The sequence below is a fragment of the Strigops habroptila genome, chromosome 1, assembly GCF_004027225.2.
Source record: "Strigops habroptila isolate Jane chromosome 1, bStrHab1.2.pri, whole genome shotgun sequence".
NCBI lineage: Eukaryota > Metazoa > Chordata > Aves > Psittaciformes > Psittacidae > Strigops > Strigops habroptila.
In genome coordinates, this window is record NC_044277.2 from 6,853,156 (window position 1) to 6,997,334 (window position 144,179).

Genomic DNA, 144,179 nt, shown 5'->3' on the forward strand with positions numbered 1-144,179 from the left:
CTGGTGGGATCTGAGCTGTGGTCAGATATGGCCATGTACCCCCATGGGCTCAGGACACAGCTTCCTGCCCCTGCACCCGCCAAACACCACCGTGTGTGGGACAAGAGCTGAGCACGCAGGAGCTCTTCTGGCATCTTGTCTATGGGGGGAAGCTGCTGCAGGCTTTAGTCAGGGCCTGTGGACCTGTCACAATGCCCTGCAGGACACGGCTTCTGCTCAGGTAGACCATCACAGTGGCACTACGATGTTCCAGAATCACAGAATGGATGAGGTTGGAAGGGACCTCTTGTGGTCATCTTATCCACCCCACCCTGCTCCAACAGGGCCACCCAAAGCAGGTTGCCCAGGACTATGTTAATATAGACAACTACAGTTTGAGAGTTCTGTGGTTGCGTCTTGTTCTTCTTGTTTCTACTTTTTGTCGTTGTCGTTTTCTCTCCCAATCGATTGTTTCGTGTCTTCTGAATGACCTGGCAACACGAGGCACGTCCTGAGAGAATGTCATGCTTGAAACATAGACATCTTAAAAAACAAAAGTTTTGGAAGGATTTATTTTAATATATTTGTTCCCAGTACATGTTTTCCTGCAAACCAGTTTTTCTGGGAAAATTTGAGTTTCTGAGGAATATTGCACCAATGATAACTTTCAGGTTTGATTTGCCTTTTCTCCTGTATAGCGCAAAATCATCTACCTGCATTACCTCTTCCATAACACAACAGCGTTTGGAAGTTAGAGAATTCCTTAAATGCTGAGAACCACAGAAGTATGAAGTTTTAGATTTCCATTAGCAGAAGCACTGTGTATTTTCTGATTCCTAGTTAAAACATTTCCTGCAGGTATTCCAAAGGAGACAGAATCTTATTTATACAGCTCCAGATAACTAGATAAGTACACTGGAGGTATTTATTTTCTATGTGGCATCTAATGGTTACTAGTGGGGGCTTGATACTGGTATTTTAGACACTAGACTTAAGCTTCTAATATATATTTTAGACACTAGACTTAAAACAGATCTTTTATTTCCTATTGTTCTAAGTGTTTATGCGTAGAAACTCAACTGCTTTTTCTAGTCTCTAGACTTTCCTTCAGCCAATCCCATTTAACTTTCCTTTAAGCAGCAACTAACATAACCATAAATTCCCTCTTGTACAAGTCCTCTCAGCCAATATTCTAGCTAATCCTTAGATTTAAGATGCTTACAGACAAACAAAATCATGTAGCCATGTTTAACAGAAGGCTGTGGAAACAAACACCAAGTATGAAAACGTCCTGATAAATACATATGCTAAGGTGGCCATGTCACAGAAACATATGTCTATGTCTAGAGCAGAAGTCATCAAAAGACCGTCTGCCTTTCGTTTCTGCTTACAACAAGCAGAACGTAAGACTTTTGCTGAAGGAATGAAGAACAGACAGACAGCAGGTAACAAATGTGGTTACATACACATCCTCTCACCTACTCTTACCTATTTGGAATAGTCCCCTCTTTACTGTGTAGCAAACCATACCTTGTACACACATTGCTATGAGAGCAGCAGTCAGTGTTTTTCTCCAAGTACCTATTTCTTTCCAGACCCATCAATTGCTGCTGTTTTCAAAGTACCAACAAAGCTGGATTTGGAACAGGAATGTGAGTGGGGTTCACCATGTTTCACTTCACGCATCTAAGGTTTGAACATCCAAGTACATTTAATCACCTGCATGAGTCAAGGGGGAAGAGCCAGGTCTTTCAGAGGGAGAGCCGCCTGATGTCAGTGTACTTCTGTCTCAGAAAGATGGGCTAACCTTTGAGCTTGTTTCTCAAAAACAGTGGGCAACCCAGTCAAGTTTGTCATCTGAGTTATAGATACATAAATCAGAACTGAAAAATTCAGCCTGTTTTTTTAACAAAATCTGGAGGCTTCTGTTAACTTAGTAAGCAGATGCTGTTTTTAAAAAGCACAATTTGAAAGTTAACCACAGCAGTATACAAGATTTCTAAATGCTGCTTGCGTGAGGAAGCCAACCATGTGTTGGTATGTCAGCGCCAGTAAACACTGAATTACCATCACTTCCATTGTAAAGGCAGAAAGATATGCATATGTATATTATATATATAATATACATAGAGAAATAGAGAATCCATCCTTGTTAAGAAAAGGTATTTTGGTCATCTCAACCCACACAGATTACTCTATTAGCCTGCAAATCAGGAAAAAAAAAGAGCTTTCTTGTGATGGTTACAATTATTATACAGTAGTCGCTGATCCACATCTCTCAGGTTCAGACACAGTTATTAGATCATTCAGTCTAGTCTGCTATGTAGGAAAACCAAGAGAAGCCCATTCTTCCGTATGTAGCTTGCTGCTGTGGTTAATCACTCTCATCTGGGCCTAATTTCTCATTTAAAACTGCAGGGCTTTTACACTCAGCACTAGTTCTTACTTTTTTTCCCTACTAGATTAGGGTCATTTAGTACTTGTTATTTCTCTCCCTGTGCAAGCAATTATAAATCATAATCAAGCTTTTCATGTCTCTCACAGTAAGATATCATCTTCTGTCCTTTGAATTATTTTTCTGAAGAGCCCTTACCAAATCCATCAAATTATGTACACATGCATGTAAATATTATCCAGGAGTACTCAAACTGACCTTTCAAAAGGGTATTGATTGTGGCATTTACAGAAGTTATCTGCTTATACCTTTGAAGGATATTACCAAAAATTAATGAAGTTATTTCTACTGTGTGAGGGATTCCAATGCCAGACTAGCTAGACACAGGTAAAAATGTTATCATAGACCATGCCTGTGACCTGTTTCTCTTACCCCTCTGAACTAAGATGCATCACTTCAACTTCCTAACATCAGATATACCTAATTCAAGAGTGAACTCCAGGGAATAATTGGAATAAGTCTATTCCGAAGTTGAAATACTAGGTGCCAAAAAAAGGAGGACATTTTAAAGATTAGCCGCTATTGCATGCCTTCCCAGTCTAGCTCAGGGAAGATATGCTCTGGAATATAGAGGCTTTCCTCTTCCATTCCAGAATTTTAAATCCAAACTGGCTTTTAGTATTTATGTTGCTTTTAACATAGAATCATAGAATGGTTGGAAAGGACCTTAAGATCGTCTAGTTCCAAACCCCCTCCCATGGGCAGGGACACCTCACCACATCTCAGCACCACACAGCCACTTGCTCAACCCCTGCTTCCCCCCCAGGCAGGATGGGGAGGAGATCAAAAGCATGTAAACTGCATGGGTTGAGATAAGAACAATTTAATAACTAAAATTAAGTAATATACTACTACTACTAATAATAGAGGGATAATGAAAAAAGAGATATAAAACTTAAAGGGGAAAGGGAAAAAAAACCAAACAGTAACCAGCAGTGATGCACGATACAGTTGGTCACCACCTGCCGACCAATACTCAGCCTGAGCAGCGATCAGTCCCTTCTGAGTGACTCCCCCCAGTTTATATACTGGGCATGACGTGCTGTGGTATGGAATACCTCTTTGACTAGTTTGGGTCAGGTGTCCTGGCTCTGCTTCCCCCAGCTTCCCGTGCCCCTATTCATGGCCTAAAACATCACTGTCTTATCAGCATTGTTCTCAGACTAAAGCCAATACACAGCACTGCACCAGCTACTAGGAAGAAAATTAACTCTACCCCATCTGAAACAAGGTCACTTTCCCATCACCCATCCAGTTTCCTGTTGTGTAATGTGCTTATATTATGTTTTTCAATGTTCATTCCTCAAATCTGTAATAAGTGTAATGATAAAGTAAATGCAACTCATGATCAGCACTGTAGAGCATAGCACAAAACTTTACCACAATCCCTTATGCATTTATCCCACAGTTCTTTCAAGAGGCGGAACTGCCTGAAGATCATCTCTGCTTTCTTGATTTATATTTCCTTAATTCTGTCAGTCTTAGAGGGGTCCTATTTCTGACATAACAGTAATGCAGTCTTCAAGTGAGTGATCAAAAAACCACACACACTTTTCTTATTAATATGCTGTATGAGCAAATAATCACTGGAATATTTTAAATATCTAAGGGAATTTTGTATTCAAACCATTTCAAGTTAGAGCCTCAAGTGCTCAAGTGAAACTTAACACTAAACAGAATAAGGTTAATTTTCACATGTGGATAATTGTGATTCATCAGATGATTTCCAATATGCATGTAGGCAGCATTCACCATAGCGTATACTTAAGCTTCTCATTTGCATTCAAGCCTGTAATTAACTATCCTGAAAGGTCTGCTGAATTTTTAAAACAGTATTTATGTTGTGATATGAACATTGCAAAATGATTTAGTAAAAGCCCAAAGTCAATGAATGTATGTTTAGCAGTGCAATTCTGTGGCAGACTTGCTATCATCTGAAGCATCTTCCATGGAGAAGCAAACTGGTAATTGCATTATCAGAAGAATGATCTTAGAGGCAAATGCATTTTTCTTCTTTTAAATATATCCTTAAGAGTAATGAATTCTGCGAGATGGAGTCCACGTATTTTTTCTCAGTAAGAAACACACAATAACCGGCTACCTTCACATTAATGAACCCAAGCTCTTAATAGAAGATTGAAGAAACAAGGCAATTTTATCAAATGAATAAAAGCGTTTCATTTTCATTAAATATTTAGGGCATCAGGATCTTTCATAAACAGCAGAAGTCATCACCACTTACTCTTTCGCCATAGACTACAATGAACTATTGAGCCCATAGGTTGCTGCTTGAGTGAGCATTTGGAGCAGTTCGCTGTGTTTTGCGTAAGAAAGAAGAAAAAACAACCCCAAACACAGTCTATGGAGGTCAGTAAAACACCAACAGCTTCCCGTTATCCTCACGAAAGATCATCATCTCACTTCAAGTGAAAACTTTAAGTTTCAGTAAGAACATAATTTCAGCTATTTTATACCAAATGGCTCCAGGCACAAGGAACTGGTGAAGTGTTTAGCTTTGCAAAAGCAGAAATTCCGCTCCAAGGACTAATTTACATTTGATTTCTCTCAGGGTAACAGGAGCAGAGCCTTGTTTAGTCAGGAGCTGTAGCTCAGTAGCTGTCTATCTTGAAAGAGCATGAGTTATTTTTGATTACTGGGTATAAAGATTCCTGTCAAATTTTGTCATAAACCTTTATTAAATCTAAATGATTTTAATTTCATAATTTTCAAGTACATCTTTGACTGAAAAGAGGAAGTTTCCATTAAGCCTGTTCCCTAATCTGCTATTTTCAGGAATGTCGACATTTCATACTTTAATACTTTCCCAGTGAGGAACCCAAAAAAGAACTACACAGCAAAGCAGCTTTATTTCTGCCCTCGGCTACAGTTTCTAAGCATTTTTAAAAGCCAAGTTTGCCAGAGATGTTCTCTTGACTTACACTGGTAGAGAAAGCCTGAAGACAAGGGTCAATGTACTGCAAAGTATCCGAGGCTGCACAAACGTTTATCATCTTAGCGATATGTGCTTTAACACTAAATACCTTCAGTGATTTCCATCACCAGAGGGGTTTTTCTCCCCATTAAACAAATGTAGTTATCTTGGGCAAAAATCGCTGAGCTTGTGAAAATAATTATCAGCCCCTTAAGCCAATTAGTCTTTATCATAAACTTAAAGTCAAAGATATTCTAATTCTTGGTGTGCATTTACACAACCACAACAATACTGAGGTTTCGGGCATTGGTAAACTGGGAATTCTACTACAAGTTGGGCCTTTTAGCACACAATTGGGAACCTGCTAGAAAAATCCATCTATAATACTAAGATAGTTTAAAAAGACTGCAAAGTCCTATGTGGAGAAGTCAAAGCAGAACCACTCAAGAGCAGATTTGATCCCATTACCAATCATATATATATATACACACACATATATATAGTTTAACTTTGTATTTTGATCTTTAGATTTTCAGTTCCTTTGCCCAGAAGTTCCAACCTGAAAAGTGTGCTCTGCAACATCATTTAGAAAGATGTATGACCAAGTTTTAATTCATACAGTCATAGAATATTACTTCATATATTTATTGTGTACCTAAATGTGGAGACATCCCCACAGCATGATAAACAGTATGGGAAAGACTGTGATATAGCCCAGAAAAGATCTTTTGAAGCAGCAGGCTCACGTCGTTGCTCAAAACCTGTAAGTAAGGCAATGTAATGTAGAACTGGTATCACACAACAGAGCATCAGCACTACACCCACAGTGTAGGTTGAAGTCATCAATGACAGCACAGGCAGGATGCGCGTATATACTTGGTCTCTTGAGCTGAATGACCAAGTTATTCCGAGACTCAGATTTCACTCAAAACAGTCACAAGAAATATAAAAATCTCTTATCTTATGACAATAAAACCCAGCAGAAATGAAATCCTGGCTTCAAAGCACAGGAACAGTCAATCCTTAAAAGCTTTTAGTGAAATAAACAAAGTACTTGACAGAGAAATATGTGGATAGTCTGCAGTCAACCCGCTTTGACTGGACCCTAACACTTCCTGTGTTAGGCCACTCAGTAACCAGACAAGATCCCAGAAGTACCAGATTTCCTAGATATTTCAATGTGACTATAAAATGTAAGTCATACTAGCAAAATACTTTAGTATTAAGAACCTCTGTTGTTCATTACTCCAGAGTGGAAGTCTTAATACTTCACTCCTTAAATAGTTCACAGCACTCCTCAAATGAGCTTGTGTTGGTAATCCTGGTATCCGGTCCAAATTACAGCAAATGAAATTGCATTCTGCTTACCTGAATTCCCCCCACAGTATCTATACACAATTTTATACTTGGCTAGCATTTAAAGTGTTAAGTGCTGTTCCACACCAGAGGTTCCTGCCTGTCAGTCTGATTATTATCCACGTCTTATGCTTATTCAAAGGTTTTTTGGATTTTGCTTTTACTTATTTAAATAATTACTAAGGAAAACATTGCAGAAATGCAGTGGTACAGAGAGAGATCATGGCAGGGAAAAATCTTTCCCAACATATCACCTTAAATATTTGAAGGTTAAAAATAGACTTTTTTTTTTTTTTTTTTTTTTTTTTTTACACATTTAAAAGTTGTTTCATCTGTTAAAAATGATACCTTACTCATGACACTTTGAGCAGCATCAGGGTTAATGGCAATCTTCAATAGTCAGTGTACGGTAGTAGTAGTTATAAATACGTGTTGAAGAGAAAGTGTAAAGCTATTCAGTGTGAAGCTATTCAGTGATATTGCTTATTTTCAGAACAAAATAAACAGGACTGAACCAAATGATACTTTTCTTGGGATGAATTTGAGATTTAGTGAATAAAAACCTCGTCTCATGAAAACCTAACTGAGGAATGGTTCACTCATACTTTGCAAGCAGTATTTAGGAAAAAGAACACAAGAAACTAAATTATTAGAATTTTATTTGTTACAAATTATCACAATCACAATATAAAACGCAGCACTGAGGGAACATGACTGTTAAGATACAAGATTGGTCAAGGTGTAAAAGCCTCATCCAAGACTCTACTACTAGAAAATCTGTGACTGTATATTAGAGAAAAAAAAAACATTTCTATGCATCAAACACCAAGTGAAAGAGAATAAGCAACAGAGTATAATTGACAGGGATTAAAACACCTTCATGTTATACAAGTTTCTGAAGGAAATGGAAGTTAGAGTATCATTTCTACCCATGAGTCTTGTTTTGAGTAGACCTGTTTACAGTTAGCTATTAAGAAAAGCTTCAGCATAAACCATCAATCCTCATTTTAGCTTATCCACGTTGTTCATACATTAGACAAGCTATTCCCCAAAGCATTTAGATTCTAGTCATGAGACTTCACACACTCTCTTACACTTGCTGCGTAAGGCTAAAGAAAAGTCACTGAAGGAACATGAGGTTGCATTATTGCTTTGTACCAGGAACTTGGATGAGAATTCTTTATTGAGCTCCAAATAATACACTGCTGCATCACTAAACAATTAGGAGTTTAAATATACAATTCTTTCACTAAACAATTAGGAGTTTAAATATACAATTCTTTTACAAAGTGTACACTGTTATACACTTTAAGGCTTTATACAAGAAATACAGGATTTTCATACTCCATAGCCCATCTCATCATTGTCTGGGCATATGGGTAGGTATAATGCTCTAAGCAGTCCGTAATTGTCATGGCAGAAGTTCCTGAAAAAGAACAAAACATCATTTATTTGTATACACATCCTGAGAATAGCAACTATGGATTCTCTGAAGACTGTCAGATTATAAGCAGTGGGATCAGGCAATTACGTGTATAATAAATGTATGTAGATTTATGGAAACCATTGCAGAAGCTACCATTGAAATTCAGTGCAAATGTGATAAAGCAGTTCAATAAAGGCAAGTTAATGATATGGTTAATTATAATCATTAACCAGTTACATACAGCAATTGACCAGTGTAAGAATACAAAACCCTACTAAAATGGTAAAACACTTCAAGGTTAATTTGTCACAAAGAAATCTGTCACCTTCTACATTGATATATTATAAAAATTTAGAGACTTTTTATTATTTTTCATTCTGTTCAACATCTGATGGATTTCATTTCAGAGAACTCCCCAAAAAACCCAGAAATGCAATAGCAGACACTATCTAGTGCATGTTATTATAGGCGCTGTCAAGAGAAGTTTTGTACTGCAAATGCATAGTTTCTAACAATACCTAACACTAGTAGTTTGAACTGATGTAGTTTATTGTACACACATGTATAGGACATGAGAACTGATACAACTTTTTATGGGTCATTAAAACACATTTTCTTAGGAGAAACAGAATATATGTGGAGCATTGGAAGAAGGAAGACTTATAGGATCATAGAATCATTTGGGTTGGAAGAGACCTTAAAGATCATCCAGTTCCAACCCCCTGCCATGGGCGGGGACACCTTCCACTAGACCAAGTTGCTCCAAGCCCCATCCAACCTGGCCTTGAACACTGCCAGGGATGGGGCACTTAATGGATTCAAAATTCATACCACTATTATGCTTGGTATAGAGAGACTTTTAGATGCATCATATTTGGATCTTGCAAGTAATTAAAAGAACAAAATTGGACTCAAGCTTTTCCATCAAGGTGGGCCACAGCTACTTAATGGAAGCACCACATGCACAATGGGATGCACACCTGGCACATGACCAAAACAATCACTTCAGCCATAGGATGAGTGTGCTCTTAGGAAGGGAATTTTCTTTCAATTTACTCTTGTGACCTGCAACATCCAGTCTGGTGCACCCTGTAACACAATGGTGCACTCAAACAGCCTCTGCATGACCTGACAGAGACACAGTTTTCCCCCCAGAAGGGAACCTGAAACAATTTAAGGATTTATAGGATTTCAGAGCAGAGTAGCAGAGAAATGCCACAAATGCATTCTGGTATATTCATCCTTTGCATAGTAGACACTAAGATGGCATATAAAACCCCTAGAGTAGGATAAATATTACAGAAGGTTGAATTCACACCCAATTCACTTGTCTACTAGTCATCCTTGCTACTAGATGTTTTAGTTTCAACCCATCAAGTTTCATTATATATGGTTAATATTAAACTTCATCTTTGTAAATGAAAACTTTTGTCTGAATGTAACAGATCATGTGTGATTTAAGACATGAGGTATTTATATACTCAGTTTTGCCACAGCAGTTCCAGCAGCTGGTATTGAATTTTTGCCATTTGAGTCCAAGAGGGCAGAAATCTTTTTCTGAGTTCTCCTAACCTCAAAAGGGTCCTATGCTAAAGCAAATTGTTACAAACCCATTGTGGATGGACAAAAAGCTCCTTTAGTCTGTAACAGTAGTCTCAAACTTACTGTGGTATTATACAGAGGCAGTGCAACGTATGCAGTATTTCAAAGTATAGAACTTTAAGTCATGTCAACTAAAGGCACTGAGATCATGAGTTTAGCAGGAAGAATGACCATTCCAAGTAGGAAATAAAGAAAAACTCTGCTCTATTTAAAACATATACAGTCTGAGCATAAATACAATTACAGCATTTCTTTATATATTGAATCCACTGGAAAATGTGGAGCTAGCTGTTCTTCAGCTAATGTTTCTCAATGGACTTGTTCTCCATCTGTGCCAAAAATCAGTCTGCTCCTTGTGCAGAAATGCTTAACTTAGAGAGTAATTCTACAAAATGCTTTCTTCAGCTTTGGAAAACCATATTAGAAGTATTTGCTGACCAGATTAGAGTTTTAAATTCCCATTTGAACACTACCAGCATAAAATCACATTCGTTTTCGTTTATCTTCCTCTGTCCAGTGAAATACTTATTTGGTTGACATGTTGTCAAAGCTACGCATACCTTTCAATAAACAGCCAGAGGACAGAATCCACACACCGGGACAGTTTCATGTCCTATTTAATGATAGTTTTTCACACCAGAATTGAACAGAGCTAATGATTTCTGCTGATCTCCAACTCAGTACCTGTAATGATTATGTAAATTAAAGCCTTGGGTATAAAGATTTAAGACCCTGATCAAATGCTCCATTATTCATGTGATAATTTCACAGATGAGTGAAAATACCTACCAAAGCATCCGAAGATTCAGGTTTTTGTTCTTTTGGCTGTCCAAGGAGGTGGGTTTCCTGACAAGAGAAGAAAGAGATATTGTTACTAAATTTCAAAGGCTTTCAAATAAAACTAAAGAAAACAATGTAAATCAAACTATAATTAATAGAAACTTAATAATAAACAAAAAGCTTTAGATAACATTTGTAATGTTTAAGTTACTCAAATTTATGGGAGAAGAATATATTACAAGCTATTGGTTATGAGGTTTTACAGTTATTTAATAGGGCATAGTTTGACCAAATTTAACTAGCTAAGCTAAGGCTTTTTAGATTACTGATACAAATTAAACGTTTTAAAAGGAGAATTTAGGGGTCCTCGAAGTCTTTCCTACATTCTAAAAGGAAACTCTCTAAGTTGTAGCCTCCCTGCTTTTATTGCTTATATTAAAGATAAATTAAGTGAGATTAAAATCTGATTTGATTTATTTACCTTTGCAAATGAAGACCGTTTTAAGGGTTACACATCCTCTGCCTCTGACGAAAGCGACCTCAATTAGTCAAGTCAGAAAGTCTTTAAAAGCTTTGTGTTTATTGCTTCCAGCACGGAACGAGGTGGTCATTAACGTACCAAAATGCTCTTAAAAATTCCAAAGTTGCACTAGTGAAAAAATGCTCAACAAGATGAAAAACTAATCACAGTTTTCAAGAAATTCAGCTATTTTAAACCATTTTTAACCAAAAAAAGATTTTGATTTAATGTGGCACTCAAGCAGATCCATACCATTTGGATACTTTAACCAGCATTTATATCTACTGTAAGTATATATAGATAACATTTAGTTTTATACCATTGTTTTAAAGAAGTGGTGCAATGTTTAATATGAGCCTTTTATGGTGATCGCTGTTAAACATTTCTCCCTGTTTACTACTATTTATGGAGTTTTATTATCAGATAAAGCATAAAATTAATCTCACACACACTGATTTTCTTTCAAAAGTTTATTTAGTATCAAGCAAGGGCAAAACTTTGCTTAACACTACAGAACATTTCAAGACTTGAGTTACAAAATACCACATTATTTGCATTTGTAATTGGCTTCCCTTTTTACGCATGTTTGCAAAGAGAGAATCTAGCAAATGGCTGAAAAGAAAAGCTAAAAACTAAACTGTTGAAAACCTTTAAAATAAAAGGTTACGCTTATGTTAAAAGAATGGACTAACAGATTTAGTAAACCTATTTTTCTGTTTAACACTAGTTAATAAAAGGTTATTTTTCTGATCACCTATTTTTTCTCAAATACAGTTTGGAAATAACAAAAAGTTCCTCGTTTTACATTTCTTTCTGTCCAGGTTGTTCTTTCAACAAAATATTTTAAGGTTCAGTCCATCCATTCAGGTTTTTTATGCGCTTTGATTTAATAAAAAGGGATTGTTCATAGAAAAAATTACTTTGAACAGTATACAGGACTGGTGGAGATTGGATATTTCACAACATCAGACAGTACAATCAGTATCTGGCATATGGCTGGTCTCTGTAGACTCCTTTTGTTGTCCTTGCAGGAGGTGCCTTGTGTCGTGAGTTGGTCCATTCTTCTTGCCCTACAAGAAGGGAAAATATAGTTAGGCCCTTTCCAGTGTTCTCAGATGATATACTTATTTTTTCTTTATTTGTGAATTTAATAGTGACATTTTATTACTGAAACAGAGGTGTACAAAGTCTAACACTTGGCCCAAAAAATCTGGGTACAACACATACATGAGTTATCCCACAATGCTTTTTCAGCACCAACAGCAGGGAGTGGGACAGGCCAATGGCAAACATATTTAGGGCTCTGGCCTTCAGCTGGACCTACTTGTTGCAGAAACACAGAAATATCAGCTACAATAGCAGATCTACAAATAATTATGCTAGGATTAAATGAATGGAGGATATAAACTATGTACAAGCAAATAAGCTACTCTAAGAACTAAGTTCCTTGGCATCAGTATCAATTTAGGCTTAATTCAGATAGCAGTCCAATAGCCTCCAGTATCACTTCAAACACCTGTAGCTTCCAATAATCTAGGGGCAATATCCAACCTCACTGTAAGCATACACTTCCTCTAAAATGCAAGAAATACAAAGGCAGATTACAAAAATATTGAGAGCAAAGGAAATTGCTTGTTTGAATTGACAATGAAAGAAGTTTTTTCACAAGCTTGAGCTGTATTTCCTGCTTCATAATCCTATCACATTTTAGTGGTAATAAGTATTAACAAAAAGTAGTAAAGTGTTGTCTTTGAGTCAGACATACTGTGCCAGGTATTTACAACAAGAGGGAAAACACAGGACCATAACAGGAGTATAATGAAACAGCACTTAGGTATACTTTAATCAAGTAAACACCAGGGTACTAAATCATCCCTGAAGAAAAAGGCACGCACACACACACACACACACACACACACACACACACACACACACACAAAACCCACCAAACCCACTAAAACAACAAAAACACTCCAACAAATACAAAAACAAACCACCTACAACCCCCTCAAACACACCCCAAAGAAACCCCAAACAAAAAAAATTAAAAAGCAAACACCTGAAAACAGTGTTACGTATTTCTGTATCTACTTTCGGAGAATTGCCCTGCCCTAAGCAGAGAGGTGTCCAGGTGAACCCAATGCAATCTAGAAACTAAGGGTGGAATCCAAATGTACTGTATTCTAACACATAAGCATCACTTTGTCTTTCTAGTCCATTAAAATAAATAAACCAAAGTCAGCATTCAAAGAACCCTGTACTTTGAACAGTAATGTAACTTGCTCGGATAGTTGATAGCTGAAATTAGGTGACAAGAATCCCGTAAGTCAAGGGTCCAATTTCACGATTTCTTCATAGAAGTCTCATCCTAACTACTTAGTTTTAAATCTGTAGGTGGTTGCCTGCAGAGCCTAGGTTATGTATCGTACCTTCGTGGTCAGAACATGTGCCTGGGAGGTAAAAGTAACAAGTTTAAACTTGGTGTAAGAATGGAAGAATTAAGCTTGTGCCTGAGACAAGTTTCACAGGAATCTCATAACAGCAACGTACATAAGAAGCAACCTCTTGTGCTACTTCATCACGCGGAAAGCAAAGCTTGTACTAAGCAAGGAAAAGAACCCTAGCCTAACAGTAAAGGCAGCTGGCTAAGAGGTAAGAATTAAAGATATGCTGGGTTTTAAGCACCACTGTAAGGAACTGTTTAAGTGTAAAGAGCAGTGTTGGTTACAGTTTAAGGGGAATACTCGCTCCTTTTCAAGCAATTGGTCCTACCTGTAGGACCTTTTTGTCAGCTTTCATTTTGGTGCCATTCAGGGATCCAAATCCTAAAAATATTGATATTCTTCTCTCTGAATTGGCACCTGAGCTTCTCAGAGAACAAAAAGTTTAGGTACTTCCTGGGAATCTGTGTTTCCTCCTGGCCAGCACTAGGCAACTATCTACTCACTATGCAGCCTTATGAATTTTTAGCTCAAGGCACCTAACGTTCTTTATATACTGTAAGCATGATTATTAGTATCTAACTCTGCATTTAAGGATGCACTTGAAGGTCAGCTAGTTAGATAAAGTATATAACACTTTGTATTTGCAACTTCCATGGCTGTAACCCATAATCATTCTTCAAGGTATTTATAGTCTTCCTCTCAACTTGAGTAAATACATCACTTAATATTCCAAGTGGCTGTGCTTTGATAAATAGAAAAACAATTTTAAACGCAAAAGCAATGAAAAAAAAAAAAATCCATATTTTCAACCTTAAATACTGCAGCCCACGTAGACTGATGGGGAACAATCTACATTAATCAATTTCATATATTTCCCCCCCATCAAATTTGCATTCACAAAATAGTCTTAGAAATATTAGGCTTATAATGGAAAAGAGGTTTTTTTAATGCTGAAATAAAGATTTAGGCTATATATATGTATATCTATCAACACCAATTGAAAGTGCTGGGGGATAGAGAAATTTCAAGTGACCTCTTTTGATGAGCTGACTTTCCCTTTAAGCAAAATAATTAGATTAAGCAGACAACATCAAGCAAACTTCTGTATTAGGTGCATTTATCACAGCTTAGTTGAGGTCATTTTAGTTTCCAGCAGGAAGCACTTCAAATGGAGGTCAAGAAATACACCATGGAAAACTAAGTAGAGCTCTAAAATCACTGAAGCATCCATTCCCCAAAATCACAACTCCTTCACACTAGTTACTAGCAATCCTCAAATGTTTGAGATTTGAGTGATCTAGATTATAATATTTCTCTGATCTCTAGCCAGAGATTTAACATTTATCCCTTAAGCAAAGGTGCCTTTCAACTTGCTTTATGCTTCTAATCCATAACAGATTTCTTTTAATTAAGCTGTCACTACCACACTTCTAGCTTAAAAAAATGTGATCTTTAGCACTGGCATATGTTTTTTGCTTCATTACACATTGTTTTGTCTCCATATGAATAACCCACTGCCCTCATGTCTATTAGCTACCTAAAGTACCTCCATAACCTTTACATAATGACTCCCTGCTCGATTTCCCAAGACTGATGAATGAAAGTTAACTAATACAAAAAGACCATACAAGTCTAAAATGCACTCAATTAGGCCCTGACTCAACTGAGAACTTCAGCGTTTCCTAACCTTGTACTAAGTTTCTTACCATTAGCAAGTGTGGCCAGTTGTGCCACACTAGAAGCATTTGTTTTCAGCTGCAAACAGCTCCTGAAAGAAGGTCCTACACCCCCATGGTTTTTTTCCCTTAAATCTCATTGAACATGACATGGAAAGGATTCTTGATTTAGATTTTGATTCTATGTCTTTGATTTTAGTTTCACACAACCATGTTCGTTTTAAGAGACCACAGACATCCCCTGCAGTATTTTTCTCAATAACCACACAAGGATCTCTGTGGCAATGCAGGGATCCCTGAACAGCTGTTATCCACTGCAGAGCTGAAGATTGCCTTACAGAAATACTTCTCTGATTGTATTTTTCCAGGAGTGTACTACTGTAGTCATTTAGCTTATAAAGCTACTCACCGTAAGAGTCATATGTTTCTTCACTCAGTCCATGGCCATAGTCATAGTAATCTGCTCCACTGTATGAGAGGAAGGAAACAGAACAAGAAATAAAGCAGTCACATTTTAAGAAGCAGTGCTTATCATTACACATTCTACCTTTGAAAAGAAGAAAACTTGAAGGATTATAGACATGTCCTAAGACAAAAGGGTAAGCACCCATGTGACAATGAGAATGTAGGTCCTGTTTGGTCATTAATTAGAAAAGAAACCATATTTACTTTCATTAGGATTTTTTTCCATTACTGAGCCCCCGATCCACAGTGTAAATGTGGATGTGGGAATTTTATATTTAAAATTATATAGTTGGGAAGGTTGAAGATCTTACAAGTTCCAATGAAGGAAGAGTAGGAGGTGTAGGTGCCGAACTAATTAATTTGTCAAATAAACTTCTTTTCATTATCTACTGTTGCCTAGTATTTTGCCTTTGCATCTTTGAATTCACTGACAGAAATGCAATAAAGGACATAGCAACTATATAAACCTCTGATCAGCAAGTTGCTTAAGTGTCTTCAAGACAAATGTACATATATGTAAATGCTATGACTTTAAAAGGCAGATAAGAAGTAACAATAGGAACTGAGTTAAAAGCAGGAATTAGGGGTTAGGATTCAGAAGTATGAATACCATTAACCATAGCCTAAAACAGTCTTTAGTTTCATAACAGGATTTATATTTGTATTAAGACCACTGAATGGAAACTGAAGAACAAGTCCTATTACATACTACTTTCCCATTATACTTTCATATTTCACATAGATATAGCTATGTATAGTCTTCTACATAGTTGACAGAACAAAAGCCTATTAGACATGTTTGTAGGACATCAAAAGCAAGTCTAATTGTTTCTTTCCTCTTCTTTCTAACCACAGCCAGACTCAGGGCAGACAATATTTGGAAAACACTCTAAATTGACACTACAAAGTCATTACCTTATGAGCAAGAAGGAAACAGCTAATATATGATCGCTTGCAAGTAATTACTAATATTGACAAAATGTTTCTAGCATTAGATTAATTGCTAACAAAATAAAATCCTGAGAGAAGCAGCAATTTATAGCCTTAACATGAATTAGCAAGAATTTGTTGCATTTGGGTTGTTGGTCTTTCAGTTTCTTTTATTTGAACTACAAGGTTTTAAATCCCACAAAATAATCAAGGCCAGAATCACAGAATGGTTTGGGTTGGGAAGGATCTTGAGATCATCCAGTTCCAATCCCCTGCCCATGGACAGGGACACCTCACCCTAGACCATGTCACCCAAGACTCTGTCCAACCTGGCCTTGAACACTGCCACAGATGGAGCATTTATCACATTTCTGGTGTATATCTAATGTGTGTGCAAATATATATCTAAGTGTGGATGAGTATTCATTATTGCTAATATAAGGCTTGCTAAACAAACTTAACCAGAATGCACTATGAAGTGCACATACAAAAAAGTATCTATATAAACCTAAATGTTATCCGTGGTTTGTCAGCCTATGTGCTGGGGACCCCAGAATAACAAGGTCAAAGTCTGAAGCATAAGAAATAACAATTTTGCCCTGCAGCAGCCAGTGATAAAAGTCTTTATTCTGACAACCAACTTAAAACTGACATTCACTATCCTTCCACACAGCACTTATTTAAGGCTGTCATCAAGTTTAGAAGCCTATAGCAGCTGAGCCCTATCCCTGTATCTGTCAAACCTGTCAGAATGACTTTTGTAGAGTTTCATTTCATAGAAAATAGCTACTGAACAACAACAAAGTCTTTTTACAACATACAAACTGCAAAACAAATAAGCATCAGAAAAGAAAAGCTCTTATACTGGAAGTCTATCATCTCATGGCCCATCTTTATTAACAAACCCTTCAGAACTAATAATCTGTCCAAAAATCCCACATTACAGTGGGAAGACAAGTTGCCTAGTGCAATTCAATACTTTAACTGCTTTCATTTGTGCTCTATGAACAATGTCAACACTCTCAGTTCAACTGTATGTTACACAAATGCAAGAGTTCAGATAAGACAACTTAAAAGACTATGACCCAAAGAAAAGGGTACATGCACATGGCTGTAAGGAGTTCTGGGTAAAAAAGAAAACATGAATATCATTTCACCTGTAAGAGTCTGAATAGCTCATGGCGTTCACAACCAAGACCAAAGATAATTGTGCTCTTAGAGGAACTACAGAAAGATCTAGTACCTTATATGAAGTTACAGCTCTCAAAACTTTTTCTCCAAAGCAATTACCTGCTAAAAGGAAACCCAGTCAAAGGAACCTGCAATGCCAAGCTTCTTTCCAGACTGTACATTTGAACTCATTAACTGAGATAGCCAAGGTCAATTCTGCCGTGAGGAATTAAGTAGCTATATTAAATAATTCTTCCTCTGGACAGAAGGCATGATGTCAATGTGTCAAAAGCATCCTTGACATTTATAGGGGTTTTAAAGAGGTTCTCTTGCAGCTTAGCATTTTGACTGACTATTCAAGCTATCTCCCTTTTATGGCTTTATTCAGCAAGGGAAGCCCTTTCCTTCCTATTCCTTTCATTTTGACTCATAGAAAGGTGAACAAAACATTAATTTTCTTCTTTACCTCATGTGCCTCCCTCCTTTCAGAACAAGGGAAAAAACATACCATGGATCCTATCCTTTTTAATTCAGCAAGACTAAACCTGGAGTCTCCTTTGAATTCCTATGTTTTCTTATGTGAAATGTCTTGAGGCCATTTGCTTCAATCATCTTAATTTTTACTTCTCTAGGTATTTACTTTGTAGATGGAAAACTGCATTACATGGTATAGTCAGCTGAGTTTTCAAGCATCTTCCTAACCATCAAGTAAAGAGTACAAGTGCAATCAACACTGGAGTATCAGCTGCAATTCACATCTTTTTTACACAGAGCTCTTGCTTATATCACCTCATATTTAACTTCTTTTGAATCCCCATTCCAGCACAATGTCTTTGGGCTGACAAAAGAGAAGACAGATGGAAAAGTAAAAGCTACTTGGATTTTTCACATCAATATAAAAACCTGGAACAACCTGATGATATAGAAGGATTAGCAAACAACAATAAACTTCCCTATGTCACTTCTAATTGCTGAGGGCTGGCCATTAATCCTACAATATTTAGAAGTGTGAAGTGAGGCTTCCATAGTTTAAGTAACACCAGGGGGAATCATCTCTTCTCTGTTCAAGAAACAGCCTAAGATAGAGAAGAGCAACCTCAGATTTTAGCACTGCATCACGGATAAAGTAAAGCCTTAGAGGAGCTTTTTTATCTAGTAACACAGAGGACTGTGCTGTGAGAAGTGTCTTAAAATACTTTTATTTAGAGGTATTCAACATAAGCCTTCAAGGGTCTTATGAAATATGACCTGAATTTCTCAGGCTTTCCTGCTAAGCTGATTGTTTCTGAAAATATCTTGATAAACCATAATAGAAAAAAAAACCCATATCTTTATTAAAAAAACCCAAACCAGTAGCAGTAACTGCTCTTGACATGATGGTTAAGTCTTAAGAACTCTCACCTTTTATACTATATTAACTATTAGCTTATTCTTTCTAGAGAAGTTAGAATATTCTCTTGGGACAGATAACAAGGGTAGAGTTTCAACCTAACACTCATGAAGATATCAGAATAGGTCACTAGGCTATTTTTGGGACAATCCTAGAACAAGCATTATCAAAAACACAGTGCAAGTGTTCAGTTGTATTTCCAAAAAAAGGAAGTAAAAATGTATGGTGCAATATATAAATGCAATTGCCACAGCTCTTTAGATTTGATACAGGCATCTTTTAGCATCAGTATTATGCCATTTCTGTGTTTGAAACAAAAGTAGTATGGCAGCGAGGCTGATTGCAAAGGGGAGAGTAAAAGGTCTCTGAAAGCTTAGACTTTACTGGAAAAGCCCAGACTGAAGCACTGACAAGCCTGATGACTGGGTTTAAGCACCAAGTGAACTGAAAGTTTCTTTGTCTTCAGTGATAAAAACCAGTCTTTGCAACCAGCTCAGCTTCTTGTAATAATTAGTAGGGAAAAAAAGAAAACAACATCTGCTTTCTTTTGCACATGGACATCACAAGTAACTTTGGGACTGACCTCGTTAGAGAGAAGCCAGGGCAGCTTCAGAAAGTGACAAAAACCCCCCTCCAAACACCAAGGTTTGAGCTCCACTGGCATCACCTTTGTCCTTCTACACACTGGTCACACAGAACAGCAAAGCAGGAAGTACAAATGAGAATCTCTAGCAAGAGGTAGACCCTGACTGATGTGATCGGTTCTGAAGAGAACTCTCCCACAAGGACAAGCCTCTTTCTATCAGATCTTCATGCTCAGCTGCTTCTGTTCTCAAAAAGCATCCATCAGCAGTGAAAAGGAAGAGTGTCCCAAATGTTATTGTCAAGGCAACAATCACTGTAGTGAAGCTTCTTATAACTCCATAGTTGTCTTGAACACCGAGTTAAGTATGTTCTTAATGCTTCTGTGGACCACTAGAACACTGTATTCTGTAAGCAAGCGGTCAGCAGGATAGCATAACAGCAGGTTATCAAGAGGAGATCCACATCTTTTCTTTCATCTTGCAGATAGATTCTTTAGTACACACTCACATCCTTAATCTGTAAAACAATGATGTCAGAAAGCAACTGACACCTGTATGTGAAAGCTTTTTAAAACAGAAAAATGATGCCATCTTCCTTAACTTACACCCCATTGTACTCATACAGACAATACTAACAGTAAATTTATTACCTATAATCCTAAAAGATGGCCAGAGTGCCCTCTCAAGGATTCCCTTAGCTATCACTATTTAGCTATTACTTTTTACGGCATAGATTGTAATAAAATTTACTTCTGAATAGTGAAATGCTCTCAGAGGCATCTGCATTCTGGTGCTACCTACCCAGCACAGAACTCTATCTACATATTTCTAGCAGAACTCTACACAGCTCTTTAGAGCTAAAAGTTTTACTATCTGAAATGTCATTACTGCTGTCTGAACTCATTCAATCTTTTTCCCCCAGTCCACTCATGTCCCATCACTCAAAACAGGAAAGGTAAATAGCAAGTAGCAGAGGTGGCTGAAGCACAAAGCACAAATAAAGCTTCTTAGGAACAGCAGCACCAGGGACATACAGATTTACCTTGAAACTATGAATAGAATCGTAAACATACAGCAACAATCCGTTCCTAAACATGAGAAGTACTAACTGTCAGCATTTTGCCACATAAACCAAGAAAGCACCAGCAGAAACCTAAAAATTTCAGGCTGCAGAAACATCAGCATTTTGGTGTGGTCTTTGAACTAAATCCCAGCCACGCTACATCACATTTGTCTAGTTTGCAAAGTGGTTTGGGGAAGTGAACTAGACTGCTATCAGGAAACTAAACTGGAAATGTTAAACTATCCAGGGGTGCACCAAATGTGTTCCAGCTGCTAAATTGAGAACAGAGATGTGAGGCAATGTTAACATCTGAAAAGGACATGTTTTCTCCTGTTTTTCTTCACACAGACAAGACTACTCAGGACAGAGGAAGCAGCAGAGAAGAGTGAAGGTTTGACAGGTATCAGATAAAGAAACTTTAGGCTATCCACTGCAATATTGGAAAGAGCTGTGGGTATTATTCCATTTAATTCTTTGTTATCCCTTGAGTCCTGCCTAAGATGCTGTTAGAGATCTGAGATGACGTTACTTGTCACAGATTGGAGTACAAAACAATACTGCCTCTAATACCTCATCATCCACAAAAATTGCACAGATGGTAAATCACCATTCTGTCATTAGAAGCACTATTAAGACATACATCAACCTTCTTGTCTTTCTAATTTATTGAAGGAACAGCACAGCTTTCACCAGTTTCCTATAAAGTTGATACCCTTACTCATCAGCTGAAATTGAGGAGCATTTAAGAGGAAAAATATTATTCCATCCCAGTTTTTTTGATCATAACTAAAAAAATAATAAGTGCACCATCCAAGAACGTATTTGGTTAAAGAAAGATTATATTTAATTGTTTTCAGGGCTGTATAATCAGAAAAATCTGTCAGATGTTAAAAGCAATGCACCACCACATTTGAGATCTTTCCTAAAGCCCCTTGCATCAGCATGGTCTGAGCTTTGCCTCTCCAAGTACAGCAAGGCAGATTTCTTTCTCTTGTGTTGAGGACAAATTCAATCCATTTAACTGCAAAGACTTGTCTCCTGGCATTATGTGGGCTCTACTACTTCTACCAATATGTTCCAAATGCATGACATACAGCTCTCAGAAAATTACAGCACGATAAACCTCAAATTCTGATTGTTACTAAACAGCTTCTCATATCACCTGAATGATACTAAAATTGTGCTTAAAGAAGTACAAATTTACAGCTCTTAGTATTTCAACTAAAAAAAACGAGGAGAAACAAGTAAAACAGCTTTAAGATTTTCCTGCAGCCATCTCCTCTTCCTAACATTGCCCAATTAAACAGATTATTTCCTTACCAATGGAAAGAAGCAAGACTTATACCCTTGAAAGCAAACCAAATACCACAGGATAGTTTTAGAGAGCAAACCACAAATTTCAATTACTGCTAGTAAGCTGACATAACATGTTGACTGTTTCCTAAACGTTTAGGCATAGTCATAATTACATTTAGTAGCAAAGCCATGAAGAAAACCAAGATTTTTTTGTATCTAAAAAGCATTTTACCAAGTATAATTAGTACGAAAAGGAAGCCTAGCATTTCTGAAAGGGATATAATCTACTAATGTCAACGTGATGAGGATTCTTCAAGTCTTTTCCAAAATTGAGTGCACCATGAGATACAATACTCATGGTTTTTTCCATCACTCTAATTGCCTTAGTCTTATTCCTGTTTACTGATGTTTCAGACCAGACTGCTGTAAACAAAATTAAGGAATTTAAACTTGTAAGCTTGGCTCACAATTAAAACTATCCATGCTATTGAGGCACTTTTAAATCATAGAAAGCTAGGGTTGGAAAAGACCTTAAGATCATCTAGTTCCACCCTCTGCCTTGAGCTCTACCGCCACAGTAAAGAACTTCTTCCTTATATCTAACCTAAACTTCCCCTGTTTAAGTTTAAACCCATTATTTTATCTTGTCACATTTCAACAGGTAAAAAGGCAAAACATCCATCTGAACCCGAAGAACTAGAGCTGAAAAAAAACCCTGCAGAAAATCTCTTCCAATAGTATGAGCATTAAAATGAAGCAGGAAACCACATAGCAGGGATTTTTGGATCGAAGATACATTAGCTTGTTTATGCTAATGTTTTTGAGGCTTTATTGGCACAGAATTATAACCTCAATAAGCTCGTACACACCAGGTGTGCATAAGCAACAACAATTACAAAGTACTAGCCATGTGCACTACCTCCAGGAATCAAACTGCTGTGGACTGATTTGATTTATAAGTCAGAGCACGAAAAACAAACAGCTACTAGCAGTAAAATTGAGAGAATTACATCTTGAAAAACTACAGTAACAGACACTGTTTTGCATATAATGCATATTTATACATCCTGGAAATGCATGATTGCTGACAAACCTAACAATGTAAATTTAAAACACTGAGCATCACAAACAAAGTGTTAGCAATTAACTTTCAAATACCAACAGCATCATCTCCATAAGCCAATATCAAATCCATACACTCAGCTCTTTATGAAAATCCTCCTCCTGTAAACAGCAATGTCACCATCTTTTGTATGGCTGCTAAGCAGAGTTTCAGAACACACCTGAAAAATTGAGTTCCTAATGGAAAATGAAGATTGGAATCAACTTCTGTCAAAACTGGGGAGCACAAAACCAGGGATTTAAAGATTTGAAGGATTTTAGCAAACCGATTTAGTTATATTATTTAGGCATCAGTTGAACAACAGCCATTGGCAGATTTCAAGGTGTTTTAATTGCCTTTTCAACCTGATATCCAGTTACTTCACTCTTATGTATGTACCACAAGCTGCCAAAACTCAACCTTGCAAATCACGGGGACTTTATGCATAGTCTTCCCTACTTTGAAGAAATTTAAAGTCTTGACTCTGTCACTGTTGAAATGAACAGTAAAGAATACAGCCTCACTGCAAGGTGTTCACAACACTGTATATTGAACATACTTAGGAATTACATGGGTAGTTATCTTTTTATGCTTTTAGATAAATGATTTGAAATAAAGTTGCAGCATGTACTTCTCACTCCCCAACATATTAAGCAATAAACAGAATGAGTTAGAGGCACTGAATAAACATAGGTATACTGAAAAGAATTTGCCAATTCCCTCAACTCAGACTATTTGACCAGGTGGCTCTGAGGCTTACGGGCAACTTGCAGTTATTTGAGTGTATCATGTTTTGGTATGATTTGAAATGGTAGCAATTATAGTTACATATGCAAGAGCAGCAACTGAGAAACCCTGTTTAAGCCAATGGCACAGTGGTGGTTGCCAAGAGAAATCTATAGCATTAATAGGCAAATGTGGAAAACAGAAAACATTGCAGGAAGCTTTACACAAAGCCAGCAATCGCCTTGAGTCCTTATCTTTCCCCTTTTATATCACTGTTTAGATTAAATTCCGCAACAGAATAAAGGTGAGATCACCCTGACTGAAGATCTAAAACAATTTCACAATTATAATTAAACACAAAATGACATTACTACATGAAGGACTTACTCTTGCCCCTAAACAGACACAGGCATGTAGTTGTACAAACTATTCTTCTTATAGTCAGGACTGCTGATGTGTTGTATGTAAAAGACAAAGCTAAACAAAAGCTTTTTTTTCCCCCTAGGAAAAATACCAAGTTTTAAATGCTCACAGACAAGCTTAAAGAAGTTATCTGAAACTTCTGAATGCCGTGAAGCAGACAGATGGGGCTCTCCACTTATTTTTTGTACTACAGTAACTGTATTAGCCATTCTCTTTTGATAGTAAACTTAAAAGCACACAGTAAACCTTTAGTGCTGTTGGAGAGGTAACAAACCCAGCCCCCTTTCTCAGCAACCTTGTCACATAATCTGAATTTCAGTAACAAACCTCATTCTCCGGCATGTTAACTCTCTGCAGCATCTGTCACTGCTGTGAATGGTTGATCACAAGTACCTCTGTAGTCATCTCAATGCTATTAAGCAGATGGCAGCGCTAAATCCGAATGATGTAGTACATCTCCCTGGTGGACTTTGTTTCCATACACTACCATTATTCTACAATTCCTCAGTGATAAATCTTATGTATTCTAGAGAACATTAAACAGTGAACTGACAGTGACAATTGATTTATTAGCATCCATTTCCCTCTGCTGTATTATTGTCTTCACAAACACTTGTGTGGATCATGTGTGGAGCCACTAAGGGACAAAAGCACTTTCGCTCAATTTGAGGCATGTTTCAAAGATTCAAACTAGATCTCTTTTTCTTCATGCTGAAAATGTTTAAACTTACCTACAAATTTAAATGAAGACCCAACTAAATGCTCCTACTTCCTCCACAACCTTCTGAATTTCATAGTAAAATTGATCTAGCATTAACATCGGGCCATTAAAACACCCACTACTTCCTGCAATAAATCCAAGTAAAGAATTACAGTTCTAGACAGACTTGGGCAAGTCCTTTAAGATCAGCTATGTTGTGAAGGGATGCATACATGCTGGTGAGGGAAGCTGACAAGTCTACATGCATCTGACATAGGCAGTTATCAGCACCAGGAATCACAAGGATGGACTTTTGCACTTACGGGTAGACCATGAATTGCAAAATTCCAGAAAAGTTTTTGGTGTACAACTGCCCATGTTAAAGTACCACATATGTATAGGGAAGAAATTACTGACTGCATGTGAAATGCATAACAGCAACATTCAGCCTAATCTTGCTGCTCTCCTTAGCTAGGCATTGAGTATCAACCACAAATGACCATAGCTATTGGCAGTTATTACAGTAAAACTCAACTGCTTTAGAATCATAGAATTCTAACTGAGGTCAGAAAGGACCTCAATGATCATCTGGTCCAACCTATCTTGGAAAAGCATGCCCCAGACTGGATGCCCCAGAACTTTGTCCAGCTGAATCTTCAGTGTCCAATATTGGGGACTCCACTCCTCTATGCAGATTATTCCAATGGCCGATTGTTCTCCCTGTGAAAAATTTTCCCATGTCCAAACTAGAATCTCCCCAGGAATAACTTGTACCCATTACCCCTTGTCTTTTCTGTGTGACTCCTTGTCTCCATCTTCTTTGTAGCCACCATTTAAATACTGGAACATGGTGATCAGGTCTCCCCTAAGTGTTTGCTAGCCCTTGGTTTTTAGAATTTGAGATATTTTGTGAAATTCATTTTAGATTGTTTTGGGTTTTTATAACAATGCTGAACAGCCCAGTTGAACCATCCTACTTTATCCTGGTATAAATATCTAAATCCTCTGCAAAAAACTATACACATAATTTAATTACATCTCTTCTAAAAAAGAATCAGTTAAGATGTTTAGTCAAGCTTAGTACAGCTCCAAGGGATATTTTGAAGTCTTTTTGTCCATGAAAAATAATTCTGTTAAAAGACATCCTCTCTTTGAGGCTTCGTTGCATAAGCAACTGTGGACAAGAATATGTTTTAGAGGAAAACAATTTTTTATAGGATTACAAGGCATTAAGATAGATGAGAACTTGGAGAACACTCTGATATTTCTCTCCCTATTAGTCCTGTGATATGTTTTATCTAAAGCACCAGATTGCCACGCTCAAGCAAGGATAGTGTCACACAACATCAAATAAAATACCATTAAACTTTTAAATAAACATTATTTGGTAGCAGCAAGCAGTTGGGTTGTAGAAAGGAAGTAGTTTTTGCAGAGGCATGCAAAGTCCCAACTACCTTAATGCACAAAAATAGTTTGGTATTCTTCATATCTGAACATATCGCCCATCCTAGTGAATCAGATTTGGTTGTTTCTGGGAAATACACTAAATACGTCAAAATTAAACATTAAAGGAGGGTCATGCTGTGTGGTATTGAACAGTCAAAGTTGGAGAATGTATTACTGTGCACAGATAGCAAAGATGGGCTGCCATGCAATGTCATCTTAGACATTTAGAAGATTTCTAGAGGTATTTCCAATTCTATTGAAATTTTCCATCTTTAACAGAGGGATATTAAAATCAGCAAAAAACTTTTAAACAAAAATGAGTATTTCAAGTGACTCCACTGTATCACACATACATTGTACACAATGCACATGTGTGAACATTAAACAAATATAATGAGGGGCAGGAAAAGCATTCACATACTGAAAAACTATTGCAAATTTAACAAGCAAACCCATCTTTTCAGTTTTCTAGCTACTTCTCAGATTTTAATAGACAATATCATTAATATAACAATCTTCTAGAGGAATTAATATCAGAAGACAAGCTAGAAATGCTATTACTTAAGATTACTACTTTCAACTTACAAATGAAAAAAGAAAAGTTATTTACACATGCTAGTCACACAAATGATGTGTTTTAAACATGTGAATGCCCTCTACGTGCAAATGCATTTTCCTTCCATTCCTTATGAGGGCAAAATATCCAGAATGATATAAAGCTAAATTATAAAAATACACTTTTCCCTAATTTCCTTCCTAATAAGGGCATTGCAATGCACCTAAATGATAAATCTCTTAGTGGTTACAAACTGACATTTTGCAATATGGGCTATTTGATATTCAGATTAAAGATAGAAATGCTGTTCTAGGTAGCTCAGATGGCTGTTTATAGTTATTACTTTCTGCCTGCCAATACAATCCCAAAAATCTTTTTGCCAAGGCAGAAATTATGCCAGAAAAATCAATGTCAATACCCTATGAGAAACATACAAGTGAATCATTTCTTGTTTTCTTTTACCATGCAACACTTCATAAAATTGGGGAAATGGAGAGATGAAGTAATCATTCAGAAGCTCATGAATTCAACACAATCTAACAGTATATGTATTGTGGTACAATACATATATAGGTAATTATACAGGTAAAATACAAAGCAATAATTTCATGAAGTATCTCCTTCCAGATGGCTAAGTATGTATACATATTATATCTAAGATTACACATATCCTTATGTACTAATCTTTTACAAGAGCAATTTCAATTTTCAGAGATGTGCTTTTTGCTAATTTTAGTTCAAAAGGGAGAAAATCTTAGTGAAAACCTTAATATGGAAAAAATCAAATCCAAGTAATGTTTAGTTCTGGCTAAGACAAATGACTTTGTAATGAAGTCCAAATGTTTGTGTGCAATAAACCCATTTACCAACACTAGAAGCAGTAGAACAGAACAGAATTGCCAACATAAAAGTTGAGGACTATTTTGGTAATTTTCTTTCTGGAAAAAAATCCATTACCAACAGCTGCTCTCTAAGTGTAACATTCTACAGAGCCTCATGTTTTGGAGGTCCTACACTGCTCGTTTCTTAAATCATATTTTTATAAATTTTTGGTATCTCGCAAGACTCTGTAGGAGCCGAGTACCAGACACAAAGGTATTTTCATTCTGTCAGCAATAATGACGCTTGAACATTCCACTAAGCTTTTTCACATTAAGTTGTTGTACATAGGAAAATACTAATTTATAGAACAAAATTTAAGCTGGGCTTAATTTAAATTTATATCAACACTACAGCAAAGCAGATGTCAGGTGTAAACAGCTTTGTTCTCAACCTTGCCGTGAATAGTTCTGTACTATTACAGGCAAAGCTACATTGTAAAAGTCACAAATATTTAGTATAAGGTAAAACACTAAGTATCTATTTATCAGCATCACAATATCCACCAATACCATGGAATCATAGAATGGTTTGGTTTGGAAAGGGCCTTAAGATCATCTAATTCCAACCCCCTGCCATGGGCAGGGATGCCTCACCCTAGACCATGTCACCCAGGACTCTGTCCAGCCTGGCCTTGAACACTGCCAGGGATGGAGCATTTACCACTTCTTCGGGCAACCTGTTCCAGTGCCTCACCACCCTCACAGTAAAGAACGTCTTCCTTATCTCCAACCTGAACTTCCCCTGTTTAAGTTTGAATCCATTCCCCCTTGTCCTATCGCTGTATCTCCCTTTCCTACTATCATTTTTCCGAGTGGGCAAGGTTTGAAGCTCCAATCGTCCCAAACAACCAAAGCAGTAATGCAGAACTAGAGCATTTTAACCATTTTCTCAGCATTCGTCTTTCAATCATTTGAAGTTTATTGCCATACAAGTTTCAAGAAATTCTCAATGACATTACAGAATCTGCTACTGATCAAACTAGGAATGCTTGGTCTGAGCAAAAAAGAGAGAGGTTAAACTATAACTCAGTAATAGGTGCACAAAGCTCCCTTTCCAGACATGCACATTAGAGGGACCTAACAGGGGGGATTATCAGCCAAGCTGCTAAATAATGTGTCATGTGATATTTGCCATTAAGTTCAAGCTACCACCTAACACAAGTAATTTGTACTACAAAGGGTTTCCCCATAATTGGAACACTTTTCCTTGTAATTCACAGAGTTTCCAAATACTGACTTTTTTGAAGGAAGCAAAATTTGAAGAAAATACATCAGAAGTACTTAAAAGCACTGCTGAGAATGAAGTGGGAGAAGGAACACAAAGATTCAAATTTGTCACAAAGACAATTCCACAGAGAAGTAAAACAAACTAAAGGATGTACTTTTACAGCCAAGTAAAGGTAAAATACTGGAATACAGCCATGTTTAAGCAGCAAAAAGAATGCAATCAGCTCTGTGTTTCAGATGATTTATGATTTAGCATCACTAAAACTCTGATTCAAGTTCTCATTTCTGTTTCTTTTTGACCACTCAGTAACTTGACTTATGTGATACTAGAGACAAGTATCACTAAGTGTTATTTCTAATAAGCCTCTTATAAAATTTTTGCAGTTTAAGATGAAATTGAAGTAGTAAAATTAACTTTCCAACTGTAAAATATTTCAAATGCATGTACACCAGATTAAGACTTACCTTTGTGCTTGAGTGCTATAGCTGTTATCATAGGAGTCATAGCTTTGTTCATCATAAGCAGTTCCATAGCCATCATCATACTCCTGAAATGATATAAAAGAAAGGTAATATTAACCATAAGCACAGTAAAGAAAAAGTAGTAGCCTGTATAAAAGATTATACTCTCCTGAAATGCATATATGACATGTATACCATGAAATGGCAAAATCTTAATGATATTAATAGAAATTACTCCCATTTAGGAGGCCACACACATCTAAGACTAAAGGGTTTTTAATTATTGGCAGTGTGCTTTGGAAAGATCTTTTTTTGTTAACAATAGCTTGTGCAGAGATAGCACAAATGCTTCATGTCTCCATATACTTGGATTTGAGATGTGTGAGCCACCAACCTTCAAGAAAGCTCAGGGAAAGCATCTCAAAAATCAAAACATCTGAATAAATATTGTGCAACTGACTGAAGTAGCTGACTTATTTCTGGTCAATAAATTCAATGTTCTACATAGATTACAGATGGGAAAGAAATTCCCTAGACATAAGGCTGGTAAGAATGATTGTTTTACTTCTCTGAATGCCCTCTATATAAATCTTCCACTTGTGGGAGTTTAGCATGCATTAAGAAAATAAAAGCAAGCATTTCTTACTCCTCCCACATTATCCACACTATTTAAGTATCCCCTGTAGTAACACTCTTCCCAAAATAGGACTGGATTTAAATATCAAGTTGAACAAGCCACTACCTCCAGCTACAAGCCACACAAGTTTAAGATAAAAACCAAGTGACAATGATACTGTGTTTTTCCCCAGAGAAGGATGAACTACAGAAATCCAAAGAACTGTCAGCAATATGTTGTTTCATCCAGTAATAAACCTGAGCTAAACACATTAAAAGTAGAAACAATGCTTCCTTTGTACTAATTCCTAGGTAATCCTAATATCCCTCTCCTATCCAAATATGCCAAAGATACCTAAATATCCATTGAGGTATCTTGCCCAATTTTCCCAGATGAGAATCACTTAATGAGAAGATACTTTGAAGATATAAGGACCAAGAGAAATTAAAATCAGGCATTATCATACATACAGTTTTTTCAAAATAAGCGTGTATCAAATCCTGGCAATGTAAAGGATTTCATAAATAAATAAAGTCTCATGAAAGAAAAAGCTCTTTACCAGGAAAGGGAACCTTTAAGAACCTTTCAGTGATGACAGAAAACAAAACTGAATAGCAGCATCAATTAGGTAGGGATGAGAAGTAACGCATTGTCCAACTCTAGTAGATCACATCTCCAACATTTGGAATTGACAGCTTTCTAGATATTGGAAGGAAAGCTTTCTACAGCAGAAGCCAATGGCATCCTCAAAACAACTGACAGGAAACTGAATTTGCAAAGAGTTTTTAGCATTTTTTCCAGGAAAACCAGGCCATCTGCCCATCAGCACCGCTTCACCACCACTATATCAGTGAGCAATATTGTCTGCAGGCAGTGTTTAGTAGACAGGTGTCTATGAACGTTTGCCAGCACAAATGAGTGACAGCCTATTCATGGTTCTGGAAGAAGAAACAAAGGTACTTTCAATTGTCTGTTGCAAAGAGATCCACGGATAAGTAGTCCCACTTAAAAAGGAACTAAATTATTTTCTCTTTCAGTAATTCACTGTCCTGAAACTAAAAATTAAAACAGAGTCCTAGCATTTTCTTTGCCCATCTGATATAGATATAGATTTTCCTTGATAAGCCATACACTAAACCCACCAAAACCCACAAAACTCCTGGCAGTTATTACAAACAAGCACTTTATTACTTATTGATGCAATACACAGGCATCTGTTAACAATACAGACATTGATCAACAGCAGAAGCTGTCTGAGCCAACTTACTTGCTGTTCCAGATCATTTACATGACATTTTCTCTCCTCTCACAGAATCTCCCAACTGTGAACCAGCCATCCCTAAGAGGAGCTCTCAAACTTCAAACCATGCACACACAGCAGTGACAACAAAGGAAAGCTGGAGGAGGACTGAAATTAACCTTTTAACATGGTTGAAAAGCTTTGCCATACAGGAATCACTAGAGAATTCTTAAGTGATGAGTCCTATTCACATTTACTAAAAACTGATCATGTAAGAAAAGGGGAAAACAGACTACTCTGAAGTTACGGTGTATCTGTAATTTCTTGAAGACAAAGGAACAAAGTAAATTTGAAATAGGAAGGCCCTTAAGACACCTAGCAGCACAAAACGGAAGCTTTCGGGAGGCCCTGCTGTATGCAACTTAAGTGTTTCTAGTATCAGCATTTCTCTTACAGAAAGATTTTGCCCAGAACTCATTACTGTTCAACACTGTGTTAATAAATTGACTATTGCAAAAATTAAGCCCTGCATTATTGCATTGTTGAAGGTGGCTTTGGTAGCTTTGAAGGGAAAGGTATCTGGTTTGTAGTTTATATGTGGGACTCCTGTCACTTAGCATTAGAAAGATCAACATGTGCTGTTGCAATTACTATAATCTGCTTAAATAGATCAATTCTTCCTTTTTATTGCTGTATTTACATTTATAAAACCAAAAAAATTACATTAAACCCAAGATAAACATGTGCAACATGCTGCAAAAATAGAACAGGTTTGAAGAGCTGCTCTCAATGGCTTGTTCTGTTAAGAGATAAGAGATTTTAATTCCAAAACACTTGTTTATTGTGCACTATTCTCTTGAAGTAGCAATTAGGCAGGGACAGCTGAAGTGTGTTTCAGAGCTTTCCCTGAATTACATCTGACACTATTTTCTTAGACATACAATACTTGAAAGCTCTCTCTTTCAGGTTACACATAAGGTTGGTCAAGGCAAAATGTTTTACATTTTAGATTAAATCCACATGACTTGAGTATTTTCTTTCTGAAACACAGACCTCCTGTGGCTTCAATAAATGGTTTAACTTTTAGTATCTGGGTGAAATATCCTTGGCCATCTTGCCTGTTTCAGTACTGTAAAATATAATGCTAACTTAAATTAAAAATATCACATTTGCACGTATATAATGAAAATGGACAAGACAGAACCTAAATACAGATATCCTGTACTAAAGTACATCACAGCTTTACTGACAAGTGTTGTTACACTGATTTTTTTTGTATAAGACAAGAATGACACCTTCATAAGAGTATTTTAACTGTATCTTTCCTGATGATTTTTCAGCATGTTTCAGGTACTTATAAAGGAATTTATTTTTGAATTTAAAGCCATTCTTTATGTGGATGACAGCATTTGTGTTCCTACTACCTACCAAATGCATACGATGGACTTCCCTCTCTATTCCAATTATGTAAGTCTACAAATAGCTCTTCCTAATGGTACTTAGTAAACAGAGTTCACTGGTGAAGCTGTATTTCCTCTCCTGCTCCAAAGAAACTCGAAAGCCCAAACAAGATCATATTTTCATCCCATGAATGGGAACATTTTGTTATTCATTATTCTACTTTACAGGCTAACCTAGAAAACTAAATCTCATCAGATTTAGTCTGCTCAAGAGACAACAAGTGTGCTGTACAGTTTGTGCTTACAACAAAAATGTAGAAAAAAGTGAGCTGAAAATGCTGAAGTCCTCTTAAACTACAGGTACTTTCCACACAACATGTAAAACATCAGCAAGGAAGATATCAAGAGCCATTGTCCTGACCTTTTCATTTCAGTCTTAAGAATCTTCCCCCAGAGCAAGAGAACAGGTAGAATTACAAGACACCCGACATCCTCTGAAAAGAGTATGAAACTATTCTGTAAAACCTCAAACTTCATTAATCCCTATATTAAGCCAACCTATAAGCCAGAATCACACTACGTTTCCTCTTAAAGAGAGCTTTTGCCCGCAGTTGTGTCATTGATAGTGCCCGCAGTTGATATAAATTCATGGAGCAGCACTGGTAACAGTAATCATTCAGTGGGAAGTGCAGAAATTTTTCATGAACAGAACCAAAGGCAATGTGTAAATATGCACTCTTCAAATATATTAAGTTACTATCACCAGTCAGAAGGTAACAGCAATGAAAGTAATTTTTGCTAAAACCTCTGCACTACCTAAACCATTATAAATCATGCTAAACCTTGCTCATCAGTGTTTCTTTCCAATAATTAAGTACTCTAAACATAGGCTTGTTCATGGGGAATAGGAAATGGTGGCTTTAAATTATAATCTCCTGACAGTGACAATGACAGACTGGTGTTTGGGCCCTCTTTAGGGGAAATTAACAATGTTCCAAAGAGAACAAGACAGAGAACCAGAAAGAAAGAAGAGGGTAAAAAGTTCATTTTAACAAAAAGGCCATTTGTAGTGCAGGAAAACAAATCCTGAAAGCAATAAGAAATCAATTTTTCAGCTCTCCCCAACTAAAGAAATCCATCCAAGGGGAAAAAAATAAGGCTGTTATCACTATAACTAGAAGGTTGTTTCTCTTCCTCATCATTCTCAAATTAATACTTACACCAGTACTTTATCACAGAATACTGGAGGAACATCTCCTGTTAGAAGAACTACTACACTCAAAATATTTGTGCAGAGATTAACTTGGAGAAAAAACATGAGATGACATCAATGCAGTGCAATGAAGTGAGGGGTTTTTTTTTGGTAAGTTAAAATTGTAAAGGGAACAGCCATTTTGTTACGTGGAAATAACATCTCCCCATCATTTAATCAACAGGGAATATGGGGCAATCAAAACAAATATGGGTAGCTAGTACCATCTGAAGTCTGAGTGATAACATTAAGGACATTAGCAGCAAATATGCACAGACTGTAAGCTCTTATTTTGTACATTTTCATCTGTTTTCATCTAGAAAGAGCCTTGTGCGTATTCAACCAGAACAAATAAGGTATTCTTGGAATGAGAGATGTACTGGTGGATTGTCTTTTGTGCACCTCAAAAAAAACCCCATAAGAGCTGCTATTGGGCATAGGCAATAACATTTAAATGAAGTTACAATCAGGCCAAAACAATTGTGTCTTTCAATACACAGCAGCAGGGAGCAGTGTCAGAATCAGGAGGACAACTCATGCTCATTCAAAAATACCAAGTCAGAATATGGTCAATTTAGATAAGCAGCTTAAATTAAAATGTAATATGCACATTTTATATGCACATCATAGGTGAACTTTCAACTTTGAGATAGGCAGGTGGAAAAGCTTTTCAGCCTTTCCTCCAAAACATGCCACTGTTTCCACAGCCAAAGTCATCTGAGTTTCTGAAAAAAAGAGGAAGATTTTCTGTTTTCTCTCCACCTCATCTTGAAAAACCAGGAGAAAGCAAATGTAAAGGATTCAAAATAAACCCCCAAAATTAAGGGACTTTCAAATATAAAACTTTTACCTTTTTTTCTTCTTGCTCGTCCTATTTAGCATGAAAAAGAATATTGGAATTGGCAAAAAAGCCACGAAATAATGGCTTGATAACTTGTTTTTCAAAAGTCTTACCTGAATTCACCCTGACTTTAGGAATAGTCTTAGCACTCCTGAAAAGCCAGAGCTCAGTAAATACATTGCTCAATAAAAGGCATAATACCTAAGTGGAATCCACAACATTCCACAGAGGGGAGCAGAAACAGAACAGACAAAAGATTGTATCTCTAGTTCTTGGAGAATGAAGCTACTTCAAACCCTTTTCCAGGAAGCCAAACAAAAAGCTTCACACTCAAAACTAAGCAAATACAAGCATTTGAAATCAATGTTGCCTGTTATTGGGAATCTATCAACATTCAGAAGACCAAGGTAAATTAAAACGTGGTGTGACTCCTGCAAAGTGACATTAAGATTATACTTGAGCTTTATTCAGGGAAAATTTAGATTATTTTCAAAGTCTTATGTCATCTGCATTAGCACTTTGCCTAATATTTTGCCTCTTTGACTCCAAGAAACTATTTCTTAATGAAAAGTTTAGGCGTATTTTATATGGTATACAAAGATTTTTGCTCTTTTTTCCGACAGATCATTCCTTCTCCAACCATGAACAGCAAGTGAGCAAATGAACATTGAGGAAAAAAGTACTTCAAAAGCAGTCCACCATGCAAAATCAGCATTGTATTAACAGCTCCAAGAAATTGCTTCCACATAATGCCCATTTTCAATTTTTCAAACTCTAAACAAATTTAGATTTCAAAATCTAAACTAAACATGATCTCAACAAGGAGACAGGGAATTCACACTCAATGCTGGTGATCAAAACAGAGTTTGAACTAGCTTTCTAAGAAGGTGCACTAAGTAATAGGCTATAGGTTATTCAACTGAATGGGCTCTCCCATGTAAATAGTAAGACTCTGCATTCATTTTTTTCATTAATGGATACATACATGCATATTTTATAATAATCACTGCATCATGAAGTAGTAATTTGAACCAAGGGCCTTCCACTACTAGAGAAATACTGAGCTTTCAATTACGACCAGAGATGACAGCACAGTATGCTAATGTCCTTTGCATCTTCCCCATTTCTCACGGGAAACAGTATGAGCATAGTCTCATACTACTGTAATATCTATAACACACTCTGCAGTACACTGTGAGTATAGTCTCATAATATAGACTTAATATGAGAATTACAAACTTCATCCAAATTAAGTCTGAAATACTGCTTTGTCTATCAGTGAAACCAACGTATTTCAGGAAATACCCTGAAATGTATGCTTCAGGAACTATAAAGCATAATAACTTAGCAATCCCTAAGCTTTAGGATCTTCCAGAATCAGGAAATAATTGAAGGCAGACATTAAAGAGTAGATTTTGAAGTTTGTTATCAGTCTTTTTTCCATCCAAATGTTCCATACATCTTTTTAAGTAGCCTGTATCTGTATCCAAGTTAAAAAAAAACCTTGGCATGTAATTTGAAATAGTTCATAATGTTCTTTTTCTAGTTACAATTTACTTAACCTTAGGAAGGCTCCATAAGAAGGAGCCATAAGGCTCTTACTAGTAGACATTCCATCTCAATTCAATTTCTTATTACGCAAAATCTCACTGAAGCATTCCAATTGAAGCATTAATTGCTAGAAATTATACATGTAGTCACTGCATTAGTAAAATCTGCTGCTGAGGTAACCCTTGTCTGAACACAGGAAAACATCAATAAAACTGCTAGAAACAGAACTAAAGCTCTGCCACAACTTTACCACACACACACTATGGAGGAACATTTAGATCGCAATGCTTTCCAAAGTAGCAGTAGTAAGTCTTGGCCATAACTTACTAGATTGACACGTTCTCTTTTTCAGTGCAGACATTCCATACTGCCACAGCAACGGGTATAAATCCATGTTTAAAGTCCAATTCTTAATACCTAAAAATCTGATTATGAACTCACATAAACCTCACTTCTCACTTAACACATTTAAGCAGCCAAAACAAGACTTGACATGGCATCATAGAATCATAGAATAGTTAGGGTTGGAAAGGACCTTAAGACCACCTAGTTCCAACCCCCCCGCCATGGGCAGGGACACCTCGCGCTAAACCATGTCACCCAAGACTCCGTCCAACCTGGCCTTGAACACGCATAGAAAGTACTGAATATTTGCAAAATGTTTTCCTTTGTAAAATGAAAGTAGCAGCAAATAATCTAACCTTAAAAAAAGCTTCAGTCCCATTGCTGTGTTACTGATTTGGAAAAAGCTTCACATGTTTGAGGCTGGTTAAGAAGACAACAACAGGAAGAGGCAGAGAGCAGTAACCGAGACTGAACAGTGACGTTCTAACCTGTTTGACTGAACATTCCCTAAGTAACTGATGCTATTTAAGAGTATTGAATTGCTAGCATACTCTTAATTTTCAATAAGCAGGGAAATATGTAAAAGCTAAAATCTCCAGCCAGCAGTTTAATACAGTTTCTATTTCTTATCTTAATGGACTAAATTGTCGACCTAAAAGTTCTCTACTTATAAAAATAAGTAGAGAAAAATTCTCATTTAATTAAAAGAATGATGCCCCTGAAACTATCTGGAAGTGCTTCAATAAATCTAGCAAGACCTAGTATGATTTCCCTTATCCAAGCATTGCAAAAGTAATCCTGGCCATGCTTCACATGTCATAGTAGGCTTTCTCCTGACCTGAGTGGTTGAAGAGATAAAAATGGGAGGTGTGTTAGCCTTCAGAGAAAGTTTATCACAGCAAACAGAGCAGTGAGGTTAGAACTGTGATTATAAAGCTGGCTGGTTGTAGAGGCCTGAATTTTCCCTATCATCTAAACTGATGCTACAGCTATTAAAGAAACGATGTTCAGAAAAAATGATAAGGAACTGTCATTCAGTGGGTTTAAAAACTTGATCATAGTACTAAGAACATGGTGAGATCCCAGGAGAAATGAGTCCTGGGGCTGAGATACACATGAGTGAGACTGGCAACAGTGGAGTGGGAAAACTAGTTATATTGAACTGGAAAAACATGAAGATTTTGCTGCTAGTCTGATATGTTGTGACTTCTGCAGTGAAGGCCAAATCAAGCATCCAGAGTCGGCACTACAAGCATCCCAGAAAGATGGCAGAGGTAGTCTACCTCTGTGTACAGCCTTCTGAAACAGGTAAGTTCTGGACAGCTTCCCTATGGGATCCATGCACAGGACAGCAATGTCACCTAGTTCTGTTGATCTTCAGCCCACATTAAACTGAAATTAATCATAGAAATCATAGAATTAATGATTTCTAGCCTGTGACATGAGATACTGCCTACAGAACTAACCCTTCCAATTTTTCAGAATGAAATAAGTATACCCCTTTCCATTTTGATATTATATTTTAGAAAACAACTTGATCCAGAAGAGGAAGGAGAGAGATGAGGATAGACATGAAGCAGAATTAAGTTCATCATAAATGTTAGACTTATTGGTCCCAAAGATGACAGAAAAAAGGACTGAAGGAAAAGGGAGGCTGTTTGTGACTCAATGATGGCCTCATTTTGTCACAAGATATAGTTAATAGTACTATACAGAGGAAATGGGCAGGAAGTTTATGCACTGAAAGCCCTGCATCATCTTTGAGATACTTAAAGCATTACAGAAGCAAACTGTTGAAGGATTCCATCCAGAATATATTTTACTTATTCCTCAACTCCAACGATTTCACTTTATTTCAATGAGTACAAAGCAAAGGCTTGTAAGCCTAAGGCAATGAAAAGCTTCATGAATCTTTGCAGACTTTTCAACCCTCAGTGGAAAACCTTGTGGTGAGTTGACCCTGGCTGTACACAGCTGCTCTATCACTCCACTCCTGTCCTCAGCTGGACAGGGGAGACACTATATCATGCTCCAATGTGAGTCCTTCCATGGCTGCAGTTCTTCATGAACTGCTCCAGTGTGGGACCCTTCCATTGCCTGCATCCTTCAGGAACAGGCTGCTCCAGTGTGGGTTCCCTGTGGGGTCACAAGTCCTGCAGAAAACCTGCTCCATTGTGGGCTCCTCTCTCCATGGGACCAGAGGTCCTGCTAGGAGCCTGCTCCAGTGCAGGCTTCCCACAGGCTCACAGCCTCCTTTGGGCATCCCCCTGCTCCAGTGTGGGGTCCTCCATGGGCTGCAGGGGCACAGCCTGCCTCACCATGGGCTGTACCATGAGCTGCACCATGAGCTGCAGGGGAATCTCTGCTCTGGTGCCTGGAGCACCTCCTGCCCTCCTTCTGCACTGACCTTGGTGTCTGCAGGGCTGTTTCTCTCTGATTCTCACTCCCCTTTCTGGCTGCAGTGGCACAGGTTCTTCCCCCTACTTCTCCAATCTGTTATCTCAGAGGTGCTACCACTGTCACTGATGGGCTCAGCCTTGGCCATCAGTGGGTCCATCTTGGAGCCAGCTAGCATTGGCTCCATTGGACACAGGGGAAGCTTTTGGCATCTCCTCAGAGAAGCCAACCCTGTAGCAATCCCCCCCACCCCACTAACACCACCTAGCCCATACAAATCCAATACACTTTTAAAGGCTGCTCTGTAACCTCTCTGGATATCCCAGTCTCTGAGGCTCCAAAACTTTATGCTGCTTAAAACATCCACAATCTCACTGATGTTCTCATTCTATGGACACTTCTCAGCAAAGAATGACACCTGCTCAGATATTCTGGTTGGCAAACCAGCACATAATACCAGATACGGCTAAGCAGCAATTAGTAAGGAAAGGATGGAAATAGTACTGACTCCTACCATGTTACTTTAACCCTTAAGATAGTTAAGTCACTTTGATAATGCAGTACAAATGGGCAGTTATAATACCATGCATTAAATTGAGCATTTGACATACAATCATAGAATCACAATCAACTAGGGTGGAAAAGACCTTTAAGATCAAGTCCAACCATTACTAATGGTTCACGTCCTAGCAAAACTTTATTCCAATGAATGTCCATTTTAACAAAGGAGACAGGAAAATGTGGTAATTTTAAAACCAACTAGCTAGCACTGCTTTATCAATTTCACCTTTAAATGTTTATCTCACTCATGATATCTTGTTTGGAAGATAAGTGATCCATTTCTAGAGAACATTCTTTTTAGAAGTTATTTAGCACAGCACTATTTTTCTTTACAGTGCTATTTTCTAACTATTCTCTCAGAAGTAAAGCATACATCAGGATACATATCCAACAGCTGTCATCTCCATGCCACTTTGACATACACATGCTATAAACAGCAGATATATAAATAAGAAGTTACTCAAATATGGTTTTTTCTACCACATCACCATGTGTTCCACAGTGTATGCCCTGGAAACAGGCTGTTTAAGGAGGACTAATTCCTTTGAAACCATTGTGAAATAATCACTTTTCTGAGATACCCACCTTGACTAGCCAAGACAGGTATACCCAGGGGACATTCACATACATTTTCCAAGTACTAGTTCTCAAAATAAACAAAATATATTAATTTATTCTGAACTGTTCAAGTATGTGTATAAACGTTCACACAAACAACATTAAACTTCTTTCTGCAAAAGCTGTTTAATATAGAAAAGTACATTTCTGATAGAAAGGATAAAGGTTGAGATTTGATTAAGAGGATGGGCTTTTTTTGGTAGGGGAGCAGTCAAAGAGGAGAGGAGGGTAAGTAGAAAAAATGTTGAAAGAAAAAAAATATCTAAATAACAAAACCATTTTCTGGAACTCAGGAACTCCTTTTTCACAAGCCTAAATAACAGAGACAAAGTCCAGAAAGACCTGGCTGTAAAGAGGGCACACTAAAAGCTTTAAGATATAGAAAACATTAAAGCATTGTCCTTGAAAGTGTTATTTTTGTATAAGAGTAAATCCATTTTTATGATGCTGGTCTTGATTTAACAAGCTTTTTTCCTTTATCTCACTGATCTGTAAGTTCAATTTAAATTAAATTGACCCTAACAATTCGTAACTGCCCATAATTTTCAGTCATGTACAATATAAAGTATTTTGATATGGCTTTTAATTTTTAATACAATAAAATTAAGATAAGTGTGGCTTATTGAGATACACTGCACACTTAAAACTTTAGGATCAGTTCTGAAGCTTTCATAAAAATATTTTAATTGTCTATCCATTGAACAGTTCCATGCCCACAAAGATAGGTTCGGAAGTAGAATATTACTCTGTTTTAGTGAGAATTAAAAAATTGACGATGTGATTTTTCAAGTTTTTGTAAAAAGATCTGAAAAATCAAAACCATAATATGTTTAAGAGGTATATAAATATTTTGCCAAACACACTGTAAATGTCTTTATAATAGTGTGTATAACCTGAATTTGTATTAGTATAAAGCAAATCAAGTTTGAAAGGATCATGAAAGATGACCACATTTGCCGCAGATTAATTAGATGCTAATTAAAGATTCTACTAGTTGTAAAGTGGTAGTTTGGATCATCCCTCCAAAGTCATACACTTTATGCACAACAGCAGCTTGACTTACATATTCACCATAGGTCTCCTGCGCTGGAGGCGGCGGAAGGGGCCGGTAGCCTGCAGGTGGAGGTACTCCTCTTGCTCTGGGTGCTAGAAGCCCACGGCTACGACTGACTGGTCCTCTACTGGGAGGCACTCCTCTGGGCGCTGGTGCCCCTCTCGGTACTCCTGCTGGTGGTGGAGGCACTCCTCCACGGCCCCTGTGAATATATGGACCACTTACCATTAACTAACAACACCCTTGGCGTCCCTTTCAACAGATCCCTCCCCCACTTGACAATAACTTTGCTTTGCTACAGCCAGAAAAAGCTTAAAAGAGATTTATAGTTCGTCATTTTTTCTGTATGCTTTAATCCAATTACACAAATTACGCAAAAAATGATAAAAGATGCAAACTAGACATGATTCAGTGATGAACCTCTCACTAGCTTGAGCCATTCTGGCATACACACAGATATGCAAACCAATTCACTGGAATCAACTTCACTAGAATTTGACTTCTAGTATGTGAAATCACAGTCATAGAGTAACAGGTTAATTTGAAGCTGTCAGGCTATATCATACTCAAGCCCTGCACAAAGGAATCAGCTGCAACTGCCTTCTGATCCTGTGTAAGCTTCTAAATGCAATCCAAAGATCACACTGCATGCAAGAGATGGAGTGGGTCAGAAAACCTACATTTTCTTCTGGTTCTAAAGCACAGATTTCCAGCTGTTGCAGGAAACATTCAAACACATAACAAGCATGCAGAGTGATTATACGATATAACCTGATGCTTTTATGCGTTTAAGAACAAGAGATAACAGTATTTTTGGTCTTAAAGCTCTAAAATAATGATAAGGATTAACTTGCATTCCACTGCTTTGGACATTTAACATGAAAAATCTGAGGCCTAATCCAAAACAGTTTTAATCTTTAAAGTCCCTTCCAACCGAAACCATTCTACAATTCTCCCTATAGTAAAGGGAGAGACTTAGAGGTACAGCCTGTGAGAAATATGTATCATTTATTGTCTCTTAAAAAGAATGTCTAAAGCCTTGATAATAGGAACCTCCTTTTTAAAGGAGATCATTTCACCCCATGGACTATAATTTAGTTTAAATGACTGCTCTGTAGGCATATAGACTTGTTCCAAGGAAATCACACCCTTATTGAATATTGTAACAGATATACAGAAGAAAACAACCACAAGCTCTACGCTACCTTTCTACCTATCAAGCCATCTAATTAATCTCAAGAGTAGTAACTGAGTAGAAATGCACTGATTTCAGTAGAAATTTCCAACTTATTATAAAGTAAGATCCAGATTTGGCCTTAGGATTTCCTATTCCATTTCAAATAAATACTATAATCTCATTGGTAAACTTAGAAAAAGTATACTCATTTTATCACAATTAGTATCTGAAAAGCTGCATCACTAAACGATGAATGCAAAAACGTAAACACTTGATACAATCAGGATAGATTTTATTAATTCTAATTACTGATCAAAACACAGTCACAAAGTATTTTAAACAAGCCTAGAGAGTAAGTGATTTAAAACTGTGCTTATTACTTGGTTTTGGCTAATCTGTAGAATGCCTCCTCAGGACAGGGTACCAGCTGCTTATTTGACTTCATTGCAGTGGGGGCAGGGGTGAGCAGTGAAGTTCCCAGACACAGCCTGCTGAAGTAATATAAAGAAATAGCAAATGTGATACTTTCCAAGCGAAGCCAAAGAAAGGGAAATGAACCTACTGGCATAGACAATAGTCAATACCAAGTAAAAAAGTCAGTAAAAAGATTCAAGAACCACTAGCCATGATCTTCACAGCATCCTTCAGACAGGGTGCAAGTGAAAGCAGGAAATGGGACATGTTGAAAACCATGGAAAAACATTTTGGGGAAGGGGGGGAAGGAAACAGTACAGTTTTTAGAGCCAGCATAGATTTATTCTTGAAGAGTAATTAGAGCACTAGATCCACATAAGGTCTTCTCTGCACTTCAAAAACAGTTAATAGGGTTGAAGCAGTGATAGGTGGAAAATACTATTTCTCTCATATTAGACCATTTACGTGGTTTTTTTAAGAGTTACTGTAGGAAGAATTAACAGTCTGAGATATATGGCTCTGTATTACACCACTCATGGTTACTGCACCAGGCTGGAGGAGACTAGAAAGGTCCAGATATAGGAAACCCAGTAACAAGACAGTTCAATTACCACCACACAGATTTGAGTCATAGCAGGGTATGATGTCAAGGGCAAAGTTTTAGAAACTGTAAATTATTATTTCATTAAGTTACCAGGGAACTAAAGATGCTCAATTGACATGAACAATGAACAGAAACTGACTCAAAATGTCAAGGAACCACTTGAATAGGAACCTTTGCAAAAACAGATCAGTTCTGGTATTGCTTAATTTGGAAAAAGGCAGTAATATAAATTATGTTTGAAAAGATTTAAAAGTAAAATGGATATACACAATATGGAAAGCCATTTAGAGAAACACTATGGGAAGTCAGAGCAAATAAAAAGCAATACCAAAAAATAAAAAGCTTGAGAAAGGGCAAAGGGACCTCAGAGTAGGGTGGGAACAGCAGAGTAAAGAAAAGTATCAAAGGAGATATCACCTGAAAAGCTGAGCCCATCTCTAACCTCAAACGACAAATGCTAATAAAACAAATGTTAAATACTCCAAAAAGCAGGTCAGAGCTAGTCTAAAGAATTTTTAAGCAGCCTAAAACAATAAAATACTTCAAACATTCTGGAATCAGGAAAACCTGCCAGAGTGAGGCCAAATCACCAGTGAAAACCACAGTAAAATATGCTTATTTGTACGTATGCATTAAGTTTTTTGCTATGCAATCAAGACACACTAGCTAAGGTTCTCATGGTAGAGCCTTTCCTGATGGGGAATGCATTGGATGGTGCTGCCAACTGCCTTGGAGAAAAAAAAATATAGAATGAAAGGAGCTTCCAGTTCAGTGTCCCCTGCAAAGCTGCCAAGGGTACACTCTGCCCCATCTTCCAGTTAAACAGGACTGGACCCAGTATTGACTCCTGGGGTACACTGCTTATTAATGGCCTCCAGCTGACTTTATACCACTCATCAGCACTCTCTGGGCCTAGACATTTGGCTGAATTTCAGTCCACTTGTCCCCTCATCCAGCCCACACATCAACAGCTTCTCTATGAGGATCTTAGGGAGACATCCTTTCTAAAGGCACAGCAGGTAATACCGCCTCTCCCCCCACCTACCACACCAGTCGCTTCATTATAGAATGCTGTCATGTTGATCAAGCATGACTTCATCTTTGTGAATCCGTATTTATTCCTCCTGATGACCTTTATGTACCTGGAAATGGTTTCCAGGATTAGCTGCTCCATCACCTTCCCAGAGATCAGAGAACTCCAGGTTGGAAGGGACCTCAAGGATCACCTGGCCCAACCTTTCGTGGCAAAAATCAAGGTGAGGCTCAGCAGCCTATACCTCAATAGGTCCTCCTTGCCATTTCTGAAGGTAGGTGTGACATTTACTTTTCCTTGGATCCTGACCTGGCTTTGCCAAACTTTTTTTGCGCTACACAATCTTTTGCAGTACACTACCCACATGTTCTCAAAGTTATTAAAAAAGAAACCAGTCGATTCCATACATATGACAGGAAAATATCTGGAAGTTGTGGACACACTGCAGCACTGATCTACATTGCCTTGTTTTACTTCTGGCTTGTAAGACAGGAAATTTTAACCTAAAACTTCTGCAACAGTTTTATTTTTCCACAAATGGCCTGACAGTCATTCAACCATTATGATCCCATCCATGCATACATTGAAATATGAATAAAAAAAACAAATAGCAAAAATAAAAACCCCACACTCATGCAAGCATAACCCAGAATTCTGCTGTTTCTTTAATTAGACTACTCCTACATGTTGGCTTTGAGAAACTGCTTTTTCCTCCCCTCATCTTAGTGAAATCAAAATACCTGCTTCCAAACAATTCCTCTTAATCTGGGGAGTGAACCCAACCAGCTCTCCCTTATTACAGTCTTTCAATACTTACGGGTGTGTGTATGCTTATAAGAAAGATGGATAATTTTAACTATGCCCTCTAGTCAAAGGACAAGGGGCAACAGTTTTAAACTGCAAGAGGATAGATTTAGATAGGACATAAGGAAGCTCTTCCCTGTGAGGGTGCTGAGGCGCTGGCACAGGGCGCCCAGAGAAGCTGTGGCTGCCCCATCCCTGGCAGTGTTCAAGGCCAGGCTGGACACAGGGGCTTGGAGCAACCTGCTCTAGTGGAAGGTGTCCCTGCCCATGGCAGGGATTTGGAACTAGTTCTTTAAAGTCCTTTCCAATACAAACCATTCTATGATTCTAACTGTCTAACAGTGACGCAAATTGCTTTTCTCTACCCCACCCCAAAGTAGCAAGCCATGTTCTTCACCTTATTATCATCCTCTAAAATTTTACTTTTCCACTACATCTTAGTTTGAGTCAGAATTGAGCAATCCTTCAATCTCATTTTTACTTACTCTTAAAATAGAAATGTGACATTTTAGAGAGGAAACTATTCAGGTGTATATTAACATATGTTTATTTGCAAACTTTAATCAGTAACTGGTATGATCCTTCATTTTATATAGTGACCTCCCAAATAAACATTTAACAAGATGAGTGACAAGAAAAGAACATGCCTAAAGGTAAAGCTGAAAACACAATCCTTCTACAGCAAATTCCATCTGCTCATCCCCCAAAAATCTTACTTGGCTCCAGAATCAAAAATTTAGTCAAGAAGTCCAGAACAAGCCAGAATAGGAAGTTACCAAGCCACAATCATTAGGAAATTGCTTATCATATACAGAAATACCTGTGCGCAAGCTAGAATTGTGTATGCAAGCAACACAAATGCATTGTTTTCTACAAAGATCTTAGTATGGAGCTAACATATGTAACAAGTCTTAAAAGAAGGCACTTGAAAAGATGCATTATCTCCAGTGTCAACATGTGTAATAAGGAGTAAAAAAAGGTATAAATTAGTACTTCTAAGTGAAACAATTTAGGAATAAAGGCTTAAAAATTGAGAACTTAAAACGCTCAGATATTGCATCCTCAACAGGATCTTTCATGCATCAAGACTTATGTCTTGGAAATAATCTGTAAAGGGAGGTGAGGATTGAGGTTTGACTTCATTTTACAAGTCTTCTCAGGCTTTGCTTCAACCTCTACTGGATCTCTCAGGGATGCTTGCTATAAAAACTGTTTTATTTAACACTAAGACCAAGCCTTTAACAAAGCTTTCCTGCAATGAAAGTATTACTGAAATCAATTTCTGCTAAAAAAGAATCAGAGCATTACAACTGAGTTCTTTAACTCAATGGCTGTGGTATCTCAGCAGCAATAGCACTGAATTTCACTTAAGGCATACACTAAAAGAGAGGAAATGGTTTGAGAGGAAATGTAGTTTCTGAGGGGAAGTTGCTTGGAGTTTAAGACAAGTCAAACCAAGAACCTTTCAGTTTTCTTTAGAACATGTATGAAAAAAGGAGATAAAATACAACTCTAGCTGTCATCTCCAAATCAAACACTAACATTCAAATTTACCCTGAAGACACTTCAATAGGTGTAGGCCAACTACAAAGGATTCTGTGAGCTATGTAACAGCATGTCTGTCTGACATAAAATGAAGATTTGAAAAAAACTACCAAAATCCATAGGATGGAACTAGTGATGTTAGAAATTCAGTACTAAAAATTGATTATGCATGCACTAGATACTAGTGAGTATCAAGTTCTAGCAATGAGATCAGAACAATGACTTCTGTATTGCAGAAACACTAGCTTAACATGAAAAAATGAAGAAAATACACAACTGCAAGTGTATCTGTACTGAGCATCTGTAGCAGAGCTGTTACAGGCATCTGTGGTGAAGCTGAAACACGTATTTAAGAACTGAAGTAAAATTAGCAAATAAAGTCTCAAAAATGGAGATCTCTAATTTGCAAACACTTTTGTATGACTGATTTCAGTGCTAAAGAAATGAACCTTGGTATATATTTATCACTACTCTGAACAACATTAAAATCACAAAGAACAGATATATTACACAATCTAAGAATAAAATCTGTCTATTTAAAGAAAATTACGTTCTTACGGGACACAACCAGAAGTGTAAATTCTCTCAGATTAGTTTTGCATTTCATTCGCAACTGTTAAGATACACTGAACCATATTAATGGAGATCTGTATAAATGGATTAATTCCTCAGTACTTTTTTCTTCTAACATCTGAGTTAAAACACTTGAGAATATTATTCTGAAACTTTAAAAGCTGAAATGTAAGTTTCAAGCTTGCATTAATAAGAACTATAACCACAACTAGAAGAAAATCGTTTACCACAGGAAACGGTTAAAGTTGGCTGCTGCAGCCACAATTTCTCTGTACGGTAACAGAAACAGTTAAACACTTTATTTAGGTTTTGTTTTCACACTTCAGGACTCGAAGGAGTTGAAGCTGTCATCTCAGTACTGCAAGGAAGATGGGGGATGCTAGGGTAAAAATAAAACATCTCCTGTGCCAAAGAAAAATAAAGCAAAAGCAATAGACTTGCCTATTCCTGCAAACAAAAGCTGCTTTTTAATGAAGTAATGCCACTCAGATGAGAGACTAAAACCAAATTCTACCTCCAAAGCACTTCTGTAACATTTCATTATGATCATGAAATTTAATATGGTAAAAAAGAGAGTATGTATATTTTGTGTATCTGAGAAATTGCTCTCAAATTCATATCATTCAGGGCAAGACAAAATTATCAGTTTTCAAAGCTGTGAGCTCCACAGGGCCCATACGCAGACCCTGCATGCATCGAAGGAGCAACTCAAAAGTTCGAGGCAAGCAGATGCTCACAGTAAGATTAAAAATCTTGTCTGATGTACATTAACATAAGTATTATTTAAGTTTCATAAAAAAACCTGCTAAGTCTAAATTAGAATATCTTCAATGAATCAGGATTAATTCTGTTGTACTCTGGAGGGTGGGGTGGAAGTGGGTGTCAAAGCAGCTTAAAACATACATCCAAATGAAATTCCACTGCAGCTGAGGTACTTACCTGGACAAAGCAGGAACTGGTACTCCTCTTGCTCGAAGAGATGCTTTTCCACGAACTACTGGAACTTCTGCATTTTCTGAGCCACCATTTAAATATGTTAATTCTTGAAGCTGTGCCTGTCTGATTTCATCGTTGTAGTCCTAAAACAGGAAGGAAAAATATCAGGCATGTTCTTTTCCACTGCATATTACCTCAATGTAGCTTTACCCATGTGAAGGTTAAAATGCTGTAGATAGGTGGTAACAACAAAGAATAAAGGTCCCATATTCCGAGCTGAGATCTGGTTTGTAGTTCCAACTGTAGAATGATACAGAGTGTTAAAAGCAGGAAAAATCCCATTGCCTGGTGTTGCAGAATAAATAAGAATAAATATACTCTTGAGAACAGTGCCTCAGGATAAGGAACAAATTACAGGATCTACATTTAAAATCAAGAGTTAAAGTACAAACAAGTAAACTCACTCAGTACACCCATGCACTATTATCTAATAAGAGCTAAAACCATCAGTTCTAGAATATGCAATGGTAAAGAGGCTGAGGACACATGGCTTATTTTTTATTCTGCACAAACCCTCCCAAGGTCTATCAAAAAGAAAGCTGAAGTTATTTGCATGGAATTAATACAGTACTTCTGAAATGCATAAGTTTTCAGGGACCTTGAACCAATCTCCAAAACAAGCACATCACAGGAATAACAGAAACAGCAATGAACTCTTGAGCTTTCTATCATTTTTCCTACACTTACAGAGAGCCAAAGAATGCATCTGTAAAGCTGAATTAAGAAGTATTCTATACAACATGTATACATATAAACAAAGAATCAAAATGTTACTAGGTCCTCTAATAAGAATGAAGTGATACTTCTGATATAGCAGCTCTTATTTTCTGTAAACCCTCCCATTTCAAAGAAGGAAGGTTTGTTCAAATACCCCTCATTTTACAATTTAATTACAAAATGAAACATATGTATCTCACAAGAAATATATGTTCATTATGTTTATGCACCAGACAGATACCAAACGACCATCAGGTAGCCTTGCAGACAACTGAGTAACTGCATAGAAAGGAGATGAAAACTTCCATGAATTCAAAGATCTCAATTATCCTTGAAACTAGACTTCTACAAACAGAAATAAGGAATTTTTCCATTACATGCCATTATTAAAGATAGTTATTACTATTAGGAAAAAAATGGCACTATAAAAGCATTTTGTCCAAGCTGCCTTGACTAGGTTCTGAAATTTAACTCACAACTGCCCATCTGAGATCATCCTCTATTTAGCAGCAGAAATCAAGCAGCAAACAAGGTGAAGAAAAGTCTTTGAGACCAAATTAACTGTTTTAAACTGCATAATTGAAGCTTTTGAGAAACAGATTACATTACAGAACAGCTTAGACCCAATATGCAACCGAGCCATCCTAGGGAGAATAGAAAGAGGCAATTGAACGCTATTCTGGCCTACTACTGTAGAGCAATATGTAGTATAAAGTATACAGTAATAATATACAGTACAAATACTTCATATTTGTAACTTGTTGCTGGACCAGAACTGGCTACAAATGCAAATTTCTATGTAATGTATGAAATAAAACCTCAGTCTTGAAATAAAATGCTAATGAACTGTACCACATAGGTCCCAGTTCTGACATGGCATCTCTCAGATGTCCTTCACAACTTCTCCACAAGACATCCTCCTCAAATGGGCTTCTGAAAAAAATACCTGTATCGTTTATTACTAATTTAATTTCTTCAAAGACGTGCTTAAGTTGCCACTGTGCATGCTGGATCTTTTTTTTTCTCCCTGATGCTTTCTCATTTTCCTGTAGCAAACTATTAAACATACCAGCAGCCTCAGGTCACAGACAAGGACTCCACTGTGCAAAGGCAACGAACAGGAAATATGGTCCTTATCACATGTGCCAGAGGCAGCAGGAGGATACAGAGTGAAGGAGCAGTACAAGGAAGCCACGATAAGCAGCAGTGTTAATTGAAGAATCCATTTCAGAGTCTAATGGATTAACAGATGGTCAGTTTATGAATACCCACTGCTGGAAAGCAGCACACTTCAAGTCAAGTTAAGGAGACAATCTCTTCCTTGCCTACAACAGAAGATGGGCAGAGAAACCCTTTAGACTATTCTCTTCCCCTGTACAGCTTCAGCAGAGGTGACACTAATCTCAGTCAAATGCTGCTGCTGAATTGCACGTGAACAGATGTACTTTCATTTTATGAGTATTGCCCAACCTGACTAATCTTCTCAGAGCACAGAGGATGTTTTCTACTCTAAGAATGACTACGCCATCAAGATACACGCAAGTTATCTCCCTACATGGATACATGATCCAACTAAGCAACAATCTTATAGATTTATCTGCAATTTCCATCCAGCCCTGATCAATACGCTTAAGACCTTATTCTGATTTATCAAAATATTAGTAAAGAGTTATTTAATGTTCAGACAGACCCATGCAAAGCCCTATGCAGTTTGCAAAACACCCAAGCAGATCTTCATCCTGGCAGTGATCAATAAATAGTTATCAGGTTTCCAGCAACCTTTATGCACACACACCCACCCCTTAGAGAGTTATTTGCCAGCTTGCTCAAAGGAAAGCCTGTGAGCTTCAAAAGCCTACCAAGCTCTTCTAAATGCCATTAAAACACTTTCATCACCACAACTTACAAACTGAACATGCAGGAGCCAACGCAGACTACAGGAAAAACTTAAATTCTGCTCTCATTGTAAATTTGTCTGCTACAGATTCTCTCAAAAATATTTCTACACTTGTCTTTAAAGTGAAGGAAAACAAGTAACTGGCACCCAAAAGCAAAGCATAATTAATGCTGCAGCTGTCAGAAGAATGATTGCCACTACTCAAAAATTAAGCAGAATAAAGTCCTACTGGCCAAAACTGCAGTAATCATGGTATAATGCAGGACCCAGGTGGAGGTGATGGTCTTTTCATCCTAACTGGCAGAAGTAATACTAGGGTAATATCAACAGTCAAGACTGCTGACCAGAACAAAAGGGACTGGCTAATTTAAAGGAGGATAAATTACACTTGTATTCTGAAGCCACAATACTATCTGCTGAAACAGGGAAGAGTCAAGACAATATAAGCACAGCCAAAAAACCTCATCAGGTTTCTGTATCTTGGTTTGAGTTACACCAACAGTTTAAAGGAAAGTACACTACTGCAGCTGACTGAGGCTGAACTTGAAGGTGCACATTATGGATCTAAAAAGATCTGAGAAGAGAGGCTATGGCATATTTTGTAGTCAGCTATTACAAGGATATTTTGTACCCTACATTCTAGCACCAGTTATGATTCTATATTCTGGCCTGCTCTGCAAACTGCACCATGACCATACGCATACATCAGGTTAAGCATCAAAATTTGTTGGAAGGCACAGTTAGCTTACATTGTAAGGAGAACATAAATTATGACCATAATCTTATATACTGATAGCAGGACTGTTCTTGAAATCAGTGATAATTTGAGAAAGCCACATCAGACCTCACAGGAAATTAACCTAACAGTAGTTCTATGAGAGGTGGGGGCAGAAGAGATGAAGACATTTAAAGCTATTCTCAAGATTACATTTGAGAAGCCGTAAGAAAATTAGAGCAGTGTTGGCTTGATCTCATAGTTCAGAAAAGATTATGTAGCATCAGTTCTGCTCAGTATAAGATGCACTGATCAAAAATTGAGATGAAAAGTACACAACCAATGAATAGAATTGCTCATCATAAGTCATTCTGACTTAGCAGTAGAGTCATGGCTAGGTTTTGATATGCTTACCACTTATTATGGCATTAGGTGAATCAAGCTCAATGAAGAAAGATAAAACCTCTGATGAAGGGGCAGCAGGATCAGATTTATCCTTACTTTCAGTGCACGCAAAAAGCATTTATCAAAATTGAGCATATTTCCATCTAGAAAGAGAACAGCTTTTTGCTCACTAGAATAGCCAAGTTAATTCTCCCTTATCTCTTCACACACTCAAGTTATAAACCATGTAAATACAGTAACCTTTGACATTATGACAGCCCAGCAAATATTCTCTAGAGTACTCCCTACCTAATCAGTTAGGATGTGTGAACAGTAGTATATTTATTTACCTCTTCATATACATTTGGAACCTGCAAAGTTATAATGTGGTGCTTGCTTCTTAATAACATGAGACCATAATGCTCAGGATATCTCTTTGTTTTTAACTGTCTCACAGTGCATCTACATGAATGTGTTATTTCACATCGGCACGTATTCCTAACTGAACCTCCTGGTGATTGTTACTTATCAGGCTTTGGTTCATGTTAGGGAATATTGTTAGAGCATATGAGAACTTTCATTCAGGCAAAAACATGCCAAAATAAACACTGAAGGAGCACACAGTCAATTCCAGACACTTGGGCACTTAATTTCATGGATCTAGACTAGGTTTAGTACAAACCAAAATCCTCAAAATGCATACAGTAGCACTGCCACGTCATCCACACCAACTGGTTCACCCTGGCGTACAGCCAGCAGTTCTTACCCACAACAGGCTATAGCAGCCATACAACAGACATCCCCAACTGGTCCTGAGAATACAGCCACACTGACTATACTCAAACATTTATCTGATGCTATCACTCAGATACACACCTTCGCAAAGTCTCCTCAGCTAGATCTCCCACGTTTCCAAGATGTGACATGAATCAAAACTAGCACTTGGATAACCTTTTCAGCAGTAAAAATAGAAGCCAATGCACCTTGAGGATGCTTTGCTTTCTATATTAATTTGTTTCATAACCAATAAAAAAAGAATGCCCACTGAAGAGCTAATACAGACAGAAACTTCACACACAGTGACACCACCTCAAATGCCCCAGCATAAGAGTTTACTGTCAGAAAACAATCAAGGCTGGTCCTTACATTAAAAGCAAATAAGTGAATCTTCTCTATAAAGATACTGGAAACCCTGCAACACCATTATCTATACATATCCCAAACCTGGAGTACAAACTTACACTGGAAATCACATCTCGTTTTATACACCCATACATTGCAAGTTGAGGTATACAGAAAAGTATAACCCATGTGTCACTAGCTTTGTGAAAAATATGAAGATAGAAGATAAAATTATACTGATTCACAGCACTGAACACTAAATCAGGATTATAGGTGGGAGCAATACTACAAGTTTATTCTTAGTGAAACAGAACCCTATGCTGGTGCTTCAGGTGTACCAAGAACACAGAAAAGACCTACCTTAAGCAAAGTTACTTTTCTATACTTAACAGATTTTTACTATTATTTGTATACTTAAAGACATGACCAGTTGTGCAAGAATAAATTGCTCTTTTATAGGTCATACCATAAGAGTATGTGGACAGTTATCCATTCACCCAATAACTGCCTATATCAAAATAAGTATTTGTAAGCATCACTTCACAAGTAAAAAATTATACAACATGACACGACCAATATTGTTCAGTAAGTCAGTTTTAGAGACAAAATTTCTCACTCAAGGCTACCAGGATTCTTATGAAAAAATTACAATACTAACTGGGATGAGGAACTTCTTGATTTCTTCCAACGCATGTCCCATTCTGGCATATGCTTCTGCTGGTGGAGCAAATACTTCAATTAAAACATGCAGGTCATCATTTAGGTGGAAGTACTTTGCCTCTCCGCTTTTCCTCAACTCTTCCTCCTAGGAGATAAGAAAAATGCTGGTGTTTTTTCCACCTCCTTACTTTAAGCATATTATAATGCAAGTGTTAAAGTTGCTTCAAAGGCATTTGCATGCACTGTTTACTCATCTTCAGATGTGAACTAAAAAAGATAAAATCACACACTTCTGATATGCTTCAAACCAATCTTGTTGCTAAAGTATCAGAATAGCATCAGTTTGCTTATCAACAATAAGTGATAAACAACACAAAACAGGACCTATTGGCTTCTGCTCACATACAGAAATTGTAGCACAACGGAAAACATGCACCAGTTTCATCTGGAAGACAGAAATAAGTGAACTTGAAGCCTCTTTTCTCAGAAGTCAAGTCTTCAGAAACAGGTTTGATCTAATATTCCACAAGAGCAAGATCCTTTTACTGATATTATTTTAATCATAGTATTATTGCACTACTCCTAGTTCTTGTTTTCTGTTCTCACTGGTATTTCTACCCCATGAGTACATCCTTCACAGAACTGTGCTACTTGAACATGAAGCTAACAGCATTATGAGAAAGGAAGATGTTAGAGAAAAAAGGAGTTCACTAGCTATTTCAGAGGAGAGTTTATTTATTTTATTCTGCTTCACCCAACCAACTTCAATACAACTGAAAAACTATTTCAATGTAGTGGAGCAGAGCTCAGTTCCCAAATACTTGTATTCACATGCAAACAGTTCACAGGCTTAAAGGACATACGTTAGTCTCAGATAGGCTGCTCCATGCCCCATGTCTGAAAGGTGCTTTCCAAGAGGCTAAACCATCATTTAAAATAATTTCATTGTATTACCAAATATCATAACTACTAAGAATTTGATATAATGATATCTTAAAAACAAAGCCCTAAGAAATCTCTCCTGTGGCTTATCACATATGGGATGCACCAGGTAAGCACTTGATTCTTCAGACTTCCAAAATTATAGTTTCAAAGATAGTGGAAATCTCCTCCCATGCACACCCCTTAATTATGGGTTGAGGTGTGTGACAATCCATTTCTGCTTCTCATAACACTCATGTCATCGTTCTTCATGTTTGACTATGGGGATGTTTTCAAGCCCACAGAATGTAGTTAGCTGTTAAGAGCATCCATAACAGGAATATGACGAGGTCAGAGCCAGCAAGATTAGACTTTGACAAAAACATTCTTGTCAATACAAACAAATAACAAAATAAGAAACAGAAGTAAACTAATGAAAACTATTACAGATCCTAAATATTTAGTTTTAATTGGAACTATTTCTCAGTTAAACTTAAAGCGCAGTTATTCAAGATACATGAACCAGCATCTAGCACCAGGAGCTATATGCTTTCATTAATGAAGTTCTCCATATACTTTGGTTTTTAGTATATATATTCTAACAACCATTCCCTGTCCTTAAAGAAAGCACTGTGCAGCTGGATGTGCAGAGAATTTCTGTGGTTATCACCCAACCTGCCAGCTACCAGCAATATGCAACAGAAAAGTCACAATTTCATGTACAGTGTCTGGTAAAAAAGTATTTCAATCAGCAAGTTTCACAAATAGAAATTTCAGTGCAGGTTGTTCTAAAATCATTCCTTTTAAAGTAATTAACTCTTTTTCTTACTTCACTTGCTAAGTTCACGTTGATCCCCCCCCAGTTCTGTAACACGACTTGGCAACACACTACACTCCACAGCAAAACAGCACACAAGAATGAGCTCACCCATTGGCCTACATCTCCCAGCCTTGGGCATACGTTAAGTATTTCAGGATTGTTTTTATTCCCCACGATGACCGGAAAAGCCACAGCTCATTCCCATTCCGGTTTCCCTCACTGACAGTATTTTTAGCTCCCACAAAATCTTCCGCCTTCATTATTTGATAGTACGTACACTGGCTAGGCTGGGCCAAGAGCATGCGGATGCTGCTTGGCTGGCTAAAACACAACCTTGGGGTTTTTTCCTCACTGCCATGGAGATCTGAGAACTGCCAAAAGGATGAAAACAAACCAGATGTGGAACAAGGGAGCTAAAAGTCAGCAAGGTCACCATTTTAAAGAAAATCTGTCCTTTTAATCTCCATTTTCTCATGTATAATTTAGCACACCAAATGGTCATGGTTTGGGCAATCTGCTTTAACTTCATGTTTTCAATAGACATTCCTGCAGCACTGCACACCAGGAGCCTTATGAGAAAGCTTACCCTATCTGCTTTGTACCTTGTGCTGTTGTATTTCATCCCTTAGTGGTCCAGAACAAAGCAGAATCCTAGCACAGCTTATGATGCATAGCAGCACAAGGCATCTGGCAACATGCCTAAAGACAGTAAATATACTTCAACTTGTAGTAGTTTATTGTTCCTATACAGCCTTTTGCTTTTCATCCTACTTGTCAAGCTATCAAACAGCAGCTACCAACCCCTGAAGTCTATTGCTTTAAATCAGAAGCTGAGCAGCAGTATTTATCAGAACCTGCTCATAGTACCGTCCATTTTCATCTTTACTACATCACCAAAGAGCTGTGAAGTTTTTCCTGGTAGTATTTTACCTCCTTTCATCAGCTGTTTTCCTTTGCCTAGAAGCATTATTAAATGTTAAGTTTAAATGTTGTGTAATGTGAACATATTTGGAGGAATCTAGAAGCGGGATTCCTTCAAAAGTGGGAACACTGCCATGTTCACTTGGGCATTACTCATTATAAGCTAGAACGTGCCACTGGTAATGCTCCACTTACATGGCCAAGGACCATAGTTTGGGATCCTATATACAACTCATGGTAGCCTTAAAATACTCAGTGAGAACAGACTCAAGAGAAAAAACTCCATCTGAATCTAACCAACATGAGGATATATCCTATGCTTTTTATTTGCTCCAATTTTTGTCAAGGGGTTTGTTCACCTCCCCAGAAGTTTTAGGTTAAGTTACAAAATTCAGGTATCAAACACTAACATACTCAGGTCTTACCTTTGTCTTGTCCCTCATAGAGCCTTTGCCCAAGATAGACATTTTTGTCAGTGTTTCTTCCTGTAAACGCTTTAGAGAATTGCCACGTGGACCCAAAAGCTTTCCCACAAAGTTGAACTGTAAGAAAACAAAAAACCATTAAGCTCATTGGATTTTTAATCCTAAATGAATAAGCATAATGGAATATTTTACTGAAACAACTTTCTTCCAGGTACAAACAAGTATTAGATCATAAATTACAGTCATTAACTACAACTCTGTAGGACATTTAACAGCATGTGAGCAGCTCCACCAGGTGTCAACAGAAACACAAGCACCTGAACTCAAAGAAATCAGGTACTTTAAAAGAGAACTTTGTGTTTATCCCACTCAACACTGAGAACAGATGTGCTCAAACTGCAATTCAGTTTTTTAACAATTGTTACCAGGTCTATAACCATAAAAACAAAGCTGGCAGCAATCTCACAGATACAATACCAAAGCTCTCAAGAAAAATAATATCTTGATTGCCTTATCCTCCCTTGAAGATTTATGAAGTAATCCATACAATACACCCTACTCTAAAAAACAAACAATCAAGGAATTAAATCCACAGAACAACAGCATATAAATAGTCCCAGACTAGAATCAACCCCCATTATCACTGAAGTTTACCAAAGCCAGTTGGGATTCATAACCATGGCATTACACAACTAAGACAACTGGGGAGAAGAAAGTGGTGAGCCTCAAAACTCAAGGAAGACAAGGAAAACACAACCATTGCAATTGATAGGAACACCAAAACTGGTGCTCTTTCAGCCCAGAAGATGCTTCAGAATGGAAGTAGGCTAAAGAAAACAGGTACCAAAAAACGCATTCCAAAAAGGAAAACAGATATGAGAATGTCTATTGTCAGTTCAAAGACACAAAGCTGGACTTAGGAAAGCCAGGATATGTGAAAGTTCTCATGAGCACTGCTCCATAGGGCGTATATTCCCAGTCACACATATGGGGAAAAAGCTGTGTACAGTAAGCAGTCCACTTCTGTATATCACTGCACTGTATTTTGGAAGGTATATGAAATTTGAAGGATGGTGACAGAGAAGACTTGAGGATTCTATTAAACTACACAGAGAACTAAAACATCTGTGCGGTTCTTAGTTGATGGCTGGGCTTAAACCACAACAACCCGTGACCCTATGGGGAAACCACACTGGAGCAGTCTGTTCCACTGGGTGCAATCCTTCAGGAAGGGGCCCACACTGGAGCAGTTTGAACAACTGCTTGAACAACTGGGATTCCTGCAGGAGAAATCCCAGGCTGGAACAGAAGACCATGAGGAGAATGGAGCAGCAGAGGTGAAGCGCTGAGCCAACAATCCCCATTCCCTATCCCCCTGTGCCACTTGGGTAGAAGAATCAGTGAAGTTGAGCATGGAAAGAAGGGGGGGGGAGGTGTAGAGAAGTTTTTAGTTTCATTTTATTTCTCTCTATCCTTCTGTTACAACTAATTAGCAATAAATTAATCTTCAAGTCAAGTCTGTTTTGCCTGTGAGTAATTGGTTAGTGATCTCCCTGTCCTTATTTCAACTCACAAGTTCTTCATCTTACTTTCCCCCCCTCATCCTATTGAGAAAGGGGAGTGATAGAACAGCTTGGTAAGCACCTGGCACCGCAATTCCTGTAAAAATAATAAGGCAATAGAGATTATTTATCAACAAAGTACTGTTCAGGAATATTTACTACCCTCAATGAAACTGTAAAACCAGGATATCCATACTATTGGAATCTAAAGTGACACGATAATGTGAAAAAGAGTTTGAGGCACAAGTAAAACAGTGATGCTAAAGAACAAACAGGCTTAAACTACTTGTTTCTGGCATCAAATTTATGAAATAGTTTGTAAGTTTTGATTGTTCCTCTACCACTGTGTCACTGAAGAGCCATCATGGGCTTCTCAGATCTCTCTATTCCTCTGGAGGAATCTCAATACTTGGCAATGGGGTAGAACAGCTCAAAATCCTTTGTTGCGATATTAGAAGTGCTGATGGAAAAAAAGGTCCAGTTAACAGTCCCCTACAACACAAAGTCTGCAGCTCCAGTTCATCTAATTCAGCTTTAGACAAAAAAAGAAATGCAAGCATTGAAAGCCTTCTAAGTATGAAAACATGATTTTTATCTCCTTTAGTACCTGCAAGTTCAATTCCCAATGTACACCAGGGTTAGAACCAAGATATAATTGAGCAAATTGCTTATGCATCATTAGTCCACAGAAGCGACTAAATTTAAGGCCTTGGTTTCCTGAAGTTAACAGGCAACTTCTCATTAAATCTGTAGGTAGTTTTCTTTACATTTGCTTTATTAGGTATATTCCTTTTTTCCCCTCATAGGTCCTAAGATACAGTCAAGGAAAACATTCACCAGAAACAGGCTGCCCAGCAAAATGGCAGAAATCTCCCTTGCTGCAAATATTCAGCACTCTGAGCCACTGACAGGGCACTGTGTAATCTAATTTACAGGCTTGATCACAACAGAAGGTTGGACCAGATATTCCCTAAAGGTCCCTTATACCTTGGACTTCTGACTTGATTATTTCTGGAGGTGTAACTGCAAGGAAAGCAAACAAATTGAAACAATTCATAACAAGGCTGAACTTCCAAAAGTCAATAACTCCTTGACAACAGTTTCCTTAAATAAAGGATCATAACTATGAACTCCCCATTCATAAGTAAAGCTCAAATGAAAGCTTTCATATAGTGGAATACCACATCAATTTTTCATGCATTACTTAAGATTACTTATGTTTACTTTAAAATAGCCTTGTAAGTTATTAGGAGCAAACCCAACCACCACATACATTTAAAATGAGAGAATTTCCCATTTACAGTGAAGTATACTGAAATTACTTCAGAATGTTGAGTACCTGCAGTCTGATACAGTCTAAATTTCTAGCAGGAATCTCGGTTAAAATATCCAGGTGAAATTTTGTTCCATTTTCGACTGCAATTTAGGAGTAGGCAAGCATGTATTTAACTATACAATGCATAGCTTTGAGCATCACTTCCTAACTGGAACAAAACTACCTAACAATTAAAATATAAGCTATAGATCACAACAAATGGAAGTGCATACCTTCAACAAAAGTGAAATCCACTTTGTGTGTAATCAAAGTAGCTAAAAGGCTTCGGTGCTCAAAGACAACTTGGGTGTTCCAAAGCACATTTGTCTACTCCAGCTGTAGTGTTTATTTTAATTAAAGCCAAGTGTTTAGTGTGTTGTGCATATCTAGAACATGACCTACAAAACTAATACTACCAAGAGTTGTCTTCTCAAAACCAAAACAATATTTAGTGTTGATGCTGGATGTTATGGTAGCTATATAAGTATACATACAAGTAGCTATACAAGCACAGAGATGACATGTTCTAGACAACATTTAATAAACATGATTAGCTGTATCCTGAGATCCACTGAACTGTTCTTTTCTGTGCACCGAGGCTCCAAATATTAGATTTGACAAATCCAAAGTGTGAGAAACCTGTGTTGCAAGTCTGAAATTCTGCTGATTTGAAAATGCATGTACACATGTCATGAGTGTTTTATATTTAGAGTTTATTTGCTCAAAAGCACAAGAACAAAAAACCAAATTCAGGTGTAGTATTGAACTCAAGCTTCTAAACTATCTCTGAATTAGAGGCACTGGATAATAACAAGATGACATCTAAGCAGCTCTGTACAAGTCAGATCAGTCACATTCACTAGGTCTGGCTCAGAATCAGGCATGCCAGAACCCCTACTCCACTCACCTTTCTCCCTAGTACAGCACAATCATATCTAAACTTCTGTAAGTACCCAAAACTGTCCCCTCAAGTTCACTAGCTTCAGCTTGAGATTGTATTAAAGTATTAAAGCATTAAAGCAGTCACACTGCTCTCCAGCACAAGCTGGTCTCAAAGACACTGCCATATTCACAGTTCTACAGGATAGCTGAACTCTGAAGAGCCAGTCATGAATGTTATTCTGCCCTGGATGAACCACCTATATGAACTCAAGGATTGTTTCTACATTAAGACAGCTTCTGATATCTTAAGAATCAGGATATTATGGATGATGGTATACAAAACAGAAGGTGAAGTCCACAACACAAAGCTGCTTCTAGACCAGCTCTGAAGCATATGCTGAATACAGTACCTTAAATCAATCATAGAATAGTTTGTGTTGAAGGGACCTTAAAGCTGATCCAGTTCCAACCCCCTGCCACGGGCAGGGACACCTTCCACTAGAGCAGATTGTTCCAAGCCCCTGTGTCCAACCTGGCCTTGAACACTGCCAGGGATGGGGCAGCCACAGCTTCTCTGGGCACCCTGTGCCAGCGCCTCAGCACCCTCACAGTAAGGATTTTTTTCCTAGTATCTTTATAATGAATGCTGTAATATCAAAATTACATGACATTTTAAAGGAATCTTTGCAAAACCAGCATCAAGATTCAGGTTAACAGACCTGGGAGGAGGCAACTGGAGAAGATAGGGAAAACCGCTACCTCAGCTACAGTTCAAGCCAAGTAACACTCCAGCAGTGATAAATAGTTCCCTCTATAGTCTTACATCATTATAAAGTATCACCGAATATGCATTAGTTTGAGCAAAAGGATGCAAGATTTTAGGGGTGTTATTTCCCCAAACCTCTAATCATTGAAAGCACTCCTGTATCTACACCTCTGGCTTACTTTGTGAGTAAAGATACACCGTGAAGTGCAACAGCTCCTTCTCAAAATCCTCAAATATGGGATTCTATTCCTTGGTCATGGAATCTGTATTGCCCACAGATATCGGTTAACTACACTGAAAGCATGCATTTGTTTCCCTTTTCGAGTGTGCTGTATAAGTAAAAAATATCCCATTTAAGATACATTTTAGAGGAAAATAATCTATCCCAATAGAAACAGAAAAAATAATCAGTTGTTTTACTTGAAAATTGTTTCCTCTAGATATAAATCCTCATTTTAAGAAGTATTTTTGCAGATATAGTATAATGGAGATTACAGACATCACTGCTTAACACCCATTTATTCAGAATCCCCAAATCTAAATATAACTGACAGTTATCTAGAGATATATGTCCTTACCAGATCATTGTCTGAAACTACTCCCTGAAAACAGTTCTGGAAAAAACACAGCTAAGAAAGTACACAAGCAAGACATCCTATTCATAAGCATTTGATCTACTGTATGAATTTCAGCAAAACAGGAATTAATGCCAATGCTACAGCATTTTTAAATGTATATATACCAGAAAGGAGGATATAATAGAAGTAATCTTCCTTTATCCCCACCAAGACAAGTCTGCTGAGAATGGTTCATCCAGCTTTAAATGCTTAGTTAAAGTATAAATGCTTGACCAAATGCTTTCCTATAAAGTTCTAAACAGGCCATTGTCATTAAAGCCATAGAAAGCTTTCTTGGCATATTAGTTTTCTGCAAGGGTTCCTCTCTGATAGGGTCACCAGACAAAATAGTTAATTTAAGATTCAGGGCACTTTCCTTACAGTGAGAGGGAAAACCAGGAAACAGTTTTTCAGGAAAACAGAACATCACAATTATCCTTACTCTTTTCAAGAAAATAAGGTTTCTATAGAAAGGTAAATACTTCAAGCATCTACATTCTACCACATCAAACTCCCTCCTTCACAAACAGTAACAGGTCCTTAAACATTTATTCACAACAAATCTTGGTCAATAACTACAAACTTGCTCAAAAGTTACCCCCAGTATTGCATTTCATGCTTGTTGCTCCATGTGACTTATGGTTATACAACCACATTTTCTTATTTCTTTAATTCCTTAGAGCTGTTACGAAAAATTTCTAACTAGTCACATGATTAAAATATTCATCTTTCCATGACTTTAACAACTGCAGATGTATTATATATACCGATGACATTTTAAGATATTTTCACTTTAAATGTTGAGCTTAAAGGCTTAAATGGATACCAGCTCCAGAAGTCAGTAACTTTTGAGAGTATGTATTCCAAGTATCACTTCAGGGAACACAGGACAAACCATTTCTTACCGATTTCTGAGATTTACCCCATATTTAAGTGTAGATCTACGAGCAATTTATAAATGGTAGGCTGTCACAAAACAAATAATTTTTCCCATAGTTTTGATCCATCTCATGGAAAACAGTCATCACTCCATTTATCCATGGAAGCTATTTCCCTCCGAATTCAGAACACTTGAGTTCACTGAACTGTCAAAGCAAAATGAGATTTCTGAGATAAAACTACTTCACAATGCATATTAAAAGCGTCAGAAGGGGATAACACCTTCCTGCCTCATTCATATACAACTAAGCTATGAAACACCTTTCACAGAGGCTGGCATTTCATAGCAGTGTCAGGACAGATCCAGAGTCCCTTCAAAACAACCACATCATGACCTTCCATGGCCAGCTCACTTTCTGCCTTTAAGTCTGTGCAAGTTTGAAGACTTTCAAGCATGAAATGCAACAGAAGCATGGGTTTAAGGGTCACATTTTCACACTTGACCTAGAGTCAGTTGAGGTACTCAGCTGATCAAAAAGCAAGGTGTATTAGATCACCCTGAACTCCATCACCTAAGCTGACAAGATCTCATTACACTAGCTGCAGTTTAGACATCCAGTATCCACATGAACTCCCACCTATAGAGAACTTGATTTTGAACTGAATCCTGCCTCAAAAAGTTGGTCCTTTTCCTATAAGCTTACATAAAAGCCCTAACCTCTCTAATCCTCACTTGTAGCACGTGCCCCAGTTACAACAGGATTGCAGCATTACCAAAGCATGTTCAAGCCTCACCTAACTACCTCAGATTAATTTCCGTATCACAGCAATTCACACTTCTGAGGAATCTGTAGAGCTGGATCAAGCTGAAAAATTCATAACAAGACTGGACACAACCGGATTTTGTAGACTTGACTGGACCTGGCGTCTACAGAACAGTTTGCACAAGGTTCTCTCTTAACAGGTAAGACTCTCACCATACCAAGACAAATTCAGGGTTTTAATGTACAGGAGTTTGTAAAGAGCACAAATGAAATTAATTCACATGCATAACCAGTCTCAAGGAGAAACTGAACATATCTCCTGAGACTATCTTAAATTATTTCATAAAGCAGACAAATTTCAGGCTGTCTTGGTTATTCTATCACCTTCTATCAAGGTCCAGACATAAAAGTAGATTTAGGCAAACTGGCTCTAGCATGAGTTATTAGGCCTATTAACACTGCAAAAGTTTGAGCAAGACAAAAGCTCCCAGCTAAAGGATATGTATATAGCACCACAGTAGCAACCAAGAGCTGTTAGGTACAATGCAAGTAAAGCCCATCACCACAGATTCAACTGTTTGCACATTAAGATGACCAGAAACTCAGTTTATTTCAAGGAAAGCAAAGACGCCCAGAAAGGTGAAATACTTGCTTTTGAATGAGGTCTACCAGATTCTTTTCCAGTAGAAACCCAGCTGCTCTGAACTTCAGCTCAACAGCTTTCTGCTGCAGTTAACCTGTCACCTTCCAGGGCTGTCAGAGGTAATGAGGCTGAATCCACACAGGGCCCAGCTATGAGCCCATGAGAATGCATCTGACAGCACAGGTAATGTGAGCAGGCATTACAATGCCAGGCTGATCAGATCAGAGCTAGGGCTGCCCAACCCCTCTTGAGGCTGCTGTGATTTATTCAAGGAGTCAGAAGTTTTCAGGAGGAAAGGGCAATGCAATACTTAAAGCAAACTTGATTAACCCTGTGTAAGGTCTGAATGGGGGTAGTGCACTGGTGGGCTGTTTTGGTCCAGAGACATCATTTTGCACAAAAAATTGATATTTTATTAATCCTATCTATATACCTGCCTGCTAGAGTCATCACTGGCAGATATAAACAAAGGAATAGTTTCTGCTAGCAAAGTCACTTATATTTGTAGCTAAAGTCATTTTCAGATACTAAACCCTGTTAAAGATTTAAGAACTTTAGTAACTTGCTTTTTTGATCCTGTTTAAAAGCAGGATTATGGATATTAGTAGAATAATGCTTCCGCAGTACAGTTGAAACAACTTTTTCCTCACTACTTTCTGGATACTCAAGTTCGCCAGATTTGACCCAAACTGGTCCCCAAATACTAGTTTGACAGATTACTGTAGTGACTTGGTCAGCTTCAAAAAGCAGATTCTCAGTTCATTAACACAAAAATAGACTATTTCCTGAAGCACTGGAGGTATCTTTTTGTTCAGGACCTTGCACAATAGCTAACAGCATTAGTGTGGACTGCAGGCATATAGAAACAGATGCCAGCTTGCTAGGAGAGCTGCTCTAAATTCAGTATTCACATGCAGACAGGCTTTTTGCACAGATTTCATCCATATTTAAGCCTTAAGTTTCATTCCTCTGAAGCATTTGTCACCAATCAGTGATCAGCAGGAAGGAGAAAATTGCTCATAAATCAGAACCAAATCTTCTAACTATTTTTCTGATGAACTATCACTTGGCACCTTCTGCAAATGACACATTCGCACTAATACTAACATCTCTTGCAGGCAAAATGGTCTAGGAAACTGCACACATTCACAGAAAAGAACAGCATAGAGGCATAAAGCATTTACATGAAGCATCACTTCAGGTTTTATAAGCACCACATAATACTTTCTGCTTAAGTTCTACAAAATCTGAATACACAATGCACGCACTCTAAATACAGCTCAGCGAAACCAAGATGACTGGAATAATTCTGTATCTACCCCAAAAGACTTGACAAAGCATCTCTAATTTCTAAGCCCTCCTCTGAGCACACCTAAAAGGAAGGGGATTAGCCCTTAGCATAAACATCAGGATGCAAAAAGACTTATTCCCTTGTGTACAGGCTTTCAAAATTCATGTCACCCACTGCAGACTACAGCATGCCAGGATAAAGCTCTCCATTTGCTATGCTGAAGCAATGTCACTTTATAAAATGCATTTAAATTTATTACATCTCAAATAAAAGTACAAGCCTGGTCTAGTAAACAAGTGATACTAAACTGCAGTGACTGCTTGTGGCTTAGGGTAGGCGTTTCAAAGAATATCTGCAGTACCTGTCATAAGCCTGAATTCATACTCCCAGACTACTCCTATTCAGTGAGAAATATTAATTCCTTTTGACTGTATGGAATCTTTAATAAGTAATTTTAAAATATATGTACATATATTTACATCTATACGTAATGAAATTGGAAATTTCTAAGAAAATTGAGCCCTGTTATATTGAGGTAAAAATATTCTTAAATAGATAACAACTAGGATTCCTGTTCACCGTGGTAGAAGGGAGGTACGTGAGCAGAGATACCAGTATTCTGCTCTCTGTGAAGAAAGTCTTAGTGGAGACACAGGAACTGACATGGCATATCTATTCCGCACAGCAGTTGTACTCTGTGCCCTGTGGATCCTGGTGGTCTAAACAGAGACATACTGCATTACATTGAAGCTCTATCTGGATATAAAGTCAGGTTTCTTTCCACAGCACACACCAGGCTTTATTCTAACTCAAAGACTTCTCCATGGCAGGGGGGTTGGAACTAGATGATCTTAAGGTCCTTTCCAACCCAAACCATTCTATGATTCAGAACTACCGAGCACACAGCAGAGCACACATGCCCATTCAAAAGATGGCAAGGACTTTCCTACTAGTTATCCTAAAGAACTGCTTCAGTGTTTTGCCCTTTGAAGTTGAAACAAGCTTCTTTCAAAAGGCACCATTTCCCTTTTACACCCATTTTGCCCTTCTTCCCACTTAATTCATGGGAGTATCTACATTTCAGTACCTGCAAGAAGAACAGCCTGATTACAAACACTGACCATGTAAGCTCTCCTTAACTTTTACCATCCCATCATTATGTTTCTGTAATGTTTTTCTATAGCTCTTCCCAGTCATAAAGATGACATTTAAGCCAGAGTTCCAAAGAGGTGCCTGCATCTAAATGATATGCAGCCTTGAATTCACTGAAGCATTATTCCATGGTACTTCAAAACAGCAGTAAAGCAATCCTTGCAAGTTACCCAGCATAGTCTTATGAGAAAACACACTGATGGAGGGGAAACCATTGAGAAAAAGTATTCCTAAACGAATGGAAGGAATTAAAGAATTCCTTTCCTCCATGAGGAGAAATAGAAGCAGACTTGAACTTTCTAATAGGAAAAAAGCCATTTCAAGCAAATCAAAAAGAATGCTAATCTTATTTTCATAACATCAACCTTAATTTAAAAAGGGACAAAATGAATAAAGTTCCACAGCCTACTGGATATTGAATAAATGCTTCCAGGTAGCAATATTTTAGTGCAGGAAAACACTTGGCAGTAAGAGTTACAAATTCACGGTGGTCAAATAATAGAACAGTCCCTACCCCTTCAGAATATATTGCATAATTTAGTAGACCTAATTCAAGAGTAACAATGGCTGGATTTTAAGAGGATGAAAAGAAAAAGTTTACACAGTGAGTTCCATAATGGTGCATTTTAAGCTGTGCTGCTGCCTGCAGTAAGAAAGTTTCAAAGCCTTTCAACAGTCAACTTAAACATCTCTCATTCCTTTTGATAGTCTGAAGAGAATGAACCTGCTATCCTGAAAACATGATTCATTTATCAGTTGTTCTCAACATACTATTTGTGTGACCAGCACAACTTTCCTGCATCTTTATTCCAGCAAGAACCATTCCTATCTTAGAACTCCTATAGAACAGACTGTAAAACAGCAACAGTAGAGACTGGTAACAGTTTTAAATCATAGAATCGTTTAGGTTGGAAAAGACCTTTAAGACCATTGAGTCTAACCATAAACTCAACACTGCCAAGTCCACCACTAAACCATGCCCCTAAGTGCCCATACATGGCCTTAAACTACCCTCAAAATACCTTAGAGGAATTCATTACTTTTATTCTATACTTTGCTATTCATTAATAGCATTCACTCACCATGGTAATCACTTAAGCACTAGACCAAGGCAATTTAAAGTTGACACCGCTTCAGCTTCATATCACTCCTGAATATTAATGGTAGTCAGATGTCAAAATCTGTTTTAAAAAGTTATATCCAAATATAGTTTCATCAAGTCTTTACTTAACCCTATACACTGAAATTAAACCACACTGACTGCACCTCTGGGTAACAGTTTCTTTCTGTTTATTACACACTACATCCTCAAGCTACAAATAAAATCACAGCAATAACAGACAGCAATGCATCAGAAGACAAATTAGAGCACTGTAATGCAAAAGTGCAAGTTAAAATAGTTAAAATATTAGTGAAATAACTTTTACAAGTTCTTAGATTTAGCAAGAATGAAAATTGTGCTTACCTTTGGGAATTGTTTTACTGGAATCAAAACTTTTTGTCCCAGCTTCATGTTCTTATTGATGACTACATCGATATACTTTTCTTCTTCCTTTCCTTCCCCTTTTTGGAATTTTTCAATTTCTGTTAAAGGGAAAAAGTTAGTTATTTTCCGCTTAATGCAACAATCTAAGAACTGAGGATCTTCAAAGTCAGTATAAACTGAAAACTTTAAAGCCTCACATTATGGCATAATGAACACTGCACATTATGTAACTAATGCATGTAACTGGTTATGCAGGTCAATGGGATAGACCATGTTGTGCTTTTTCAAGCTTTTATTATTCATGTTCATATCAGCACCTCTCAAATTATAACTGCAAGCATTTTAAACATTAACTTTTAACTTAACACTTGATACACTTATATTTTATATGGCTCAAGCAGTAAAAACTTAGATACCTCTGTTCATTTTTAAATTAAAACACAACAAGGTTAGTACTTTATTATTTGCTGTATATGGTAAACAGTCTAGAGTTTTAATGGTGGTTGTCTACAGCACACTGATGAGCAAATGTCAACCTTTTGACTTTTCAGGGATGTAGTTGAGACAAACAGATCACACCCCAAGATCTGGGATGAGGGTTATACCGACGACAACATAATTAGTGTTGAAATTTAGAAGTTCAAACCCAGGCTGCATGACTAGTCATTCCAGACATACATATAAAACTGATTTTTGATTATAATTCTCTCTAAATACTGACTCTCCAGTGTGCTAATGAAAAATTGCAGATTTCACTTCATTAGTGGGGAAACATGAGGAGCATACAAGGAGACTAAAAATGAAGTACTGCTTAAAGTCTTTGCTGGATCAGGTCCAGCATGCTGTGGGTTAAACATGTTAGCACAAGACATACCAAAATCCAATCAGTTTCAGGAATGCAACAAAAGTTATTCTATGGAGTTCTAACAAGAAACACTCTGCTACTCTACTTTACCAGTGGAAGTTAATGACATTTATCCTTGAAGGTTTAGTAGGAATGTGAACTTATAACATGAGACAGTAACAAAAGCTTGTGTTCAAAAGAAACCAATCAAAAATATAGAAGCAGAAAGCATCCTTTAGGTACACTTTAAAGAGATAACTTTGTTTGAAATAACTTCCAATGAAAAACAAAAAGTAGTAAACCAACACATTTCTTACTACTGAAAAATCCACTCAGCTTTAAAGAACACCAGTCCACTCCCATTTACCACAACAGAAGTGAAGATAACATCTTTCCCAATAACAAACTCCAGCCTTCCATGCAAGCTTTCACCTCACTAGCACAGAACAGGAAATAAATACCACTGCATTTATTCAAGTTAGTGCTCAATGACTAAAGTGCTCAGTGGCTGAAGAACTAAAAGCCAAACTAGCCTCAGACCAACCTGAGGGCTTCCCCAGCTATATGGTCAAATCTTCACAGCAAGTCCCTAGGAAGTTTTTGATTCATATGGATTCTAGTAACATAAGCATTTTGGAGGAGCCCTATCAAAGCAACCTTCCTCCGAGTGTCCTTTACATTGCAATATGCTCAGAGAAAACTCCAAACCCCTCAGCCCACAGGCTGACAGCAAGTACTGACAAATATATTATCAGCTGAATCCAGGTAAAAACAGAATTCACATGTTTTTAGTAGATGCCACTTTATGGACTAGAGAATCATGGGCAATAAAATACCTGTAAAAATACACTGAAGTTTATTTCCAGATGAAATTAAGACTGAAATTTTATAGTGCATGATATTCCCACTCAGAAAGCAGGTGACTGGTATTTTTTAGACATCCAAGTTCTGAATGTTCTATTCAAATGTAAGTGTAGTACTACCAAAGCACTCAAATACAAATAAACTACTTTTAATACTTCTGCTTCCTGGAATTGTGATAAAGCTCTTTGATTCTCTTGGAAATCAAGACTAGATACTTAAAGGTTTCTATGTTTTACAAGTGGAAAACAAACATGACCCTGATTTTTAATGCTGCTGTTGGTTTACACTATTGACAGTATAAATGTGCAAAGCTCAAAACTGATCATAAGTATGATGCTCTTCAGAAGCATTTTACACCAAGAAATACCACATATTACAGTTGTAATGCATCCATTTTGTTATGACTAAAGGAAATGCAGTTACAATAAAATTTAATACAGCATCATTTAGTATTGACTTGAAATGTTAAGACTAGAATTTGTGCAGAAAATTAATGCACTACACTAGTATTCCGGAAGATATCAGTGCACCAAAACCTCCTGCTAGTTAGATTGAGGCAAAATCCTTAGTTTGCAGTAGCTGTAATTACTGTTGCAGTGAAGGACCCTTCTCCTGAAGTAATTTAAACCCAGGAAATAGAAGTACCTTTAACAAAGCCCACCATGGTTTTGTAAACTGGTAAAACTAAAAATCAGTTTTATACACACACAGAGCAATCCCCCTGCCCACCTGCAAATTTAATTTCATAAAAATTTTATTTCCAGTAGTAAGGAACTTGAAATTAGAACCACAAGCTTGTGAATGAACAGTGATTTAAGAACCTTTCTAGATATTGCCAAGAAATATTATATTTAAAAGTGAGTTTTGCTTCAGGAACATTCATATGCCTCAGACTTGTCAAGGTTAAAAAGTATTTGAAGACTTAAGAGTAGTAACATTTCTCAGGTGAGCCAGCTGTACAAATCCCTTAAAACATCAATACACCATTATTTGTATTTCCTAAATATTTTAGCTTACAGAATGTATTTGAATTCGGTTTTTGAAGGACTTGACTGCAACAACTTCATTAATGCTGGATACACTCAATTCTATGGTATTTTGAATAAGTTAAAAAGGTCGTAGAAAGAACATTCCCTTCCTGCTCTAATAAATATTAAGAGAAATCCATTCATTACTCTGATGATCAGTTTTCCTACCCCAAACAGCCACATACTTTTTATTGACCATTTTAAGAATAGCCATTTCTTCACTCTTTAGCTTCCACTGTTTAATCAACTTTCCACTGCCTGAAGAAGCTACTGAGACCCTCAGGAAGCTGCCAGTAAATGTTCAGCGAGATGGATCACGATTTTCCCCATTAGTTTTGAAGTCAGATGATTTTTTTCCTACCAGCTCATTGCCATAACTTTACAGAGTAAGACAAGATATTTCTCCTATTATGGTCTGAATTTAAACTGACTTTATTCACTGCTATCATTAAGACTTTAATTTTGAATGAAAGTCAAGGACACCAAATTACCAAAAATTCATGTTATATTGAGACCACATTTTGCCTCAGATTTGTGTTTTCTTGTCATTTCTTTGCACTCAAATCTAAGATGAAATAAAGCGAAGCATTAGAATGTTATCTTACCTGCACAGCTCATTCAATACCTATCATTCACATCTAGCTTTAGATAATTAGAGAAAAATCATGCCAGATTACACAGGAAATCCAATCAGATTTTCAAGGTCAGATGAATAGGGAGATTTGCCTTTTCCTAATCCTTAGATTACATTCTGTACTGCTTAGCTACATGAAGCAACGACATTTCCTAGATCACAAATAGAAAACAAACATGTGATTAAAGCTTTCCATAATGCTAAAGATTAAAATCCTGTGTTCTGAGACCAAGGATGCAGCTAATGCAACAGTCCAGGAATTTAACTGGATGAAGTAATAACTGCATGATTTTTGTCTTTACATTTAATCACAGCAGAGAGCTCTAAGCAATGATTACTCCTCAGTTCACCGAATAATGTTGCTAGATACATCAGATAATGACAAAGTAGAATTGTTACATGTTAATCTGTAGGTAGAATTAATCTTCCTGTGGCAGAACTACAAGCCAGGATTCCAGCTCCCTCTAAGACTATATAAATGCTTGTATTTGATGTAGAACAAAGTGATGCTCTGTATTTATCTGTAGTAAATCAATATAATCTACATAAGATCAAATGTCAAACTCAAAGTAAACAAATGTTTATTGCATTTGCCCTTAATAGTGTTCCCAGAAAAACAAGATCAGGAGAAACAGGAACCAGGTAAATTTGTCTGCAAATCCTTAAATATTCTATTTTTCCTCAGGCTCAGAACTCTTAAACACTCTAGAAAATCCAAATCATTCACACCAATTTTTTCTGCTTCAAATGGAAGAAAGTGAAGAACCCAAGGCTCAAATTCTCAGACATCCGAATGATGCAGCTTCAAAAAACTGCACTGAAATTCACTAGAAGTAATTTCTACTTTAATTTTGAAACTTAAAATATTTTAAGAATAACATTATGCCTTATGAATACTCTTAAATACCACCAGAAACACTATAGTGGTTTTGGAAATTACTAACACTATACAACAGCAACAATATGTTTAGCTTTATTTGGACCACTCCAATTTTAGCAGCTTGTAGCTAGGAGAAAACCATTAAAATTTAGACCAAGTCAACCAAACAAGTTAGTTGTGCAACTACTGAAGCATGTCCCAGTAACAATAGTATTTCTCAGTAAATTCTCAAGATTTCATAGTTTACTTAGAAAACACCCCTCTTCAGTTCAGAAAGCTCTTAAGTGAAATTAAAGGCTGTGGAAGTATCTTTATACACTTCCCTGTTCTGCTACTTCTTGGGAAAAATCACTGCTATTGGCTGAAAACAGCACTGAGCTAGATAGATATCTGGTCTGATAGTATGATTCCTTTTGGTTCCACATTAGAAAGAAAGCACTAGCACTACAAAAACCATTTTAGCTGCGATTAATTATAAAGATCTCCTTTAACAAACACACCCAAGCTTTGATATGAGACAAGCTTCCAGAGGAGGACAGGGCCTGCGAGACAGTTGAAGAAGAATTTCAGAATTAAAGTAGTTTTTCCTTAATGAAGAAAACACATGGACAAGATCAGTTCAGTTTCTTCAAACTTTCTAATAGGTTTCTAGTTCAGAGTATCAGTAAGTATTCCTGAAATACTCTTTAGGATTAAAGTATTACTTCTCCAGCATTCTATACCATTTCTTATTTGAAAATTTTCCTTGTGGCCAAATCTATACTTTATCTCAAAGCACATTTTAAGCACACCTATTCCGAAAATACTGGCAGTTAGAACTCTCCTACGCCTTGGCTTTGTTTGCTATGCTGGGTATTGATTTAATGCTCACAGCCCTTTGATTACTTGTTCTGGTAAATCCAAAGTACAGTAATATAGGACTATGAACCTAACAATAGTTCTAATTTGATGACATTGATGAGAGCTTAATCTCATTGTCACAGTAAAAATGGCCTCAACTGTGCTTCAGATTATACATCTCATACACTGATTCCTTTAATCCCTGACCCACTGAGTGATTAAAACTTATCTGAAATAGCACCTCTCCAACAAATACTTGTCTTTTCAGATGAAAGTAGTACTGCACAACATGAACTCAAACTAGAATCAACACACTCAGGCTTTACTACATTTCAAAATGTTTTCTGAAGTAAACCCCACAGATTTCCTGAAACCAGCCATTAAGAGACCTGCTATTCACTGTCCTGTCTTCTTGATTAGCATGAAGCTGGATGATGATCAACATGAAGCTGAATTCAGTGATACCAGGCAACAGGACAAGAGGCAATGAGCATGAACTAAAACATGGGAAGTTCCACCTGAACATGAGGAAGAACTTTGCTGTGAGCATTGGAATAGGTTGTCCAGACAGGTTGTGGAGTTTCCTTCCCTGGAGATATTCAAGAGCCATTTGGACACAATCTTGATTAATGTGCTCTGAGTGTCCCTGCCTGAGCAGGGAGATTGGACTAGGTGATCCTTGGTGGTCTTCTCAAACCTCAACCATCCTGTGACCCTCCTAATTCTGGCACTAAACAGAGGAGATAAGCTTAACCTCCTGCTTTCCAGTATCTTAAAAGGTATCTAGCATAGTCTAGTTAGCTTTAAAGCAGTTTGTGTATACATTCACAAAACATGTGAAATCCCTCATTTTGAATTGCACGTAGCTTCTCAATGTCCCCAGAAAACAAAACAAAATCCACAATTAAACAGAGCAGCAACTAAATGTTTTCTGATATAAGTAAATGCTTGGACAGATATCCCTTTTTCCACCCACAAGATATTTCCAGAGCAAATACTAATTAGTGTATCTTCATGAAATAGCCAAATTAGAGAGCTAAAGTAATGAAGCAAACAAATAATCTCAAAAATTTTCAAATAAGGGAGTTAAATATATGTGGAATGGCTACACCTAGATCCATCCTGAATGGGTCTGAAAGACTGAATCAGAAATGCAATGAAATAGGCTATTCTTAATGCATCTGCTCTATTACTGCATGCATCCCCATTCCTCTATGAACTTCAGAAAACTTCACCTATCCTCCTTAGCCATCACTGTGATACCTTAAAAATCACCTCCACAGTAGGTCCCAATTCTGAACTGGCATAAAAAGCAATATGTTAAGAACATGAACTATGCATAAGAAACATAGCAGTCTGTTTCAACAAATGCACATTATAACAATAGTTTAATTCAGAATAACTGTCTTTCATATGCCACCTTAATTTTGTAGAAGCAATTGACAATGAACCTTAATTTGAATTTACAATAAAATGAGTGGTTCATGCTAGAATGATGTCTACAACATTCAGCATCCTCAAATTAATAATAATATCCCCATTGAAATACTCAAATCAATCTTTATTTAAATTGCATTCACAGGCATTGTAAGTTCTATTTTACAGTCTAAGTACTACTGTCTGCACTGATCTGAAAATACATTTCAGTCACCAACATGACAAATATTTTGAATAGGCCTTTTTATTTAAGCAATTCAAAACCTATTACCTTCACATCAAAAATGACTCCACTTAAATCTGTTTAGACTGATTAATATTAGCAATAAAGTAGAAAGTACCAGAGTAGAAACTGTCAAAACTAACATATGATATTAACAGATATTCAGTCAGTCTTGCTCAGGAAAAAAAGAGAGGATGTAAACATAGGCTTCAGTCCCATTTACCCACTCTACTTCCCTGGAAATTACTATTTATCTCATTGTGAAGAGAGTTTCTGAACTTGTAACAGTGCTAAAGTTTCCTATATGGTTTACCTACTGCTGACAGATTTCTTTAGAAGTGAATCTTTTTACAAGGTCAGGAATCCACTAACTGCAAAACATCAGTAACTTCAATAACAAATCCAAACACAACTTAAACATACACGTGGAAAACCAGCACCAAATAGCCTACACTCAATTATTAACTTGAATGCTACATCCTAGCAGGACTAAAACACTTAACTGCCATGTTCCTCCCTGCTTCAGGAACACCTCATGTTGCTGTCTAAATACTGGGAAGAGCAGAAGAGCATTGGCTTTTGTCCTTCAGGGGAACCTTAAAGCCTCAGACATCTTATGATCCTTCCTTTAAATAGAAGGCAGCTGAAAAGGGACCCTTACTTTGTTTGTACCTACCATATCTACTGCACAATAGCCTGTAAATAGCTCCCCTTTCTGCAAGTACTTTTTTTGTGCTTCTATATGACAGAAGTAGCCCACAAGCCCCAAGGACAAAGCTCTGAAGCCCCCTGAACTATTCAGATGGTATGGTAGGAACAAAATGGAGGAGTTAGTACTAAGTGATCTTTATTTTTAGAAGACATTTCTTATGGAGTTTCAAACATGAACCTAAAGTAGTTCCCTCATAAAAGCAGCATGTGCAAACATGACAATTGGCAACATAGATATAAACCTACTTTGGATTCAGATTTCAGAAGTACAGCCATGACTTTATATCAGAAGGGGATCCAACATACAGATCATCTTATACTACTCAGCGCATAGGGCATAGACAAAATGAAGTTAATATTTTGTATCAAGAGCCCTTACAAGAAACTGTTCCATCTTTCAATATATGAACATAATCAGGAGGCCTCTACACAAGATTTAAACTTGTCATCTTGGCGAGCCATCAAGAATGGTCTATATCCTTTCTTATGTGCATAGTACTACTCAAACTTTGAGTCTTTTGACAATTCTCACACAAAGGAAAAGCATAATTCAGATCCCATTTGAAAAATTATACAACCTGCAGCTCTTCATCTGCATATATCACATTTAAGACTACTGTCAAGTTGAAACACTAGCCATAGCACACCCAGTTATTGAACCCTGCAGCAGACTTTAGCACTGTTAGAGACCACACCTACAGCATTAGGGCACTGCCAAAGGCAGTGTACTCTAAAAATCTGCCACCAGATTTAAATAAACCACATTTAATACTGAAAGATACCTGCACTACCAAAACTCATAGTAGGGAATCTTCCATCTCTATATTTTGTATAATAGTTACACAACAAAGTATACAACTGTTTACCAAGCATTATGAAAGCTTTACATAGCCATCAGCAAGACAAAGCAGTGTTATCTTCCCCTACTTCTCTAAAAATCACTTTAAGCAACTCTAAAGCTTTGCCAGTACCCTCCACCCCAAGTGACAGAAGGCCAGGGTACAACCTCACACTGGCAATCCTTAATTCACTAAAGTGTCACATCCTATTGTTAAATCCTAATAAAAGCCAATTCACACCTTCTAAGTCACAATTTACTTGAAATAACTAAACCAGAAACTTCAGGAAACACCCACAAGTGCTGAGGGAGCTGGCTGCTGTCATTGACAAGGCCACTGTTTTTGAAAGATCATGGTCATTAGGGGGAATATTGACTGCAGGAAAGCATCAGCCCTATCATCAAGATCAAGGAGGGGGATCTGGAGAATAACAGGATGGTAAGACTAACCTTGACTCCTTGGAAGGTGATGCAGCAAACAGCTCTGGAAAGCCATTTCCAAGCCTACAAAGGACAAGGTGATTGTGGTGATTGTGTATAGATCTGCATGGATTAATGACAGGGATGTCACCACACCAAGCTTAGAGCCTTCAACAATACACCACCACAAGTACCTCTCCAGATACAAAAGCAGCTGATGTTATCCATCTCATCTGTAGTAGGGCTTTTGATACCATCATGGTTTAAGCCCAGCTGATAACTCAGAACCACACAGTCACTTGCTCACTTCCCCCATTCTCCTATTTCCCATACCATCCTAATGTAAACTGATGAGGTACAGGCTGGAGAAATGGACAGTGAGGTGGACTGAAAACTGACCTGCCTGGTTCAAAGGCTTGTGATCAGTGGCATCACAACCAGTGCAGCTAGGGACCAGACACTAGAGTGTGCTCCAAGGGTCAATACTGAGTAACAACAACTTTATGACCTGGATGATGGGACAGAGCAGCTTCAGCTATAAGGTAATAATCTGAGAGTAGTGATTCAGACACCAGAGGGTTGCACTGACACTCAAAAGTACCTTGAGGAACTGGAAAAATGGGCAATCTCATGACATTCACAGGAAACTGCAAAGTCCTGTACCTCTGAAGGTTTAAGCCCATGCATGAGAACAGACTGGTAACAAAACAGCTAGGAAGCAGCTTTGCAGAAAAGGACCTGAGAGTCCTAAGCTGAACACTAGCCAGTAATGTATGCTTGCAAGGGCCACTGTCATCCTGGGCTACACTAGAACAGCATTGCCAGCACTTTGAAAGTGATCCTTCCTCTCTACTCAGCATTGATGTGTTACCAAGCTGCTTGTTTGATTTCTATTGGTTTGCAAAAGTTTCGAAAGGATTCTTTTTGAAGCAAAGATCTATTCCATATTTAATATTAAAAAAATATTAGTTCTAGTGAATCCTGTCCCTACTCCAAGATTTACTTCATATGAAATACTGTAGCCCAGAAATTATTTGTTACCTGAAAGCATGCTAGAAACTCATATTGCATCATAGGGTTACATATGCTCAAACAATCCAGAGAAACAGATTCAGACATATCCAGTGTACAACAGCCCATTGTTCCCCTCTCCATATCCCCACCATCACTCTCTGCACAGCTGGAAGTGTACACATTCTTCCAAAGTTATACAACTCTTCCCACTGCTTCCAGAACATCATGCCCTTTAAAATACATTGTCCAATAAAAACCTGTCATTGTTCCTGTTCCACAGTATTAGAGAAAGGAACTGAGATGAGGCTACTTCAAGTATCTGTGTCTAAATTCTTATACCAAATTCAGTAAAACTCAAGAGTTAGCACCAGACAATGTTAGGACTTGGAAAAAAAATCATAGCTGCTGGATTCAACATCGCCATACCCCTCTCACTGCAGAAATTGGGAAAAGTCTGTATGTCCTGTGACACTGCACTGGACAAGTGAACTAGGAAAGTGAACACCACCGCTACTGTGGAACCTGTAAAAGATTAACTACTGAAAACAGTTAATTCAGCCCACTGTTCATAATTTTCTCAGCTTATTGATTCTAACACAAGTTTCCTGGTGTAACTCACTCAAATTCCCAAGACTTCATGTCTGCAACTTTGTTTATTAAAGCACATACTACTGATGTGCAAGTAAGCTGTATGAAAACATGAACTTGTACAGAAAGAACATGAAACCACAGGTGAATATGAAGCAACATAACACTGTGGATGAGTTGTATTTTAATGCCTAAGCCAAAAATGTAGCTCTAGAAGTTTAAAAAATGCTTTCAGAATACTTATGAAAAAGGTAGCAACCCAAAGATCCTAAAGTATTTGTGTATTCTGGTCCAGAGATGTACAAAACAAACCTACAGAGGTTATTTGGTGAATGCAGAAGAAGGGACTACTTCCAGAACACCATTCTGGATTCCTTTAACATCTCTAACCCTTCAGAAGGCCATCACTCTTCCTGCCAGCAGACAGAGGCAAAACACTACTGATACAATTATTGTAGGCAGCACTTTCAGTATTTGTCATCCTTTACAGTCCTTGGCTGCAGTAATGTAGCTTGGCAGGAAAAACATACAGAGGCAGCTTGTATATCTACCAACCCATGGGAAAGTGCAGCCTAAGAAAATTCATGTGGAAATTATGTATGAGCTTCAAATTGGATGTTAAACTCTTAAGTTTTTTAATTAGCAGAGAGATAACATTACTATCCCTTCTACATGCTCAATAGTAGGTGAATCCAAATCTCTCTTCTGTGTATGAAGATACCTATTCCACAGAATTAAGCCGATTACTACCACATTCAGTTGTTCCCAGTTCTTATTCAGTTACACTTACTCTCAAAATCAGTTGAATCACTGCATGTAATTTTAGCTCAAGATCACACTTCCCTACAAGTGTGATAAACCTTGACAGATCACCTTATGGACTCATTTCAGCCACAGCTCAACGGAAGGAACCAACATCTCTGCCAGCAGACCAGCTTCTCTAGCAAAGAAGTGAGATTTAAGTCTGCCTTAAGCTTGTCCTCTGTAGGACCTCTGTGCTTATCCACGTAGCACCTTGACTGAGGAAAGTAATCTTCCAACTTTTATGCCATCTGACAGAGAAAGGGTAACTACCCAGTTAGCTTTTACTGAAACATGCCTTAAAGTTGAAATACACTAGTTTTAGTAGCATTTATAGTATGATTTTACTTGCCACAGGAAACAGTTCTAAATTATATTTTTATCTAAAGAAAGTGTCTTCATGTTTACCTTAAAACTAAACACTTCCTTCTAAGTCTTGTATTTCATGTTAGTAAATTTGTTTGTAAGAAGCATCTTCAGGAAAGTCTTTTAAAAAGCCCAAGGTCAAGTTTCTCTCCAACAGACATAGTTGTATTGTAGCTGCAAGAAGCAGAACACCTGCATGATGTTCTATGCAACTGCTCAGCAGTCAAGATATTACAAATTCATTTGTCTTACAAATTTGTTTTGAAGACAGTTTAAAACCTAATACTCACATGGAAGTGGAAAATGTGATGCCTCTGTTTTCCTGCAGTTTCAGAAGCCACATCCTCATGTAGTCATGCGATGAATTCATTTTAGAAGTGTTACTGGTTTAGTTTTAACGCAGCCAATTTCAAAACCTCAGCTTTAACTGAACACTACAAATTTTTCCCAGTGATGCCTGTGTGCGATGAACTTTATGGGAGTAATTCCTATATTTAATAGCTGAAGTAACAGCTTTCAGTACATTTCTACAGATTCTGCACAGAATAGTCAACTACTAGGAAGTGGCACACGCACAAGGCAGCTGACATACTGCATCTACAAGCGCAGAACAATTCACAGGCAGGGAAGTACACCTATATTCAAGGTGAGAAAGCAAAGACAAATGTCAACTATTCACACTGACATCAGCAGTGCTGGGAAAATGCAGAAGCTGCTACTAATCAGATGCCTGCCCTGCCTTTCCCCCACTTGCCTTCATATAAACCCATATATTCAGGTTTTTGCTCCATCACTTCTGTCTGCCAAGAAACAGTAAAAAGAGTGCCAACACCAAGAACCCGAGGTGTCATTACTTCTTGGTTCAGTGACATTTGAATTGCTTCTCTATGAGAAAAGAAATTGATGCTCCACTTTCCAAAAGTATTGAATCAAGTTACCTTCTAGATGTGGCAGAGGACAAAAGGGATGCATTTTAAAAAATGCAGCTGCCTAAGAAATTCAGGGTCTGGGTGCCCAAACCAAGGACAGCTGAGTCAGCAATAAACACTTAATCTGGCACATTGTTTTTATCACTCCTTGCTACTAGAGAAAAGCAAAGTGTAAGTGCATTTGGGAAGAACAAAAGACCAAAACTGTAATAACAGCTACTTCTGTTCCCACAAATAAGCCTTCCTATAGAACGGTTCATAGAATCACACCTTGAGATCATCTGGTTTCAACCCCACTGCCACAGGCAGAGACACCTCACCCTAGACCATGCCTCCCAAGGCTCCGTCCAGCCTGGCCTTGGGCGTATATATTAGTTTCAAATCTTACTTCCCCTTCTTGATCCATTCATTTTCAAATAAGTGCAGGAATTAATTACCTAGTTCCAAACAGAATAACCACCCAAAATGCTGGAATGTGCTACTTCACATAAATCCCCAAAATAAAGGTGCTTAACTAAATTGAAAAATAAATCTGTAAAGAACATTTAACAAGGGGAAAGTTAAACTCTTCCTCAAGCCACCAAAAGAACTAATTTAACCTATTATATTCCAATTTATTATAGCTGTATCTTAAAAATACAAAGATGACAATTACCACAAAGAGCTGGAAATGAGGAAAAGCTTTCCCCCCTCCCCCCACTAAATTCATACAGCTTTTATTTTACCCTTGCATAATAACTATCTATTGGCAGTACCTCTTGAAAAGAGGCAGGGAATTAACTATGTAGCTGGCCAGGAGCATCTATTCTCTTTAATCTGTTTTTCTTAAGGGGCCATCTGCTCTTATTTCCTAATTTCATGGCCTAGCTTGAAATTGCATTCACTATTCTGTTAGGGTTTCAATTAGTTACCTGTAAAAATTTCATGTCAGGATAGCTGTCTTGATAAAATACTGTAAGGCGAAGAGGGAAAAGGGGTTGTTAGCAAAAGCCGATTGACTATAATTGACACAGCTCAAATAGCTGATTAATCATCAATAAAATGAAGGGAAAATAATGCTCTAACATTTGTTTTATTACAACACAGCTTGACATCCATTACCGACGAGCACACACAACCACGTTTTAAGGTGCCAAACCTGAACTGGTTTGCTTTCTGTATTCCCTGCACTCAGTTCTTTTCAGATGACTCTGCAGAAAAGCTTCAAGTCTCAGCTTTGACAACAGCACTAAAACCTTCCAAATGAGGTAGCCAAAAATACCTCATACAAATGCTGACATGACACACCTAAATAGCATCATTTGCATAAACTTATAAATAATGAGTAGTTACTTGTGAAAAATCCACTCACTACAAAGTACAGGTTTGAGCTCTATGCAGAGTATTACTCCAATACAATTAAGCAAAGGACTCCGAAAGAACAGAATGAAACCTACAGCTTTACACCCTACTTCATCCAACTGGGAAGGAAAAGTACTTCTGATTCAATATTTTTCTATCCATTTCACTTTTTTCCAGCAGAAATACCAAGCAGGAGGCTATCCAGCAAGCTCAGTACTTCAGTTAGTGCCTAAATCACCTAACTTCCAGCACCATCTTCATGCAAGCCATTTTAACAGGTAGCCTTCTAGCCTAGACAACCAGTCATGGAAAGCTTTGGTCATTGCCATTAACATAAGGGAACAGTGCCTTCAGGACCTACTCAGAGGCAGAAAATACATTATGTTAGCATAATGCTCAGCATATCATTGAAGTCTAAGGAAACTATGATCTACAGGTTAAGCAAATCACATTTTCCTCTATCAGAGTATCAATTTAAAAAGGGTAATTTGTCTAGAGCTTTTTATAGAGATCATTTCACAGCCAGCTACTTGCCACTTATATGATAATGAAATACACATTGGCATTTTTAATTAACCTTATATTGAACTATGTGAACTATTACTCAGTGTTCCAAATGAGGCCTATTATTTCTGAAGATTGTAAATTTGTAAATGCACCTCTGAACAAATGATTGATAAATAACACTAAATGGAGAGTACAGGGAAATTACCATAATCAGCTGTATGTGATATTCTAAGAGGTTCAAGTTTAAAAGCCTAGCAAAAGAACTGCTTTAAAACTTCATTGAGAACTTATCAAATGGACAGACTGACAGGAGTCTGACTAGTTCAAGTATACCTCAAGAATACATCACGAGAACAGCACAGGCCAAAGCTATTTCAGATCCCATGCATATCTCAGTTGTATTTGGAAACCCTATGTCCAAACAGCCACAGCAATTCCATCTATATTTGAGCCTGTGGCCAAGGTATGAGCAGTAAAGACAAACACCTATGAGAAGGCCGAGCAGAAAGATGCAACCAATGCTAATTTCCAACAGGCCAGTTACCAATTAAAGCCTTTATACCCTTAGTATCAATTTTATACGCACACAGTGAAGCTATGAAAGTATCATTGACAAAATGATTCTCTAAGCACTGAAGCCACAGTGATCTGCATACTGGCTTTTGGAAGGGACCTGCATTTTGAGCTGCAGAACACATCTGGCTGCAAGCAAACACCGCTGGCTCCCCAAGAGCAGCTTTCCTCAGGGATCTGGCACCCCTTCCCGACGATCCCGCTTCCCGGCAGGGCTGGATGGGCTGAGCGCCGGCTCCCCCTCCTGACACAGCGCCTGCACTGCACCCATCGCAAGGCGCCGGCATGCGGGCGGCACCTTACTCCAATGATTCCAAACCCTGGTCTGCAAAGCCCTTCGGAGAAAGATCCTGCCACACTGCCTGATGACTTCTCTAATACTTAGTGGTCCATGTCTAATACAACAGAGCTTCGTGACACAGAGAGAGCACCCAAAAGCCTTCCTGGGGAAGTTATACCTTCAAAATCTCAGCATCACTGTATTAAGGTGCTCTATAGGTACCCTACAGGAAAACCCATTGGGCAACACTTCAGCTCTTTCCACAGTGTGCTCATATTAGTATTTAATAATTGCCTGAGATCCCAAATTCACCAAAAAAAATAAGTCTGGAAGAAGTCTTAAAAGGTCACTAATTCCTTCACAAGCACTTCTTAGACTAACATTATTCCCAGCATTTTTTTCACATGGTTTAACAGGTTTCTGTGAAGACTTCAAGTGTCTGCACAAAAAATGCCTGAACAGATACAGTAAGCTTTAAAAGCATGATAAATCTTCTGTTGTATGCTTTTATACAGTAGGCCAATAAAAACCTAATCATTTTTCCAGACCATGGATGCATGGTATAATAAAAAGGTCAAGGCTATAAGATAAGCGAAAAGAATCTTTAAGACCAATTTGTTGCACAAGACAAATGGGACCACAGTAGTCCCTTCCAGACTGAAGATCTAGTACTAAGGTGCCACATTCCACCTTGCAGACCAGTCCAGCCTAGGATATTAGGATAGCTCTAGAAAAGCAGCAATGGTTAACTGGAGCTCAAGATAAAACTGCAACCCATCTGCTGTGCAGCAGAAAGGGAAGCAGATTAGCTCCTCCATGCACATCAGGATTTAAATGGAAAAACTGAGTCAAATCATTAGTAATAAACTCTTTCACTTTGAGAAACCCTTCCATGTGCCACAGAAGTTTAGGGGAACCCCAGCAAGGAAGGCAGAACTCTTAGCAGTGACTCTACCTTCTTCACAGGAATTATGACTTGTTGATCCTAAAAAAAAGCAAGCTGGAAGTGATCATGAAACAGACATTTACTGAAGTAAAAAACTGCTCTAGGTTTCTGAGCTTTTCTGAACTTCCATGTACATGATCTTAAGGTCCTTTCTAACCCTAACTATTCTATGATTCTATGACTGTACACATGGACCAAAACATTGAACTCAAACTGTGTGAAAGTCTAAAAGGGAAATAGTGTTTTCCTGCAAACTCAGGAAGGGTTATGGGGTATAGTTAAGCATAACAAAGCCATGAAATAAGGTAGATGCGATGGACCTTAATGCTTTTCACTTTCACAAAAGGGAAGTTTATCATTTAGGATTAGTTTGGAGGTGAGCAGGAGAGAACAGGGTCATTTTATTTTACTCGTTTAGCCCATAGAGCTGTATCACTCAAGTCCGCATACAAGAGATCACATCATTTCTGCTTGGTAGCAGGAGAAAGGCACCAGAAAGCTCCTCAGCCCTCAGATACTGAGGATGTGATCTCAGGGAGCAGAAGCTCTGCTGCTGACCAGAGGCACACGAGGCCTGGTGCTTCATCACAACCTCTAGTTAATTAGGATATTATGAACTAATAATGAAAACTTTTGTCCGTTATCAGTAACCAGGAAAGGAGAGACATGAAAGGAAGAATGACTGCATTAAAAGCAGTCCTTCCATTTCTCCACCTTTTGAAAACATCATTACTATCCTAAAGTAGCAGGAAAAGCTGGCTGAAAATATCTAAAACATTTGCTTTCAAACACATGTGCTTTCCAGAGTACTGATACTGGATAATCAGAGGCAGTAAGAGACCACAAATGCATTTACGCTCCAAGCACTCAGTAAGTGCAGCAGCAGTGTCAGAGCAACAGAAGCAATTTTTACTACTTGCTCTATTTTTTGCCCACAAAAAGGCACCTTCCTCTGACTATTCCTTTTGTACAATCCAAATGCATTAATCAAGTTCAAGAAAAATCAGCAAATCCTCAAAGGATTTGGAACCTGTCACTACATAATACCAAGATCAGCACAGCAGCAGTTGTAACAACTTTTCTTTTGGATTAAGCACAAGAACAATAGGTTTACTGAAATGATTTCTAATCTTTTAAGTTTCCAATTATTTTGTCAAGAAATTCTTCCTAGGAAATAAAGACCTATAAAACAACACCTATAGAGGCCAAAAAAAGTGAAAGATTTACCAACTACAAGAATTAAACTGACATTTGTTTGCTGCCTTGCAGCTTTGTTGTTGTTTGTCTGTTACCTGAAGCCAAAAGCCTGATAAACACATCAAAATAAGAAATGGAAGGCAGCCAGCAAAAAAGCAACTGGAAATAAAGAACAGGAAGGAAGGAAAACCATCTAACTTTCTAGTTTCTTATTAATTATACCTTGACAATACAGTAAAATAATGAAAAATGACAACACAGAAGAGTAAGTGATAAGTATGACAAAGTTGAGTTGCAGCAAAGATATATTTTGAAATAGGATAAGCACACAAAGAATAAAACATGCACTGCTCAGCTGTTGAGGCACTCAAAAATAAAGCTTTCTTCATTTCACCTCTCCAATTACTACTCTAATTTGCTCCTTGGCATAAATAGCCAGCCTACATTTATCATGTATCCCAAGTCATTGACAGATCTGTAAACAGCCTAACTATTTAGTTGAGGTCAAACATCCAGAAATGCATCCCATTTTGCATCAAAGATGGGAAGAGACAAAATCTACCAGTGCTTACATTTAAGAGTTAATCATCTGTTGCTAAAGCACCATGCTTTATTTTTCATTTGCACTTTTTGGCCAGACATTTCATCATCAGTTTAAAGGTCCTATTAGCCCCCTTATTGACCTCTGTGACAGTAGTAGGCCACTCAAACCACCGGTTAATGATCATGGTCACAAACCAATCAAACCACCAAGAGGCATACAGACCTCCAAGTTTGCAAAGCATTGTGTTTTTAACAGGATCTTCTCAAAGGTTAAAACACATGGACTTGTATAGCTAGAATGTCAAGAAAGTTAAATTCCCTAGTCTATATACCCTCATGGCTTTAGCTTAAGGCCACAAAGATATTTATTTTCTACCTGGTGTTGTATCTGGAAGTCACTCAGCTAGCAATATACAGCTCTAAAGTAATTCCCAGAACTACCACCCTGACCATGCAGCTCCCATTGAAACCTGCCTTCCCAGGACTCAGGGGCAGATAACCCCACTTTATCAAGATATTCAACTTGCCCACTATAAATGTCCTGTCCTTTATCTCCTATTTGAAAAACAGTATTAATAATGTAAGCATTATGCTTGCAAGATTTCTGCAGAGCTCAGCTAAGAACAGTTTGTTAATTCACCATAAAATACTAGGTGTGTCAGTTACCAGTTAATCCGTTTAAACATGCTTTTTACTGACACTGCTAAATACTGATTAAAAAGTCATGCAGTACCACACTGAATACTTTCAGAGGCTACTCAACTCTGAACATTGATATTCAATTCTTTCAAATCAAAGCACATCTTCAATTCTTTTGTTTCTTAACTATACTTGAAGTTGGGGGGAACTCAGGGCAAAGAAAGTCACACACACAGATTTTAAGTACATGCAAGCCAAGTCAAACAAGCCACAGGCCACTAGAGCAGCCAGTCAGTGCTGTGACCTTCTTTCTGATTTCTCCAGTAAAGAAGTACTCAGAAAGTTACAGTTTTAATTTGCATGGCTGGTGTCAAAAAGGATTGAAAGTGACAAACCATGCCAGTCTAAATTTGAAACCTTTAAATTCGATCTCTCTCATTGACTGACAAAGTAAGTGTGCAAGTGAATTAGAAGTCAGCTTTAGACTAAATGTGATCATCAGCAAGTGGCTGCAGGCTAGAGTCATGCTTCAGAGCAGATGAGCCTAGGGTGAAGTATGTATGATTATCTTCAGCTGCATTTCACAGCAGCCCTGTTAACATGACCAGAATATCTGATAAATCACTTCCCCAGCCTTTTAAGAGAGCAAGACTGCAATCTAATTGTTAATAAATCTTATGACTTTCCCAATACAGTTTCACTGCAGTAAAAGCAAAGCACAAAAACGTGAACTTCTGAAGTGTTACTGAACAAGGAAAGCTGAGACATGAGGGACAATCTCTGAAATATCCCTTCTGCACTCCAGATCTTAGTACTTCTCATGCTCTTTAAAGAAAACAGAAATAGAACCAAAGTCAGCCTTCCCTGTTTTTATGGTGCTGCCACACTACACCATTCCTTATCACTGTCACTTCAATGTCTTTTCATACTGAGCCTGCCGAATAAGCAATTGCACCCACACATTTTCACAGACTTCTGTTTTGAAGTCTGATTACTGGAAGACAACAGAAGAGCTGCTTCTTCCTAGCTGACCTCTAAGAATGAAAGCCTGGTGACCTGAAAAAAAAAAAATCTGTCTGAAGAATATATCACAAAATCTACTATTTTATTCAAATTAATAATCTTAAAAGTAATCTTAAAACCCCATCAGTTTTCTTCAGCTGTATTTGCTTTACAAAATACCTGTGACCTTCATAAAGCTTTTTGCCAGCCTCTAAGAGCAAGAGACTTGAAACAAGCATTGCTCACATGGTTGAGACTACAATGAGAAGGAGAGTTTGAGGTGACACAGCAAGGGAGTACGCATTACACCATTAGGGACTGGGAATGCTTGGCACCACACATCTGTTCATGCCATGAAGCACCTGTCCTCGGAGGAGAAGTGGATGATTGAGCAGCAAACTGATTTATATCGCAACGTATGTAAGTCACTCCACTACATATAATCAAATACATCTTTTAAATTTGTGAGAAACTAGAATTCCATTTGTGACAAATTAAATAAAATCCTTGCTAAGTGCCCAGAAGCACTTGCATACCAAGAGAGATTTATTAAAAATTAACACCATCTATGGAACCATAATTCACTAAGTTCCTACTTCAAGTATTTTCAAAAAGCTATCCCTTAGCTGCTATAAAAATCCTCTACAATGCAGTCAGTACACTTTTCCTCACACTCCTTGATATTTAGGGAGGTACTAGTCTATTTGATTACAGAACTACTCAATGTGACAAGAAACAGCAACCCTCTACCAATCACTACTACACACACAGATCAGTAAAGTCAGTCAGTATACAGCTAGCACATACAGCCATCTACTGATAGGAAGGCTTGTTATTCCTGTACATCTTGTTGACAATTTAAAGGAAACCTCGCCAATTTAAGCTATTACCTCAAATCTCAAAGTAGCTAAAATGAGCCTGTAAGGAAGAATTCCACAGATACAGTCTACACAAGTAAGAATTGTCATTCAGCAATGGCACCAGTACTCATCTTCTGACATGAGGATTTCAGCTGCCCTAACTACAGGGTTCTCCTCACCTATGCATTTAATATCACACAAATCAAACAAGTGCCAGGCATCCGCTTTAATGTCTCCCCTGTCTGTATCAACATGTTTTATTTACAGTTAGCTTCTTCAGTCTGCAGTTTCACATACTCCACCCAACATTCACAAAATACTTGTCATCAACCAATACTATGCATAGATGTGAAAAGATAAACTCTTCTTGCAGATCTCTCAATATTTTTACAGCATCACTCATGAACTAAGTTATGACAATCAATATTACACTTGCACATTTACCAGCATTTACATACCAGCCCAAGTGCAAAGTCAGCCTTCAAAATAAAGCTCTCAAAGGTTGAAAAGCAAAGCTGCTCAGTGCCTTGCAATGATAAACAGAAAGAACCAGCCTGACTCGGGAACAAGCATCACTTCCACATACAAAAACATTTTTCAGATTTTTGCATAAAGATGAGCACCTGAGAGTTGCAAACAGGAAAAATACAAATACACACAGACTAAGCTCTTGCTTCCCAGAGCCTTGTCTTCCCCAAGGTTCTTCAATTACAGAATAATTGGACATAATGTTCCAGTCCCCACTGTCTGGTATCAGCTGCAAATTAATCCCATCAGCATGGTCACCTTACCACACATGCAAAAATAAGGACACTTCCAATCTGTAACATGTTTAAGGCTTTACAAATAGAAATACCCCTTTTTAGAATGGCTTAACATTCAAGTATACCAGTAAATCATCTTAATTAGATCAAAGGATATACTCTGGTCTCCTAGAAAAGGCTCCTATTGTTTTGCATTTTAAGCAGCATCTGAATGTTTCAATGACTGTTTAAAGCAAAATTTAAGCAGTCTTACAGTTGTGTCGCAAAGAGACAAGTTATCAAATATTTGAACAATTTACAACAGGAAAAATCAGCACTTCATGTGCTATGCAGGAATAATGAAGGACAGAGATTTTAATGCTTTCAAAATGCTTAAAACAAGGTTTTATTAGGGCAAGAGAAGAAGCTGACATCTCTTAATTCTGAGATACATTAATAATACTGCCCACAAAAGTATTCTTGCAGCATCTTATCTCCACATTTTTCTTTTTCAGCTGAAAGGCTGCCCTGGAGCTCAAAGCATGTCAAGCTCCACTGTTTTCCTGTATCATTTAAGATTATGTCATTTCTGTGTACCCAAATTATAATTTGTAATTACACACATGATATGCAAATGTGTCCACTTCCATATGAGAACTATAATTAGCAGATTTTGGAAGTCAAACACAGGACTTTTCCAGAAGCCAAATTTCAGCACGGATAGAAATTTGTTAGCAATTTGGCTCTGGTCTAAGCAGTACACACAGTTCAACTCCTCCAGCCTCTCTGAAGGATTTACCAATTCGACCATACAATTCTTACACATCAATCCTGAGTTTCTACAGAAAGCTGGCTGATCTACAGCATTTCGGTTTGAGTAAATACAAGTAGTCAATGTAATGCTATTAAGACATCAAAATGTTGTTACATAATTAAGCTGGTTATTTTAAGCACTCAAAACCTTTGCTAAGGCATTCTCACACATACCTGGAAGAAGCCAAACTTTGACACACCTTTCATTCACGCTTGAAAAGCTAAACAAACCCAGTTTAAAAAATAAGACAAGCCCTTTCATTTGCCTGCTCACTGAACTACCGTAGAAAGAACTCAGTGGACCTGACATACAAAGTACAAACCACAGCTATTACATACACATTTCCACTAATAATCACCTTCATTTAACTGCACAGAATTATCAGTAACTGTTTTTTCTTAATTGTAGTAAAGTTAGTGCCATGACAGGATGGGTTTGTAAAGTATCTCCTCCTGAAGCCATGCAATTCCCACTTGTATTATACAGTCACTTCACCTCACTTGGTTCTTTGGTGACTCAACTGCTAAATCATCTATTTTATATGGATATTATACAAATTTACATTTTAAGCTGCAGTTTCATAGTCACCCTGCTTAATCTTTTTTTAACCTCTCTCCAACAAGTGAAATACTTGAGATTTAATGCAAGACTTGATTTTCAAAGCAAGCAAAAAAAAGTAATCTAGAGACATACTAGGAAAAAAGAGGTTGGATCCATGTCCATGACACTCTTTCAGTGACACTGTAATTTATCTTTGGAACTGAAAGCATGCAGATACCAAGTATTACGTGATAAAAGGAGGCAAAAGTTTGCCTGTCTTCTAATTTCTCATTGCAGTGAGAGCCTCAAAAGTATCATACATAGTCCTCAGAAGTCACAATTTTGATAACAGCCATACAGCCACATCTACTTCCATAAATGCTGTCTGTAAAACAGTAAATCACATATGTAACTTCCTAAGGTAATCTACATATGCAATAAAGATTCTTCCTTCACTATGTGGAGAGAACTTATCAAATTTGCAGCCTTAAGTTCTCAGCCATCAAGCTCAATTTTAACAAGTTTTTTATTTACAGCAAACAATAGAAATATTTAATACAATTCTCCTACTATCAATACCACCACTTTTACAAATTCAAAGGTAGGAAAAATACCCAAAATACCAACAATCCAAGGACATGCAGCTACAAATCACAAGGCATGCCACAACCAAAACTGACAGCTACCCTTTAATCCAGAATATGTCAGGACGACAGTTGATTCTCCTGATTCAGAGATGGGCATTCACAGTCAATTACACATCGAAAACTACAACAATGCATTAGGAGAAGCCACATTGATCTAGACCTATTCCTGTTATGGGAAGTGAAGTACACTGGCACAGCTTTGCAATCACATCAGCTGAAGCCAAAATCATCTTGGGTGTCATTAAGTTATATTAGAAGATTAGTTCATAATTTATTTCACCTGACCATCCCAAGCACTGTACCAAGTGTTCACCTCTTCAGAGCTATACTTGAAAGTCACCTGCCAATTACACAATAGTTCCAAATTTATAATCATACTCTAAATCACACAGAATTACTTTTCTGTTCAGTACAGCATCACTGAAACAAAGAGCTAGCACTTTAAAGCACACCTGACATGTCAGATGCAAAAGCGGTAGGAATCACGATCTGGAGTTATATAAATGCAAAAGGAAATATGCTTTGGAGTTTTTAAAAGCTTTACCAAATGCATCGTTGGTTCCTTAGGATTTTAGTTAGAGCCAAAAGTTCCTAGGAAAGGACATAGGTTACAGGCTCCTTTTTACACATACGTAAATAATAAGCAATTTATTGCTCAGAAATATGTTAGCAGAGCGAAAAAGGAAAACCTTTTCGGGTTTTAACCGACTCAAAGCCCTAGCCGAGCACGTAAGACCCCTGCTGTTCTACACCAGGATTCCACTTGGTATCATTTATAACTCAAGAGGTGAGCGGTCATCCCTTCACTATTGTAAAACACCCCTATGGAAGCAGAGAAATTTGGGAAGGCGGCCCAGCGTTTGCTGCGGTGCGGGGAGATGCTGGAGCCGCACCCGGGAAGACTCCGGGACCGCCGCGGGCAGCGCAGAGCCCCCGGCTCCTCCGCGGCGCCCAGCGCAAGGAGCGAGGCAGCAGCCGGAGACACAACCCAACCCCACCAAGCGGTGCGGAGCGAACAGCACAGCCCTCCCGGAGCATCCTCGCTAACTCCAGCTCGTTCCCCGCCGGCCCTCACCTTGGTTGACCAGCCGCAGGGCGTGGGTGAAGGACGGGTCCAGAGAGTCCTTCTCGGCCATCAGCTCGGGCAGGTACTTCTCGTCCATGGCGGCGCTGGCCTGGAGCGGCAGCGGCGGGGCGCCGGCTGCCCCCGCGGCGGCGCGGGTCCGAGTCCCAAGCGGCGTCAGCGGTAAATCCTCGGAGGCAGCGCTTCCCCCCGGCCGCCTCCCGCCCGGGGCTGCGGGGACGCATCCAGAAGGAAGCGCCGCAAGCCCCCGGCAGGGAGCGGGGAGGGAAGGGACGCGGGCCGGGGAGACGACCCCCCCCCGCCCACAACCGGACAAGGGGCGCGGAGAAATCCCTCAGCGGAGGAGCACGGGAAGGGAAGGAGGAAGAGACGCGCCCCGGGCGCCGCTGACCCAAACGGGACGGGCGCCCCGCACACAGGCGCGGACAAGAGGCGGGAGCCCCTCAGCCACCGACCACCACCGCCACCGGCGCTACGCGAACTGAGCAGGAGCGCGCCTCGGCTCCAGGTTTAAATACCCCCGCCGAGGCCACGCCCCTAACCGCCCCCGAGTCCCGCCTCCCGGCTCCTCCCAATGGGCGGTCTCTTCCCGCCTACTCAAGGAACGACTCCTATTGGATGGTGCTGCTTGTCAGTCAGGGACCGGCCGCAGCTTCGGATTGGTGGCTCTGTGCCTCATCCCACTTCCCCGCGCCTGTCGCGCTCCCGCCGGCTGCCGATGCGAGGGCGGCGCTGAGGTAATGGTCTCACCGCGGTGAGGGGAGGGAAGGTCCGAGTCGCTGCGCGGAGCGCCGGAGCCGGGTCTCCATTAAACTCCACTGAATGTCTATCCATTGACACTGGCGGACCTGCGGGCGTTCGTGCCCTGAGCAGAGAACTGCGACGAGGCGAGGGGACAAGGGAGAAAGAAGTCTCCCAGCGTGTCCTGCCGCCGGCCGGCCGTGCTCACCGGCTGGGGACCCGCTCCCCGCGGCAACGGTGTCTGAGAGGGACCAGGGGAGCCAGGACGGTGCCTTATAAAGCTCATGGGGAGCGGGAACGAGGAAGGGCAGGATTTGTTTTTTAAAGGAGGAGAAAAACCGCGATCTTAAGTTTCGGTTTTCCCTCCCTCAAACAGCGTTACTCTTTATTTAAGCAGCGTTTTATACTTGACGCCTCCAGTAACACAAAGCACTTCATAAACACTGGCCAGAAAACCTTATTTCCGATGGATTACACCGATGGGCCGTTGTAGGTGGGTTTGTGATTCAGCAGCAGCCTGTGTTACAGGGAAAAAGGTTTAAAAGACCTTGCTCAAGCCCATTTTCCACTTTAAGTAGATAATACATTAGATCATTATTCACTTTTCATCTTCAGCTTTGAGGCTTTACATAGCTTCCTTATGAGACCTCAGGTGTTTCATCAATGAATCTTTGGTGACAAAAGCCCAAAGGAAGCAAGAGCAGTGATTCTCTTTAACAGAGCACAAGGGCGAAACAGAGGAAAGTTTTGAAGCCGCAACTGTAATATTAGAGTAATATTTTAAACCAACATTTGCTGGGAAAGACACTAAGAAACTTTAAGTGAAAGCTACAGTTAAAAAAACACTGAAAATATTCTTATCTCTGTGAATGAAATAAGCACACATTTACTTTTTTATATTTCACAGAAAGAAAAAAGAGGTTTGCAATGTACCTTAATCATATCCTTGCAAGACGGGGATAAAGAAGCTCTGAAAATAAAAAGCTAGCAGAAGAAATCACTCAGAGCTTGGAAGCAGAGGTTAAGGCTCCCTTCTCAGAATTACATGTGCCCTTTCACCCTTAAAACAGAAGGACCATATATTAAGGTATCTTATTTCTTCTCGTCTTTTTCAGGCAGCAATATCTCATAAAACAGTGTCTGATATGTTACAGTGTGGAATAAACTTGATTTATGTTCTCTCTCCAACCGTTCCAAATAAATCTTGACCCAGGATGAACAGAAAGAAATTTACAAAGTTATATATTAAAAATTCTCCTGCATGACATTGAGCTTGAGGGATACAACTAAAGCACACAAGCAATAGGAAGAAGTAGCATTACGATGAATGTTTTATTTCAACTTTCCATATACATCTTCTCTATAAAAGTGCCGAAATGCAGCCATCTGTTGTGAAACAGGCACACACAGACAACTTTGACACACAACAATACGTAGGAGTGTAATCTTTATTGAATGACCTGCAGCAAAATAATCCCTGTCTTTGTCAGTAAAGCAAAAAATATGTATCTAAAGCCCCTCTACAGCATACAGGACCTCAGAGAGAAAAGTAGCTGTATTATTACAAATGCAGTAAAACACAATGTACCTTTCTTGGAAAGAGTCGTACTGTCACTGGTAACTGATTAAACAACATTTAGTGTTTCAAGAAGCCACAGTATTTCTACCCAAATTATACCAGTTCCCTCTGGCTTACACTAGAGAAAGCCTTACTGGAAGTCTGAAGACTTCTTTTCTCACCAGATCTATAATAGTAAAGGAAGGATAAAATTCTCCACATTTTACCCTGTTGTTCAAACTCAAACCTGCACATAACAAGCACAGTATATTGTTTTCTCCAATGAAATTCACTAGGATATAATAAAACAAGAGGATGACAGAAAAGATGGGAAATCATGAGCCTCAGGCCATAGAAAGCAGCCTAGGATGTGGTTAGCTGGGAAAACCCTACTGTGCATAATTCTTGCTGTCCAGGAAAAGCAGGAAACACTAACTTCTTATGCACTGATTTGTAGAATCATAGAACAGTTAGGGTTGGAATGGACCTGAAGATCATCTAGTTCCAGCCCCCCTGCCCAGGGCAGGGATGCCTCTCACTAGACCATGTGGGCCAAGGCTCTGTCCAACCTGGCCTTGAACACTGCCAGGGATGGAGCATTCACAACTTCCTTGGGCAACCCATTCCGGTGCCTCGCCACCCTCACTGTAAAGAACTTCTTCCTTATATCTAACCTGAACTTCTCCTGTTTAAGTTTGAACCCATCAGCCCCTTGTCCTATCACTACAGTCCCTGATGAAGAGTCCCTCCCCAGCATCCTTGTAGCCCCCTTCAGATACTGGAAGGCTGCTATGAGGTCTCCACGCAGCTTCTCTTCTCCAGGCTGAACAGCCCCAACTTTCTCAGCCTGTCTTCATACGGGAGGTGCTCCAGCCTTCTTATCATCCTCATGGCTTCCTCTGGACTTGCTCCAGCAGCAACATGTCCTTGTGTTGAGGACACCAGAACTGCACAGAGTTTTCTTTCTTGCTACTGAAATTTATACAAAGCTTAAAAAGTAGCTCAATCAAGGAACTGCCCAGTATTAGCTTTAGTATTCATGAATGTTTAGAATTCCTGAGTCCAAACTTATGAAATTCACTATTTAAATTTTATTGCTACTCTCCAACAGGAAACTAAGCAGGGATTTTTATACATGTCCAATCTGGTGTCCATATGCATGTGGTAGTCTTAGGAAGTTAGTCTGGTGGGTGTACAGCAGCTGGGAACGGGCGTCAGACTCACACCCATTAGTTGTCTCAAAGCAGCAGTTGTCTGACCTGACAGTGTGCCTGCCGATTTGTAAGCAAAATTTGTAGATGCCAAAATTAATATTACTACATAATAGAATCATTAGGACATGTTAATACCTTCACTCTCAGGGGTGAGATTCACTTTCTGACTTCTACCTTTTGATGCAGCCAACAGGATGTCTGGGGGCTAGGTGTGAAGAAGCTGAAACTGATCTGCATCCTCCCTCTGGTATGTAGGTTCTGCACGACTTACTGCAGTTGCATTTTCCTTATTTGTTGGATCAACAATAACAAGCAGTATTTTCATCACTAAGTCTTTGTCCCTAATATTGCAAGTACACTTAAATATTTGTTATTTTTATACAATCATATTATCATAAAATGGTTTGGGTTTGAAGGGACCTTTAAAAATCATCTAATCCAACCCCCCTGCAATCAGCAGGGACACCTTCCACAAGACCAGGTTGTTCAAAGCCCTGTCCATCCTGGCCTTGAATATTTCCAGGGGTGAGGCATCTACCACCTCTCTGGGCGACCTCTTCTAGTGTTTCACCACCCTCATCATAAAAACTTTCTTCGGCATATCTAGTCTGAATCTTCCCACTTTTAGTTTAAAGCCATTACCCCTTGTCCTATCACAACAGGCCCTGCCTCTCCCCATATTTGTTATAAGCCCCCTTCGAGTACTGAAAGGCTGCAGTGAAGTCTCTCCGGAGCCTTCTCCAGTCTGAACAACCTCAACTCCCTCAGCCTTTCTACACTGGTCAGGTGCTCCGTCCCCCTGATAATTTTTGTGGCCTTCCACTGGACCTGCTCGAAAAGGTCTTTCCTGTGCTGAGAACTCCAAAACTGGACTCCAGGTGGGATATCTTGAGAGCAGAGTAGAGAGGCAGAATCACCTCCTTCGACCTGCTGGTCACACTTCTTTTGATATGGCCCAGGATATGGTTGGCTTTCTGGGCTGCAAATAGATATTTCAGGGTCATGTCCAGCTCTTCATTCACCAGTACCCCCAAGTCCTTCTCCACATGGCTTCTCTCAATCCTTTCATCCCTCAGCCTGTACTGATACCAGGGGTTGCAGGATCTTGCACTTGACCTTGTTGAACTTCATAAAGCTCACATGGGCCCACTTCTCAGGCTTGTTCAGGTCCCTCTGAATGGCATCCCGTCCCTCAGGCATGATAACCACACCACTCACCTTGGTGTCATCTGCAAACTTGCTGAGGGTGCACTTCATCCCACTATGTTGCTGATGAAGATATTAAACAGCACTGGTCCCAGTACAGACCTCTGAGGGACACCAGCTGGACATTGAGGTGTTGACCACTACCCTCTGTATATGACCACCCAACCAATTTCTCATTCACTAAACAGTCCACCCATCAAATCCATGTCTCTCCAATTTGGAGACAAGCAGGTTGTGGGGAACCAGGTCAAAGGCCTTACGGAAGTCCAGATAGATGACATCCATAGCCCTTCCCTTGTCCACTGATGTAGTCACTCTATCATAGAGGGCCACTAAGTTGGTCAGGCAAGATTTGCCCTTGGTGAAGCCATGCTGGCTGTCTTGAATCATCTCCCTATCCTCCATGAGCCTTAGCATAGCTTCTAGGAGGATCTGTTCCATGATCTTCCCAGGCACAGAGGTGAGGCTGACAGATTGGTAGTTCCCAGAGTCCTCCTTTCTATCTTTTTTTAAAATAGGTGCAATGTTTCCCTTTTCCCAGTCACCATGGACTTCACCTGACTGCCACGACTTCTCAGATATTATGGATAGCAGCTTCACAACTACATCAGCCAGTTCCCTCAGGACTCTGGGGAGCACCTCATCAGGTCCCATAGACTTAGGTATGTTTAGGTTCCTCAGGTGGTCTCGAACCTGATCTTCTCTTACGGTGGGAAGGACTTTGCTCCCCCAGTCCCTGCCTAGTGGTCCATCCACTCAAGAAGTGTGGAAAGAAAGGTTGCCAGTGAAGACTGAGGCAAAAACGTTGTTGGGTAGCTCAGCCTTCTCATCATCAGTTGTTACCAGCTTGCCAGTCTTGCTCATCAGGGGGCGTACGCTTTCTTTGACCTTCCTTTTCTGGCTGACATACCTGTAGAAGCCCTTCTTGTTATTCTTTGCATCCCCTGCCAAGTTCAGCTCCAGCCTTGGCCTTTCTGACCCTATCTCTGCACAACTAGGCAGTGTCCCTATACTGTTCCCAGGATACCTTTCCCTGCTTCCACTGCTTGTGCAGTTACTTCTTGCCCTTGAGTTGACTACCAGATCTCAACTCAGCCATGCCAGTCTCTTGCCTGATTTCTTACACCTGGGAATTGAGAGCTCTTGAGCTTTATAGAAAGTGTCCTTAAAGGTCTGCCAGCTCTCTTCTCCCCTGAGGGCAGTTTCCCAAGGCATCCTATTGACTGACTCCTTTAACAGCTGGAAGTTTGCTTTCCTAAAATTCAGGTTCCTGACTTTACTCTTCACCTGTCCCTTATCCCTCAGGGCTATGAACTCCACCAGTGCATGATCACTGCAGCCCCAATCTTTATGTCACTGATTAGCTCACTGGTGTTGGGATCACCAGGTCCACTATCGCATCTGCTATGGTAGGGCAGTCTATTACCTGGCTTAAGAAGTTACCCTCAGTGCACTCCAGGACTCTCCTGGATTGCCTACAGCTCACCATGCATCTTCTGCAGCAGATGTTGGGGTGGTTTAAGACCCCCAGAAGGACAATAATAGCATGCAAGCATGATGCCTCCTGTAGCTGAAGTAAAAAGGCTTTATCAATAGGCTCCCCTTGATCGGATGGCCTGTAGAAAACACCAGCCTCAAGATTGATTTTACCTAAATTACTGACCACTCTTATTTATTTTCATTTTTTCATATGACTAGTGTTATTCCATTTATTCAATGATCATATCAAGCTGCTGCAGAGCATGGTAGACTTTACATGCCTCAAATGTGGCTCTTGCCTCTGATTTAGCTCTGGGACCCTGATTTTGAAGCTCAGACCACAACAGACTGTTATAGAATCATTATTTATTTGAGACTTAAGCTCATTAAAATGCACACAGCTGAAGACCTATAGAAGCAGGGTCTATTTTGGGAAATAGTTTGTCACAAATACCACATCTAGTGAATATGTCCTTGACGTGACTCACCACAGTTCTGATTAGCATGTTGCTAAGTAGGTTCTGGCTGCCTTAGTATTCCAATATATCACTTGCCAATTTTTATTGGGTATATTGAAATTACAGTCACACTCCTTTCTCCAATATCCCTGTGGCCATTTGTTTTTTCAAACTTGCATGTGTGTTAAAGTATGAAAAAATAGATATAAATATCTATATCAAGACATCCATCATGAACCATTTTCGAAAGCTCTGGATACTTTCATCTGATATTTCATAGCTTTCTCTTTTATACCTTTTGCCCCATGGTTCAAAGGTTAGGCTATTTTTGTCCCTAATGAAACTTATTTCATTATCAGCTATGTTAAGGTTGTTTCTTTTAAATTATTTGTTCTATTATTTTCATGTTTTAGTCACTCTTTCTCTACATTTATTTCTAAGAAAAACAAGGTTTTCAGGAAGAAAGTATTTTGTGCTAGGAGAAAAAAAAAAAGGCATCACATGCAGCTGTTCATCCAAGTCTTCCATTTGTTTTATACCTTGATTTATGGTATTAAATATCAGAAATGGGCTTCCAGGAACCTCATGAAGTTTAATAAGGGGAAGTGGAAAGTTCTGCACCCGGGTAAGAATAACACGAGGCATCAGTACGTGCTGGGGGCCACTCAGCTGGAACACAGGTTGTCAGAGAAGGACCCGGTGGTGTTAGTGAGTACCAAATTGAACATGAGCCAGCAGCGCACCCTTGCTGCAAAGGGGGCTAATTGTGTCCTGAGCTGCATTATGAGGAGCGCTACTCACAGGTTGAGCGAGGTGATCCGTATCCTCTGCTTCATACTGGTGACCTGTATCCAGTTCTGGGCTCCCCAGTACAAGACAGACAGGAATAGTAGTGGATAGAGTTCAACAAAGGGCCACGAAGATGTTGAAGGGACTGGAGCATCTCTCCTATGAGGAAAGGCTGAGAGAGCTGGGACTGTTCAGCCAGAAGAGAAGGCTCAGGGGGGATCTTATTAATGTACATAAATATCTGAAGGGAGGGTGCAGAGAGGACAATGCCAGGCTCTTTTCTGTGGTGCTCTGTGAGAGCACCAGAGGCAATGGGCACAAACTGAAACCCTTTTACTGTGAGGGGGACCAAGCCCTGGCACAGGTTTCGCAGAGAGCTTGTGGAGTTTCCGATCCCTGGAGATGTTAAAAAGCCATCTGGACATGGTTCTGGGCAACTGGCTTTAGTTGGCCCTGCTTCAGCCAACTGGTTGGACGAGATGACCTCCAGAGATCTCATCTTTGGAGATTCTGTATTGCAAAAAAGATTGATTTAAGTATTCTGTGCCTTATTCAAGTTGTACATTTGTATTTTTTATAGTGTTATAGAGACATCACTGAAAGAGTCAAAGGTTTATAAAGATTTTTGCTGAATCTGAACTGATTGTGTTTAGTTTCTACTGTCCCTGTGAACCCATATCTGTGATGAAAAAAAGATAAAAGTATAGTATCCGCAAATAGCTACTGTTCTCATTTTGCATTATTGAAGGGCTACTCTTAACTTCTGCTTGTTATGTATCAGCCTACAGCGTGTTTCCTTGAATGAGCTAAGATACTACAGTAGAACAAGGAAATGACTAAATCTTTCATGTTATGGGAAACATCATCTGTGAAATCATTCAGACTGTGATCCCAATACCATTTTCATCCTTCCCTCCCCAACTGGTCTAGACTTCTGCCTGTCTTAGTCATCCTCCTCATTATGTTCTTCAGCTCTTGTAAGAACAAAATATTTTTACTTGTTTTAAACACTAACTCTGGAGAGTTACATACATCTCTATTCTTAGACATAACCAAAATGATTAACAACAGTTTTCTGTCAAGTGTAACTGAATTTTAGATGGCATCTTCTTGTATCTTTTGCCTGTGACATTAGGATTTTGCCATAATATTTTGTTGCTGTTGTTTCAGTATTAGTATCGAAAATGGCTAATTCCAAGCAGTCCTTCTAGTATATCATTGCACCTTCCTTAAAAATCTCATATGCAGCAGGCGTGATAAAAAGCACTTTCTTGAACTGCCACCTTCCAGAGAGCTGAAAAGTGGGTTGCTACAGCATGCCTGACCTGAACGGTTGGTAGAACACATAGCACATAGAATGTATGAGAGCTGCAGAGCAAAAGGATTACATCATCTGTAGTAGGTAAATTTTAGCATTCCACCTTATTGTTCTTTTTAGGTCTGAAAAGCTAACACATTGTATCAGCACAGTCTCTCCAGCTTCTACTGCAGTGATTGAGGCAATACATTGCAGTGAGTTCACCGTTTTCATTACATTCATGTATGCCATGATCTAAAGGGCTTTTTGCTTTCCTTTAGGCATTTTGCTGATGACAGTTGTAACAGTGCAGAGTGCACATAGTCATGGAACTGCATGCACATATAGCTTGATCATATGATGTGCCTGTAGGCATCAGAACGAACTTTATTTTCTCTGCTCTGAAGTATTTTGTGAGATTAGAAAAGTCTTTTCTAATTTTGTTTTAAATAAGGCGCAATGTTTTTACAGCTCCCTGCCCCGGTATTGGCTTTGTTTCTGCATTTATGAAAAACCTAGATTTTGACATTTTCCCATATACACGTGCTAATACTCACTTCATATAGTTCTAATGATGCAAAAGATCAATGAGATCATGGTGGAAAGACTTTTTTTGTATATTCTTTTTCTTATGGGTCGTATTTGGGTATAAACACTTCTTTACTACTCCTTTCTTGAGCCTCTACTGTAGCTATAAAGGAATGTTATACTACTGCTAAATTCCTCTGCTAGGAGCTTTTGCAAAACTGTATGCTCTTTCCTATTTTACTGAGTAGTATGCTTATAGAAGTGGTTTGCTTTGTGCCCTTTGTGACTGCCTTCTGTAGTGCTGAACAATCAACATGTATTACAAGCCTTGATGCACGTGGTAGTTCCACATACCTCTTTCATTGCTCGCAGCCTGGGTGATGCCAAATCCGGTACACCCTTATCTTTGTTATACCTGTCTTCCTGGTTGCATCTCTTTTAGCACATTGTGTTATGTGCTAATGAATGCTTTCTTTTGTTCTTCGGACAGCTTTTTCCAGTGTGAAATTGTTTGTTACTCTTTTTTTTCTCTTCAATACAATCCCGTTAAAAGCTTATCTTTCACAGACTGTCTTTCCTAACTACCAAGGCCTCATCAGCCATAACTGATCAGTTGTCTTAGTAAGACCTTGATGTGTCTCACAACATTTATCTTTGTATGGTGATGTGTTCTTTAAAAGAAACAGATCTGATAATCTGTGTTTTCCTGTCTGCTCCTATGAGATTACTGGATACCTACGTGAGCTTTGAAAACACCCCTGCCCTTTTCCTTGTTACCTAGTGGAATAAGAGGCTATTCAGGGTGAAGAATATTATCTACTCCAACCCTGAAAAAAATTAATTGAATTAATATCTTCTGTATCTCACTATTTTCTGCAATGCTTTTCTGACCTACCTATGGCCCATTTCCTTCATTATTCTGCATGAAAACTGTAGATAGTTTCTTTTTTTTCTGATAATATAACAGAAAATATAGTTGTTTAGGCTGCTTAGATCCTCAGAGAACTAGGGTAAACTAAAGTTACTATATAATAGAGGCCATTTGGTGATGGTAGTTATTGCATTTGCTTTTAAATAGAGTTAACTCACAGACAGTAATCATCAGTCTTAGAAAAAGCATTTCTTAAGCCTTTCTTAAAGGGGAGAAGGGATAACAGTAAAATGTCCATTTAAATTCAGTTCTAATGGAACATAATATTGTTGTGGTTTTGTCTTATATTTTGAAATAAAATGTTTCCTCACTTAAACTTACTTTTCTTTAAAATTTTGCAATAAGCAAAATAAGTATTACAGCTCTACGTTCAGCATTTCTTGCTTTAGACAGTAAATAGGGTAATTTCTATTTCAATAAAAGTCTGATTGCATTTTTAGGTTTTCTTTTGTATCAGAATGAACTGAGATTTAAACTGCCTGCTCTGCAATGTGGTACTGCATTAGAACAGTAATCTTGAGTTCTTTGTAATAATTCTATGATGTTTTAGAATGATTATATGAAATACATAGCCATATATTTACTTCTCTAATTGAGATAAAGTAGCCTGGATGGAAGTATCAATTAAAATTGTTTATCAAGATTCATCCTCCCATTAATTGTCTCACCGTAGCAAGAAAAGAATATCCGTATCATCCATTGTTTAAATGCTGAATATTCAGGTAGAATTACATGGAGATAAGAGGAGAGAGATATTACAACAGTAGTCCCAACCCCTCATGTTGGTTTTACAGTTATAAGGTGATATCTTGTTAGCTCTCTTACAGCCTTCTTTATTGCAAGCAGTTTTTGCAGTGTTTAAAGAGATCAGATAATTTCACCATTTCACCTTAAGAGATGAAAATCAGTTTTACCTGCCCCGTTAAAAGGAAATAAAATCCAGAAGGACAGGTTATAATCACAGATAATGTGTTGGAATTTTTAGGGTGTAACAAGGGGAAAAAACCCTACGACAGTATCCAATCTAATTACATTTTTAATAAATATCTGAGCACTGATAAGTCCCAGGGGAAAGTGCTCTGGGAACACAGTCTGGCCAGTGCATATTAGGAGATTGGTTTTGAGACTTCAAAAGCAATTCTACAGGTTGTCTCAGATTTGTGAGTCCTAAACGTGATGTGGAAACAAGACAAGAACCCAGAGAATAGAGCAATATAAGAAGCGTTGGGAGAGCTGTTGCTTTGCAGGGTGGTAAAAGAAATGTGGCTGTGAGAGCAGAAAGAGAAGTCACTGGCAAAAAGAATAATAACCTGTTTCTACAAAGTATGCCTGGAGAATTCAGTGGGTGAAAATGACCGGATTTCAAAGTTTCAATCTAGAACTCAATCGGGAAGCAATAGTCCTGACCACACGTTCACAAATATCACAGCACCATTTTCCACATATTAAGTTTCAGCAAAATGAGGGAAAATAAGAAGCAGGACTATCTCATTGTGGATCAGTGCAATAAGTGAAATGTTAAGACAAAAATATGCCTTTGCTTTGCTGCTACAAGATTTTAATTAAATATAGTTTCCCTCCCCCAATAATTTTCCTTAATAATTTGGGTTATTGACTCAGTGCAGTTCTGTGATTCAAATTGGGAAATACATTTTTGTCAAAACCAAGTTACTAAAAATCAATAGTTTGAATTTTATTGAGGCAGTGTCTTTTTTTGGCAGTGTACAGCCATGAATGTACACTCAGGCAAGAAATGCTTAGTAAGGCTTACAATGGATCCAAGCACACATTTCCTTAAAAATAATACATCAATAGGCTAATACCTCAATTCTGGTTCTTATTCACAGGCCTTTAGATACTTGTTTATTTGGTGGTGGTTTCTTTTTTGTTTAATTAGCGAAGAATTAGAAACAATGCTTCCCAAGAGAACCACTTCAGTTTTCTTAAGGAAGGAGTTAATATTATCATAGAATCATAGAATTGTTTAGGTTGGAAGGGACCATGAAGACCATCTAGTTCCAACCCTCTTCCACGAGCAGGGACATTTCCACTAGAGCAGGTTGCTCCAAGCCCCTGTGTCCAACCTGGCCTTGAACACTGCCAGGGATGGGGCAGCCACAGCTTCTCTGGGCACCCTGTGCCAGTGTCGCAGCACCCTCATAATGAAGAATTTCTTCCCAATATCTAATCTAAATTTACCCTCTTTCAGCTTAAAGCCATTATTGACTTTCGAAGAGTTTACCTCTTCCAGAGTTCAAGTAAAAGTGCAATGCTTGAAAAGCAGGGTATGAATGTGTCTTTTAAATTACCTTGAGAATCTAAAGATATCTTTATAGCATTAATAGTTAGTAATTGATGCATTTATCCTAAATCTCAACTTTGCTGCTGCAGCAAGTCCTGAAAATTAGCATAACAATCCCAAAGAACAAATGGGTCCCTAGCTGTAAGTTTCTCAGCTACTGATTTTTTCATTCATTACTGTGATTTTTTTTCATTCTGGTGTTTTGCCACAGATCTTTTGTTCCTATGATACAATATGCAGTTAAAATGATCTCATTTTGTATTTGTTTTTCCATAAACAGAATGTGTTACACAAATGTGCCATATTCTTGATTGTATTATAAAACAAAGACGATGTTCTAAATGACACAAATAATTAGATTTTTAATATTCATTATTGTATATGTCTTTTTTTTATTCATGGTGGCCTATATTATAGCTATAAGGATAATAACGTGATCTCTTATGTTCTATATTGCATTAGGTTTCCACAGCAAGATTAGGAAGCAATCCTAAAAATAGCCAATCCTAAGTATAACCGGATACATTTCTATTTCATTTTTGTTGTATCACATAAATAGGATGGCTATAATTTTATACTAGTGCCAGATCTAATTTGAGTAAAAACACTTCAGGTAGGCTGGGACAAATTAAAGCATGAAAGTGGGAATGTGTGAAGGAAACATATGCTTTCATTTCGAGATTTATGGTATTTAGCTACAGCAGTGTTAAAGTCTTCCTGGTTTTTTGTATGGAAGAAAATACTAATATTCCAATGTCCTTAACACAACGTGCCAGTGGTCAACTGCAGATTGCTTAGGCAGAAGCTGTTGTCCTCTACATGCAGGAGAAAATTCAACATGATTATTTTTCCCTTGACAATGAATTCTTACAGTGAGCTGCATGATAGGGATCTGAAGAAAAACAGAGTGGAACAGACCCCAGAAGGTCATCTAATCCAACGGTTTGCCAAAGGAAAGGGTCTGGGGGACATTAATACCTGCTGAACTGCCTTGCCAGCAAATTGGATACAATGCCCCCAGTAATGGGCTTTTCTTATTCCTACAGACATCTCCTTTGATGTAAAGCATTATGGGATGCAAGTGCACCAGGACAGAGCTCACTGTAGGACTTGAGCTTTTGCCCTAAAGCTGTAAGACAATATACTTATCCTACTTCAGGTTATGCAGGTTGCTTTTACTCATCCTGCATCTTGTTTGTTAATATTCACCCACCCTAAAGAATGTGAATAATCATGTTATGCTTTCAGAATCTAAGTCTCTATACAAGTGCCTAGTTACCCTTTCTTATATTAAACATGAGATAAAACCTAACTTTACCCCCCACTATACTATTTTCTATGGTATTGCTTCTTTTTCAAGTTAATTCAGGGCTCATAGAACATGCTGAATTGACACCGCTGTATCTATTATCTTTTTACACGTGGAATGAGTAAATTGCACGTGAAGGAGTCCACGTTTTCCACACTGCTCTTCTAATGTGTTTCAGTCTTCAACAGTTATGAAAATAATACTATCAATATTATCTCCCAATTAACTAGGGACTGTAGTGACAGGACAAGGGGTAATGGCTTCAAACTTAAACAGGGGAAGTTTAGGTTAGATATAAAGAAAAGTTCTTTACTGTGAGGGTGGTGAGGCACTGGAACAGGTTGCCCAAACAAGTGGTAAATGCTCCATCCCTGGCAGTGTTCAAGGCCAGGCTGGACAGAGCCTTGGGTGACATGGTTTAGTGCAAGGTGTCCCTGCCCATGGCAGGGGGGTTGGAACTGGATGATCTTAAGGTCCTTTCCAACCCAAATTATTCTATGATTCTATGATTCTACAATTAACCCCTTTTTAGCTAAAAAGGTTAATGGTTAGCCTATTTTTTATTTAAAACCTCCTGCAATAAAAATGCTGCAGACTTATGCTCTTCTGTGTCTCGCTAAATGTAAAGGCCAGAGGAAGGCACTTGTGAAAGGTTAACAGAAAAGTTATGGGCTTTTGAAGAATAAATTCTGAATAAAATCTTAATAGTTAAAATGTTAATGCTTCAGTCATTTTAGTGAGATTGGCATACACTGCAATCTGGGGTGGGCGAAGTTCAGAAAACAATACTCAATCTCAAAATGGCTCCAAACGGAAAGAACTCAGAAAGTAGATGTGGAGAGTATTATTAGTACAGGTGGTCTGATAAAAGATCTTAATTCAATAAAACAAAAAGGAAGTCAAAAGAGGTGCCTGTCTAATTTTCTATTGTAAACAACTTACAAAAACTTAAAGGAATTTAATATCAGCTGAGAAAAGCAAACACTATAATTTGAGAAACAAATTATTTTCTTCTTAAAGAATGAAACTGAAGTCTGTTGGCCATTTGGGGCACTAATCTTACAGGCTGGTCCACATCAAGGAGCTTTAAAGATCTGGATTTATGGCATTTCATTGCTTTGATTGTCCTGAGATTGAGAGGACTAATATTCATGTCCTTCAGAAGACAAACGTTCAACTATATAAGTTATTGTTAATAAAACTAAGAAAATTTAGTCCACATACTCGTTTCAAAGACATAAAATCACATTGAGTATGTCATTTCAAAAACATATGAGACATGGGAAGAAAAAATATTAAATATAAGCTAATTTAGTGTTCATTTAATCTTTATTTGTTATTCTTACTAACACTGAGCTCTTAGCTTGTGTTTTCTTTCAGGGTGTTTTGGTTTTGTTTCTGTTTTGGTTTGGGTTTTTTTCATTAAAGAAACCCATACATCATTTTATACTGATTACTTTCATCCAGATCTGCTGATGCAGCAGGAGTCTTTCCTGGAGTAATTTCTAACCTTATTTAAAAAACCCAACATCAACCTCCATCCTTAAAAACCACAAACCCCCATAGCCTCACACACAGCTAGTGATATTTGTAACATGTTTCTTTATCCTAATTGAGAAAGAAGCAGCCCAGGAATTCGGAATCCATTTCTGATCCTCCAGAGTCCTAGAACCAACTCACCAAAAAGGCTCTAATATTAGAAATTTTGAAACAAATTAAAGGTTAACATGCATTAAAAATGTGAAAAATCATATTATCTCATATTAACAAATCCTTTGGGGTTTTTAAGATATTTTAGGGCCCCCCAAATCGAAGCTCTTGATATGGTCCTGAATGTTTCCTGTGCTACACGTCATTGAACACTTCCCATGGTACAGAAATTCTTAGCAATTTTTGTTCATCCTTCATATTTTGTTGTAAGGATATCAGTTATAATATACAAGAATGTAGAGATGCAACAGTAGAGCAAGCTGAGAAAAGCTAAGGTCCCTGTAAAAAGTTAATCATTTGCCTTTGTTAACAAATACCTGCAAACACTGAGCTGAGAACAACTCCACAATACCAGTTGATTCAATACACACAATACCAGGCTGATTCAACAACTGGGCCTTAAAATCCAGCCCCTGACAAAAGTTCAAAAGGAAGTTTAGGGTCATTTTGGTAATTAAAATTTCTTAACACACTGGGAGAAGGGGATGAAGAGCTGTAGTGTTAGATAAAACTGTATCTTCCAGTTAAAGACAACATGGCACTAGCAAGAGAATGTTAGGGTGTAGTAAGGGTCCACAACCTTGTTAGTGCCTCATTAGATCTAGGCTGTCTGGTGGCTTTAGAGCCCACCAAATTTTGATTTCTTTCTGTAAAGAAGACAGATGCTTTTTATGAACATAATGTACGACAGTTTGGTTTGGGTTTCATTATTTGCTTCATAACAGGGTCTGTGCATGCAATAAATCATCTGTTGAAATCTGTTAAGATGGGGGGGTTTGATAGTTGTAGTAGTTGAAATTCTGAGGTATGTTACATTATTTCAATATTCAAAGGGGTGATACATCTTTTACTGTACCCCTCTGATATCTGTGTGATGTAACTGATAGTTATAGTATACTGTAGAAGTCAGTTTCCTGAAATGCTGATGGTGCAGTGATCCTGCAAGTAGGTGTTGCTCTACACCTCTAGAACATTTTTAGACCCTCGAATGTGAATAACAGAATTTCTTGGAAAATGAGAGTTATTATTTATTTTGTGAAACAACATTAATGATCTGGACAAGGGGATCAAGTGCATCCTCAGTGAATTTGTGGATGACACCAAGTTGGGCGGGATTGTTGATCTGCTCTTGGGTAGGAAGGCTCTGCAGAGGGCTCTGGACAGGCTGGATCCAGGGGCTGTGGCCAATGGTATGAGGTTCAACAAGGCAAAGTGCCGGGTCCTGCATGTGGGCCACAACAACCCCATGCAATGCTCCAGGCTTGGGGAAGAGTGGTTGGAAGCGGCTCATGGGAAAGGATCTGGGGGTGCTGATTGATGGAGCTGAACATGAGCAGCTTCTGCCCAGACAGCCAAGAAGCCACCAGCACCCTGGCTTGTATCAGCACCAGTGTGGCAGCAGGGCCAGGGCAGTGATCGTCCCCCCGCACTGGGCACTGGCGAGGCTGCACCTCGAATCCTGCTTTCAGTTCTAGGCCCCTCGCTACAAGAGATATTAAGGTGCTGGAGCGGGGCCAGAGAAGGGCAATGCTGAAGGGTCTGGAGCACAAGTGTGATGAGGAACAGCTGAAGAACCTGGGGGGGTTTAGTCTGGAGAAGAGAAGGCTCAGGGGGGACCTTATCGGTCTCTACAACTGCCTGACAGAAGGTTGTAGTGAGGTGGGGTCGGTCTCTTCTCCCAGGTGGGGTTGGTCTCTTCTCCCAGGTAACAAGTGATGGGACAAGAGGAAACGGCCTCAAGCAGCACCAGGGGAGGTTTAGGTTGGGTATTAGGAACAATTCTTTCCCGAAAGGGTGCTCAGGCATTAGAACAGGCTGCCCAGGGCAGTGCTGGAGTCACCGTCCCTGGAAGTGTTAAAACTGAGACGAGTCCCTCAGTGACATGGTTTAGTGGTGGCCTTGGCAGTGCTGGGGGAATGATTGGACTTGATGATTCTTAAAGATCTTTTCCCACCTAGTTGATTCTATGATTCTATGACTGAGGTGTATCCAGTGGCAACATTCTGTTTCTTTAATATCAACCCCAATGAAATCTATCATAAACTAATTTGTTTTCACAGATGAAGTGTATTTTGTCAGGTTAGTGATTATAAAAATGTTTGAAGAATGTAAATGCTTACTCCTCTCTGTCTTTACTAGTTGTTTGGGATTTTTTTTCCTGTAGGAACTGAAGGTTTTCACCAAGCTTTTCATGTCCTGACAATATTTATTGACATTATGGTGCTTTGATAATAGCTGTGACTCCATTGTGCCAAAGGTTGTGCTGGTGTTTAACTTCAAACATATGTGCAGACCTCTTATGATGGCCTCTAACGAGCACATTGATAATGGGGACAGAGCAATGCAGAGAGCTTTGCCAGAATGAGTCTTCTGCATCCTTTTACTTTGTCAAGATTGTGCAAGTCTGTGTAGTATTATCATCTGCTTCAGTGAGCAAAGATATCCTCCAAGAAGAGCTTCTCTGCTTAGCTGTTTCCTATGTCAGTGCTTCAGTTAAGTAGGACTCCTTCAGTACTGCAACTTAGAGTAAAATTATCTCACACCAGCACTAAAGACAGATGGATGAAGAACTGCAGAGATTTTCTGCGATGGTTATTTTTTAGGTGGCTGGTCCCAAGAAATGGAAGCCAAAGCCTACCATATGCTTTCTCTGCAACGCTGTGGGGAGAACTACTTCCCCTGGGGAGACACCAAAGACGTGCAGATTCACTAGAGCACTGCTAGTACCTCTGAGCATGGGAGAAGTCCAATTTTTGTGTCCTCTCTGCAATTTAGGCACCACAGTTGGTTCTGCAATGGAGCTGCTTACACACAGCCTCCTCAGTGTCCAGAGTCAAAACCAGTTCATGAGGGAAGATGCCTAATCTGAAAGAATGGAAAAAATCTTGTGCTAAAAACATGGTGATGCCCTCCTTGTACAAAATAACCCGCTGATTTTAACACTTAGTCACAAATGCTTTTACACTAGTGCCTTGACTTCAGAGTGTGGAGTCCTGGCGTCTCGATTTGCCCTCAAGATTCTTTCTTATTTAAATCCATTGACTATTGAATGCAAAACATAGTAGCCTGTAGGTACATTCAAAGTGTTCCTCTATGTTGAAAAGGAGGGAAGATTCATATGACAGGAGCAGAAATGATGTGAAAGAGTGCACTGCTAACTGACTAGGATAGCTTTCTAAGAGGGGAAAATCTTCCCACATCATACAAGTCAGTGTTCAGCAGTTTCTGGGTAAATGCTGCAACTACTGGGCTGTTATAATGATAGATACTGCTGCAGCTTGGCATTTATAAAGAAAGAAGCTACAAGTGCACTTGGACAGCATTTGTCCTTTTGAGGAAGTGTCCCCACCATTCTCAGAAGGCATCTTCCAGACCAGATGTCTGGAGTGTTGGGCATTGCTCTATGTATTTTCTGGATCCTGACAGAGCTCACACTTCAGGCTATTGGGGGAAGAAGGTGGAACCACACCTCCTTGGAAAAAATAAAAGCCATGTTTGTGTGCAGAATGGAGTTATCATAAAAATATCCTCAGGTTGTTTTTTTGTATGTACTGTTCTTTTTAATTGTTCTATGATTCTATAGTTCTATGACTATTCCTAAATCCTACAGCTAATTTAATTACAAAATTAACTTAAACAGTTAACTTACCTAACTCTTAGTGAATCCATTTGCTATGTATATAAGGAATGCAATAGATCTTAGAATCGATCCTGCAGGAATGTAAACTTTCCTATTCCATTTGTTCCATCCATATGTGGATGGAAAGATGTGCAGAGACAGCAACTTAAAACATATGTCAGCATCTCCACATTAATAACATTTCTTTTTTTTGGGGGGGGGGTGGAAATAAAATGTTGGGGTTGAGTTAAGCATTTGTATTGATAAAACCCACATAAACAAACAGGAAAAGCATTTAGAGAGAAGTCCTCAGAGCCTTGTTTATTACAACAGGAATACCACAGCATGCCAACAGACAATAAACAATCTGTGTGCATAATTCATTTTATTTGAGGGAAGATGTGAGGGAAAAGCAATGTACTGAAAAGTACTTTTGTTTTTGTTAAACTAAGGGAACCCCTTGGGATGCCTTCCCCCATGTATCAATTCCCTTTGAGAAGTAAGCAAAGCTGTGTAAGCCTCGGTGTACGTGTGCGTTTCTAGTGTCTCTAGAACAACAGAATAACATCACATTAGGGTTTCGAAACAGCTACATTTCTTCATTATTCTTGTGTCACCTTTCCCCAGTTAAAAATACTCATCTGCGTGATTTATAGCACATAACTAGGTACATGGTCTATTTATGCATTCCGGTTTTCACCATCGTTTTTGTTTTGCCCTTTTCCATAAAAATGCATATAAATCCAATAACTCTCCAAAGAATAAATTAGAAAAAGATGAAAAAAAAAAAGTCCTTTGAGCCTATCTTTTAGCTCTACAGCTACTACATTATCGAAATGAGAGAAATGACAGCAACTTCCAGACAGTAAAAGAAAGAAAGTGCATATTTTCTCATCTTATTTCTTATATGGAAAAAAAAATCTATTTCTGTACCTTGGTAAAAGCAGGCAAAGCTGTAGTTGATTTTAAGGTAATTTTCAGGAATAATGCAGCTGATTTTGTTTTGATTGGTGCAAATCAAAACCCAAATTATGCTGTGAATGGAATTAGGCTCATGTTAGCAGTTAAATAGATCAGGACAAATGCTATTACTCTTATTTCTAAAAAAAAAATACCTATTCAAAATGAGGAGTATAATTAATTATAGATGAGAGCTTCTACCAGGTCATGACATTGTGCAGAATATTACTGAGTTATTAATTATGATGATTACTCTGTTCAGTTGCAAGAGGATTGTAGTTCACAAGCAGTCAACAGTTGTTTATAGGTTTCTACTCCCACCAACTTGCAGAAACAATATTTTTCCTCAGGGCAGAAAAGAAAAAGAACCAAAAATACTCAGTCCTGTACAAGTTCATGTTCCAAATAATGAAGGTAGGTGAGCTTTGTTTGGTCCAGATTTCTCTGGAGCTGTCTACCCTGAATGGCTTCATTTGTAGTAACAACATTGGAAATATAATCTGCTACATGCTCTCTGATGAGCTACTGGGTGCAACTGGTTCAAGAAGCCTGCTCTGCTTGCCCATAACCCCTGAAGTCTGAGGCTAAGTGAACAACTGAGTTGTTTAATAAAATCAATTGGACTATTTCCTACCTGCAGGTTACCTCTGACACCAAGATTGGAAATGGCAGCTTAAAAAAAATGAACTTTCTCTGTAATATTCTTAACCCTCATGAGTGCAGAAATGAAAACACATCCCATGTCATTGCAGGTTCCTGAGTGGACTCTTTGGGACTCTCAGCACTTGTCTTCTAGACAGTAGGCAGTGTGGGGCAGAGCTGCTTTGTAAGCCCTGACTATGTGAATCACAATAGAACAGAATAGACTATTTCAGTTGAAAAGGACCTAAAACAATCATCTAGTCCAACTATCTGACACTTCAGGACTGACCAGAAGTTAAAGCATGTTGCTAAGGGCATTGTCCAAATATCTCTTAAACACTGACGGGCTTGGGGCATTGACCACCTCTCGAGGAAGCCTGTTCAAGTGTTTGACCACCTTCTCTGTAATGTCAGCTTTGAACCGTTCCCATGCATCCTGCCACTGGATACCAGAGAGAAGAGCTCAGCACCTCCCTCTCCACTTTCCCTCCTCAGGAGGAAACTGATCTTAATGTTACTCCAGACGCAGAACCTGCCGTTTGGGCTTGTTAAATTTCCTTCCATTAATCACAGCACAATGCTCCAACCTATCTAGACCCCTTTGCAAGGCCTCCTGTCCCTCAAGAGAGTCAACAGCACCTCCCAGTTTGGTATCATTAACAAACCTGCTCATGGTGCATTCAACTCCTGCATCCGCATTGTTGATAAATACGTTGAACAGGACTGGCTCTTGAATTGGACCTTGAGGAACAGCACTGGTGACCAGTCGCCAGCCAGATGTAGCCCCTTTCACTATAAGCCTTTGAGCTTTGCCCTTCAGCTGGGTCTTCACTCAGCACACTGTGACCCCGCTCATCCCACAGTTGGACAACTTATCCAGAAGGATTCTGTGAGGGACAGTATTACAAACCTGACTCAAATCCAAACAAGCTACATCCACCACCTTCCTTCCCTACATCCATTCAGTGGGTGAACTTACTATAGAAGGGTAACAAGTTAGCTAAACAGGACTTCTCTTTTGTGAACCCTTGTTGACTGTGCCTCATGACTGTGTTATTCTTTAAATGCCTCTCAATAGCACCCAGTGTAATCTTCTCCATAATTTTGGCAGGAACTGAGGTTAGACTGACAGGGCTGTAGTTCTCTGGGTCTTCCCTCACATCCTTTGTGTAAACTGTAAAAACTTGCTTCCTCACATCCAGCCTAAATCTCCCCTCTTTTAGTTTAAAACCATCACCCCTCATCCTACCGCAACAGGCCCTGCTAAAAAGTCTCTCCCCATCTTTCTTATAGGTCCCTTTTAGGTACTGAAAGGCCACAATAAGGTCTCCCAGAGTCTTCTCCAGGCTGAACAACCCCACCTCTCTCAGCCATTCCTCCTAGGAGAGGTGTTGCATCCCTCAGATAATTTTCGTGGCCTTCCTCTGGACCCTCTCCAACAGGTCAATGTCTTTCCTGTGCTGAGGACTCCAGAGCTGGACCTCTCTGAAGTATTTTATATGAGCCTCATTACAACAAGATCGAAGTGCATGACTCTCATACATTGATTTATCTCTACAACACTGCGATAATTGGAGAATTAATCTTTTGTAGATGAAGATCCAAAGCACAGAAAATTGCCCAAAGATACACTATGACAGAGCAGTGGATTAAATTTCAGGTAGCACCTCATACAGCAAACCATCTTTCTCTGGTGCCCTGGTGTACCTCCATGATCTCATCTGGCCTAACTCTGCTGACACTGGAGCACGGCAGAGCGCAAGCCAGTTGTAAAAGCAGAACTATTTAATGTCATTGACTCAGGTTTCAGCTCCTATCCATTGTCTCAGGTGACCTGCTCTTAGGAGCACAGCTATCAACCATGGAGCTGATTTGCACTTTCCTAGCTTTGAGTGGAAGCAAAGTTAAAGCCAGATGTTTCCACTCGCCCGAGCACACTCTCTGAACGCAGACAGCCATGCCAGATGATATCGGATAGTTCCGTGGATTAACCTACAAGGCTCTCTAACATTAAAACCTCTGCACCAAAGAGAAGTTTCAATTGAGATGTGCATTGTGTTTCTCTCAGTGTATTCTGTGCAGTCAGCTAAATAATTCAAAGCATAGTGTACCTTAGGAGCGTTCACATTGGGTTCTCTGCATTATAAGTATTTCTGTACTTCATGCTATCAGCAGATCTCCTTGTGTTAATTGTTGTTAGGCAGTTAAAAGAGATATGACATTTATCTATAATTAGAAGGCTGTGTGTTTCTATCTTCAGATGAAAAAAGGCAAATAACCTGCATATGAAATATTGTGGGTAACAGCAGAAAGGGAAAACGTTATATGCATGATCAGCTTCAAGAATTAAACTCTTGTACGTATGGACCAATAGAGATCATAAAGCATTTATTGAAATACAATTATTCATATGCTATTTTTATTAGAAAAATAACAAAAATCCTAAATAAATCTGTATTTTCCAAGTTTATGGCAACTTTAAAAAGCATAATAAATGCATGAGACAAGAATATTAAGTAAAGCCTTCTCTGACTGTGATATTGTATGAGTAAGAGTCAGATTTTTGTATGAGGTTCCTTCAGAATCATGGAATCCAGTGGTGAAAAAGCCCTACAATGTTATTCAAATTGCAAAAGAATTGTTAATTACATGAATAAAAAATAGTTAGGTGTATCTGGAAGAAAAATAAAGTCGGCTTTTGTGGGCTTTTGTGCTGATGCGAGACAGTATAAGAATAGGATGTTTCTTATGTGGTTTCTGATTTTCATCTGTGCCACGCATAGCTTTGTTTCTGCTTGTGAGGTTATAATCAAGGGGGTTCATACAGTGGAAAATTAATAAACCACAAGAATTAGTAAAAACCAAATTTAAGGGGTTTGTCAAATGAGAGGAGAGTCATATTTTATCACGACTTTCAGTTTCTTCTTTTTCATAGCAGTTTGCAGTTTTGAAAGATAAGACGTTCCTTAATTTCTAATTTACAAAGAAGCTCTTGCATCATCACATAATATTTGTTTTGTTCATTATAGTTATAGCATGGGTAAAGATAGATGATGCTGTAGTGAAAAAAAACCCCAAAACAGCAAACCAAACCACTTTACTGTTGGGCAACCAGCAAAACTCACACATTGCTTTTAGTGCAAATAATTTCAGCGCTATTCTTGGTAGGTACAAATGCATCAGCCTTTAAATATAAACTTATAACTATAACGTGCTGTATTTTCTGTATTGACATGTTCTTGTTTGGGAGTTGACCCGCACACAACGCTGTTAAGGGAAGCTTCCCAGGGTGATGATCGAGGCCTGCAGAAGCAGGAAAGACTTTGCTCATGCCCTTGCTAAGTGACAACACTGCCTCCCGGTGGCTTCCTCTGTCTTTCATTCCCGACGCCTTGACATTTTTAAACCTGGGTTTTGGCTGAAGAAAATCATGTTGTTTCTTTTGTATTTCGAATGCTAAGTGCTCCTTTCTTGTATCCCACAAGATATAACTACATCCATACGTGCGTTTTCAGGATGCTTTTTCTAACTTTTTCACATGATTATTCTAGTACAATTGCAGTGATTGAGGCTCAGACTGAAAACCCCAACACGCTGTTTTCTTCATACTTTGCCTTAGCAACATTATTTAGGAAGATGCAAAAAGCATTATATTCCTTAAGACAAATTTTGGTCCAGAGCAATTTCTTTTGCAGCACACTGAGCAATCAAGCTGCTAGAAGCTTCTTGTCCTTTTGCAGAAGTGATTTAATGAGTCTGTATCCTTCAACTTAAATACCTGCATTTGCTTTTTTTGTGTTGCTTCTGACTTCCCAAGAACATCCAGGTCCACTTGACCTGTCTGCACAAAGACTATGGAATCACTCAGACCTCAGAGAGATGACTAGGTTTTCAAAAGCTGAAAGTCACTATTAAAGGAAGTATATAGGCTTGCTGTATTAATTCAAACAATGGCATAAAATTACTTGAGATGGATATGCCCTTTTCCATATATTTTATTCAATTACATGTGAATCACAAAGCCTAATTAAATGCCTGCTTCGCTGGATATAAAACAATTCCCCCTTTTTTAAAGGTGAAATAAACAAGAAAACTATATGAACTGTGTGAATATAATATTATGTCTGTACAGTTAATTTTTATATTAATATTTTCATTTTCTCTTAAAATCAAGATGTATTTTAGTTTGGGGAGTAGTTTTGGGGGTTGCTTTATGTTTTTTTTCTTTCTCACCTTACTTAGGACTGTGTATAGGAACTAATTTGGCCACATGAAAGCAACTGCACTGGATGCTCAAGGCCCGGTAAAAGTTACAACTTCCATTTTTAAATTACTATTGTTAATTACTCATTTTAGGTAACCATTTTAAGCATAGAAGCCTAAAAGTCAAGGCTGCCCATGAATCCATACACTCCTGGTTCCATCTTCTTTTTCTGGTGGAATTCTGCCCAAAGGGAAAAGGAAAGAGGAATATGACCAAGCCCTTTTGTCCTTCAATTAGCAGAGACCTGCAGAAGCAAGTAGAGATGTTGTAGGCTGGTTGGCATGTCTCATGTTGGGTGACTTTTGTATATATGACTCATGAGTACACATCAACTGGTAATTATGGACTTACACATAGCATTAAAGATAGGAAACAAATGTGAGCTGGAGTGGATCTGCATCAGGAGCAGTCAGTGGACAGTGACAGTTACTGGCATAGAAATGTAGGAGTCCTGAGCTGTTTGTGCTGATTTGTCTCCACAGACAGCATGGGTGTTGGTATGCTGCAGCTGTGGGGTAGGAAAGCTGGACACAGGCTCATTTTGACCTCTCTGTGTCAGGATGTATGCACCCACCTATACTGTGCAATGAAGATCTGTTAATATTGCTATGGGAGAACTATTTGTTGCATCTTCTTTCTCTGGAGCAATCTCCAATGACCAGTATGGGTGTAAAATACCCATAGGTGTATAATGATATTTATTTCATGTTCTGAAGTGTACACAAGGCCACAAGGCCTCATTCTCAGATGCTTTCTGTTCTGTGTGCTGTGCTTGTGCAATGATGGTGCAAAGCATGACAGCGAGAGTGGGTTTTCCAACTCCGTTTTGCAGAAAAAGAGGAAGGGAGATACAGGTTCATCATGAGCCAGGCAATCAAAGCAGTTTTCATTTATTATTGGAGTGATATTTACAAAAATGTCATAAATTTCATGTCCACCAGTCTCTTTCTACATCTTTATTCGTGTGATTTCCTATTGCCTCATCTGCTATCATAGAATTCCTTTGTTTTGTACTCCACGAGGAGGTTTCCTTGCTAGTCGGTTTCTTGGGAGAGGAAAAGCAATCCTAGTCACGCAGCAAGTTTTTCTTTGTTAGACGCTTTGTCTCTCTTGCACATTCAATTCACTAGTGCCCTGTGGAAAAGAACATATTGCCTGACGAGATAGCGCTGTTTAAAAAGTGGTTAAATCTTTCTATGTTCCTGATAACTTGGCTTTGAGGGAGATGGAAGGACGATATTAAAAGCTTTCAGTTACAGACGTAATGCTGGAAGGACAATCTTGACACTGTACTTTGGTAGCACATAAAGGTTAAGTGTAAGAGGGATGTTATGCATTAGTGATTACACAATTCTGTTTGTGCAGGAAAGCATTCTGTATCTGCTAATAATCTTTCTCAGGTGCCTTTGCCTAACTTTTCGTTTTTGGCAAGCTCTTAGTTTAGAGCAAATTACTTCTGTTTTGCAAGAGTGGTCAACCCAGGTAAATGATGAGTTTTCTCCCTTTTTGCTTTAGAACACCTGAACCTGCAGGGCAGTATTTGGTTGCAATCCTCTGCTTCTCCTGGCTCAAAAGCTTTGTAGAATTGCTGTTATTATTAGTTTTCTGTCCTGTGCCAGTGTATATGAACAGCAGGGATGCTGCAGCCCAGAATCCGGCACCTATAATGGCTCTGCTGTTTATGACATATTGTCTGGAGCACAGCAGAATTCTGGTAAGCGCCTTAGATTAAGAAAGATACATGCTGTAACTAAAGCAATATTGTGTTGAAGAGACTGCTGTTAGACTCCTGAGTGCTAAAATTTTCCTTTCTAAGGAGTTCCAAATTAATTTATGACACTGAGATGGTCTGTGAGTGCTCGCAATGGCTTTCAGGGAGCTGGTTGGTCCCATGATTTAATCTAGATTCCTTTTTCTTTATCTGCTGCTTCATGTGTCTCTATTCTTTTGCCGAATGACAGCTCTGAGATGTGCAAAAAGCGCCTGAACAGCAAGAAGAGAATCTAGCTGCTGATGGCAAGAACATACAGTGTATTGGAGCAAGGAAGAGCTACTCTCCAGGTGCTGCTCCCAGAGCTGACATTTTCCAGAGAAAAATCATGCAGGCAGACAGGCAGCGTATGGAGACGATGATGGTGAAGAGGGATTCAGGGGAATGGGCAGTATTTGCAGTGAGAAAGGTATCATCTAACATGGCAGCCTAGCTTAGAGAAGACAAGTAAACAATAGGAAGGAACAAGAGTAGAAAAAGAGTCAAGGATCACAGTGTGAAGAAGCACATTCAGAGGAGCAGGGAAAAAGGGACGAACAAATGGATGCAGGATCAATTTTTAGATAAAAAAGGAAAGCAAGTTTTAGTATTACATTGGATTCAACTGTGAATGCATATATATGTGTGTGAATATTTACTTATACATATAGATACATATATATAAAATTCACACATTTTCTTAATACACTATATGAACAGCTGCTGCTGGTATAAAATGATTCTTATGGTCTTAGTGCATAGTTTGAAAAAGCTTATGAACTCCTTTGCTATGAGAGATAAGAGAGCTTCTGTACTTCACAGCAGAGGGAATATTCTGTAGCATTTTGATACCATTACTTTATTCTAGTTCCTCTGTAATTCTGTGAAGTGTATGTGGAGACTTGGATAATTCAAATGTATGAGTTAATAAATTATAGTTAGAGTATATCCAGTTACCATTATGGCTCTTAAATAATTGAACAAAGCAATCTTAAATAGGCTAGTGCTACACCACACTAACTAGAAAGGTGTCATCAGAGTTACTAAAACCTATCTCTTAAGGTCCCGTTCCACGGTGTATGCAGAGTACAATTAGTGGCTGCTTTGTGGGTCTAAAGGAGGTGAGTATAAATCAAAGGCACAGAGTGCTTGTAGGGGAGTCGAGTGGAATTAAATGATGAGAATTGTGTGGGCTGTGGAAATGTGGCTCGGTCGCTGCTGAGGATGTGTCGGATGAACCGCCGAGCCTTGCTGCGACTCAATTGACCTGCCTGTAGGATGGCTGTAGCCCTGTTCCAGGTCACTGCAGGAATTAATGCTCATAAAGTTCTTTCACGCTCTTCAAAAAGGATGCTACTTTTTAAACCAACATCTGGAATAAAGATGTTATTGGAAGACAGTGGTGTATATTGACCATGCTTCAATCAGGCCTTGAAGTCCTGATGAAAGCAGAAAGCGATGCTCTCGTAATTAGTTCCACTAACATCTGACAATTTACTTGCATAAGTGAAGGATACAAGATTAGTCCTTTGTGAGGGCTCTTGCAGGAGCTAAATTTGTACTTGCTAGCAATGAGGTAATAATGGACTGATTGATCCTTTCTGCAGACCTAAATGAAAATTAAAACAAACAAACCCAGAAGCCTAAAACAAAAGGAAAAGGAACGTTTATTTTATCTAATTTTCTCATCAAATTCTCAGGCATATAGAGAAAATCAACATTCTTTTTCATGGAAAACTAAAGATACTGTCTGCAAACTGAATAAGGGCTATAGAGCATATCAACAAAAGACTCTCTGGAAGAACTTTACTCCAAGGCTTTTTACTGTCTGTGGTATTCAGATGTTCTCACAGCAGGTGGGCCATATATTGTGTTACTTTCTTTGAGAAATTGCAGAAAAGCAGCTGGTGAAATACAAGGTGTCATCCAACGCTTGTTTCATATACAGTAAAGCAGACCAGTAATGCAGGTTTGTAAGATTCATCAATAAAGAGCCAAACCACATATTGGAGTTGTCTCTAGACAACTCACTCAGTGCTTTTTTAATAGTAATAACTGAGATTTAATAACTGAGATTTATATAGTGCCTTTCATCTCCCAAAGATCCCAAAGCATTTTATGAACTCCTTTAAACACCCTTTGTCAGAGGAAATACAAGATCCGTGAAGAAAATGTGACCACTGCTTGGGCAAGAAACAATTGTCTGGCAAAATATGTAATACCATTATACAACACATTGGGGCTGGAAGAGAAGGACAGAGGTGTCAGAACAGAATGGCAGATAGTATATAATTAGATACATTATAAATTAATGCAATTTGTCTAAGTACCCTGGTACTAGGAGCTAGCCATTATACTTGCAGGACTTCCCTTAGGAGAGACATCTGCATTTTTTTAACCTATAATGTGAATGCAATACAACACTGAGTGTTGAAATACTTTCCAATGTGTGCAGGTGCAACAAGAATGCATTTTTGCTACTGGTAGTCACACTATCAGAGTGTCCTAAATGTATCAGGCGCTGTTCAGTTGCTGTAGATATGGCTCTGGTACTAAAAGGCAATCACAGGACAAGAAAAAAAGCAAGCAAGGGATGTATAAGAAATTATAAGAGATGAAATTGCAGTTTTTTTTCCTTCTTTCACGCTTTGGATTTGTCTTGATCATCAAGCCTGATTTGCTATTCTCATTAAAAAGCAACAGCTTTTCTGCTTCATATCAACTGGGGGGTTGTTTTCTTAATCAATGGAAGTAGAAGGCATGTATTGCTACAGTCAGACTGGGTCCAAACCTGATTTACCTTGCACACCATGTAAATCAATGAGGTTCCATGCATTAGCAGGCAGGACAGCCTTTGACATGCTGGTTTGCTTGTTTGTTTGTTTGTTTTTAATAAATGCTATGAATGTGTCAGAGCAGGCTGTGATATTTTTTAATTCCTTTGCTTGCCCTTTTGAGCTTCCAGAAGCCCTGGAGGGGATGCCTCTGGGAATCATTTATTTACAGACAAGGGAGGAGAGGTTTAGTGAGTAGTGAAAATATCATCTTGTTTTGTTGCTGTATTTTCCACTTTTATTCTGAGAGATTAACCTGTACAAGAAAAGCACTTTAATGGAATATAACTGCTCTATGAAGAGGGCCTGAAGAGATATCCATGCAGTATTTATATGCTGTCTCAATCACCACTGCAAAATAGTTTGATGATTCAGCAAGGGGCCCTGAGAGTATCTTCAATAATTCTTTCCCATTTAGATCTCTGAAGAAGAACCAAATCTATACTACTGCTTGGTCTTTTATTGCCTGTAGGTTACATGTTTCAGTACAGAAAGCGCATATGTATTCTTCTGTGAGCTGGAAATGCGGATGAACCAGGCAGCAAGGCTGAGCTGAGTGGAAAGGCAAGAGTTTGTAACAATGCAGGCTGCTCTCCACAAGGTACCTTGAGGTAAACATGTGTGATTTCCAGTTACAGTAAAAACAAAGCATTGGGGGATATATACAAGAACACACACAGCGCTCTCAACAGAAATGCTGTGCAGCGAAAGAAATGTTTTACTTCAATTTTTTTGTGTACTGTGCAAAGCAGATGTATAAATTTTCATTGCTTCCAAAGGCAAAAGCCCAGGAGTTAAGACAAGTGAAGAAACCAAGAGCACAAGTTGGAAAGAACTGGTGCACAGCACTGTGTGGGAGATGCTGTAAGGAATAATACTTTTTAGCAGTGTCAAGAAGCACATCAGGAGAGTTGGTAGCAAGCATCGGGACGAGCTGTTGTTAAGAATATTGTGACAAGTTATATGGAGCACCAAGGGATACTCCAGACTTTATCAAGAGTAAGGCAATCATTCCCACTGCCGTAAAAGTATCCTGGCAGGCAAAGACTATAAACGTAATAAAAGAGGGAGGTGGGGGGAAATGTTGTCTGTGCCCATAAAAGAGGACAGTGATTGTGTAGTTATAGTGCTTCATAAAATCCTTCAAGTTAGCAGGAAGGGAAGAAATTGGGTGAAAAGATGAGTACAAAGCAACCCATTATATTTGTGTTGGAAGCTGGTAGGGTGGATGAGGGAAAATACTATTGGATCCTTAGTCTGATTTTATACCTTTCTATAAAAATCAGCTACTGGCCACTGTCACAGGCAGGACTCAGCAAGGATCATTTCTCTAATTCAATATGAATATGTTTTGTATTTCTAGCTAAAATAAAAGATAGCAGCAAGACTGAGAGAAGCACAATTATTTCATTAATTAAGTACATGCAGTGTTTTTACATAGTCTTGGACAAAGAACCATACAAAGGGCAGGGTGGAAGCTGTGAATTAGGTGACAACTCATTCCTGGATTTATTTTTTTCCCTTCTGGAAAGCTGTGGCAAAAACAACAAGCAACAACAGCTGCTCTTCTTGATAGGATTCAAAAATTGTCCAAAGAGGTTTTGCGTAAAAGCCTTCTTATTACAGGATTCTTTTCTGACCTAAATCATCACATTCATAGCTAGCAAATGAATGCTATAAATTAGATCAACAACAATTGATGGAAAAAATCCAATTCTGTCAGTTCAGAAGAAATATTTTGTGACAGACCTTTAATTTCTCATTTTCTTGAAGAAGTCTTTGAGACTGAACTACTAAGTTCAACATATCTTGTATACATCCTAAACACTAACTGAGGCAGTGTTGAAAGATCTGTGTTCTACCCTCATTTATTCAGGCTTTATTCTGCTTCTATAAGAAAGGACATGGTAATGGGTAAGGATTCAGAATTGAAAATACATGCCATTGGAACAGGAGATTTCAGTTGTTTAGCTCTAGCAGTTAATGAGAGCTGTGATAGCTCTCTGGAGATACATAAAAGACTACTAATGACTGGTTCATTTATAAGTGATGAAGATCTCTCAAGATCAAAGTCCTTCAAAAAATACAATAAATAGAGAGATGTGAACTTGTGGAAATCTTGGAGGTGGTGCATTGTCATTGTCACCCCAGTGGTGAGATTTCCTTAATACTTAACTTTTCATGGAATTATATTTCATTTACGGCATCTTGCAAGACATTTAATTTACCTTTCTTCTTCTGCTTCACATCTCCACTTTGCAGAGTCCAATGGTTTATGGCTACCCTATGTTGGCATTTTCTCAGTCACATCTTTTTCCTGCCTGAAACTTTAGTTTGAGTGGAGGTAGAAGATTTAGCACAATTATGTGCAACTGCAGTGTGTTCAGTGTCCCTTCAGATATTGTTGTGCTGGACAACATCTGTGCAGCAGATCTTGCACTTGCTGAAACATCAGAATGATTCTGCATTTCTGCCTAGAAAATGCTTATCAGAAATACTATAGACCCCAGAGGTGAGTATCTGAAATAACTTGTATAAAATATAAACCCCAAACTTGATATTTTTATGGCTAGTTTTACTAGATAAATAAACTAAATAATAATTTCCAAAAGTGTTTTATTCTGTTTTGTTGATAAACAAATATTTTAGCCTGGAGCCTTGAACTTGAGGCAAAGGCCAACCAAATCTTGCCACAAGAGTTTATCTGAATCACTGGGAGAGTTGAACATGAAGCATAGGCCTGTGCTATTTTTAAACTTTTATGGCTTGTATATAAAGTCTGTTCTATAAATACAGCTTTACTATACTTAGTACCCTCACAGAATATTCAATGCAATAATGAGAAATACATATCTCTGTTATTCTTTGCATGTAGCTCTCTCTTGCCCACGTGGGTTGAATGGCAAGGCAGCCATTAACTACAGCAATTGACAATCAAATCCTTGATTTGAAAGTGAGCTCCAATTACAGTGGACAGCATCAGTGTTTCAGTAGCTGGGGAATCAGACATTAGTTCATGACCTGGAAAGTATCAGCATCTGTAACTTTCACCAAAGCCAAATTATAAATGCTTGACACCTCCCAGCCCTTGTCGTGCTATTCTGAAGTGTAGATTGAGACTAGAGGAGAGAAAATAGCAATTTAGCTGGAATATTTCTTCAGGATTAAGTAATCAGAAAATTCAGCAGAGGCTGAACTAGAATTTTAATATGCCACTCATGGATGGAAAGGATTTTGACCATTATAAAAATTAATTTAGCTGTTAATAATAATCGTAATCCATTCCAATAACATGAATATTTATGTAATATTGTGATCTGATAACGGCTAGGTCAGTAAGGATTTGTAATTACCTCTATTGATTAAATTATGCATTTTGATGACTAATGGTGAAATAATAAGTTGTTTTCAAAATCCCCTCTTTCACTTTTACTTACTTCTTTATCTAGTTCAGCTCTACAATCTTTTCCATTAGCTGTTGTACTTGTGAGGGCATGGACGCTTGCCTCTATGGCTTGTCAATTAGGAATTAATTGACAATGTTGGCAGCAACAACCATTTAATACATATTAAATGTATTAATTTAATACATATTAAAAATATGTATGATTTTTAATATACAAAAATAATTTATATTTAATACATATTAAAAATCGAATTCCTGTCTGACTAAATCCTGATGACACAGAAGTAAATAAGATCCTGGATTAATAGTGGTGGAAACATTATTAATAACAAGAATAAAAAAGGTAAATAGAGTTACTAAAGTGTTAAATTATCCATTGTAATGTCTGTTTTCATGAAGTCAGGCACCAATTTGTTTACTTCAGATTTACACAAAGGCCTGTTTAAAAAATGATGGTGTGAATAGTTTTCACTCATACAACAAAAGACCCATTTCTTGGGAGATTCCCACAGTGTTTTGCACATGCCAAAATATATCACTTTCTCCATATTACTCACCAGCTTTGAGCAATGAAGGAGAAGAAAATTTAATTCAGCCAGCGGGTCCCTAGAGAAGTGCAGCAGAGCTCGGCTCTGTTTGACCTGTGGTTACTGAGCCTTGAGACTTTTTAACAGTAGCCTATTGACTGTTCTTGAATTAATTCAATATGAGACTTAAGTACCTATAGCTGGAGTTCCTTGATGGTGGCATCAGGATCTCAGAGCTTTGGCTTTCTATCTGGGGTACAGGAAGACTTAGCAGAGAAAGCAAATTAAGAGTATGCACTCTGAGGGTGAGGTTTCATGGAGAAGGTTAAACTCAGCCAGAAGTTTTATTCCCCCTCCTCTCTCTTTATTTCCTCTCTCTTTGTTCACTCCCTTATGCTAGAAGAAAACCTCCCTAGGAAGAACGAGTGACCAGTTTTCTCCTGGCTTAGCGAGGAGCGAGGCCTCTCATGAATGCAAAATGCAACAAGAGCATATAACCATTAAGTAGGCCACTCCTCTGATTATTGTGAGCTATTAGATCAACTCAGCCATTTCAGAGGTCAGGCTGACCTCTCTTCATGTAGTCTGCTAAATCTGCCAAGCATGTGGATGCATTTTCAACCTTGACAGAGATGAGAAGTCTCAACAAAGGTCTTCCAGAGAGATTTACGTAGCTATTTGGAAGCTAGAGCCCAAAGTCCTCTCTTTAGAATAAGCCCCTGCAATTGTCCTCTCAAAGAGCTCATGTGATGATGATTTACTCTTGTCTTTTTAAAGAAGAAGGAGAAGCAGTGGAAGTGTCACTCCTTTACCTTTAAGACAAGTGGTTAAAGGGTCTTATCCAACAAGTGAGACTCTGGTCCAAGCCCTTTCTCAGACACAGTGGCTTCAAGGAAGCTACACCTATCTGTTCAAACGTCATCCTAGCCACCAAAAGGGACAGAAATCCACTTCCTGAGCTATCATAGTGTGCTGCCTGGGAGGAATGTACTAAATGATATGACGTATGGAAGATGTTGGTAGTGCCATCACTGAAAATATACACATCATCTGCAGCTCCCAGACATTTGTTGCTGTGCTGATTATGTCACCCTGAGCAGAACAGATGGGCTCGTCAAGGCACTGTGGATCTACTTCACTTAGTCTTATTACTCTGTCACAGCCCAGGTAGAAAGCAAGAGTTAAGGACCTATCTGATTAACCAGGGTGATTTTGGGCATGCACAGTGAGTTCAAGGCTAGGAGGAGAAACCTGCTTTGCATGAGGTGCTTTAGTGGTAGGTGTCAGCTGAGCTGAGCCTCATGTTGGATTTACTCCTTCCACTTCTGTCTTACTTAGCAAAAGCTTTTCCCTTCTCTCCACCCTTATCTGGCTTCAATTCCTCTTACACCAGTCATTTAACGTGCAGTGACCTCTGTGAAGCCATGGCCCATTTTCAGTGGTAAGGACTGTTGCTCTCCCTAGAATCATTCATTGCTCCAGAGTCCAATGTATAGATTCCTAGAAGTGATGAAATATATATTTTACTAATAGGGTCAAAATCCTTCTACTTAGTAATCACAGAATCACAGAATGGTTAGGGTTTAAAGGGACCTCTAGAGATCATCCAGTCCAACGCTCCTGCCAAGGCAGGGCCACCTAGAGCAGGTTACACAGGAATGTGTCCAAATGTCTCCAGAGAGGAAGACTCCACAACCCCCCTGGGCAGCCTGTAAAAAAACACGTGTCAAAAAATGTTTGATGAATCTACGTCACAATGTAAGTTATTTAGAGAGAAGAACCTGAGGCACAGTTGATATGAGAAGGAGATGATACAGACATGCCTTTCAAAATCTCAGCCCTCTGAAAAGTGGGAGTTAAGGGGGCAATAACCCTCTTCAAGCTGTGAAGTATTAAAGACATATTAAATGGTTCCTTTGTAGATTTTTCCTGAAAGTTGATTTATTGATAAGCCTGATGAATGAAGGGATATGGGACCTTTTATCCTGCAACTTGTGGTCAAAACTAAGTGCATGATCTCAGCCCTATTTCTAGTGGTCAGGTGTCCACCCTGCTTCTTGGCCTCTGACGTTCTTTCAGATAACAGGATGACAGCTTACTTCTTCTGGAGGCATATTTGTAGAATAAATAGCCTTAATAACATGCTTGTCAATTCATGACAAAGAAACTTTCTTTTTTATTCCCTGTGCTTTTCCTATGCTGTGCAGCAAATGGACAATTCATTACCTTTTGCGAGAAATACATTCTGCCTTTAAAGGAAGAAGTTAAATTCCAGCTTAAGTTAGTCAGTTCTAGGGTTTGATGTTTTATGACTACAAGGGAAAGGTGACATAGATATTTCTTCTTTGTTCAGCTCTCTTAGCTCACATGTTCACCAGTCTCCCACTTTCCTGTATAGGAGCATATCCAATAGCAGAGTATTTTCATGGCTGATTTCAATCACAGACTGGTTGAGGTTGGAAGGGACCCTGGATGTAGCAGGGATACCTAGAGCCAGTTGCCCAGGACCATGTCCAGACAGCTTTTGAGTATCTCCAAGAACGGAGACTGCACATCGAGCAACCTGTTTCAGTGCTCAGTCACCCTCACAGTACATTGTACCTGTTGGATCCATCTTGTCTGGAATTGTCTTCATCTCCTATATCTACTGTTTGCATAATCTGCCTTAATAACATGCATTGCTGGCTACTACAATGGAAATGTGATTTTTATGATCTATGATGGCTATAAATTTCACCCTTTTGTAAGCATATCTTTCTTCATGTGTATGTTTTCATACAACAAAATTATAGACTACTATTATTCTAACAAGTCAGAAGTAACGATGACCATCATCTGCCCCTGAATCTAATGGCTAATGTCCACACTACTAAGGCTTTGTAGCTTCCAAAACTGGGTGGTTACATATAAACTCCTCTTAGAAGTGATCCCTGGCCTGTGCTAACTCCCAAACTGTCCTTGGACATTGGGGAAGCGCTGGTTGGCATGGGCCAAAACAGCACCAGGGACCATCTGAATGCTTTAACAGAATCCAGGAATGCTCCCTGGCACTGTTTAATGTGCTCTATAGACATAGCCATAAATTCTATGCAAAAGCTACATGAATGTGGCTGTTTGTTAGGTATATAGGAAGAAATTTTTGACCTTAATAAAAACACTTTCTGTGCCACTCTGTCATTGAAAGTGTGGATCTTTCAAGCAGTCATGAGAAATCAGTACTTGGGTAGCCAACACGCTGCTACATTTGCTGTGAGTATTACTGGGGGATTATAGGGAAGGGGGAGAAATGCCAATGCAAACTCTCCACCTAAATTTAACCTCACAGCTGAGTTAACTTGATTGAAGGAAGGCAGAATTTCAGACAAATTAAATGGAGAATTACAGCACAGAGGAATACTTCCCCCATTTCACGCTGTCTTGTTATTTCCCTTACAGGGCTTCTAAAGGGAAATAAGGCATTTCTGCACACTGGGCTTTGAAGGTGAGCTCTTTGTGAAAACTCCCTGCAGTGCTGTGTTGCTGAAATCAACAATCTGAAAATGTAAGCTATGCTTTGTTATAACCTGTCTTTTAAGTGGCCATAGAGGCTAAACACAAATCAAGCAGTTTTGTGATCTGTATCTGAGAAGCAAAAACAAAACCCCAAACCAAACCCAACAATCTGAGCTGTGTTTCCCAGCTCCTGTATTCACTTTCAGGTCCTACTCACATTTGACTTCATGTCCCAATGAAACCCAGATAGATACAGTCTGCTTCTTCCCTTTATCCCTGTATTGGGAAGGCAAAGAGGCCCTGAGCAGTAAGGGGGGTGGGCAATAAGGTTCCCAGCCTGGAAGATGAAGGTCGAGGAGAAACTGGATGAGGCCTTGGAGGCTGGACAGTGATGCCTAGGGATGACCATAACAGTCCTGCTAGGAATATATATAGAGAGAACTCTTGTCTTTCATTGCTTATTCTGCTTGGCCATGTTTCAGTCCTTCAGTCCAACAATGGCATCAGTCTATGTTTAATGCTTTCAGAAAAAATATGAATACAAATTCTGTTGCAGGGGAGGTTGGTTTTGCAGGTTTTACTCATCTGGTGTATCAGTACAGAGCTGATGTCACACACAACATGCAAAGCAGTTGCATTTTGCATTTCTTTTCAATGTAAGGCCATGCGCAATGACATTTGTATGTGTTAGTGATACAATTGTTAACTTCATGTTAGAAAAACTTTTTTGCTGACTTAAATGATTAGGTATAAATTGTTTCATGGTATTCCTGATTTGTACTGTCTCGAATGACCAGTATTAAAACTAGCTACTATTTATATTCATTCCCTTTTGAAAATTGCTGTGAACTCATAAAGGTTTATCCAATGTCCATTGAAATCAATGGGATATAAAAGGTCTTTTAACAGTGAATTAATTTTTCTGGTGGATTAAATGGCTTTAGGTAAATGGCAAATTAAATAATGTAAATTATCTAAAGTGTTATTCTAATATTATTAATTCTAATAGGAGTATTATTATTATAATATTATTAGTTTTATTACAGTTTCCAGGCCAGGGTCTGATCTCAATTACACTGGCATGAATGCAGATAACTGTTGACTTAGAGCGACTGAACTTTTTCTGAACGTTTACTAATGTAAATACTACATTAATATTACTAATGGAATAGATCAAAATCCAGACCCTTTGTCCTTCTTGGTGGGACTTGAAATGCTGTTTTCAATTCTGTTCAAAATGCTGTTTTTCCTGCTGGTATTTCTGGTGCACTCTACAATAGTCAAAGACTCTATTCTTTATTAGAGTCGGTCTGGAGACCTCATAGCAACCTTCCAATATCTGAAGGGGGCCTACAAGGATGCTGGGGAGGGACTCTTCCTTAGGGACTGTAGTGATAGGACAAGAGGTGATGGATTCAAACTTAAACAGGCGAAGTTCAAGTTAGATGTAAGGAAGAAGTTCTTAACTGTGAGGGTGGTGAGGCACTGGAATGGGTTGCCCGAGGAAGTTGTGAATGCTCCATCCCTGGCAGTGTTCAAGGCCAGGTTGGATGGAGTCTTGGGTGACATGGTCTAGCGTGAGGTGTCCCTGCCCATGGCAGGGGGGTTGGAACTAGATGATCTTAAGTTCCTTTCCAACCCGAACTATTCTGTGATTCTGTGATTCTATGTTGCAAGATGCATTTTTTTCCCCCCTTCTGTGCTCTTTCTTTGGAGAAGAAAAAGTGATGCAGTTGCACAGTTAATAGCTTTTTACCTTATTACTAATTTAAATCCTCACTTTTTTTAAGAAGTTATTAAAAAAAAACAACAACAAAAACCAAAACCTGACCTTTTTCTCTAGCTTCTATTGAAAAGGGACAAGAAAATGTAAATTTTACCACTATGGAATGACAATACTTTCACGTTTCTCTAACAAAATCTAGGGGAAGTTTATTTTCCCTGGGTAGTTTTGTATGTGCATAAATAACAGGGTTTATAAACAAGTGTCCCTATCCATATGGTCACCCATCTGGTAGTGAAGAATCCCAAGAGAGATACCAATTAGTGGGAGCACAAACATAAAGTTGGGAAAAGCTATCAAGACTGTTATTTGTACAGTTTGCAAATGATAAATCCCGATATCACAATGATAACTACTGTTTTTCTAAAGTGTCTTTTATCTTGAACAGCCCTTCTTGTACTTTCCAAGGTGGAATTATTGTGAACATAATTATATGTTGAATCTTTGAGATGCAGGGGAATTAAAAGTAAAAGAACTGTGTGGGGGAAAGTGCAGAGATTAAGGGATGAGTGCTTACATGACCCTGTTAAAGACCTATCTCACACTGCTTAAATTGAGAGCCTTCCCTTGGACACATATGTTTCCAGCGCAATAGAAAGGAGAAACTAAACTTGTGGGAATACTAAACTTGTGTGTCACATTAGAGCAGCAAATCCCAGAGTCCCCTTTTTGATTATTTCTTATCCAATTACCTTTCTACCTTCTGTCAGACAACAGATGAAGGAGCCGGGACTTGAGGTCAGCATGAACGCTCTCTGAAAACACATACATGCACCTTCATCCCATATTCTTGGGTTGAATTTGTCTAGTCGTTTGGAGTGTGTCTGTGCTAATTACCAGTGTGCTTTGGGAGAGTTGGTGGATATAGATTGACAGCCCTCTCTTAAACCTATCTGTTCTTATGTTTGGATTATCTTTGGGTTCTCAGTATGCCTGAAAAGAAACTAGGCTGTGTAAGCAGCCAGAGCAGAGGTGTTTTTAAACTGTTTTAAAGCTGTGTCCAGAGTTATACCAACAATGTTTTTCTTTACTGACAACACCTAGGTTGCTGCACTCCGAGCATAAATTTCTTGTCAGCTTTCTTCTCAGCACAGTAGCTGCCCTGAGTCTCATTTTGTCATAGGTTATTCTCTATATGTCTCATACCCAGAGTCCAGACAAGTGTTCTGGGTTCTTCCTAGGGGGAATCAGACATCTAAACGTCATATATTAGCTTCCAGGCATAGGAGTCTTTTACTGAATCTAGCTTAGGAAGCAAAAAAATACACTTTAGGGAATGAATATCTTTGGTGACGAAGTATTCATGTCCTTTTCAATGGCAAATGTAGGATACTGCCACTAATAACTTCTGCCAAGTTTTACTACTTAGACACTATTCAAATGAGATTTGAGGAAATTAACTAACTAAAAGAGTCTCAATTGAGTATTTTGGAACTCAGAATGATTAATCTTCCAGCAAGATCTGAAAGAATTTCTGATATAGAGAGTGTTTTGATTGGTAGTCATGGGGAAGATTTTCAAAGGTCAAGTCAGAAGAGGGATGCGGAATTTATCCAGGGAAAGATTGGAGTTTGCTGTATAAGCAAGTTAAATCTACATCAAAACTAAAGAGAAGTTAACATTATTTAAATTTTCAATGCTAAAAACCAGATGACTGTGATGTATACTATTCTACCACCCTGGTGCACTACACATGCAATAAAGATGAAGGAGCTCAAGCTGCTATTGTAGGTATGTATGGTTATTGCAAAGCTTTGGATCAGAATTTCAGGGTTTGTAAGATTTTCTGGGTATAGTTAGCTTATATCATCCAGATGTCTGCATTAAAGGAAGTTATAGCAAATCACGCTTCTCTGATTAGTGACTATAAAAGCTGTAACGCATCATTTCAAGCGCACAGTGTTTCAGGGGTTTTGAGTCAGATGTGATCACTTTACCATCAAAAAGATATGTACTCATTGCTTTTTCCTAGCTGTCAGAGCTGGTAACTCAGTTTGGAATATGGCAGTCAAACTCTGCTTTTCCCTGTTGGCGCTTTATTGCCAGCAGTAACAATTCAATAACAGCTCCACAACCCTATTGCCATTTGCTTGTCCCCGAAGTTACGCCAAGAGAAAAGTGCTCTGCAGAAAATGCTCTTGTAGGGATGGAAATTAGCACCGTGTGGAGACAGTGGAACATAACCTGAGGACAGTATGAAGAAAAACGTGACGCCGCCTTTGTTGCCAGTAGTGGTACAGAAGAAGAAGAAAGCATCAGAGCCATGTGTATTCAGTGGGTCTAGATACCAGAGCTGGGTCTTGGCGGAATGACTTCAGGAGTCAGAAACTCTGGGCATCTAAGTACACTCTGAAGCAAACAAACATGGCCCCAAAACACAGCCTCCAGACCTTGGTGGGTATGTCCATGTGGCATTTGCTGTGGAAAGCCCCAGCTCTGGTTATCACAGTGTGAACACAAGCTTGTCTTGTAGTGCTGGAAGCAGTGAAGGAAAATCTTCTCAAATTTTAAACCAAACTTGTTTGGTATGAAAATTGCTGACATGCAATGCTTATGGAGCTCCACAGTCCCTTTGAAGAGCAGAATCACAATGTAAATAGCTGTCAGAGAGAATTTATAGGACTAAAATTATCTAACGCAATATAGGTATAATGAGACACTGAACAAAAGAGAAAAGAAATCTGTGCTTGCATTGTTAAGATGAATGAAGTGTATGGATCTGTCTCTCTGAATAGCATGTTATTACTTATCAACCTGAAAGACATCTAGAGATAGTTAGCTGTTACGATACCCATATTTCATTCTGTACTTAATATGAATTCTCATCTAAATGTGTTGTTGATTGTGATAATACATTTTCATTTGAGTTTTATATTCTGTTGACTCGAGTATGAGTATTTCATGTTTGTTTGTAATAGTTACACATGAAGGCTATGCGTGTTGTATTCTCCCTCAGAATTTACTCAAAGATGTGAGGTGAGAAGTGTGGAGTTTAAATCTTCAGAGAATTAAAGGGTACTTGGTAGATGAAGAGAAATGTTTATGAGAAGTCCAGATGACCAAATATGAAGAAATCTTTGTGGGGCAAGAAGAACGTACTGAGCTGTCATGTGTGTTGATTTTTGAGTTATTTATGTTTAATAATAAAGAATCCATTACTGCAGTCCACTAAGGAAATGGTAAAAGAATCATGTCACATGTGGGGAGGTGAGGAACAGCAACCTGTATTGCTGGAATAAGGGGCTCTTCTCCATAAGAGCTAGAAACAAGCTTTTTTTTTTTCTGCTCAGAGGGCTTATTTGTGGGCAAGACAACAACGTGATCCTTTATGATATTGATTTTATTCTGGGAAGCCGAGATGGTGAGGAGGATACCAGCTGGTGCACTGGTAAAGACCTCAGATTATTTGAGTGTTGACATTAGCAGCCTAATTGAAGGAGTCCAATGTAGTGCCCATTTATGGTCAGAGATGAGAGACATAGGAGAGCACTTGAACTGCAATTTCCTGAAAAGAAACAGAGAGGTAGGTCCAAAATGCAATCTCCAAGCCTGAACAGCCAACTGTGAGAAGGCATACAAAGGGAGAAGTGGTCAGTTAACTCATAAGCTCTTCACAGCTGTAAGGGTCATGGTAGTTCTTAATGCCTGAAAAGGAAGCAGGGAGTGTCTTCTGAATTACTGGAGTTTAATATACTTTTCTAGGTTCATAGGGTATACTCACTGTCTCATTCTGTCCTATTTCCCCCAAAATGTTCTCCTTCTTTTTAATAATTACTGCCTTAAGGATGCAAGGGACCCCCACTGCTGACTCCTGAAAAGCTTCACCAGCTTCAGTCCCAAAACTTGAATTGGCGATCTCTTGGCGACTTCGTTTCTCTGTCAATGTCAGTGCAATCTTACCAAAAGCCCTTTTAAAAATCCAAACGCATAATTGGATTACTGAATCCCCATAAAACTGTGACTGAATTGGTAAAACAGAATTTCCCTTGAGATAAGCCCTGACAATTTTTAGCCAAAACATTGTATTTATCCATGAACAAAGTGAGCTTACTATTTGTTACAGCTTTAACCATTTTACAATTGATGGAAACCTACTGGTGCGTATTTCCCAGGACAAATGACCTAGAGGGTCTGTTATTGCTTCTGCACTTGCTTTTCTACAATCATATCACATGAACTGTATGATCACATACTGGATATGTGATTATGACACATGGTGTCTTAATCTGCCTATCTGGAGATAAAAATGTCAAGAGGTGCACTGTGGAGTGTCATCAGCTATTACTTGACAACCCTTATGTGGATAATACAGTAGATTGGTAAATCGGATAGAGCTTCCACTATCAGAATGAACAAAGCAGGCTGCCTCAGGTTTCATAAGGCTGAAATTACATTTTCAAGGTGCAACAACTCTCCACCAGATTGGAGAACAGCTAGAGTAGAAGTCTGTTTAACCTTCCTGTGGGACCCTGACTCTCTCGCCTGAGGATTCCTACCCATGATGGAGGACAGAAGGAAATGAATACCTTGTTTTATGTACATTTGACTTCAGAGCCATTCTTCCAAGCAAGAAATTGACTGGGCTTTTGACAAAACCCAACTTAAGAGTCTTATAGAGAAGCAGTTAGTTGGCACTGCCATGAGGTCTGAGTGCCAGAACTGGGGGCCAGCTCAGCACCAGCATGTAGCTTGTGAGACAAGCCTTTAACAGCATAAATCAATGTGACTTCTTTTAATCCATGAAGGTATATGACTGTGTCAGAAACTGATGTGACCATTACATACCATCTTTGCGTACCTTTGTAAGGCCTATCTTGGTCACATGCAAAATCTCATTTAAGGCCTCATTTCACTTAGGTATTTTAATAGTTGCCAAAATTTAAGCATGTCATTCAATTGATTGCAAAATGATTTGTCTTGTATTTAAGCAGCCTGCTGAATCATGATAAGGAAAGTAAGTGAGGGATATAAAGGATAATTTAAAATAGTGGAATATGCCTACCAGCATACTGGAACGCTCTGAAATGTATATGCTCCTTTTTTCTCCCAAAAACAAAGAGAAAAGCAAAAGAAGTGTCACTTCTCTGCAGAGTCTTTGGTGAAGGGTTTGTAAAGGCAGCAAATTTCTTTACTGTTTGCTTTACAGGGCAGTACCTTCACTTTTCAGTTAGATTCCCTATAACATAGACCTGTTCTTTGTCGCTTGACCTCCTCTGTTTCTCCCTTTACAAACTGCTCTTTTCTTTAAAAAGCCCTTCTGCTCAAAAGATTGTCAAGTGCTGTGGTTTCTATTTTCAGCTTGCAGTTGAAAGCTTTTTGTTTTTTTCACAATCCTCCCTTCTTGTGATTTTTACATTACACAAAGACTATCTAATTCCCATCTCAAGAATCCTGGCAAAAACACTCATCAAATTAGGCCAATTGAACATGAGAACAAATCCTATAACGTCTTAGATTGCATTTGGAGTAATGTGCTTGAGGAACTGAAACAGAAAAATATACAAGAGATACTCAAGAAATAAAATCAAGGAAAAGTTTTTAGAATCAGTACAGTATTGTCCTTCCACAGTCATTGTGGCACAGTTCCATTTGCTAATTAAAAAAGCACCAAAGGAATATTTCAGTCTGATTCAACAGGACCTTTGGTAACTAAATGTGGAGCCACTTTGAGAAAGCCAGCTGTAACAGGTCAAGCAACTTGTGTAAATGTGGACAGACATATAATTAAATGTATGGTAAATATGACTTTATAAGAGCAGGCGCACATGCACGAACAGATGAACCGAGCCCTGAATGCATGACATTACTCTGTAGGGTTTTGCTTCTGTTTGAAATGACTGACAGATTACTAATAATTTTTGCATCCAAGAAATGAATCAGTTGTGCTGAATCTGTGTGTCCAGAAGTTTTACCAGTGCCCAGTGGTGCTTGCTCAGTCACCTTAGTCAGTCATTTGGATTTAACTCGGTGAAGAGCATGGCAATTGTTCAAAAAACATGCTTTGTCAAAACTTCACACTCTGGATATTTTACAGTTTCAGTTATTAAAGGACTATAACAATTTTATAGCTCATCCAAATTATTTGTTATGTTTTCTCTTTCCAGCTATGCACTTCAATAAACAGGTGGCAAAGTTCCCAACTGATTGACTATGATTCATCTTCCTTTCAAGCTGCTCTTTAGGGTGCACAGTATGCACAAATCCACAAAATCTTGTTTCCAGCATAGGTTTGTTATGTATTATAGAAGATAGCGCAAGGCAGTAACTGTGACATGGATGGGAATTTGGAAACTCTGGATCCAGTTCTTGGTTCTTTCCTAGAATCTATCAAAAACCTTTAAGCCCTTTAATTTGTCTCCACCTTAACTCCACCTCTGGGGTGTGCAATAATTAACCATTTCTTCTCCTCTTCTATTATGTTTCTTGTTCTTATTGTTCTATTTTTCAGTAAATATATAGAACAGCTCAATGAGCCTCACTCATCATTGATCAGACCACTTACTAAAAGATGCCAATACTGTGTTATTAATTTCTTTTTATATAATAAGAAAAATATGTAAGAAAAATTAGCACTAATATATCCCTTGAATCCAGACCACACTTTTAAGATTATGCTTTCAGCAGAACTGGTTTTTATATTATGCTCTCAGATCTTGACTGCCATTTTAATCTCCTGACCCTTCTGTGATGTCAGCATTTCATCCACAAACTGCAGAAAAATATTTACTCTGTTTGCTACATCAGGTTCAAACTTAAACAGGCAAAGTTCAGGTTAGATAAAAGGAAGAAGTTCTTTACTGTGACAATAGTGAGGCACTGGAAGAGGTTGCCCAAAGATGTGGTAAATGCTCCATCCCTGGCAGCGTTCAAGGCCAGGTTGGACAGAGCCTTGGGCGACATGGTCTAGCGTGAGGTGTCCCTGCCCATGGCAGAGGGGTTGGAACTAGATGATCTTAAGTTCCTTTCCAACTCTAAATATTCTGTGATTCTATGATTCTCTCTTGTTCCCAGTTCCAGCAGATGCATTTGCATCACTTTTCAATTCAGAGGTATGTGAGAACAGTTTCAAGTTAGGCTAAAGGCTAGGCTCAGCTTTCTTCTGAACAAATTGCTCTGCTTGCTGACAATGGTGGCTGCTTGTGAATGCATGTAAGAATAAAATTGGTATTAAGACTACAAGAATTATGGAGCAGTGAAGATGTCTTCTTCGTCTGCTAGAACATGTGTCTGAATCAAACGGTTCCATTCATTCACAGGGCTGTAATAAGACCAGTGAGGAAGATCAGTGAGTACTTGGTTGCAGGATATGGTGATTGGAAAAGGTTCAAGAGGTTTTTTTTCCCTTGTTGTTGCAAAGTAGGTTGAAGGAGGTTTTGTCTGAAATTGTGTCAACTGCAAAGAAAAAAAAATCTCCCAGGGAAAATATTTTGGAAGTAAAATATTTGGAATCTGGGTTTTTGGGAAAACTTACTTTGAAAATATGGTTTGGAATTTCCTATTTTATTATTTTGTGGGGTTTGTGTCATTGTTTTGATGTTATTTTAAAATAAATGAGAAAACATAGCTTACAACAGCAGCATTGCTGTTGTAAATGCTGTGCTCTTTCTGTGAGGCTGTGGGGAGTGTCTGCAATCTTCAGTGGTCTCATGATTTCAGACTTACTAAAAGCTATTGACAAGAAGAAATGTCCCATCTCCTGTTACAATGAAACCAACTGATGCTTTGTAAGCTGAAATTACTGTGATTCATGATGTAAACCTACTCCAAAACGCAGACATTTCTACAAAGCAAACATTTGGATTTTTTACTCAATTCAAAAAGTCATGGAGTAAACTTCAGCCCACAAATGTGCTCATCAATGAAATCACATTGTTTTAGTTTACTGGAGGTGGGACACTCGAATTCAGTGGGTATTTTGGTAACCAATGAACTGTCTTTTGTGGGGCTTCATAATTCGAGGTGATGCTTCTGAAGGAGAGTCATGTCTGCTGGAGAAAAAGTATTCCCCTATTCAGAAAGAATTCTAAACTTACCAAAATAAGACATCTGGCCACTCACCTTCTTGGCAAAAGCCTCTGGAAATGATTGATAGTTCATAGTCCAGCACAAACACAAGGGTCTGTCAGTGCTGTAAATTCCTCTGTTGCCTGTTCATCCAGATTAAAACCTCAATGCTACTTCTACAGTCTGTGAACTAATAGCAGGCTGGGTACCTTGGCAGGAACAGCAAACGAACTGATACAAACTAAATTTGCTTAACTAAATTAAATGCATGGCAATGCTAAGAGTTAAGGGCCTTCAGAAAATGTAAAGAAGGGAAATAAGTATAGGCTTGTTTCCCAGGAGGAGAAAAAGACAAGATTTAAAGGGATGCACCAGGAAAGAAAAATCTTTTAAATATAATGTGAACATGCACTGAATGCTTCATGTTTTTAACACATAATCTGGATTTGCTGTTGCTTGGAGGGTGGGGAGGGATAAGTCTGAGAGGGATCTGTGCTAGATGAAAATAGAAAGCTTTCAAAGATTTAACCATGCAGTAGAGGGGAGAAAATGCCCTTCAGTTTTTTTTCCTTTCAATAATGCAAGTCTGAGAAACACAAAGTGTCAGAGAAGCACTTGAAAGGAAAATGCACAGTAATTACATTGGCTTCAAGGTCCACGGAGATCTTTTGCAGGGCTGAGGTCCCCAGTTTCACTGTTGTGACTCAAAGTGAAATTTATTCCCAAATATTTTGGGAATAATAATTGTGTGTGTGTGTGTGACACACACACACAGTGTGACAGCCACTGTTGTCTCTGATTTTTTGCCTATGCTACCCTCAACAAGAGAGAGAAAACAACCTTGATACTGCCTTGGCTTGAACTGATCCTGCAAAATTCCTTAGGAAGGGAAATACAAAGGGATCATAATTTTTTTCCACTGATCATAATATTTCTAACAGATCCTGCAACTTTTTTCTTTCCTTTCCAGTGAGCAGGTCTGCCCTGTAGAGGAGAAGGAAAAGTGATATATTCTCCTGCCCCAAATCCCTCAGCTCCAGAGGAAGAGGTCCAGCTTTGTCTCTAGACTCCAGGGTTTCTCAGTTCTCCTGCCCTCTCTTTGACAGTCCTGCAGCTGGAATTACACTGCCTCCAACAGGACTTTTTCCAGTCACAGAAAGTAACTATAGCAAAGCATAGAGAATCTGACTGCACTAATAATATGCCTCATTTTCCCTAGGGCTGATGGCTGATGGCTGATGGCTCCTTTACACAACTTATCCAGTCTCTTCCTCTCTGCTCACATTTCCTTTTTCTTTCTGTCATCAGCCTTGCCTTGACAGATTTAGCCATAGACTTGAACCGTGGACAGGAAGAGAGATCAGCAATAGAAACCTAGAAATCTGTTCTTCCACCTGATTGTGAAAGTTGTGAGCTCCTCCAGGCTGTTCTCTCTGGAGGCTGGCCAATTTCCAACCCGGATGCATGAGATGTATTTATGAAATCATTCACATGTAGCTTGTTTGGAAGAGTATTCTGACATGTAGCTCTGCTCCCAGTTCCACAAAGTGGTGAAATGGAGAAAGATGAAATCTATATTTAATGAATTAAAGTTTCACCCGGTGTAAGCATTTCTGTGTCTAACGCTGCCAGCTCTTGCCAAGTTTTCAATAAAACAGTTGCTTTCACCTGACATTTATTTCCTGAATAAAGCCATACTTGAGATCAGTATGTTTTCATGCTGAGATTGTTAACAAACTGAAAATAGACAGAAAAGTTTGGCCTTTCCAGCAGGACAGCAACCCAGAATTTATTAGCAAGAGCAAAGCAGTACAAAAAGAAATAGTACGTGTATTCCTTTAAATTAAGGGGATTACTGTAATGGGACATCTGGTACTTTAAAGTGCAGATTGCAAAGTCACTATACTGTATTATTTTAATCCCCACAAGTAAATGCTCCCTTCCAGCTTCCTTTCCTGTATTATTCTCCTGCTTGCTGTCCTTGTGTACAGGAAGAACAAATCCAAGGACAAAACACTGAGAAGCAATTTGATTTTGTGGACACTTTGTCAAGCTCTATCCCCAGAACTTCTGTGGATGTGGGAGAGGAGTGAGGCTATGCTGTATGGCTAAATCAGATGCTTTAACGTCTCAGCTTCAGTTCAACGCGACATGACTTAAGGCAGACCCAGAATTTCATACGGGAACAGTTAAATAACTGAGAACATCTAAAGCAGAGCAGAACAAAATCAGGCAGTGAGGGGTAAATGCCTACAGGCAGACCAAATCTACAGAAGAAAGAAAATTGCAAAGCTGTATATTCTGCATAACAAAAGAAACGTACTTGTGATGAAGGCTGGCTAAACTTATACCAGTTCTAGAGAGCAGATAACAATTATTGCCATTGTAATCCTGGATAATTCCTCGGTATAATTATCAGCCTCACCAAAGTTTATTATACACATGTTGGCTGGAGATTTGGGAAGTCTGGATAGTTGCTAGCCTCTGGATCAGGACAGCATTCCACTTTTTTTTTTTTTGCTTGCTTTAATCTATTCTTTCAAAAAGCAGATTATATCCTATTTTGAATTTTAAAGAGGACTCTTCACAACAGATAAATAATCTTCCTCTGGGCTGATAGTCCATATCTATGTTTTGAGTTTTATTGCAAAAAAGACGGATTTATAATACTAATTACTATGTTTATTTCTCAACATTGTTTCTGCTAAACATGCATTTGCTTTATAAGAGAACAACCATCTGTGAATTTCTGAATTTCATTAAACAGATGATAAGTGTTTAGTGATAAAGATTTCATTAAACAAATGTTAGTATTTTGTTTTCCGCAGGATTAATACATTTCATACACAAGAATTACCATAGACTAGTACAGACTTAAACAATTTGCAGAGTTGAAATAGTCCCAAAATAATACCATTTGTTTAATCGATTCAGATTAATTGAGAAAAAAAGGTTACACATCATAATTATTATTAAAAATTTCTCTGAAATTAAACAAGAGAGAAACAGGGGGTTTTTGGTAATTTTTGCAATTTATTTTGGAAATGACTAACACTGCTTTGTGTGACTATGAATTTTTTGTGAACACAAGTCTTCTCTCACAAGTATTTAAAGGAATGATTTCTTCATGTCTTCTAGTAAAAGATTTCAGCAGACAGGCTTTTTCAGACAGCCTGAAAGTAATTTTAATGCACATTTAAAAAATGAATGAATTTTTGCCTTTACTTATCGTAGCTGTTCAGGTGGCACAGAAGGTCTAACTCAGACATCAAATCAGAGATACTCACAGTGTGAGCAAAACCAAGGTGGTCACCGACAGCTTGAAGTGCTGTAGTAGACTCCCAGTGCACAACAAATGCTGACAAAGATCACCACTCAACACAGGGAAGAGGGAACCTTGAAGGCTTCAATAGTTTTCTACCAGTTTCTGTTGCCCACATTTGCAGAATCCATTTCTCTCATCTGCCATGATGTAGCTGCTGACAGCAGCAATGACAGTTTGAGGTGAACTTTGTGCCTTTCCTTTGACTTCCAGGTCTTCCCTCATTTGCAAAAGCCTGAGTAGGAAATATCTACATGCCTTCCTACTCCTCCTTCTACTGCTCCCCTGAGAGCACTTCTCTAAGAGGAACTGACCAGTAGAATAGCTGAAACATATTTTTTTCCCCCATTTACATCTTCCCAGGGTTTCCAGCTGATTCTGGAATTCAGTTTATAACACATTTTTTTGTTATTAGTCAGTAGTACACGACTGTACTACTAATAGTAGTCAGTACCCCTACAAGCGGGTATCACCTCATTTCTAGTGCAGCAGGACTCAGACAAACCACTGGTCCTCTGTATCCTGTCACAATCCACACAGTCCTGATTTGTGCTTTTCACAACTTTGGGTCAATGGAGAATTTCAACAGCATTTTTTGTGCTGTGTTCATTAATTAAAACATTAATGGTAATTCTGGAGGGACTCTGGAGAACTTCCCTAATAGCTTCTCTTCAGCATGACACCCCCCTTCCGGAGTGCAGTTGGCCGTCAGCTCCTCTAGCTAAATCTCTTCCCACTTTACAGATGTTACACTGACTCCCAATTTTTCTACCTCATTAGTGTTTTCCCATGTCTGATGCCATAGTTAAATTCAGACAGATTTCATCTACTGCATTTCCTTTGTGTGGGTAATCAGTTATGCTTTCAAGTGGAGATACCAATTTTTTAAAAAAACTATTGAAATACTGAAGCTGAAGCTTCCAATTATTTCCATTTTCCCTCACTTGAAGATGAAATGGTCTCCAGGTATACTGACATAGAATCATAGAATCATAGGTAGGGTTGGAAAGGACCTTAAGATCATCTAGTTCCAACCCCCCTGTCAACATAAACCCTTCCTTGTCATTTACCACATCTTCATCTGACAGACCTGGCACTGGAAAAGGAGGTGGTCCAGCCTGCCCACTTAGCTTCTTTCAGCCTCAGAGATGGGGCTTTCCTTTTCCGTAACTTCTCACCATCCCTTTGCCTGATGCTCAGTGCCATCTTCCCAAAGGAAAATAAAGACACTATATTCCCAACAGGGCACAAACAGCTCAGAGAAATGCTTTATCTAGTATTCACCAGGAGGAAGAATTCTTTACAGCTCTGTCTGTAGCTGTAGATGAATGCTGTGCCATTTTCCTTTATGTTAACAGGCCATTCTTTAC

General features: G+C 38.6%; 1 protein-coding gene across 7 annotated transcripts; it reads right to left on the reverse strand.

The window, feature by feature from the left end:
* Window positions 1–7,364: 7,364 nt before the first annotated feature.
* Window positions 7,365–93,172, reverse strand: KHDRBS3 (KH RNA binding domain containing, signal transduction associated 3). 7 transcript variants are annotated; one of them, XR_003991998.1, is made up of 12 exons: window positions 92,676–93,171; window positions 68,531–68,649; window positions 57,195–57,311; window positions 54,106–54,252; window positions 48,556–48,695; window positions 43,024–43,134; window positions 41,476–41,668; window positions 29,595–29,677; window positions 15,580–15,638; window positions 12,027–12,120; window positions 10,540–10,596; window positions 7,365–8,148 (listed from the first exon to the last, which is right to left on the reverse strand). XR_003991998.1 is itself a non-coding variant. In XM_030490526.1 (10 exons), exons 1-10 carry the CDS (start codon window positions 92,761–92,763, stop codon window positions 12,029–12,031), a joined length of 1,146 nt encoding a protein of 381 aa, XP_030346386.1. In that variant the 5' UTR covers window positions 92,764–93,171; the 3' UTR covers window positions 11,506–12,028. The 7 variants fall into 7 exon arrangements, 3 of the variants coding, with proteins under 3 accessions (XP_030346386.1, XP_030346371.1, XP_030346396.1); XR_003991997.1 differs by having other exon boundaries at window positions 11,971–12,120; XR_003992007.1 differs by lacking the exon at window positions 43,024–43,134.
* Window positions 93,173–144,179: the final 51,007 nt, after the last annotated feature.

Bases quoted from the DNA above. Each gene is read 5' to 3' on its own strand.
- KHDRBS3 (XM_030490511.1), bottom strand. From the start codon at position 92,763: ATGGACGAGAAGTACCTGCCCGAGCTGATGGCCGAGAAGGACTCTCTG. The intron at 43,135-48,555 runs GTAAGTACCTCA...ATATTACTTCAG, and splicing joins CCAGTTCCTGCTTTGTCCAG to CAGGCTGTGTCTGGGAACTT. The intron at 12,121-15,579 runs GTGAGTAGCTTT...CCCTTCTTGTAG, and splicing joins AGAAACATATGACTCTTACG to GGCAAGAAGAATGGACCAAC.